The sequence below is a fragment of the Lampetra planeri genome, chromosome 19 (assembly GCF_965212315.1).
Source record: "Lampetra planeri chromosome 19, kcLamPlan1.2.h2, whole genome shotgun sequence".
Classification (NCBI taxonomy): domain Eukaryota; kingdom Metazoa; phylum Chordata; class Hyperoartia; order Petromyzontiformes; family Petromyzontidae; genus Lampetra; species Lampetra planeri.
The window spans coordinates 9,133,998-9,277,526 of record NC_136125.1 but is presented as its reverse complement, the minus strand read 5'-3'; the positions used below and the strand labels follow the sequence as shown (position 1 = coordinate 9,277,526).

The 143,529-nt window shown below is 48.9% G+C and overlaps 5 protein-coding genes across 12 annotated transcripts in view; 2 read left to right on the top strand and 3 right to left on the bottom strand.

Annotated features, from left to right (window-relative positions):
- Positions 1-6,097: 6,097 nt before the first annotated feature.
- LOC144724074 (cyclin-A2-like) lies at positions 6,098-14,125 on the bottom strand. Its single transcript, XM_078602933.1, has 8 exons — positions 13,649-14,125; positions 12,201-12,417; positions 11,188-11,342; positions 10,645-10,868; positions 9,923-10,127; positions 8,452-8,562; positions 7,243-7,370; positions 6,098-6,551 (listed from the first exon to the last, which is right to left on the bottom strand). The coding sequence occupies exons 1-8, from the start codon at positions 13,886-13,888 to the stop codon at positions 6,479-6,481; spliced, it is 1,353 nt and encodes a 450-aa protein (XP_078459059.1). The 5' UTR covers positions 13,889-14,125; the 3' UTR covers positions 6,098-6,478.
- A 3,603-nt stretch (positions 14,126-17,728) lies between these two features.
- Positions 17,729-35,397, bottom strand: LOC144724072 (uncharacterized). 4 transcript variants are annotated; one of them, XM_078602931.1, is made up of 13 exons: positions 35,122-35,397; positions 32,830-33,726; positions 32,500-32,596; positions 32,105-32,245; positions 30,324-31,180; positions 29,848-30,160; positions 29,258-29,374; positions 28,606-28,808; positions 27,329-27,607; positions 26,134-26,185; positions 25,147-25,375; positions 24,658-24,742; positions 17,729-20,807 (listed from the first exon to the last, which is right to left on the bottom strand). In XM_078602931.1, exons 2-13 carry the CDS (start codon positions 33,667-33,669, stop codon positions 20,694-20,696), a joined length of 3,327 nt encoding a protein of 1,108 aa, XP_078459057.1. In that variant the 5' UTR covers positions 33,670-33,726; positions 35,122-35,397; the 3' UTR covers positions 17,729-20,693. The 4 variants fall into 4 exon arrangements, with proteins under 4 accessions (XP_078459057.1, XP_078459055.1, XP_078459056.1 ...); XM_078602929.1 differs by having other exon boundaries at positions 20,693-24,742; XM_078602930.1 differs by having other exon boundaries at positions 20,693-24,742; positions 34,987-35,391.
- A 4,112-nt stretch (positions 35,398-39,509) lies between these two features.
- On the top strand, positions 39,510-52,413 carry LOC144724071 (spartin-like). 5 transcript variants are annotated; one of them, XM_078602927.1, is made up of 8 exons: positions 41,086-42,832; positions 43,310-44,006; positions 44,429-44,626; positions 45,491-45,626; positions 46,495-46,740; positions 47,281-47,442; positions 50,167-50,257; positions 50,953-52,413. In XM_078602927.1, the coding sequence occupies exons 1-8, from the start codon at positions 42,609-42,611 to the stop codon at positions 51,062-51,064; spliced, it is 1,866 nt and encodes a 621-aa protein (XP_078459053.1). In that variant the 5' UTR covers positions 41,086-42,608; the 3' UTR covers positions 51,065-52,413. The 5 variants fall into 5 exon arrangements, with proteins under 5 accessions (XP_078459052.1, XP_078459050.1, XP_078459053.1 ...); XM_078602926.1 differs by lacking the exons at positions 50,167-50,257; positions 50,953-52,413 and adding an exon at positions 39,510-39,672 and having other exon boundaries at positions 42,602-42,832; positions 47,281-50,160; XM_078602924.1 differs by lacking the exons at positions 50,167-50,257; positions 50,953-52,413 and adding an exon at positions 39,510-39,672 and having other exon boundaries at positions 41,137-42,832; positions 47,281-50,160.
- An 8,909-nt stretch (positions 52,414-61,322) lies between these two features.
- Positions 61,323-126,601, top strand: LOC144724079 (neuronal migration protein doublecortin-like). Its single transcript, XM_078602945.1, has 7 exons — positions 61,323-61,395; positions 63,873-64,570; positions 71,919-72,436; positions 111,895-111,997; positions 116,460-116,570; positions 121,591-121,682; positions 124,105-126,601. The coding sequence occupies exons 2-7, from the start codon at positions 64,189-64,191 to the stop codon at positions 124,138-124,140; spliced, it is 1,242 nt and encodes a 413-aa protein (XP_078459071.1). The 5' UTR covers positions 61,323-61,395; positions 63,873-64,188; the 3' UTR covers positions 124,141-126,601.
- Positions 126,602-140,241: 13,640 nt separating this feature from the next.
- Positions 140,242-143,529, bottom strand: part of LOC144724069 (uncharacterized) — a 3,836-nt gene continuing 548 nt past the window's right edge. Inside the window, exon 1 of the mRNA XM_078602923.1 lies at positions 140,242-143,529. This exon is cut by the window's right edge and continues 548 nt beyond it. Coding sequence (XP_078459049.1) covers positions 141,575-143,527 — 1,953 coding nt within the window. The 5' untranslated portion in view covers positions 143,528-143,529 and the 3' untranslated portion in view covers positions 140,242-141,574.

Sequence of the window (143,529 nt, the reverse complement as noted above, 5' to 3'; positions counted from 1 at the left end):
TTTGTCCCCCCCAACTATGTTCGTACATTCCGAGTGGCCAAGTAATGGAATTGGCAGTCGGTAGAGTAATTGATCCCAGAAAATAATCGGATTATAGCCCAGCTCAAGTGGTCGTATAACCTGATCACCATTGATTGCACACACACACACACACAAAAAACACCACCATAATGTGATTTGAATTAATACGACATTTCCAATCGTGAGCATGAATACATTGTTGTCGTTTCGATGTTTCGCCGTTTGTGTAGGAGGGCATTGCAAAGGTGGACGAGAAGCATTTGAAAGGTCCCTTGAACAATCTTAATTTTAGAACTTTCGTGACTGCAGGAATTATTATTTGGTTCTTTCGGTTAAGTCACGTCTAAAGATAAAATAATAAATTAAATTAAATAATAGAATACGACGTTTCGATTGCAACACAAGCAATCATCATCAGGTATAATGAAATAGCGACATAAAATCTAACCAGAAAACTATAGACAGACATATTAGCAGACAGATATTACCAAGATACATAGCGAGAGTTACCTGTGTTACTCTCCCTTAAACAAGTATAAATCTGTGGTGCCACCTGCCCGATGCCATTCCCTCACCGGCGGTGTTGGTGCCTTGCGATGCATGATAATGTCAAAAGGAACTGTCCTTTGTCTCGTGACTAAGCCGATAAGCCACGGTTCCAATATAATTGGGAAGAACACAAAAAAATCAAGAACAAAAAATAATGCGCATACACACGGGACATCAACGTATTCATAGGAAACAGCGGAGGGGGGAAAACACTCACACACACACACACCTGGGCAACGCATCGGAGACGTATACCTATATAAGACAGTGCTTCGGTTGTTTGGCTTGGTGAATCTCTCCATGGAATAGCGTGGGGGGTGGGGGTGGCTTTCCAATTTTTAATTAAGAACTTCGCAACCCTCGCATCGCTCGTGTCAACCACGGAGCCATCGCAGGCGGGGCTGCGTGCTGACGCCCACACACGAGGCCCTTCTATGATGCGGAAGTCACAACCACATGCGATGATAATTGCTCTCAATGAATGTCAACATTTCAATGCAATTAATGCGTCAGTGCCCAGCTATCTCGTCGAACGTCGCACGTCGAGTCAGAGTTTTGAAAGAACGCACACACCGCACCGCGCGGGGCTATTATTTAAGAATGCATTCAAATTGTCTCCATGATCCAAGCAGGTGTTTCGATTAGCCATCGAGAAAAGACGGTTCCCGCATCGCGCGCTTCCATATGCGCTTCTGCGGCCGTCTGGAACGCTCATCCTTCCGATATTCGGAAGCCACTGGAGCGGTGCCATTTTAAATCATCATCTAGATTGACAAATTAATTTCTTTAGAACTGATTTGTGTGTTTAATGTGGCGTCCTTCCCCCCCCCCCCGCACCACCGATTTGCACGGTTGGCTCGGTACGGTGCGAAATAAGTTCAAAATACGGACATGCTTACAAATGTTACACAGAGTCAGTGGTGCCAACTTCACGTTCCCTTGGAAAGAACATGTACGTGCATGGAATAATCACCGCGAAATTCCCACACAGTGTTGCAGCCTCGCAACAATGAAAAACGAAATCCAGACATTCTCAATTCACCGACGGATGACTGCTCCACGCCATTTTGGGTTGTGGGTATTTATTTGGTATTTTTCACCGCGCCGGTCAATGCGATTTGGGGGCATCTGGAAAAGGTCATCTGGGAGGGGGCATCTGGGAAGGGGCAGAACGTTTCTGATATCACTCGCCACTGATGTTAGGCAAAAAACAATTTTGACCAGGCAAAGGGTCCACTGAGCTACATAGCTCTTTTGCAGAAGCGACCTGGCCACAAATGATAGCGCAACGAAGTGGCTTATCGCGTGGAAATGTATAGCAGCCAAATACTCTGAATTCATGTTTCTAAATGAAACGGAGAACCTGGAGAAAAATCCACGCGACCACGGGGGGAACATGCACACTCCAAATATACAGCATCAAACTCGGATCGCCGAATTCGTCGCACAGAGCGGTAAGGGGCCGTCCATAAATGACGTCACGCACCCAGAGGGGGGGGGGGGTCAGACATTTGTGACGAGGGGGGGGGCGTTTGAGAAATGTGACGTCACATCAAAATGCGCAACTTTAAATAAATGTCGACAACACGTTCTACTTAATTAAATTCACTGTTTAATAAATGTTTTCTCCTATAACATTAGAGTGCAGCGTCACATTAAATACGCACTATAATGGCAATCGTTAAAAGCGATTTGAAGCATGTTTTATTTTGGGGTGGGGGGGGGGGCAGAGCTTTGTGACGTCATATTTGAGGGGGGGGGGGGTTTGACCTTTTGTGACGCCGTGTGACGAAGGGGGGGGGGGGTCAAAAATCTTCAAAATCGCGTGACGTCATTTATGGACGGCCCCGAACCACTTTACCGCCGCTCGCGCCACTACGCAGCCTCTTAATGTGGAGGAATTACGATGATGGGCTTGATTGAGCCAAGTCGAGATGTTTAACTCATGATCTCATGGACGCAGCACTAATAGCAGGGCCATTTAACCAGCTTAGCTTTACCTTGAGAAATAATAATATTAATGATCACAACTTCCCACATGCTCGTGTTCCAGTGTTCTTCACATTGTCGGGTGCCGTTTTCCAGATCTCAAATCCGATGGCAAGGATTTTGTTCCCAAAAATCAAAATGACTCAGCCGGTATCGGGGCCACACGAGATTGACTTTTTGTTCGCTGGCTGTTGTTTTTTTTTACACAGCAAATGCCCTCTTTGGCAAAAGCAAAAGCCAAGCTTTGAGTGCGTGCAATTTACAGCCGATAAAATGGTGTGTTCTTCCCCAACTTGCAATTTCAGTCAACATAGCAAAGAGGGACATAGCGATTAATTCAGTGTGTCTATGCACGTACACACGCACTCGCACAACAAATTGGTCTTAACAATTGTGGAAATGTTCCGAACAGAGTTTTCATGGGCGACCAGCCCGTTCCCGAAACGTGAATCTTATATATTCATCCAATCTTGAGAATGTAAACATGCCCGCTTGCACAAATTGGCAATATCCAGCAAACAAATTCGCATCGTATAACCAGCATTTGGAATATATTTTCAGGCATATGCGCAACAGAATGTGTAGCGTGCATGGACAAACGTGCATATACGCGAATATATATGCGCGTTTATCAACGATTCGGCTGCAATTATTCTAATGTGCTCGCTCATGCAGTCAGAAGTGGCAGGAGCGGCTTTTTGTTTTAATGCTTACATTGCTTTGTGTCGACGACGCCCGTATCGGGCTCCCGCACTGCCCGAGCGCTATGACATTAAGGATGACATCACGGGGGACGGGGGGGGGCTTCACTTTCACTCCCCGAAATGCATCAATCCCGCTGCACTTAGACGACGACGCATTCATACGCACGGTTGTCACGCGTCCGAGTGACTCACCGAACCCGGAGTTTCAAGCGGCGAATGCAGCACGCGAACGCTCGACACCCCTCCCCCCCCCCCCTATTGCGCTTTGCTGAAAGGCGTTCAGGCCCATAACGTCAGGCCACCAGCATCTTCTTCATCGGCTGCCACGATCCATCCCACTGATGGAGGGTCAGCCAAGACCCAAGAGGCGTCGCCGTGCCTCGCGCTTCAACGGTCTAGTTAGTCGAGTGGTTGTTAACCTTCACTGCAGCCTTGCATCACCCCCTTTGGTCTTTCTAACCGTTAAACATTTCATCACGTATCATAATTACATAGGTTTGATGAAACAAAGTTCTGCTTGCGTGACCGTGCTTAATTTGCGTTACGAGGATGTACCTTCTGTAAAGATTTTGGCCAGGTCTCGTACCTCCAGGGGGTGCGTGCACCCCAGGTTAAGAGACAGTTACCGTTCCGATCCCGCCCGCTCCATCTCCCCGATGGTTCGAAATGGAAACCAAATTTGGAGACAATGTATTGACCGATAAGAAACGTACAGCAGGCTTCAGTAGGGCACGTCACTTCCGACGGATGACGACCAATAGCAGGGATCAACGTCACAAAGGCAGGAAACTACGTCACAATGGCAGTCACGGGAGGCGGATAGAACGTCACGCGTGCGAAAATCAAATGAAGCGAGCGGTACAAATGTCAGATTGTCCACGTATTCTACTCACACGTGGAAGTGACCATCAAGCAACGTTCCTGCCTTCCCCCCCACAGGGGGATTTCACCATCAGTCGTGATCTCCGAACGGCATGTACGCCTGGCACGGTTGCACGCCATCGGCTCCAAACATGCACACGCAGTCGCATCAATAGGCGAGCTCACGAGTCTCGGCAGGAGATCCTCAAGTGTGTCGTGCAGCAGCAGCGCCCCAGAGCTGCTGGGAACCACGCGTGCGAACAGCGAGGCCTCAGCCTGCAGGAATGATTTCCTGCAGTCCCGAAAGTTAAGTCAACAGAGCCTCCTGTATTCATGGTGTAGGGTTGGGGGGGGGATGAATTGTAATCGCAAGTAATGTGGCTCTTATTGTGCAGGCACGTACCGAGGTGATTTCCCCTGGGCTGCATCAAAGTTTGAAGTGCAGTCAATTCGCACCAAAATGTAAGCGGCATTCAATTACAGCACTCTGGTAAAGGCGCCCCAAACAAAGATCCCCCCCGTCTAGCCTGAACGGACTGTTGGGGCAAGTGTTGTTAGCGAGCACCTATTAAGGCCGGTACAGAACACGAGGGGGTGGGTAGCCAGCACCACGCGCAGCCGCCTTTGCCTTCATAGTGGCAATGTGTACACACCTCAGCAGATACTCATTTTTAGCCAAGTCTACCTAGAGGCCAAGGACCGCTTCAAGGAGAATGGTCACACGCAGGAATTGAACTTGGGTCGCCAGGTTCAGTACGGCACGCCAACCGAAATTGCTCCCAATGTCAACGACCACCACTCGGAGCTTTTCCCATCAAGCTGGGTTGGAGGCTGCGGGGGCCCTTAAACTTTTGATAGCAGTTATGCACTACTGGTAGTCACGGCCATCATGCCCCATCTGTTGTCGACGTTGCCATGCAATTTGTTAAATTGCCTCCCCCACAAATTGTTAATATTTCCTAGGTCACCCCCCTCCAAATGCCAAACCATCATAGTGAACTATACCGTGATGGGTGAATGGAACTGGGACAGTCCAACATCGCTCAAGCACAGATCTACAATCATGCGTTGGGTTTCCTTCAAGCAGTGTCAGGTCGAGCAGGCGACTCCCACAGAGCTTGGCGTTGCCTCCGAAACGTCGTGAATTGTTTAATTTTTTTACCTACGTGACTTTACCGAAAAACACTAAATGTAAGGGGTGTGGGCAGCAGGTTGATCACCTTTAAAGTCTCGTTACCAAGGGATGAGGTCAGTAGGGTCCACTCTGCCATGTATCTTTCTGGGCGTTAGCAAGCCACCACCATGGGCTTTTTTTTTTGGTGGTTGCCATAAAAATGTGAACTCATTCCTGGCTCCAGAACTCCCGAGCAAGAAACCAGCTTAAAACATTGTGCAACAGTAACCAGGTCTTGGCAAAGCGTGGTTCGAGAAGCCTGCAAGGTAGTAACTTGCATCGTACATGCCAGTCAAAACCTCGTGTCAAAAATTCGAGCAGGTCGTCACCGAATTAAATAATTGATGGCGTTGGGCAAAGAGACGTTTGAGCAGTCGTGGTGGGGGGGGGGGGGGGGGGTGGGAAATTGCACCCCAAAAATGGTTGAGCCCTCACCATGGATTGTCAAGGCGACCCCTCTTGCACAAATTAAAGGCGATTGTTAATACCAGCCTGGGTGTGGTGCATGAAGCGCAGTTGTCTATAAAATGGTAGAGTGTTGAACTTGAGCACCATAAGCTAACCGTTTAGGAGACGTGGCAGGACAAACAGAGCACGCAAAGCAGTCCAAACGAAAGCGTTGGCATCATAGACTCAAGAGCTCAACGTCAGTGGCTTCTTGACATCGGAAGAAAGCGCATTCTGGCAAAATGCAGGAGCACATCTTAAAGGGCAGTGCCAGCGTTCAAGGATCGGCCAAAAAGCCACAGTCAGGATAACCGCGACCTTATATAAAAAGGAATACTGTTTCAGGCAACAATCTTGTACACTTGGATTTATTTAAAAACATGTTCCTTTTGCAATATTATTAAAAAGTGTATTAAGTGCAGCATTTTAAAGTCTAGGATAAAACTATTACACTCCAGCATACGTGAAAAACCCACGTTAAAAAAGTAACAATTTGCAAATTTGCGAGTAGATGCAAGACAAGACTCCCGTAGTAGTAATTGGGAGACTCGTTTCAATGGCTGTAAAATCGTGCCATCTCGCATGCTGCAGCACAAATGGCATTGGCAACGATATGCTTAACAGGAAACGGGATTGGGTACCAACCCACGAAAGTAATATAGCAAGCACGTTCAAAAGACAGGGAGTGCTTAAATTGGCCGCTTTCCCCACGGTCGGCAGTGCTTGTGGAGCATCACGACGACTCCAGAGCGCTACGCAGCCAAGGACAGTCAGATACGGGCTCCATGAGTGCCACGCTGTAGTTCCTGCAAGAGGTGGTTGGCACAACGTGGAGACGGGGCGAAGGGGGGGGGGGGAGATCAGGGCACATGACATTGTTAAAGCCAGACATTGGTTTTACGGTTGTGCTGCATAACACACCATTAGGTTGAGAACCTCCACAATCCTCCAATTAAAAAGGAGCTTAAGGACGGTAGTCATTTGAAAAAAAAAAAAATCAGATCCGGACATGGATTTTTTTTTTCTCAATATGGAAAGCAAACATCGTGCGATTGTGCCGTCTTAGACTCAATGGCTGCCAAAAGTAGATTCAACGGAGATCTGAAAATAAACCCACGTTATCCAAAAACGCCATGAAGGGGGCTTGAGCCGGCAGTCGGTTAGACAAGAGCCAACCACGTGACATTGCCGAGATCCAGCTCCCAGCACGTAGGAGAATGGTCAGATCAACGCAAACGCTCAAGCAGAGTTTTACACAGTTGTGGTCAATATACCAGCGCTTGCACATTTTTGTTGCAGCCGTTTGTTAGGTTTTGCAGCTACTCTACATGCCCCGGTCTGGCTTTGGTAAAAAATAAATACCTGTGGCGTTAGAAGCGATTGTTTGAAAATTTAAATTCAAATTATTTGCCAAAAAAATTAGAGCAGCATTTGTACTGTACGGAAAAAAACGTTTTTAGTCGTGACCAATGTACCCAATGACGTCAGGCTACATACCTGGGGCTCTGGTAAGTCTTGAAGGCGCTGTGCTGCTCCTGCTTGCCTGTGTGCGTGATGTGAAGGGCAGACACACAGGGCTGCAGAATCTCAAAACTGTACCCTGTCAGTTCCTCCAACGCCAGCGGCTGAAGCCCATGGGGGGGGGGGGGGGAAGAAACAAGAGATTTGGTTTAGTGTTGTACATACAAATTGCACCAAAAAAAAAAAGCGCCAAAGAACCAGACAAGCTGGAAGGCTGCCAAATGGTGCAACTGGAAACAGCAATTGCGCGTTTCCAGCCAATTCGTATTTATGCATGGAGAACTTGCGTATGCAAAGGGGGGTACCATACGTGCTAGCCCTGTACAGGAGAGGATAGATTAGGAAAGTCTACCGCTGCCACATATCCACCAGAAAAGTCGGTTTCTTACGAGGCAAGCCATCGAACTCCATCTACCGCCAGCGCTGGATTACATGCCACGTGCATATAGCCGCCACTGCCTAGATAGGTCGGCGGCCAAAGTGGAAGGAGCAGTGAAATTTGAGCACAACTTAAGTTAACTCGTTGTCAGGTCAGGGGGGGGGGGGGTCTCACTGCTCGCCCATGACATCCCACCACATGCTGGAGTTGGTCATTTTAAAAGTCGCACCCCCTCCCCTTACACCGTACGCGGTGCAAATGTCAGACATCCTGCTAAAGTGCAATAAAAACGGATGTACATCCAGCACTTCACTTGTGCCGTTGCTGGCATTAAAGCCTGAAATTGGAGATATTTTAAATTGTATTGCAAGGAAGTCCCTGGGTTATGAGATTTGAAGCCTTTGTCAATCATGAGTCTCTTCAAAAAAATGGCCCTTCTCTACAGCTGCACCCATGTGATAAAGTGGAATATTGGTGTGCAGTCACGGTACCATGACAGGTTACATGACGAACCCACTTTAAAAATCATGGATGGTTGCCCAAATGTAAAAAACAGCCAACCATACCAGCACATTACAAAGGGATTTTTGGGTGGTACAAAATTGGTGATGCAAGAGATTAAAGTTGCACATGGTTCAGTCATTAGGAAAACACCGATTTCTAGATATTGCAAATATAATGGACAAATGCAAAAAACACAGGAGTAGTGGTGGGCAAAGTTACACTTGGAGACTTGAGCCAGATTTGTCAAGTCCCCAGGCAAGAGTGCACAGAGGGAAGGAAGAGGGCTACACTGCAGTACTTGCCCACTTATGTCCGCTGATCAAGCTCGCCAGACCGAGCGCAGCTGCCGAGAGGATGGACGGGACCATGGGGAGGTAGCGCTGTCCATCGAGCAGGCTCAACTCACCAAGGTACTGCGTGCACACGCACGACCACGCACATAAATGCCACGTCCAAAAAGATCGGATGCTCACAAGTCTGAATCCCAAGTCAAGAGGCCGTTCTGTCAGGTGGAGTGACAGTCAAAAAATGGATGGAACCAGTCTGAGCAGATTGAGCGAGGGAAGTTTGCACACCTGGTGGATTACAAAAATGCTTGCAAATTAGAAATACAAAATAGTCTGCTAATACATTCCTTTTTCTGGCAAAAACAGGTGGCGATTTTTAACAAACAGAAACATTTTATAAGGAATCATGTATGCATTAACCACAAGGCTTGTGGTCAGAAAGCAAACTAAAAACTGATAATACATGTACCATCCTTGAAACGGATTGGTCCACACCAGAGACAGCTTTCTTTCAAGCAGTTAGATCAGAGGACGCCAAAAGGCGTACAAGCTCAAAGACAATGCACTAGAGTAATGAGAGCACGGGGAAAGCATTTACATCTACATATAGATGCACCGTTTGAGACGAGGCTCAAAAGCCGTCTCGTGTGGACCAATCAGTTTCAAGGAGGCAATATTCGTTTTTTTATTTGTATTCTGACCACAAGCATTGTGGTTAATGCAGACATGATTTCCTGTAAAAGGTTTCAGATTGGTTTTTTAAAATCTTAACACCTGTTTTGTTGCCAGAAAAAGGGGGAAAACTCTATTATCACACTGTTACTGGCAAAGGAGGTCCCATGATGTACAATAGCTCATTTCATATTTGGGAAGCTTAAACAATTTTCTTCTTTCGACCAATCACATTGCATAGTTGGAATTCAAGTAACCATTGAACTAGCTGGGAGGAGGGGGGGTGTCAAGCAACTAGCTGTCATTTTTCGAATTCGGTCAAACGATTTCAAGAGCTGCAATGCAAATACGATTCGTGGTCTTTAATAACGTCACTAAACGATCCTTTAAAAAAAAGCTTGCCAACCTCGTGCTAGGGGCAACCCCGAATTATCTCAGTAGCAAAAGTAGCTACATATGCTACGGGCCCCGCGCTAAATGCTTTGAAGTCATCAATCCCGGTTCAGCGATTCTGCACTTGCTCTATTACTGTAGTACTATACCGCCTTCAACTTTTACAAACGACTGGGCGTTTACAGTTGGCGATTTGTCGTATTAGCAAATGAAAAAATTCAATTACTTTACAAGTTAAATAGTTGTGCGTTTTAACATTTGTGTTTTTTTAATTCCGGGCCCCTTTATAACATATGCTACAGGCCCCGCACTTGGCTTCATCCGGCACTGGGGGCACAACATCGCAAGATATCAACAGCTTGGGGGTGGGGAGAAAGAAGACTGTCGCATCTCACTTGGCTTGTACTACACCCAGCTTTACCATGGCGAGGCTGACGACTTGATCGGGCGTGGACAGGCACTGGGCGTAGAACCTCAGGAACTGGGTGAAGGTCGGCGCGGCCAGGTCGAAGGAGAGAATGCGCAGCAGCAGCTGCTCCATGCGCAGCACCTGCCGCACGCTGTACGTGTCGGCTGTCGTGTAGGCGAAGTCGTGCACGTCGGGGGGGTAGATCTCCTCGTATTTGCTGGGGTGAGGGGGGGCACACGGTACAATGGCAGCCAGAGAGCAATGTTAGGGTTAAAAACACGTTCCTTCGGAGTGGGCAGGTAGGAACTTGTTGGACAGCGCATTCGTGCACGACAGACAAATAATCCCTGGTGGGAAGTGGGGAACCGTTGTTCCTACCTGTAAAACCACGAATTTTACGGAGTAAAATGTTCCCATGGGCGAGGACCGATACACCAGTTCGCGTGGGTCTAGTAGGTCGTGGCTGGTTGACCAATTTGGTTTTAGTCGCTTATTTATGGCGAGCTGGCATATGCCGAACTTCTCACCGTACGTAGCCCAATCTGTTAAAATCGGGGGGGGGGGGGTGCAAGGGCAAGTCCAAACTAAATTAAAAAACCCCAATAAATTCAGGCGTCACCGTGCTTTGAAGTAGAATCTCCCCCCCTCCCCCAGCATAATTAACCACCCTCCCCCCACTAGCACCGCCACTACTGGGGGGGGGGGGCGGTGGGGGTTTGGGAGGCAGCACTCACGCGGCCACGTAGAGAGCCGCAGCCCCCAGCAGCTGCAGCTTGTCGCGAGTGACGGACATGCGCGAGAGGAAGCGGTCGCTGTAGCCGACGGCGAGGTGCAGCGTCTCCCTCTGCAGGCCGTACTGGGTCACCACCTCGGAGAGCCAGTCCACCAGCACGGCGCGCATCGCGTGCGACACGTCCTGCTGACGGCTCATGTAGTTCGCCCGGGGCCGGTAACGACCCTGCGCGCGGGGGTGGGGGGGGCACGCGTTCAAGTCGCGTGTTAGGGAGATAGGGCGCCACTGGATTCATAAAGGTAATTTATGGAGAGGCCGAATTGCGGCTCTATAAACCACCACCTTCTGGCAACCTTATATCATTGCCCGATTTCTTAAAAACTTTAGCCACGAACGCTGGCCTTTGAAGCTGGATCACCACAACACCAGATTCCAGGGGTATTTTAAAAATTGGATTATCTGCTCGTTTAAATTGTAGCGCTACCTCCGTGAAGCTCAGTCTAGAGGGGGGGGGGGGGGGAGGGGAAGAGACTGCTGTGGTTACCTCCGCTTTGCACATGTAGATGTAGATGTGGACAGAGTACTCTGACAAAACCAAGGGGTCGTGGACAGTTTCCTTGTTCACCTCCACCCCGCACATGTCCTGGCAGCTACAGTTGCCACTGGTGGCCCAGGAAGAGTCCAGGATCATTGGGGAGGCTTGGGGAAAGGGGGGGGGGTGCAGAGATGGAGTTCATACACAGCATTGATCATTTCTTTAGCAAAAAGGGACATTAATTTTATATATATTTTAGTCCATGACTGTAGCAAGCCTCAATTAAGATTGATGAATAGTCAGAACGCGTGACAAGAGGCATTAAGGCAGAGGACCATCATGATCGTTAGAGAATGCAGTGGACAAACGTACACATTTGTAAACCTTACATCAGGATGCATGAAAATAAAAATTACGCACCCACAAACCAACACTTCATTATTATAGTGTAGCAGAAAACTGGCACGCGACCAAAACGGAATTCAGACCGGTTCAGATATAACAATGCAACTAAATTAACACCGCGTGTCAATGGGTTGAGGAAACGCGTCAGTTTTGAATTGTCCGAAAATTGTGGTTAATAGACAACTTGAAATTACTAGATGGCTTTATTTTACAGATAACCGTGAACGAGTCATGAAAGTTTAAAGGGATAAAAGTGAACAAATATTAGATATCAGTACACCACATCCTGGGGGCTCCCCCACAAGCCACCAGATCCAACTATAAAAAAAAACTAGATTTTACTTGAGGCAAGGTTTACCGAGCAAACCACCATTTTTCCAGAAGCGACAGGATCGCAACTGATCAACGAAGTTGCTTGTGGGAATTTATAGTAGGAAAACACCTCAAAAACAATTATACAATTGCGTAGAAAAACAAAACCACGGGGAGAGACATGCAAACTCCAAATACACCAGGCGTCAGGGTCGGGATCGAACCCACGACCTCCTGGATACGGGGCGTAGTCACCATCTCGCCACCGTGGTGCCCTTGACACCAGATCCCTGCCCCCAGCTCACCTGCGCTGGCGTTAAGGCTGGCGGGAAGGCTCAGTGTGGTTTGATAGACGGCGTGAAGATCCGTTGTGGGCTCGTGACCCCTCGGCTCTCGCGACACATCGGCGGAGGAGGCAGAGGGAGCCGCGACGACCTCTGCGTGCACGTCCGCCTCCTCGTAAATGACAAACGGGGCAGCTGCAGTCGTCAGGGATGGGCTGTGCTTGGGCACCGCATAGTCCTGACAGACAAGACAGCTCTAGATTAGAAGCTTTCGCGACTGCAAGGATTCATATTCTTAGGTTTTTTCGGTAAAGTCACGTAGGTAAAAAATGTAAATTAATAAAAGTAAAATAAAAATAAAAATCACGACGTTTCGGAGGCAATATAGACAAGAGTGGTTTAGAAGGGACAATGTGGCTTACACTACAGGGCGACTTGAGGTCAGCCTAGCACAAATACTCCCACCGCAAAGGGTGGACGAGCAGGCGAAATAGCCTTGAGCTCTTCCAGCAGCAGTGCCCATATGGCAAGCAACTGCAGGGCTGCACCTTTAGCTGATCGAAAGGTGGTCGAGGCGTGGACTAAAATGGGCGTGTGGCCCGTGCATACGAATGTGGGTAGTCCAGTTAAGCATGGTCAATAAGCGGATGCAGATGCAAGAATGCAGTTTCCAATTGCGGAGGGGAGGCACAAATCTTGGTCAAGGCAAAAACAAAACTGGGTCAGCCGACAGTTACGATCGAATTTGAGTTTAAAAAAAACCTACAGCTGCAATGGGTCCAATTAATTTTCCCACGTAAAAAAAGTCACCCCCCGACCTTATCAACCACTTTTCTTTTTAAAGGTAACAAAATCCATTTCTATTAGAGGTCACACGAGGTCCGTCCAATTGTGTTACTTGTATACCATATCCTTGTTGCACAGTTGGCCATGTATGGTGCCGAAATACGAGACCAAAAGGTGCGTCTTTTGCACCGTGTGCAATGCCGGTGCCAACCAGCGGATACGGCAAAGCAAAAACCGATTTCAACAGAACGCGGCCAAAACAAACGTGGCAGCCGAGAGAGAGGAGAGTTGACCCACCGCGTGGGTGGCGGGACGAGAGCAGCGTGCGTGAAGACGCGTGGCCACCACCAGGCAAGCGCCTGCCTGGTGCGACCGAGGAATTGGAACCGTTCGGTGGGTGGTGGCGGTGGCGCAGCACCCGAGGATTGGCAGTTGGCTACGTACGGTGCGCGAGGTTCAGCAGACACAATCCCCCCCCGCCCCCAACCACATGGGGCCCAAACGAGACACGTGGCCACAATCGAGCAATGGCGAGAAAAACACCAAAAGGTCAAAACACAAAAGCTGTAACTCCTAGAATTAAAGGGAGGATTGGGAGACGGAGACCGTGATTGGGAGGGATGGATGTATGTATAGATGGATCTCCCCCCCCCCCCCCCGCAGTACGGACACCCTCCTCTCACCTGGCTGGCGACGCCGCGTCGACGCGAGGCGACGACTCCGTTGCCGATGGATCCGAACGCCCTCCTCGTGCAACCGCCGCGGGCCGTGGCCGCCGCGGTCACCTTCCCGTTGGTGGCGCCGTGCGAACTCGCCACGACGGCCGCCGCCGCCGCCTTCGGGCTGCAGTTCTCATCGTGGTCGTTCTCCGACGACGAGGCGGACGGCATGGACGCCACCCTGCGCCGAATATTCGTGGCCATGTCGAGAGAAATTTGCCAAGCGGGTAACTGCGACAGCAGTAAAATGGGAGCGCGGTAGGACCGCTTAGAGTTGCGATGGGAGGCAAAAGCAACACCACCACCGAGCAACACGGAAGGTGATAGCAAAACAAATTTAGCTTGTGGGTTTGGTCGAGGTGAGTTTTGTATAAACCCGAAGCCTTCCCGCCAGCGCTACCAGCTAGATCCTGAACCAAACCAGCGCAGTGTGGGGTTCGCCAACTTTGGGCTTTTATAACTCCCACGTACACGAAGCCAATTCACTTCCACGCGGCGTGAAAGTGGATGGAATGCCCCCCCCTCCCCAAAAAAAACAATATCATCATCTCCAGGAGCTGCCCTGGTTTTCTAATCACGCATCACTCCATGATGCGTGCGTGCCACTTAAAGTTTTAACTATATAATCAAGCGAGTGTCATAAGTAGCACGTTTAATGAGATGCCGACAGTGAAATATGTAATATAAGTGAATGACTCACGTTCAACAACGCACTTGTATGTACGTTGAACTTCTTTCGCACCGTACGTAACCAGCCGTGCTAATCGGAGGTGCCAGATCCCCTGTGTAGCCTGTAACAGACTGTAGGGGCAAGTGCTGTTAGCGAGCACCTATGAAGGCCGGCACGGCACACGAGGGGGTTGGGTGACCAGCACCACGCCCGGCCGCCTTTGTCTCCAAAATGGCGCACCACATTGTAACCGTAGTCATTGTAGTGCCCACCTCGCCCCAGAATCTTAAAAGCAAATCATGTTGTGCGGGGATTATTTTAATCGATAATTCCCGGTAAGATGCAAGCCCTTCTTGGAGTAGAAGTCATCAACGTAAGGCACTACCACTAGAGTTTTACAAGGTAAAGCCTATCCGTGATAATCGAAACAACACAACACATTGGTCTTAATAATCGAATATTGTTACCCTATCTTGCAATACACTAATCTTATGAATAAGTCTGTACAAAATATATTTTTCTTCATGTTACGTTTATTTGTTAAGGATTCAAATACATCATTTTTTTCTGTTGAATAAACGCACGGAACCCAAAATGCGAGACCAGATGTGTGTATGGCTTTATTTATTGACACCGGCTACGACTTTGGGGTGCGTCTTACTTGCCAGAGGAGGGTCTTATAACTTCTAGGAATGACATGGTGCAATACATATCATGTATGACGCAAAACCAGGTTCAGATTGCATCATTCATTGTTTTGCTCAAAAAGCAAGTACTGTCCAAACCCAGTCATAGATGTATTCATAGATCCAGTCAAATATGTATTTTAGTAATTTCTTGTTAAAATTGATATCCCTTCCCTTTATAACTCACTTATCCTCTGCCATTCCCAAGTCAATGGTCGTATAGACTTTACCTAGAAGCATATCTTGAAAACTAGAGCCAATCATCAATTTTAAGCAACATTTTTCATTCTCAGTGACCCAGAATGAGTAAAGTTGGACTACATTTATTTCGGAAGCATTTTTGCCTATCGACCAGTGTAATCTGTCGAATACGTTATTACCCGTGCGTGTGTAAGGCAGGTGGCAAATGAAAGGTGATTTGTGTTGATGATGGGGATGCTTTGTGTGCTCTGCACGCGTGCTCGTGATGAGGGTTAATTTCCCCCGAGCAGTGTCTATTGTTCCGGTAATTATAACGAACTGGCAGGACACCTTTGATGTACAACGCATTCTCTTTCACGACTCACGCGCGGATGTTCATTCGTACAGTCATTCAATCCCCGTCTCTTTCCATCCAACCTCTCATTTGAATGATTAGCCTTGGAGAAAGCGCGTGTTTTTTAAGATTGGGGCGCCACGGTGGCGAGATGTTAACTACCTCGCCTGGTATACAGGGAGGTCGTGGGTTCGATTTCGAGGAAGGGGCTGGGTGGAGAGGGTGGGGAGGGGCTGGGTGGAGAGGGTGGGGAGGGGCTGGGTGGAGTGGGGAGGGGCTGGGTGGGGAGGGGCTGGGTGGGGAGGGGCTGGTCACCCCGTGGTGCCCTTATAAAACTCAACGTTTAACCTACTCACGCCGGCTTGTGCCCGCCCTCACAGTTGGGCATATTTGCGGAATACACCACGCCGCCGTTGACCCTGGCCATTGACCGAGCAACCCGACGTTCCTACCAGCTCCCTCCGCAGGAATGTGTTTTAAAAAGGGCCAATATAGCTCAGTGTGCCTTACCTGGTAAAATAAAAAATAATTTAGTTTATTACCAAAAAATCACGGTTTTCTGAGCACACGTCCAAGGAGCTCAATTCGCCAAATGGCCAGTAACAAACGGCACTCGTACAGTCTTAAACTGACATGTAACGAATTTACACGTTTCGTGATTGGAGCAATGAAGCAATAAGACCTTGAGGGGAAAAGGCGATGGAAGGGAATTACGAAGTCAAAGCAGTGGCGCGGGAAGAAGCAGAAAAAACAAATGTTTGGTTTTATTTTTGTTCTGATTGAAATCAAATAAATACATCCATTCCATCCACACCTCGCCACGGCGGTCGTGTTTGCTCTCATCAGTTATTGGAGTACACGGCGGAGGAGGCCGTGGCGCAGTGGTTAGCGCGCTAAACTATGAACACAGTTAACATAATTAGATTCCTGTTCAATGGTGAACGTGAGAGGCGAGTGACATCTGAACCATGTATGTGGGCACATATCGGCAGTGGGCCAGTGTGGCGAAGCATGGTCAAACAACATCCCACCCCATGAGATGGAATGGGGATGCCTTCATCCAGCAGTTGGAAGTGTTAAGGGTGGGAATGCGTGCAAAATATAAATGTTCCATCTTAATTACCGCTTGCATAACCTTTCATTTTCTCCATCGCATTCATTTGTGACGCAGCAAAATGAGAAAACGGAAAATGACATTCTGATAGGTGGAGTTCCTCACCGCCCCCCCCCCGACTTCTAAGATGAAATCTGCTCGTGTCCAGGTGCGAGGTAGAATTGTTCATTACATCGCAAGCTCACGAGAAGTGACAGCGGCTCTGGGAGGATTTCATCCAGCAGCGGATTATTATTACGGTTTGTCCAGGCAAGGTCGCAGTTTCGTGAATATATTTTTTCAGGAGGCATCTTGAGTCTTTTTTTTTATTTGCGAGTAATTTTGTTTTCGTTTATTTGGCAAATGAAGCCGGCACACGATAGCCGCGACTCTTGCAAATGACGGAACGGGATCTTTTCTGAAATACAGCCGTAGTATTAATCAGGGTGGCCTTGAACCTCTTGCAACAAGCGATGATGATGCCCAAGCACAATCATAATCATCATGACCATCATGGTATGGAGAGACCCTTCAGTCACATTGATTTGATTTACACCACGTGGTCGTAGTGAATGACCGTTACAAGCTACATTAAGGCATTGATCAACTCGTAAAAAGTAATCCATTCATCAGTATAATTTGCTCATCAATCTGCACAACTATCACGAAGACAAATATTTCCCTTATAGCCGAAATAGACCGTTGGGGTTAAGTGCTTAGCGCACACCGAGGAAGGCTGGCACGGGATACGAGGGGGTGGGTGGCCAGCACCACGCCGGGCCGCCTTTCTCCCAATTGTCGATTTTTACAATACGCACCAGGTACTAATTTAAGGCCGAGTCGACCTAGGGGATGCCCCGGACCGGTTCAGATAATCGCCACTGGTGTTGGCCGTGAGCACCACCACTGATATCACAAAATGTCAATGTACGAGGTGTCATTGAAAATTTCATATGGAGTTTATTTAAACGAGTTTTAAACCAGAAAAACATAAAATTTGACCATATTATTCAGCTAATTCGGAGTATTCACATAACATATTTGCACAACCAGAGTTGAATTAAAATTGTCCAAACTTTATTGTACAACATAATAAAACGTCAATTATTAATACAGTATCATACATTTTTTCCCCCGAACGAAACATTTTTTTTTTACTTTAAACAGATGTCTGTAAACAGTCTCTAAGAATTGTTTAAATAACACAGCGCTTCAACAGGGGGTGCTACTGACGATGGCAGGGGATGGGGAAGAATGTGTTGCATATTGCGCACAATAGACAACGTTTGGAGGTATCCAGTTGGCTTATTTACACGCGGCTTTCAAAAAGAGGGTTGTGGGTGCAGTGCCAATGAAAACCTCTCAATGTAAAAAATAAAACATGACCGTTAAAACAAAAACATATTTAGGAAATTTCCACCCTTTGGAAAATGATACAACAGCCACAGCGAGATTGGTATTATTAAACCTTTGCTTTTACACTTAGGGTAAAACACTGCGCCCCACCCCCAAGGGTATTAATTCCAGCAGACACAAAACCAACAACCTCAGTAGCGTCTGTACGAGACCTGCTGACTGTGTGCCTTTGGACTGCATCGGGCCTCTGCAAATGGAGAAGTTTAAGGCCACGGCGGCTTCTTTTAAATCGGAGCTAAGACCGATGTTGCTCTAGTTTAGCCTTCAGATTTTATTCCGGTGTCTCGTCATTATGTTACCGTTCATTCACGTGTTCTTCTTTTAATTGATTATTTTATAACTTCTGAGCATCTTCTTGGTTCTTTCGGTAAAGTCACGTAGAATAGAAATAATAAAATAATAAAAATAAAACATAAAATAATTCTCACGACGTTTCGGCCACAACGCAAGCAGCCGTCCTCAGGTGGAGAGCAGGTCTGTCGAATTATTTTATTGTTTTATTTTTATGATTTTATTATTTCCATTCTACATGACTTTACCGAAAGAACCAAGAAGATGAATCCCTGCAGTCACAAAAACTTTAAATCGAATTTTAACTTCTGAGCATTTACAATTGTGGCTTTATCTGAGCTAGTGTGAAGTGGCCTTCAACATTGTGCTATGAAAGGCATTTTATTCATGAAGATTATTATAATTATCAATGCACACATCTAAAAACCAAACTTGACTGAAGCATTAATACTGCACAAATCTCACGTACGTCCAACTGAAAACCGAGGCTCATAGCGCCGTAGTGAAACACTTCCATATTGCGGAGTCAACACGTGTTCCGTATATTCACCGGTCTTCAATGTCAAAGTAAAAACATTTTGGTGTTTACAATCTGCCCCCACCTCTACCAGCAACAGGACACATGATCACAATTCAGAGTTGCAGTTTAATTCAGGAATCAAATCCTCTTGTATGTATTTTTTACCATCCCATTTGTGATGATTGTGGGGTTGTCTTGTTTGTAGTATTTCTTTGTTTTCCTATATATAATGTGCATAACATGTGCCTAAGTATACGTATCGCGAGACTCGATTTTGATTAACCTACTTCATGTTGTTTGTCGAGATGTATCATTGCATCCATCAAGACACTGAATCGGCTAATTAAATGTTTTCTTCATTCCCGCAAAGTAGTCACTCAAATATCAAACAACACAATACTGAGATGGTAACAATTACAGCAATGGAATCGACTTTCTGCAAGGTAATTGAATTGCTTCTACAGCAATAAAAAAAAACATTACCACAAACTATTCAGCATATCCTAACTCTAGAAAAATGGCTTTTCTAAACAACAATATAAGCTGACATGTAAAATAACATTTGAGACCTATTCGTGGCTGTGCACTCGCCAACACTGCATTTAAAACCACATCTTAGAATCTGGTAATTCTATAATAAAAAAAAAAACTTTTTTGCACGTGGTTAAGACTACTTTGTTAATTTTCTGCAAAACCGTTTTAGTCCAAAAACACACTGGGGGGCAGGTCTCCAGTCGTCATATTGTGTACAGTATTTGCAAAAAGTCTCTTACACATAAGACACTGCTTCAAAAATGTTGGAAATGTCTTGAAATAAACATTCACATACCGAATGTTTTTAAAATCAACTAATTGTTATAAAATGTAAAAAAAAATCAGTTTTAAAATGTAACATAAATAGCAAAAAAAATAACATGACAGTCAAACTCAACAGAATGCTTGTAGTAATAAGCAGTTAATACTGCTAAGTGACATACTGTTGGCAATCCAACACCCAAACACGTAACAAGCACATACACGCTTGTGCACGTCTTTAGTGTGCTTACCAATACTACACTGTATACTCTGAAAGGTTTTCCAAAGCGAAGAGCAGATGGCTGCATATTGCCACCTGTACGCTTACATCTGTACAACCTTCCTCACCGGCAAACAAAACATCGCGAGGGCACAGCGCTTCAAGGGAGTGAATTTCGACTGCGGCCATCGGTATGTACAATGGGCATAACCGGTGGTCGAAAATGAATTGTAACAGAGCCTCAATGTCGGTGTTGCCAGGCGCACTGCACAAGTAACGCCATTAGCAAGATTTTACAAACCCATGGCACTCTCGCCGTGCAGTCAAGCACACGTCGTTTTGGTAACGCGGAAAGATTTTTAAAAAAAATTGCAATCCCCTGATTGTTGACTAACATTCACAAAACATGCATTTTTCTAATGCTTTATCACAAATAAGGAAACAGCATTTTACACTTTTTTTTGTGTTAAATAAAAAAAAACTATACAACATAGCACCATCCTTGGAGGCTTTACAAAAGCCCAATGTATATATATATATTGGGAACCCCGGCAATTAAAAGTTCCTTGATGTGCATGACCCTTTGGCTGCTCGCTTACATCGGAATGAAGAACACACGTTTGTAATGCCACTTTCCTCTCGCTACATTTAAGTGTTCAGCCTCTTTCCTTGTAAGTGTACAAAGGGTTCGCACAATAACTGAAATAATTACGAAAGACTAACCAAAGGTAAATTGAAAATGAAAAAATCAATCGGTCGACCCCCTTACAGCTCTTTACGCTTTTAATCGTCGTCGTCCAACACAAACACCTCGATGACGTCGTCATCCGATGAGTCCAGCACGATAACTTCATCATCTGCAGGATACTTCCTTGTTTGGACCATGCCACATGCAGCCTGCAAGGGGACAAGAAGAACAGTTATCGCCTGTTATTAGAAAACCACCAGCGTACACTATTTCATTGGTAAACCACCACATTGCAAAGTACATAAAATGCATGATCTGATCGCCTCTATGAAGGATGTGATCCCTGACATACAACACCCCGGCGTCTACAAACTAAGCTGTGTCTGCGGCAGCAGTTACATTGGGAAAAGCGACATGTCTCGGACCATGTTCGTGAACATAAGGCAGATCTGAAACACGGTAGGACCAATACCTCGGTCGTGGCTGATCGTTGTTTTAATGCGGTGGGCTCACACGACATTTATTTCTCTAAGACGAAGGTACTTTGCAAGCCCACTGGCTATCAACAAAGATTTGTTCATGAAGCCATCCATATACATAGACACAGACACAATTTCAACCTAGAAGATGGGTACAAACTGAGCAATCATTGGAAGGACGTTATCAACCAGTTTAAGTCATAATTGGCTATCATGTTCCCATCCTACCACCTTCCGATATTGGTTGTGCTTTACGCCCATTTCAAACTTGCGCTTTCACAGTCACTTCATGCGCCGACCCCTTGGTTGCGGCTCTGCGATCTGCCATTAACATGCTAATCTCTCTATAACGTACTGATTTTCACCTGGCAGCCCTTTGATTGGTGGAAAACCAACCACCGTCGGGTTGGGCTGCCCACCACTTACATTATTATTGGCAGCTGACATTTGGGCTACGCTCATTTCAAACCCCTGATAAACGGTTTGCATTGGAAGCTAACCCCCCTTTTCCTGAAGACGACCGCTTGTGTTGCGATCGAAACGTCGTCGTTTTTTGTTATTTTTTTCTTTGAACCTATCTACGTGACTTTACCGAAAGACCCAAGAATATGAATTCCTGCAGTCACGAAAGCTTTAAGTCAAGGCTAAATACATAATTCCATGAAGGCCAATGGTCAAGAATGTGCCCTCTATTCACCAACCCACACTGACCACCGTGGTGACGTACAATCAAAAGCTGCCCATGAACCACAGCATGGGGAGGATACCTCATCGAGCAGTGAGCTGGCAAAAGGGCAGTACATGTACACACAATTATTGGTTAAGAAGATGTGCAAAGAGCAATTTCCCCTGCACTGTAAATTACAAACACGAGAATTGTGAATGTCAGCTAAAGGAAGCCTGTTCATGTTGCTAATAAATCCACAGCAAGCGGGGGAGTTCATACTTCTTGCATCGCTGGCAACAAAAAAAATGCCTTTGCTGGGAATTGTACCTGATACCTCTGTGTTGACTTCTGTACTGTAGCAGTTCCTAAATACACAATGTGTCACATCAGTGGACACAAGTCATAGTTTTTAAGCATCAACCAAACCATACGGGTGTGGTAGAAGTAGTTTTGATGTTGAATACATGTTTTACTATTTAGCACTTTCTGCAATCACAGAAAACATTATTTGTGTAAATCTTAATACACCGTGGAATCTCCCAAATATTTAACACCAACAATATATTTTTGGCTTGAGACTTAAAACCGTATATCGCGTGTTGAAATAGAACATTGTTCTAAGCTCTTTTTTCTGGCTGCTAAAAAAAGACCCGGGAAGGTGCAAATTGAAATGTAAGATGTAAGGATCTAGACTTCATTTAAAGGAAGTTCCAACACAATTGTGTACAGCGCTGTCAAACTACATTTTTCACACCTCTCTGGCAATTTAGATTTCTATGATTTGTAGTATTCACTGCTCAAATCTAAAGTGGGGTGAAAGCACAGTGCACGTTTCTGTTGGCAAAAATACAAATAGCTTTGTGGGCCTGTCAATATATTTCTCCCAGCCCTTGCAAAGTATGTCAGCAGCTGCTTTGTGAAAGTTTCTGGTACCAAGCTAAAATATTCTGCATTGTATTTACACAACTCGCTGGCCTTCGCCAATCCACTGCTCGATGAAAGGCTCTCCCCGCATGCTGGGTAAATCATAGGGGTTTCTATGACCATAGTTTCACCATGCTGGTCAGCCCACTTTGGGAATGAGATAATCACTTTGCCGTTGATGTTATTCGTAGCTAAGAATCAAAAGGCATCAGGTAGCTGTGTTCATTGTTCAGTATGCTCCACCATTTCACCACCAATCTGCATCCCTCCTGCATAGTGTAAGCATAATCAAATGATGTTATTCTTTCTAGGCCAACCACACGATTTAGTAAAGTGTCTCACATTTTTGCAGTTACCCAATACTTAAGGGCAATTAACTGACCAATTTTAAAGTAGTTTAAAAGTATTACATCAATTAAAGCCAGGCCCTCTCATAGCCAAACCTATGTTCTGTAATGCTAAACCAAGGTTCATAACGTCCTCACAGTACCATAGTCCAAAGTGTGATGAAATTGGAACAACTCTTAACTCATACAAGCGTGAATGTCCCTTTCAGGCTTGCCACAGCTTACAATATGCATGTAAGAAATTCAATCACATGTTAATATATCTCAATGAGTAGTGAGCTAGGAAACTCGAGATAGAGGAACCGGTGGCAAGTGTGCCAGATTGATTACGAATTGAGAGGTGCCCTGGTAAAAAAAAGTATAGGTGGTAGGAGTGAGTACATTTTAAGGTCATTGTGTAGCTATCTGTGGGGAGATACTCCAATAAAAAAAGGAAACGTGAAATATCATATGTTTTAAATGAAACCGGCTCGAGTTTTATATATATCTATCTGTGTTGAACTTATTTCACATTGTACGTAGTCGAGTGTGCTAATCGGAGGTGCGGGCGAACACCAACAAAGGTATTTCAGGACACCCCTTCGATTGTTAAGATGTAAAGCATCGCGTCTTCTTCACTCTGGAAGATGCAACGATTGCAAATACAGCCCCAACAGCTCCACCAGTTCAGCCATAAGCTAAAAGCAAGCATCCTAAATATCTAAAACTGATCACATTATCTTGAACTTTCGGTAAAACTCACGTACATAGATGGACTCGTCCATCTGAATAACTGCCAAAATCGCTGTCCGTGGTGCTGACGTTAAGAAAAAACTGCCACTTTTTTCAAATTTTATTGCTGTGTTTTTCACACCTGATGATGATTGCTTGTGTTGCAGTCGAAACGTCGTGAGAATTTTATCGTTTTATATTTTTATTATTTTATTGTTTCCCCTTCTACGTGACTTTACCGAAAGAACCAAGAATATTAATCCCTGCAGTCACGAAAGCTTTAAATCAACATTATCTTGAACGTTTCGCAAAGCTTGAGATGGCAGCGCAATTGACGATTTAAAAACTCAACTACCTGCTGCACTACAGCAGATTAATTCCGAATGCACACGTAAAGCCCTTTTTGCAAATACGCCGCCGAACGATGATGGCTTCCCTCCTCAACATGCTGGGTGTGGGATCATTGAACTGGGAGTAAATAAAAGTGTAGCAGAACTCTTTTTCTTGCACAGACCTGTTGCCCAACTCCTAACACAAGCCCACATAATGATACGTAATTATATAATGACTCATCGCTGAAAATATGTTCCTCCAAGTACAAATCAATTCTTACTTTCACGTTCCATGCATGAAGTCATACATGTGAGAACCAATTAAATATAATTTATGCAAACATTACCTTTATGACAATGGAAATAACGAGAATGAGGGCTCAATGTGACAGACAATGCAAATGAGACAGCGCAATCAAGATATCAAATTGTGACCCTGAATCGTGACGAACAATAAAATTATAGGGAGGGGATGGAATTGTTAAACGGTCAGCATGAACTGTGTTCATCAGCAAGTCTGCATCTTGAGATGTATTTGTGCCACCTACATTTAGAATAGGGAAGCCTGAATGATACCGACAAGCAGGAGGAATACTTACACCGTCGTTCTCTGAGACCAAATCACCGCCTGCCGTATCGCCTACCACCACCTCTGTGATCTCGTCTTCTATTTCCGCCCATCTCCTGCAGTGACATCACCAGAAACGAATTTGAAATATTCATATTACAATGTTGCTCTACATTTGAGAGTTGTATGCGCTCAAGGGGAATACTTTTGTTCAGCAAATAAATTGGCGTAGGAAAATTTACGTGAAGTTTTAAATGTGCCACTCACATCTTGGCGCAATTTTCAAAACACATCAACCGTCGTAGCGATCTGCCCCATCGTTGGTGATTAAGACATCGGTATATTTCACTAAAAATATGGAAATGGAACTTTCGCCAACATGCATTTGAACCCTTGATTCATATTAAAAATAATAAAGGTGTACTTTTCTCAAAGTGGGACAATTTAAGAAATTGCACAATGAGCAACTGTATGCCGATTGTCATAGAAACATGTTTGTGCCTGAAATGTGAACTCTGACCTCTCTAAATCTGCATCATCGACTTTGTCTGGTGACGAGGGTGACGTTGATGCCTCGGCCGCATTACGACCATCACCACCAGCAGTGCTGCGTTGTTGTTCCGACGGTGCACGTGGAACCACTGTGTCAGGGCTGGACCTGGGCGGAGGTGGTGTGTTGTCTACCACAGTCCACCGTTCTGATTCTCCAGACAGCTTCCTTTGTAACTTCAGAAGAACTGGCTCCGTTTCTGGAAGACACATACCCCCCATGTCAACACTGAACATTTAAACAGACACATATGGATGTCTAAACCAAGGTTTGCCAACCTGCAATCTTTGTGACCCACCAATTCTGTCTTTTAAATTCAGCAATCTTTTCCAATCAAATACAAGTAATAAAAAGCCTTCATTATTTGAACGGAAATTACATAGAGGAGAGTAGAGAGATGAGGGCGAGAGAAAAGTTGGATTGAGTCCATGGATTGCGAGCCTGTGGAGGGATCTATGTATCGAGATGATATACAGTAAAACCTTGGATTGCGAGCATAATTCGTTCCGGAAACATGGTTGTAATCCAAAGCACTCGTATATCAAAGCACTCGTATATCGGTTGTGATCACGTGACGCTCGGCAGACAAACTGTATACGTACTACTCGTATTGCAAGACCTCGCTCGTTTATCAACCTAATATTTATTTTAAAAATTTGCTCGTCTTGCAAAACACTCGCAAACCAAGTTACTCGCAATCCAAGGTTTTACTGTAGTTCCATTTACGAGTGGGAGTGAGAAATCTGGTAATATGTCCTCATGTCATATAAGTTTATCCCATAAGTTTGAAAACGCCAATTAAACTCCAACTTTAGAGATTATACAACTCCGCCAACCTGTCATTATTCGTTTTCCCTGGATGCGCCGACTTTAAAAGGTTTGCTTTGGAAAGTAATCATTTGGTTTCTAAGGCAAAGGGGGCAACACATAATGAGATATAAGATGTGGCGAATGTACCGGATGTTCGCTTGTGTTCCACTGGCCGTGATGCAGCCGACGGAGCGACAGCCTATATTCAAGAGAAGAAAACATGTTATGGTATTAAAACACTAATTTCATGATTTAAAATTAACAGTGGACACCAATATCCTTCCAAGTTTAATGTTCCAAAAAAAGCACTCCAATCCTATGTTGTACCCGGTGTACCATGTCATTATCATAAACAATATCTGCACACTGAAATGTGCACTTTATAATGTTGAACAGAATAACATTTTGCGATGAAATAATTAAGCGTTCATATTTTATCTCCAAATTGCAATGCTAAATTGACAACCGAGCGGACTCAAAATTTCCGTGAGATTTTCTAACAAGATACCAATTACCAAAACACAAATGCTCGGTCAATTCGTCTTATGATGAACATTTGAGAAATGCTACTATAGGTCTCCAATTAAACGTTGGTCAATGAAGTGCCATTTATTTAGTGAAAACATTTATGGAAAGTCAACAAGTTTAAACATTTACAAACATAAATGATCATATTTTACTCACAAACATATTTTTTAATGTTATTCATATTGTCAAATGTGTTTAGGATGCACTGAATACACTTTAAGTCAAATTAGCTACGTGTGATGATATCCAATTGTGGAAAACAAAATACTTTTCGATAGGTGTTGAATAGAAACCATTCAGCTTTGTAAAACAATGGCTCAATATATGAACAGATTTTGATTCGTATGAGCTAATTTTCATCTAATAAGTTTCTATATATTTTTTTTACTTTTCCTACATTTTAAGCCAATTTTGTTATCTCGCATCGCGTTGAGACGAACAAAATCAATTTGGATCTCACGTGACATTTTTCATCTTAGAAAATGGCCCACGGAAATGGATATCACAAAGCTACCTTCAAGTGACCTCTGGTTCACGAAGGAGACAGCTTTCCAATCTACTCTGCCACTGAGAGCAATGTCCGCTGCATTTCAGTTCAACTGATATTTTTAAGTTCTCTGTGTTGGAATGAAGCAAAATCAAGTTCAGAACCAAATTTTTTGCTCGGTTTTTTTTTGCGCCATTATTCAAACCACAGGCAGCAAGCAGGTTCCCGGATTAAAATCCAGGATCTTTGGCAATGCCAGTTTATCAACGTCACTTCTTCAATGGACACCCCAAGCGAGTGTTCAAGATCAGAGATTAAACACAACACCTGTTTGGGGGTAGACTCTGGCCGCACAATAGAGTTAGTAGAAAACTGATAGATTTTCATTCTGTAGTCGACGGGGCCGGCATCGTCCCGAGTCCCTTCTTGGCACCGCTGGATGTTGACAAGAAATCCAGCGACGAGGAAGACGCCCGATCCCAGGGCCTCGCTCACGTGGCGCGAGATGTAGCTGTACACAGTGGAGCGCTGGCTGCTCCAGTCACAGTGGCTTTGCAAGTGCACCACCATGCTCTTGCGGGAGCACGCGGGTGTCTCTTTCTGCAACTGGTTGCAAGAGTTGGCAGGGGCGGGATAGGATAAACAATGTGGGGCTCGCTCAAAGATTCAACATTCGGTTCAAAACAATGGCAAGGAATCCAAGCAGTAATGTCCAAAGATTAGACGGCACAATGATAATAGATCCCTTGACTGCGAGGAAACTGGCTACATTATGAATGCACTGACCAATTGGCTAAATAGCAGCTTAAGAGATGTGCAGGAAAGGCTGCTCACTTCATGAGCCACCACAAAATTAGTCGTAGCTCATGGTTCCAGGTTGTGCAAGCGACAAGCTGCCATTGGTTTCCCAGTCCTCGGCGATACACGCAGGTGAATTGAGTAACTGGAATGAGATGGCTTCATCAGAACTGTCTCAAATAGCCAGGTGCATGCCGTCCATGTAGCATCCCAGGTGAATGGTCCTGGTGTTTACCCAGCACTGAAGCATTATCAAACACTACTCGTGTACTTCAATGACAAACTAAACATAATACAATATTTACAGCTGTTTCTCCATCCACAGGTGGCTGAAGTCCTCCCCACGCTGTGTCGGTCAAGGGAAGTATTTGCTTCACCATGCCAATGAGTGCAGGTTGGTGAACCACCATTAATATTCGCCGTAGCCAGGAATAATGCCACCACTCCACCCAATTATCAATTCATCCATCCATACACATCACTTGAAATTGTAAAATCCAATGTGAGGTGCACCCTTATCACAGTAAAATTCTAAATCCGCAACTCTTATTTAGCCTAGATCATGGGGTTTGGAAACAAAATAACAAGTACTTTTTATTCAAATTTGGTTAAAAACTGCAATACTTCAAGAGCCACAATTAACGTGAATACAAGAAGGTGGTCCTGACTAAAGTCACAAAGCAGTCCTTAAAGAGCCACATGCGGCTCTGGAGACGCAGGTTGCAGACCCCTGGCTGAGGTTATCACGAGCTTCCGTGAGAGCTAGCATTGGCTATAATGTATACAAATTCATGGCAAGGCCCTACCTTCCTGCGGCAGGCGCGTGTGATGGAAATGGCCACTTGGGACACTCCTGGCTCGGCACTGATGGCGTTCTCTTTGACCGCTCCCCCATGTTCATCGTCACTCGCATCCAGAGCAGCCACTGGTTTGCTGCACTGTTTCTTCTTGATCGCCCGTAAGCGTAGGCTGCGTCTTGTCGAGGCTGCGGATCTCGCATTCCTCCTCCCTGAAACAGCAACAAGTGTAACTCAAAGTCAACAGCTGCTTGCACTTTAACACTCTGATAAAGCATAATGGCCATCTACGAGTGCCTCCTTGCATTTTTTTTGTCCAATTCCTCATTAGACATCACTTAAGAAAACAAAGTAAGTGAAAACATAACACATGATTAACAAGAGTTATATTTCCCACCAATAGAAGCATGAAGTACTGCTTATCGCCTGTTTGAAGCCCTCAACCAGTTTTGGAGATTCCACATTTCTATGACAGGAGGTTGAGTATATCAACAAGAAAAATTCTGGTGACTTTCCAAAAACCGAATAACAAGTAGCTTACTGCCCCACTGTAAGTAATAAAGGTTACAGGAATCAATCAATCCAAGACTAAATAACACACCGCCTTCTTCATATTCAACAAAAAGCTGTAGTGGCAAAGAAAAACTACATTTTTTCTCACCTGTGACTGACGAGCCAGACATTTGCTTTCTCCGCCTGTCTTCCCGTTTTACGTTTGCAAGACGTCTGCGGTTGCACTTGGTATATCGACGAAATTCTACGCTGGAATCTTCAGAATCTGTGCCATATAAAGTAGGAAAAGAATTATTTCTAGTCTCCACTCTTAAATTGGTCCATGCCACAATCGAAACACAGCACCACTCCACGATTTATCAATAAAATAGTACAGCGTAAAGTTTTCTCGCGGCTGTGCTTTATAGTTCTCTGATGTGTTTCTGGGTTTTACCCGCTGCCATGCGGCATGATGTCTGATGCTTTGTTCCACGTGTTGGAACCTTCAGGAAACGAATGTCAAAAATCACGCCAACCAATATGGCAAAACTCAATAATACATTGAAAAGTTGTAAACATGCCTTGCGTGGTCAAAATGGTTAGAAACTCTAACCATTTTAGTCAAGAGTCGCTTTATGAAATTTAGTACGCTTTAAGAAATATCTTTCATGCTACATCAGCACATCCTCAACAGAGATGCTAAAAACAAAATCCATTCGTCACCACATTTCACGATAGTGTCTTGCAGACAATACCCACCTTTTCCATTAAATCCAGCATCAACGTCAGAATCCGAGTCAAGGAAGTCGTCATCTTCCTTCTCGTAACACATATCATTGTCCATATCTTCTCCGCTCGCTTCCGCCTCTGTGCTGCTGTCCACCAAGCCTGGACGTCTCATAAGCACCCTCCGCTTACGTCTGCTGCACACATCGCTCACGAGGCTCCGAGGCTTCGAGTTCAAATCTGACTTTTCCACCTTCACTTCTGGAACCAGCAGAGCCTTTTGGTACTCCCTTGTCATGATGCGCCTTTGCATTTTACGGAACGGAAACGTCCCAGCATTGAGTATCTGCCAAAAAGGGAAAGCACATATTTTAAGTAAATACATTAAAGAAAAAAACTAAAATTATACACTAAGATGCTTCAAACAGACATTCGAAAGGATGCCTGATTTACATTAAATATCTATAACAACCGTATGCTATGAAACCACGATCATAACAGTAACATACCATCTGTGTGGTGAGCGCAGAACTTGCGATCATGGCCCTTGTCTTGGTGATGGCGTTCTTGGGAAGTCCGGCGTCTAGCGACCTCTGTTCCATCCACTCCACGGTGCAATCGCTCTCCTTGATGGCTTCGGCGCACGTCCACGTAATGTAGTTCTGCCCAAGACAAGCCGTGTTCCTGTACACAGTGCGCCCCATCTTCTCGAGAGCCAGTATGGGCCCAGGGAAGCTCGGTACCAAATTGTCACATTTCTGCCGCACGGGCACATCCCAGGCCTCCACAGTACAGATCTTCTCCCGTTTTGGCGTCGCACTGAGCCCTGCTTGTACCTTGCTGTTCGACGTGTTTACATCTGCATTGGCATTCTGGCGATCACAAGATGTTCTGGCTGTAGGTGAGATCCATGCTTCAGTCGCAGTTTCAGCCTCCGCATTAATGCTGTCCACAGCTAAGCGTTTTGCACAGTGCCTGTCACGTTCTTCAGTGTTACTTTGTTTAGGGCAACCCGGGAACGTGTGCGAAGGTGTGCCTGGACTCGCCAACTGTGTGGCGACTGATCTGCTCGCCTCGGTCTCCACGAGCTGCTGCCTGAGTCGACGCTGCCTCTGCTGAACATACTCGAACCGCCGAATGTAGCTGTGACCCGCTTTGTGTGGCAGCCTGAATGGGACGGTGGCTACTGTGGCCTCGAGCGAGCGGAGAGGGGGCGGTTCCACACAAATGTCAGAGCACTCCACCTCCAGGTACTGATCCAGTTGCTCGCTCAGAAACACGGACCTGTTCTCAGGCTTGAGGCTGGGGGTTTTGAGTGGGGCAGCAGTAATCTCTGGAGTAAGGCTTCTGGGAGTGATTGTTTCGCCTAAGGAAGAAAAAACATGCGTATGTATAGATTCTGTAAAGGTTTCCAAAATGCATCACACAATTATATTATGTGTATGTATGTTGAATTTCTTTCGCACCTTACATAGCCAAGTGTGCGAATCGGAAGTGTGGGGGAAGGACAACAAACTAAACACACCAAGGCAAATAATTTCAGTGCTGGTTTTCAGTGAGCCTGTGGGCAACCCTTTGACCAATTTGTTAAACCCTGAATCGCAACAAAACTTTACATTGCAATTTCGTTCGTATTGGATCACCGTTATGAGTTATTTGGCCCCTACGTTGCAGACAAATGGACAGACAGATGAGAGTTAAGGTATTTTTGCTTTCACCCATAGTTGTAAAATGTAAAAAATGCACTCATTCATGTATTTTCTCAACTGCAAGGTCAAGCTGCAATATACTAAACTTAATAGCTGCGTGCACTGAGCTCCATGAACATTAAAAAGACTGTCAAATCAGATATTGTGCTTTAAATAAATCTAATTTCTGAGAGCACAAATGAGTATATGAATTAAGCATGAATATTCAATGATCCTTCACATTGACAAGTCAATGAATCGTCTCAATTCAGGGTTATATTTCAAATAACTCTCTTTTTAACAGTGGCGAATATAGCAGCTGGTATTTGTTGCAGGGGTGAATCCATTACACTCAATATTTTTACTTGTACACGCGCACAGCAGTTTTGTTAATACACTAGCACCCAATGCATGCAGATCCTGGGCGTTATGTCCGTACTTAAGCATAGTACGTTACATTTGATTTTTCTGCACTGACACAACATATATGATTTGCAGCACATAACATTCTTATACACATGATCTGACCTATGTAAGGTTAAGGATGCAAGTTAGATGCCATGTTAGACGTCTAATTTACATTGTGAGGAGTTATTACTTACCGGTGTCCTGCAGCTTAAAGTCGGAATGTGGAGGCGATGAGTGGGATGCCTCTTTGCAGCGCAGTGCATTTGAACCCATTCTCCTTCCAGCAAACTGCCTCCATCCCTTCTTCTTGTGTATGACTGGCGGAAATGTGGCGTCTTTTAAAACAAAACATTTCAGAGTTAATAATAGTAAAGCTACCATGGACATCTAGTATCATCTAATAGTCATGCGATTAACAATTCTATAAAAGCTGAACGGGTGTATCTACATTATTTCCCGTGGTGTAATAATAGCTCAGTTTTTAATACTAATAACATTTAAATTTAATTTTTAAATGCATGTCAGCCATAAACATTTTACAAAAATGTAAACTGTTCAATGTCCTTCATGCCACACTCGTTATACAAACCTGAGAAACCTGTGAGCTTCGCCTTTATGGATTCATCAGTATACTCATCATGAGGGGGGCTCATTTTCCTTGGTAACCGCATTTCTGACAGGATTTCCTAGATAATTGATAAAAAGCAAAGCACCAACATCATAAAATGCGTTAATTATACAGTGCCAATTAGAGAAATCTGCACAAACAACACTCGTAGTAAGTGATCAAATATTTAGAAAGAAGTATTTTGTTTAAACTTAATACATTTATTTTTACTTATCTTGGTCAGTCGCAACAAGCGATTTGTTCATCATAATTTCTTGTAACCAACATATGTAATGACAACAAAGCAATTACCTTAATTGGTTCATGTACAGTTTTTGGTGCGTGATGGAGTTTGCTATTTAAAACATTATGTTTGCCATCATTGCACTCATCACCACTGCGTTTTTTGGAGATGTTCAAACGGGCTTCTGCTTCAAGTTTTGCCAGTAGGTTATAAATAAAATGTTCTTGTTTACCCATGGGGCTACAGTCACTGTCGCTCTGTAATGCAGATAGAGCAGTTTCAAGCAAGCATTTTTCCTTCGAGATTCCTCTTTGATGCTCTACAGAATCACTACGTGTGCCATCTTCCGACATGCCAGCAGTATTTGTTCTTGAGTTATCAGATCCACCTGCTGTCCTTTCACTGTCCAACAGCGAGCTTGGTCTTGTCGCACAGGCACCTGTTACCTCATTAAAGATGTCCCAGAACCCACGTGTAGATCTGCAATACCTCTGGGCAGGTTCTTCTACAGGCAAAGCACCAGCTTTCAGGGGATTCTTTACTTCGCAATTATCTATGATGCCCGCCATAGTTTGATAAACTGTGTTTGAAAGCAAATTTTCTGTGTTTCTGGCTTCAGCAAGATGCCGCTCTGCCAGCTTTTTCAGGGACATCGACGCAGACCCCGACTTCTCCAAAAACAATCCATCCACCTCCAAATACGCACCGCTCTTCCCCTTGGGTTCCTTTGTCGTGCTCACGGCAGTGTGACCAAACAGACAGTTAGAGACAACATTAGTACCACTATCGCCACTGTTGCACAGCTCTACCATGGGCTCGTGACGCGCGCTCCCCCCGCGTTGCCCGGCGAAGTGGAAGTCATCGTCCTCCATGGCTGGCGTGTGGCTGGGCGTTAGGAGGGTCTCCATTCCATTACCATTGTGTCCGCCGACAAACAGCGCCAAAGTTGCTCACGGCTAAACTTTCTGGAAAACAGAAAGCGAATGGACAATATTGATAAGTGCGGCTCAGATCAGAAGACACATGAAGAAGAAAATTTAAACTGTGGCGATTCTGTAGAACAAATACATGCTGCGGTAAAATCATAACTGGTTAAATGCCTCACAGACCATGGTAATAGGCGCACCACAACCAAATATTTGAAAACTGGGGGCAGGGATAAGGGCACCTATTGACTGCAATCCAATTTTTCCAAGCAGCAGTGATGGTCGGCAAAGAACAGTAAAGCAAATGGGTGATAACTTATACAAGCGGATCTTGGTTCTGTCTCCACATACAAATATATGATTTAGTAATCAGTCCATTGGCTTTCGAGACCAATATTACGATGCTGAATTTGTTAATTTAAGCAAACTCGAGCTTGCTAATCTATCTCTGCACAATTTTGAGTTTTTCCCACATGTGCATCCTCGGACGGTGCCCTTGCGCCCACCACACTCCAAATATAAATTCGTAAACGTGTCGACAATCTTAATGCAGGACCCTCATGAGTGTTTAAACTCATTTAGGCATTCTCGATAAATATTGACATATTCGTTCCAGGATAACATTTACGAATTGTAAACACAAAAGGGTCTCATAAAACATGATCTTTCATATCTGGAACTCCTCTACCACTCAAACATGCAGTCCTATAAACGAAACAACGTAACAGCTAAATACTAAACACATTCCCCAGTTCCGTATTTTAAAGATGCACGTGTTTACGTTTTTAAATCTTTCGATTGTATTTGCACTCTGGTAACCTAAAGAGCTGCTCTTCGAAACGTATTATCATTTCCAGTGACATTCTGAATAAGGCATTTCAGCAAAAATGTTTCACTGGTTTGTCAGAGCGATAGAATGTAAGACATACAAGTCCCATTTTTAAACATTATATTCAACCGGTCACCATTGCAGGAGATATATCGTCGTCTCAACGAGCTCCCATATGGTTTTAATTTAAGTTCACGCAACAAAAGCGCGGCTATACACTGCCAAGAATGAAGGCATCTCCACTCTCATCACCTTTTGCGGTAAATAACCGATCAAAATAAGACGATATTGTGTATCGCGGGCTGTGATAAGATAACAACAACAAAAAACCCCAGGAAGAAAATGCTAATTCAGCCCCCATCGTGGAGACAAAAGGCTGAAACCATCACGGCAAAAAAAACCCCAACTCAATTAATCACTCTCAACAGACCACAATCACAATACAAAATACACACACACGAATACTTTACCGTTAATCTTTTAAGATATCTCTTTACAGGGTTACGGCGACGGGACATTAACCAGGGTTACCGTGCCACAAAGGGCAGCGGCGGGCCCTCGGGGTCAACGAAGACCGAAACGCGACCTAGGCCGCAGGCTTTTACCAGGCTCGCCTGAAACCCCAGGCGGGAGATGTGCCGCTCAGGCCGGGCCGAACCGCCACGACGCACCAGCTACCTGAATGCTCGGGGTTTTACGGAAAAAATAAACACCTTTGTAATTTTTTTTTTTTACAATTAACGTTTCTGTTGTTGTGCCACTTGAGCTTTGTCCGGGTCAGAAATAAATAACGTCTGATGGTGATAGTAATGTAATGCAGTTAATAATTAAGCATGCAGCCACAGCGGAAACGCTGGGGGTGCTGACGTCAGCAAATTACCGCGGGCCGTGACGTCAGCACAACACCCAGGGTCACTCGATTCACAGATGACCTATCGGGATCAATATTACAGATTAATCGATTTAAAAAAAAACAATTACGATTGTTGAATCTCACGAATAGTGACCGTGCTTGGCATAAGCAAACCGAGAAAACGATCAAATCCCCAAGCATATCAAACGGTTCTAGGATTAATTAAAACAATTAATACGTCAAATGCTTTATCTAATTTCGAACCCAATAAACATTGCAACGTCAAGAGCTGATTTATGTATCTCACCCATATGTTGTCTTTACTCACAATTTAAATGATCATACTACATATCCCGTGTCTGTACCACGTTTGTCTTCTCACTGGGATTGTATAAATTGAAAATGGTGGACAAAATAAATTCAATTTAGAATCCCCAATGAATTTGCATCAGCATGGCACGTGCATTAAAAAAAGTAACGAAGAAGTTATGTTTTAGAGTTTAGAGGAAGTACTGTACTGTACACGACTGTATGTTGAATAATGTTCGGAGATTTTATCACCCTCACCAGGTATACAGGAGGTCGTGGGTTCGATCTCAACCCTGACGCCTGCTGTATATTTGGAGTTTGCGTGTCTCTCTCCCCGTAGTCCCGTGATTTTTCTCCAGGTCCTCCTGTTTTTCCCTCCACATTTAGAATCAACATACGTTTAGAATATCTCAGCTGCTATAAATGTCCACGTGATAAGCCGCTTCGTTGCGCTATCGTTTGTGGCCAGGTCGCTTCTGAAAAAGGAGCTTACATAGCTCAGTGAGCCTTACCTGGTCAAATAAAAAAAACACTTTAAATAGTTTATAGGCACGGCTTGCAGCAACAGGGGATGCATAGCAAGCAGCTTGAAAGCATTCAGTCAGGGATGGAAGTGAGTTTTGTGGAACTGAAGGACCACTCATTCAGCCTTCAACCAGGCGTGTGGGACAGCTGGAGGGTGAGATGCGCCGCATGCGAACGGCAGTGATAGGAGGGTCTCGACAAAGCAGCGAAATGGGGGGCGGTGGGGGGGCTACGTGTGTGCGGACAAGTCCCGGGCACTTTGCCCGTAAATGTCGCCGGGTGTCCCATGTGTGTCCCCTGATGAAGCAACGTTAATCGCACGCCACCCTCGGCGGATTGTGCCAACCAGCGCGGGTGCTTGCAGGGCATGAATACTTCCTTGTCTCACGACCTCTTTATTCTACTCTCTCTCTCTCCTCTCCCTTCCCACCAAAATCTATGTTTTTGGGTTTTCACCAAATCCCCTTTTTCGCGCCGTTCTTTAATTATTTTTCTGGGGGTGACATCTTACAACTGAACCTCCCCCCCCCCCCCCCGTACAACCTCTACAACAAAATGGGATTTTAATAGATTCTCTATAATATCAATGTGTTGTTTTGGAGATATTAGTATGGGTAAAATCATACACTGTATAAGCAGGGATCAGAATGGCTTGATATCCTAGAAAGAGCGTGAGTTATATTTAACTAAGTACTGTATACTGAAAACTGAGTGAAAAGGTGAGTTACGATGTTTAATATTCGTAAAATTAGGTTAAATCTTAAGAGTGGACACAACCACTCATTAGCCGATTGTAACCGACAATAATGAATAACCTTACACAATTAATTCTACGTATTCATTATTAACATTGCCAATGTATATGTTGTCAACAAAACTGACGACGTACACGTACGTCAACGGAACGGGAAAGGGGTTAATTTGCCTCAGCCAAATGTGGGCTGTAGCACACGGGGCGTGATGGCGTCACGTCGGCCATGTTGCGTAGGGGTTGTCTTCCTGGCAGGTGATGGCACTTGGAATGGAAGTAAATACGTAATACCTGGGCCACAGTTTATCCCGCGGCGTGTCCTTTATCTAAATAATCTGTCGCACAACTTGATTGCATACAATGGAATGAATCGCCTATAAGCAGGAAATTAAGTTGCACGATTTCATGGAGAGCGATTGTGGTTGCATAACTGATCGCTCAGGTGTGGACCTGAATTTACTCCCTTTGACACCCATATTTACTTTTACTTATGACATCGAAAAATATTTAACAACCGTAATCAGCCAGACTTACAAGCATGACACATAAAGAGCATTTTCTGAATTATCTTCTGTATCTTCACATAAATCACAAATGTTTAGTCGACTATTACCCATGAGCATTTGTTTAAGCAATCAAGCGACTGGTGTTGACATTCTGAGTCTCATCAGCAGAGTTAGGGTTGTTAAACAAATGCTGCTGGGTTACCAGATGTTGTTGGCGAGAGCACTTCCTCTAAACTATGGGGGGGGGGGGCAGTTCTAACACAATATTTCATCCAAATGCATGCGTTATTGTGGAACATTATTGGGTTAAAATTCGGAGATGCTTTCATTAAATCGCAAACCTAAATGATCAAGCTCATGAAATTAATGGTGACCGGCAAAATCTTATTTTAGATAGGCCCTGGTGACGGATCAAATATCCTAAACAAATGCGAGTACTCAAAAACACAAAAATACATGGACAACATTTTGTCAACACCGTACTGAATAATAAAATAATCTACTCTTACGTACCTTATAACTGCTGCTAATGGTCACGCCACTTCTAGCAGAAGGGCCTCCACTAAGGAGAGCTCTAGAGTCTAGAGAACCCTTCCTAGGGGTTATTTTGGTCTCCGAAGACGGGGCAGTACCCACACTTTACCCTATCAGTTGACTGACAGCAGCAGTGATACAGTGATGAGACAACTATGGACCGGTTTCGTCTATTTAACCATTATTATTTCAATACTTCGGGTTTCGCGACCAATATTTTACACAATAGGCTTTTCTGGGGCTAGTTAACGCAAATATAAATGTGTCGTTAAACCTGCCACCACCTGATAGAGCCAATTACTAAGATTTGTCTCGTAAACAAAACATGCCAATTTGTTACCAGTACAGCACATCGGTGTGTTGTGGGTTTACTCTCCAACACACCGATGTGCTGTACTAGTAACGAATTGTCATGTTTGTTTACGTGAAAAAGCTTACTAATTACCTGTGTCGGGTGGTAGCGGGGTTAACGACACATTTTTATGTACACGATCTAACCCACAAAACCTCTATTACGGTTGTGTCTTTATTAGGACCCATCGGCATGAGTCACAGTTTCTCTGTGGGACTCATGCATCACTGCTACTGTCATTCGGTCACATTTACTCAAATTTTGATGGTGACCTAAGGCAAGATGACCACAAAATACATCTTGAGAAAATAATGGGTTTTTTAAATTGTGTGTAAGAAGCACTGTTGTGCACTGTGTGCTTCTTCACACCTGTCAACCCATGTGGTTTACCCGTATTTTTGTACAGGGAAATTGAGGAAAAACATGTTTTGTCTATTTGTTTGTTTCTCCCTTGTGATGACACTTTGTAGGATAGACGTTGAGATTTACAAGGGCACGGGGTTGACCAATAAGGTCTGAATTGGTTTGTAATAAGTTAGGGCACCGATAAGGGGTTTAGAGTATGGCGACGGATTTGGGTGGTCTTCATCGAGCAGTGGATTAACCATCTCCGATGACGATACGAATTCTAGGCGACGTTTTGAGCCGTGGGCCCTTTTTCATAACACATTTCCCGAAAATCGTCGCCCGTTACATTTTTTTCCTTCTTCTTTTAAGGCCACGACAGTGTTCTTGAGACAAATTATGTTTTCGGCTTGTGTGCCCCACACTTGCCAACGCAGCAGTAGCTTCGTCGTCACCATCACCACCACCACCAACCACACCGTTGGTATAAACACTGATCGTTTCACGTTGATTCTGGACACGTGCATACGTTCTCCATTGAGAGATAGTCATACTCTTAGGTTTGTTCGGTAAAGTCACGTAGGTGACAAGAAATAATAAAAATAAATAATAATTTAAATAATAATTATTACTTATTTTTACCTACGTGACTTTACCGAAACAACCTAAGAGTATGAATCCTTGTAGTCACGAAAGCTTCAAATCTAGAGAGATAGTCACTCAGCAACGCCGTTCAAAGTTAAATGCCACCCTCCCCCCCCACCACCACCACGACTGCCACCTCCTCCTCCGTTGCGAAACGCCGAACGCGTCATTCACTCACGAGGTGACCGCGAATGGCAATCGACAATTACGTTTACGGAACTCGCAGCCACAACGCCAACCAACCCGCCACCATCACCACCGATCTGGCTTGGCTGGGCTGGCCCCCCACCCCGCTCCACGCAGCCTCTGAACCTCTTGAAGATTCAGCAAACCACGGTGAGTGCTACAATCGGGATACGTATTTTCGCAGTCCGTTGAAGCGTCCGTAGCATCGTGACACATTTGTTATGCCACGTAAACTCGTCGTGTCCTTCTCGCTGAACGCGTAACGTGTGCGTAGCTCGGTTGGAGGGTTCGCGATTCGGGTGATGGTTTACGCACGGGCCGAGGGTGATCCTCACTGTCTCGGTTGTAAGTCGAGTACTTGTGTCTGTTCGTCCACCCCCCCACCCCAACCCCGATCGTGGACGTTGTCAATCTTTGGCAGGATCTGTTGTTTGCGTGTTCATTTTGCGCGCTCGGTGTAAAAGAAACGACCGTGTGACCAAGTTTTTTTTTTAAACTCGGCTCAGCACGAATTTACACCGCTAGAGGTCGCTGTTGTACTTTGTTCTGGTATTTGTAACCCTGATAATGATGATCCGCTCTTGGGTGAGCTTTCGTGTCGTATGACTCGTGCCTTCGATGGGTGTTGTGTGGGGAGAAACATCACATGCTGTTTTTTGCAATTCCCATACAATATTCACTTCTGAAAATAGCACTCACTGCTGAAGGCAATGTTTTGGGGAATTGTTGGCCTTCTTTGGAGTTGTGTGGGGAATGTGGAGGGTTTTTTTTGGTCTTGTCTATATAAAGAATGCAAACTATAATAAACACACTGCGCTGGCATTAATATTTTCTGAAGAGTGAACAAAAAAACGCTCGTTATCATCTTAAGTAACCTGTTGTTGAATACACCCATAAACATGCTTTACAGTACAAAGTCACGTAGGTAGAAAAATAATACCTACGTGACTTTACCGAAAGAACCAAAAAGTATGGATTCCTGCAGTCACGATAGCTTCAAATCATGCTTTACAGGATTTAAATCCGGTGAACTCGTTGAGACTAAAAAATATATATTTTAATAACGGTAGTCCTCTCGATCACAGATCAATACTGTGAACACTTGACCATCTGAAACAAACATCAGGCGCCTCGGAAGGAAACAGAAAACTAATTATGCGTTACGTATTTGTATTTAATAAATAATTGACGTTTCGCAAAATAGGGTTGAATAACTCTGGTAAATGGTGTGGTTTAAAAGTCACTTTTATAATTACCAAGCAAGTAATAACACATTTCGATAAAAAAAATACATTTATTTTATCCCGCCTGTGGACCTTAATATTATTTGTTTCTCCTTATCCCCATTTTTTGCGGTTAAATTAAATCCTATTAAGAAGGCTTGCCCACTGATAAAACACCGATCACAATTGACCTGAAATTTGTCTGCAGGAGGTACATAATTCATTACATTATTCGTGCAAAATCACGGCTAAGAGAAGTAACCCGGATGTGGTACCAAAGTCATCCTCTTGCCCACGTTTATCCACACCGTTATCCACAACTTTTAACACAGATAATGCTGTCCCCCATTTCAACGCATAATAAGTCCCTCTTCGTGTCTCTCCATGTCAGATATATGTGCATCTACATCCCTTTGTAAATCCACTCCTGGAAGAGGGCCTTCCCACATCGTGCAGGCTCTGAAGGGTATTATCCATACTTCACACTGGTCAGTACAGATTGGAAAAGGCAGGGAGCATATATGTGGGAGCATAGAAGGAGAGTACAACAATGAATGTAGCTGCACCATGCTTGGACAGGGCACACAGTGCTACTGCGTTGCATGTCAGTGAGCTGGCCTTGATTGGTAGGAATGGTGTCAGGTGATACTTTAGCTATTGCACAATGCCTTAGTGATGATAAAACAAAAACGATTGCGTGTTCCCTACCTCTACACGGAGAGTTGCAAAGTCCAGGGGACAAAATCCATGATGCAATTTCTCCAAAGCCACATAGATCTACGGGTGTGCGACGTTTGTTGACATAAAGGCAATCTGCTGATTATTTTGTGCAACACAACTCAGTTGACTCCACTGGCTACTGATGTCAGTAATCAGTGCAACAGTGGCTTTCATGAATGCTAATAGCACCCTTACAGTTTATGGAAAATATTTTAAACATTTCTAAATAATACTTTTGACACCGCAGTCATCTGTTGTCCTTCCCCTGCACCTCCGATTAGCACGGTTGGCTATGTACGGTGCGAAAGAAGTTTCACATACTGTACATACAATCAACATCTGCGATTTGCATCTGTTCCCTTGTCAAAGTCCATGCCAACCACACTACGCTTCTAGGGAGGCCCTTCCACCAGCAGTGTTATCAGCAAGTAATTGCAGGGCTGCACCTTTACCCACATAAATAGGAAAAACAGGGAACATACGTTCTTGTGAATCTTGATTTGAAGCTTTCGTGACTACAGGAATCCATACTCTTTGGTTCTTTCACATTGATGACGGACGCTTGTGTTGCGCCCGAAACGTCGTGATTTTTTAAATTATATTTTTTATACCTACGTGACTTTTCCGAAAGAACCAAAGAGTACACATTCTTATGGTTTTTTAAATACTGTATATAAAACACTGACATACATTTGTATAATTTGTGTGACACATTTGAGTGGAAGTTGCAGACACAGAGTGAGATGATGTGGTGTGTGAAGCTTGGTATTTCTACAAAACTGGACACATCACAAAACGTACGTGGTATTTTGCTCGACTCACTCCCGCTGACCACACATCCTGGAAGAAGTGAGAGAGCTCACACTTTACCTCTCCAAACATCACCTGCCGATCGACAAATTGTGTTTTCCCCATTTACACTGCTGGATGGATGGAGGCGGTGGTAGTGGGGTGGGGCGGATTTTAAAAAAAACCTGCATCATTGTTTCAACTGCCCCACCGGGAGTTCCCACCGGCGAGACAGCCGGCAGATTTTTTGACGCAAGAAATTAGCGGTGTTGCACCTTTACCTAGTTCGTACCTTGACACCGTGCCCCCTACTGACGGCATCGCTGTCTGTGTGCGTGGTGGAACAGCATCAGCATGCAGCAGCAGCAGCAGCAGGAGACATACCCAAGCTCCCCGCGTGCACGCCGCCGGCTCGTCAAGTGTAAGCAGCGCGAGGCGCAGGGCCTGCTCCTGCAGGCGGTTCGTGCCGACGAGCGCGGCGATGCGGCCCAGGCTCTGGCGCTCTACCGCTCGGCACGCGGTCACCTCGACGCCGCCCTGGCCATCCCCTGCGACGGCCCGCAGTGCACCGGGTCCAAGTGGGTCGCGCTCGCGCAAAGGAGGTGTTCCGTTTCGGGTTCATCGGGCCGCTTTCAAAGCTTTTCAAGTATTATGCAACTACCGTGACGACTCGTTTGCCATCGCTAGGGCACGCTCCGAAATTGTTCTGTCCGCCACGGTTGGTGACCCGAGCTCGATGTCATCCTCGTCACAGCATGTCAGGTGGCAGCTTGAGATTTGAGCTGAAAGTGAAAGTTGTGGAGTGGCATTTAGAGTGTAATTCCCTAATCACTGTATAAAGAGGCTTTCACGGTGATTTAAGTTCGGTTCACTTGTTTACTTTCTACTTGTGAAATGTTATTTCACAGTGATTGGACCGATACAAACATCTGGCAGTGATAAATATGTAAACCAGTGCCATCCCCCTCATCTTCACCCACGCGCACTGGTCCAGCACTCCGAGTGTACGGTCAAACACGATTGACAAGCCGCGCGTTGCCTCCGCCACTCTGCAGGTGGGATGAGACTCGCCGCACGCAGGCCAAGATGCAGGAGTCGCTGCTCGGCATGCAGTCTCGCGTGCAGGACCTGGAGGCTCGGCTTGAGCCCAGAACCACCTCCATAGTCCCCTCGGCGCCCCCGCTTGCTGCATCCGCGCTCCACGTTCCGCCCCTACCAAGCGGTCCACCCGCATCGAGCGGCGACCCCAACTGCGGCCACCTCTACCCGCAAGTCGCGGCCCTCCCCGAAAAAGCTCCTCTTCCTCCGGGAGGCGTCTGGTTCGAGCCGGCGGGACAGCCGCCGCCTCCGCAAGGCTTACCGCTCACGTCGCAGTCGTCCCAACGCTTGCCGCCGGCTCTACCTCGCTATGTCGCTACGGGAAGCACAGACCTCCCGCCGATGTATACCCTGCAGCCTGTGGAAGGGCACACGTCGCTGTCCATGGGCACGGTGCACGGGGAGTTGCCACTGCTGCCTCCGGGCTACGCGCAGTGTCAGGAGAAGCCCTCCGGCCTGCAAGTTGCACCCGTGCAGCAGGTGCTGGGGCCGGACGCGGTCGAGCTGTTCCTCATCGCCGACGGTGCACAGATTTTCTTTGTGAGCGTGGCGGGGCTGGTGAGCGCGCCCTCGTACCCGGGGTTCCTGCGCATCGCCACCTTCCACAGCCAGGGGCCCGATGCCCCTCCCGGCCGCCCGCCGGCCTTCCTGCAGGTGTGTGGTGAAACCCGTCGGCTGTGAAAACTTTCATACCAACAGTGGAGAGATCGTGGCTGATGGTGTAGAATAACAGCCATGGCTAACAACAGTGGCAAGAGATAAATTGGCCTGTCCCTGAGCCATTGTTGTTCTACTGTCCTTTCCAATCTTCATCAACCCACACTGACCAGCATGCTGAAGCCTGGTCAAGCAGACTCCACGATCGACACGTCACGGGGCGGCACTCATCCAGCAGTGGATAGATCATCACTAGCCATCTCAAATCTCAAATAAATTGTTAGAAGGTAGAAAGCATTCGTGGGGTGTAGTAGCATCAACAGCTTTGGCCATGGTGACAATTTGATCTTTTTCTCAATTGAATACTTGCTGATATCCCTCTCGTCTCCTACGGCTCCTTCCATCCTCCGCCTTCCCAGGTGTCTGGGTGGCTCCACCCGCTGGTTCCGGGCTACTCGCCGGTGCTGCGCTCGTCGCAGGGCATCTACGTGTTTCCGGACATGTGTTCGGGGGAGGCCGGCGCCACCGTTGGCGTGCTCCTCTCCCCTGAGCTGCCCGCTGAGCAGCGCCGTCTCTTTGAGGAGCACTTGGGACGTCTGGCTCAGTTCTGCGTCCAGGTGCGAGCGTCGCTTAGTGGGCCAGGTACCTCACCGCGAGGAGCGCCCGCCTTTGGGTTAAATCGAGCCTCGGTTAACTTAAGCCGATCGTCATCTCGCGCAGTTGACCTGTTCTTTTACTGTGTATTTATTTTCAAAGCTAAGCTTACCGCTGTATAAAACGTGTGAAAAAATATTTATTTTTGACTATTTCTGTAAAAAATTGGCAAATGTATTTGAAAAAACATGCAGCAATACCACGTAATGGGTAGGGGTTGGCACACACGCAGCACAAATATAAAACGGGTTTAGGTATCGTATAGTTTTGCGTCGAACTAGGACCGATGTGTTAGAGAAAGGGCCCTTGCCTATGAACATTTGGCAGTTAATCAGGATTGGTTCAAGCAAGCCTGACTCTGCTGATGACACACTGAATATCGAAACAGGTTGAGAGTTTGCTTGCATTTAGATGTAAAGCTTTCGTGACTGCAGGGATTCATCTTCTTGGTTCTTTTGGTAAAGTCACGTAAAAGGGAAATAATAAAATAATAAAAATATTACATTAAATAATTCTCACGACGTGGTCTTCACCTGAGGACGGCTGCTTGCGTTTTGGCCGAAACGTCGTGAGAATTATTTTATCATGTTTTATTTTTATTACTTTATTATTTCCCTTCTACGTGACTTTACCGAAAGAACCAAGAAGAAGTTTGCTTGCAGTGAAACGAGCGCTGCTTAATAAGATGCACGCCACGAATGCGGTGCTGCTCCGATGGGTCGTGTAAAAATAAATATTTTACATGATGAGACAATGATGGGGGGACGGGGAGGCCGTTATTGATATTGTTGCACAAATACAAGTAAGCGCTCGCCGTCTTTCCGCAGGCTCCAGAGGATGGCGCCGCTGGTGGCCAGGCGGAGTCGGCCGACGTTCCCAAGGCAACCGCGCCAGACCCGGAGAAGGGCACCCCCCAGCCGATGCCCGAATGGAGCGAAAAAATGTCCCACGGCATCCTCTCTGGTATGAGGGATGTTCAAGGGGGGGGGGGGGGGGGGGCTATGTTTTCAGCAGTATGGGGCGCCGCGTGGCGAGATGTTAACTGCCTCGCCAAGTATACAGACAGGAGGTCGTGGGTTCGATCCCAACGCTGACATGTTTATATTTCGAGTTTGTATGTTCTTCCTGTGGTGGTGTGGATTTTTTTTCTGGGTCCTCTGGTTTGTTCCCTGCCAAGATGCTGGTTTCCAACAGATACTTAGAAATGCCGATGAAGAGACCACGATGCCCCTGACGCTGTGCGAATGCAAAGGGATGTTTTAATGTGTGAGCGCAAGTATCGTGAGGAGGGCATGGCTTTTTTAAAGTGACAAACACATTGAGAATACAGTTAAAGTTGCATATTAGCGCGCCACCTTGGAACGATTTAATCCGTGCTTAATTCCAAGTAATGTGCTCGTGACAGAAGTTGTACCTCGCCTCCCCCCTACCAGTGTAATGTAAGCATTTGTTGCTTATAACAGAGCCGTGCTTATATGAGGTGTGCTTGTTTCCAGCTTCTGCTCTATTATGGTGAGGTCCTACTATAGACATATAGTATGTCAGGTTTAGGCAAAGGCGTGTGGAATATCTTGTCTGCAACAGCAGGTCACCTTCAGGTATTCATTAACTGCAGACTGACATTCAATAATTGTTTACACCTCGGTTCGTACAACTAGGCGTGGAGCTGTGGCGCAAGTGTTTAGTGTATTTTGCTATGATTGACACACACCCCTCTTACTGACACACGCCTGTCTTACACACACACACACACACCACTCTGAGTGACACGCACAGAACTCGCCCAGTCCTGCTGACACACCCACCCCTGATCCTCTCGCTACCACGCCAGGCGCGTCGTGGATCAGCCGCGGGTTGCTGCGGGGCGCCGAGGCGACGGGCAAGGTGCTCAACAAGGGCGCGACGGCCGTCAGGGAGCACATCCCCGCGGAGTCGCAAGTGCCGCCCCAGGCTCGCGCCAACGCCAGGCCCACGGCCGCTGCTCCGCCGGCGCAGGCCCCCGCCGCGGCGGAACCGCACCGCGCGAACACGGGGCCGAACCGCGAGCCCTCCTTGGTGAAAGTCGGCAAGAGCCTAGGTGGGTGCGAGTGTGCCCGCTCTGAGTATGGACATCTCTGCAGCCGCTTGGAGGAGCTGCATTCATCGAAATAGAGCAAAGGAATTGTCGCGACCCCCCCGAATCGTGAGAATTCGATCGACTCGCGGGGGGTGCGAATTGCTGTATGCCAATGACTCGCACTAAAAAATATGTTAAGTTTGGGTTTTAACTTAATTTGGCAAAGTTCCAGCTGTGAAAATTAAGTATATTTATTTGACTCCTTTATGATGAACATTTTCCTCTGCAGTATGAGGAATTTGTAAAATCATCATCTAACATGTGAAAGAAATGTTCCAGGCGGCCGCAGAAGCGCATTTGAAAGCCCGCGATGCGATGACCGTCTTTATTCGATGGCTAGCCAAAAGCCGCCGCTGCTGCTGCTGCGGGGATGACCGGAGTTCGCGTGATGGTTTACGCTCCTTGACGAGATGAGCGAGGTTACCGTGGGTTCATTTGTGGCAAGAACGTGTGTGTGTGGTGGATGGAGGGGATGAGTCCGCGACTCGCTCTGCCGCGCAGTGGGAGGAGTGGTGGATGCGGTGAGCTCGGTGAGCAAGGAGATGGCACCTCACCTCAAGCGCTACGGGGAGAAGATCATGCCCGAGTCGCTCAAGCAGCCGGACAGCGACGGCGCCCGCACCCTCCACGGGGCCAAGATGGTCGCCTCCAGCAGCGCACAAGGCACGGCCCTCCGCTCTCTCGTTCTCTCACTGTCCGGAGCTCTCACTCTGCTGCCTTTTGTTGTTTGTTTTACTGGCTTCTCATTGTCACTGTCTGGGTCTCGCTGTTTAAAAAAACCTAAAGGAGCCAACTCTTTAATCGCTGACTCGTGCCAACGTTTGGCTCGCACGCGTGGTGGTGGTCGTGAGCCAGAGTTGTTGGCGTGAACAAAGAATACAAACAAGGTGGTAAAAACGATATATATTTTATTGCAACACTGGATCATGGTGATTCTTCAGATCGCTGTCGTGTTGCATCATTACGCACCCCACTAAGTTAGGAATGAGTGCCGTTTAGAGAGTGGTGGCTGTGATGCTCCGACTGCAATCCAGCCGAGTTGGCGGATCACAGAGAGATCGTGTTTGTGACATGCACTCCTTCAGAGCAGGACAGTGGGAGCGATGTTTCCTCATGTGCGTGACATTTCTCCAGGCACCTTGATGACCTCCCACAAGTAAAAATTAAGGAATAATCCAACATTCCATCTAGTACCTACCCGACGAAGAGTGCTGATGAAGATTTCATCTCTCCATTAGAGAACCAGTGTAAACATTGTCATCACGCCATGCATAAGACAGGCACGAATGAAAGCCCAGTGAGACCACTTGTGTATTTTGCAAGAGATATCTGGGTCATAAAAGCAGAGAAGTACATAGCAGGTTAAGAAGACACGGTAAAATTATATAAAAATGCACCCCTGTGACGAACCATAACTTTAACCGTAATAATTGGTGTTGCAGAAGATCAAACATTTAAACGCAGAAAATATAAACAGTGATCAATAGGCTAAAGACCATAACCTCGTTTGCATTAGCCCACAGAACCCGGGTGTGTACTCATGTGTCTATGTTATTAGTCAACTGGAGTAGACCGCAAATTCTTGCTACGGACAACATTTTCCGGGCAGATTTCACTCTGTGTGCCGGCCTGCATTTCATACGTCAGAATTTTTAGTGAGTGGGAAAAAACATCGTCAAATGTGTCACAATCAACAATGTTGTAGATTTGGTGGGAACACGCAATTTTTCATTTAATATGGCATTTAACTTTTCAGAAAATATGTTTTTACTCGGAAGTGTTTCTGTGAAAGACCTGCCCAACTCACGCGATAACTCGAGTGACTGAAAACCATGGAAACTCATTCATTTTTTTAAATTGAATGTAGTTCCCATTCAACTTGAATTCAGGCCAACTGGAGAATTTAAAATGAGGTAATGGTTAAAAAAAACACATGTGCGTTCCGAGTTCCTGAACTATGAATCCAGTTTATCATTAAAAAGCAACTGAGAAGGAAATAATGAAATGCACGGGAGACATTATGCCAGGTTCATGCAGCATTATGAACCATGGAACTTTCTCCAAATTTTGCATTAACTGTCAGAACAAAACAAGCACTTAGAGTATATAATTTCTAAAAGGATTGTTCTTACACTCTGCACATTAACTATGTTAATAATGACGATTAATTACCTGTTTTTTATATTGTCCCGTGTGTGATTTATCTTTATTGTGTTGCCTTTATTGCTATTTAATAGCCTTCCACGGGGCTTTTATCTCCAGCTGCTGCTTAACCGTGTGGTGGTCCGCATGGTTAAGCTCCGTTGTGAGTGCTCCACTGTAATCCCCACATCCACTTTGAAGCGGCTAAATCGGCGTTGCGGCGTCCACAAGCACAGCGTGCAGGGCATGCCAATTAATTTATTTCAATTACACACACCCCATCGGAGGAATGGATCAGAGAGTCGTGCCAAACCTACGCCGGAACGCCCCGTCCGGAGCCAAAACTAAAGGAGCAGGCCTGCAATTGCTTGCTCACAGTGCTGCTGGTGGAAGGGCCTCCACGAGAAAGAAATCTACTGAGCCCTTGGAGAGCAGTGGTTTTGCTCATTTTCATATGGGGGGCCACTTTCGACCGATAAGACATCATCGGCGTGTTTTCGCACTTGTGTATTTGTCGGGGGCTGCACATCATGGTCCGCACTAAAGGCCACCAGGGGCCGCCAGGGGTCGCCAGTGGCCCTTGGACCTTGCAATGAAGAACGTTGCTCTTGAGGTTATTTTGCCAATTGTTCCACAGTGTCCGGAGGTCTCAGAAAGAGGTGAAAGTACACACGTGACCTGCCAATCGACTGACTGCCGTGTAACTCATTTACAATGCTGGGTGGACAGAGGAAGGGAGATTTTGAGATGCCCCATTGTTATCACTGCCGTTGCCGTGAGATCAAAACGGCGGCAACAGGTTTGCAAGTACATTGTGCTCACCATTGCACCACAGCAGCATCCCTTGCCACTCATTGGAGAGCGACGTAAAATTGACGGCAATTCAACGACACGTGACCGTGCGTTGCACGTTCCACTGATTGCACCGACTTAAAAAAATTCACGTCTTGGCGACGCTCCTGCTCTTGGCCACTGGCCGAAGGCGGCGGCGCACCTCTTGACGAGCCGCGAGGCGTTCATTAGCGAGGCAGCTCCTGCATGCGTGGGGGCTGGCAGGCAGTCAACGACAATCGGCCCACCTGCTCTCGCATCGGCAGCACCATAGCACAGCTGCAAGCCAGACGGACGTGTGTGTGTGTGTGTGTGCGCGTGGGCGCCGGGGCGTGTCTTTGGGAGATTCCACCCTTCCCCGTGCTCGGTGAGCGTCCTTTGCTTTCTTCCTCACCCCCCTCCCTCCCATGGCAGGCCTCTCCACCATCTGGGACGGTCTGTCGTCCGCTGCGAAGACCATCGCTCGGAGCGTGTCGTCGTCGACGGTGCAGCCCGTGTCCCAGGGGTGAGCGCGCGGCCGACCGTTGCCGCTCTCGGAGGTTTTTCTGGGAGTTCATTTCGTGATGCGTTTATTCACAGAAAGATGTTTGTGATGTGAAGATTATTCGCGTTATAGCCCGGGAACATGAAATTGGGACGAGGACGAGCAGCACGTGAACAAGTAAAAACGTTCCATCCCTTTTCAACATGCAGTGTTTGTATTTTGAGAAAGCGTGACCTCAACGAGTGAGTGGCCAAAAATGATCGATGGGGCGATTCGTTTGATCCTTATTTTCTCACTAGAGACACCTACTGACAGATGGATTAATTGCGATATTTTTTTTTACATCTTCATTGCGTTAGGGAGTTCCAGCAGAAGATAAAGGATGACTTCCAGCTGAGTAAAGGTTGACCAGGCCCTCTGACAGAATAAGGCCTTGGTTGCTCAGAATAAAATATATTTCACCATTTCAGCCGACTGGCCTTCATCAGAGAGTGTGGAGGAGAATGTAAAATAGAGTGGAGGGGCTGGCTGTGATTTGTTTAAACAGTCACTGTTCATTCAGAGGTGTAGCGCAATCATAGGGTAGGCTCCCAAGTGTTCAATACGAAATCTAGGTTTTAAGCAGTATCGCTGGAGTGTAACGATTCCTGAGAGTACCTCGTGTGTAATAAATGCGTGCATCTCTGTGGTCCTGCCTTTTTTCCGCGCTGGTGCAGTGCTGCGAGTGTACCCAGCGACCGCAATGCTCAGATGAGCGGACATTACCAGAATGGACAGCCAACGATGAACGACATCAAGCGAGACACAGGCATCAAGCGTCAAATGTGATTGCATCCTGTCGGTCAGCGTGTTAATTTGGTAATCCGAAGTTACTCTGGCCTGTCTAAAGATAAAGTCAACTTGCCAGCAGCTAAAATTACTACATTTCTACGTCCACCGCTTATAGGAAGATGGAAATGTTTCTGTATTTCTGACGGACGCAATCTCCAACGCACGAGTTTGTGAGCAGCTCGTGCCACTTTTTCCACACATTTCAAACGGAGAGTATTTTCTATTCCTCCAGAAACATTGGTTGCGGTAAAGAAATTGATATTTCTAAATGAGAAAAGTTTGATTGCTGTTGTAGCAATGCTCCATCTTAAATGATGCGAACTCTACTGATTTCATCGGTCAGTTTTCAGAGCAAGCATTTGCTTGAAATACACCAAAGAGAGTGGATTTTTAAGAATATATTTATTGTTGATTCAGTACCTTATGCACACGTACTGTGTCTAACTCCCCATGTAGCTGTATTGAAACGTGTCTTTGTGTCATAAGGACCCATGTAGTGGTGTTTAAACTTTATTCTTCATCAAACTGGAAATGAATGTAAGTGAAGCCTATTATCCATACATATAATGTGATTAGTGGCCTTCACTCAAGCTCTGTATCTCAAGTACATTCACATGAAATTGCTGCCTTTCCCAATTCACAAGATCTTGACCCAGAAATTGAGAAAAATTACGTCAAATACTGACCATTGGGAACCAAGATCTTCCCGAAGAGTGATACACGCGCTCATCGGTAGAATCCTCCGGAAGATGCGTTCCCCATTGATTTATATTTAAAGGTGATGTTCAGGCGTGACGTCATCGACCCTGAAGCCACTGCCTATTGCTCCGTCACGATGACGGCACCCTCACATTGCCGAACGACGGCATGGTGATGTCATCACGACGCACCGCACGGGCAAGGGTGCGGTGGTAACGTCACCGTGAACATCTGTTTAATGACGTCACCGTGAACATCTGTTTAATGACGTCACACGCATCCCACAGTGTTGCTGCCCCCCCACCCCCCACATGTATCCACGCTAATGCATGGGCAGTGCTGGTGCCTATCTAAGCCACAAGGCCAGTGGTTTATGTTTTTTTAACTGAGTGTACTACTGTTGGTGCATTTTAACCCCGAGCAATCTTACATGAGCTAAATCGGTTGACGTGTATGAGCAATACGTTTAAGTTAAGCACAATATACTGTCAGGATGAACATAAGTTATTCTGTTAGCTTTAAAAAAAAACTGTTGTCTTACATTATTTTGTTCTAGCTCTGTTTTTTCGTGTGGTTTTGTAGCAATACGTCGTAGTGTCACCGCACCTGTGTTTGAAATCAATAAAAGTAAAAAAAAACACTTTAAAGCTAGTGATATGCTGAATCTGTTTTTTTAAATGTAGCGACGACGATAGCTGTCCGAAAGAGTGCATTTGTCTTCGAGGCAGGTGACGCGGTATGACAACGGTGCAACGTGGGTCACGTGGCGCGTCAGGTGCGACTTTAGCTGTTGTTTACACATTCACATTCATTCCACGTGTTTGGGGAAGGAAGCCGAACGAACAATGGATGAGGAAAATGAACTGCTGTGATGACAATGAGAGGCGCCTCTCTTGTTTGCGCTCTGTGCGGAGTTTACGCGTCGGTACCGTGGACAGCGCCCGGCAGCTCGGAAAGCCACGTGACGATAAACTGCAGTTGCTGTCGATGCTTCGATTTAAAATAACCAATGCTACGCACATCTTACTGGTAGGAACCTCCTGGTTACACCAGCCCACAGGGGATTATTGTGTCCGTCCGTCCGTCGTGCATCCAACAATGGGAGCGGTGGGGCTGGGTGGAGAGGGTGCGGCTGGGTGGGGGTTGGGAGGGGTGGGGCTGGGTGGGGAGGGGCTGGGTGGGGAGGATGGGGAGGGTGGGGCTGGGTGGGGAGGGGCTGGGTGGGGAGGGTGGGGAGGAGGGGGAAGGTGTGGAGGGGCTGGGTGGGGGTGTGAGGGGTGGGGCTGGGTGGGGAGGGGCTGGTCACCCCATGGTGCCCTTATAAAACTCAACGTTTAACCTATTCACGCCGGCTTGTGCCCGCCCTCACAGTCGGGCATATTTGCGGAATACACCACGCCGCCGTTGACCCTGGCCATTGACCGAGCAACCCAACGTTCCTACCAGCTCCCTCCGCAGCAGGAATGTGTTAAATTCAAAACAGCTATCGTGCGCGGCAGCCTGTCTCAGTGACAGTAGGCACGTGAAGACTGAAGTGATTCGTATCGAGTTTTTAATCAAATTATCCGGCGTGCATTATTAGAGATTACTGGTGGATATCAATTACCTGCAAGATAAACATTGTAATGCAAGTATTGAATCGTATTTGCTGCAATCCAAGCATTTATCTTAAAAGCCACAGGTTATGTTTCCATTGCAAGTATATTTTCACGGTAAATGTACATATGTGGATGAAACAATTTTACAAGTGCATTTAAGTGGAATTGGCTTACGTTTTTCTTGTACAAATGAAATACGCTGTACTTTAGCGTATTGTTTCACGATCTGATGTGAATGAACACGCCTTACATTAATTATCAGCTCGTATCCAGGTGCGATGTGTGGATTATTACATCCCAGGATGTTGAATGATTGCTTGGGGCGTGGGGGGGGAGGTCTTCATACAGCAGTGGATTGACCATATCTAATGATGATGAAATTATTATATAAACCTTAACGGAAACCAGTTTCTGCAACATGGTGTGCCAAAACTTTTTCTTGATTTCCAGATGCGCACAACAGCTCGTCCAATTTTAAATTGCAGAGGGAGCATAACGGGCCTCTGTCGGTCTCTTTCATCTGCCTTTAGGCCGTCGATCGTTCAGCACGTCCCACGTGACTCTTTAAGCAAATGAACACGCTGTCGGCGTGAATCGAGCCGACTCGAAGTCAGCTGGGACATGTCGGTGTGTGCGTAAGTGGAGCGCTTCAGCGCTACGTTGCGCTCCGAACCCCGGCGACACGGGTTCGATTCCCGCTCACGGTCAACGCCCAGTAGTGACGATTATCCTAACCGGTCCTGTGCCTCCCCTAGGTCGACTCAGCCTCAAATGAGTACCTGGTCGCGGTGTGAAAAAAACACATCGCCATTGGGAAGACAAAGGTGGTCGGGCGTGGTGCTGGCCCACTCACCCCCTCGTGTGCCGTGCCGGCCTTCGTAGTCTCACTTGCCCGAACAGTATGTTACAGGCTATACAGGGTGATCTTTATCTTTGTGTGCACGTGTTCTACATGACGCAGGCAACGTTAGTTGCTTAGCGGTGTCCAGTGGGACGTGTTTAACAATCATCGTGTGCGTTCAGCGTTGAAAGAAACGAGTTAATTTGTATTTGAATGGGGAGCAAATTGGCAAACCCCGGAAAGACGGCGCGTGAGTTTGGGAACACCTTTAGTCAACACGATTCGACTCATTCGTTAAACATTACAGGCGTGACGCCTTTATTTAAACATCATCGGCATTGTTTTACACGCGCGGGCCCAACACTCGCGAACGTGCTCTCCTTTTGCTTAATCGGTCACAACATGCGGGGTTATTATTTATCTTCTAAAAGGGTGCATTGTGTGGAACATCGGCGGTTTCGTGGCTGCAGTGTTGAAAAGGCAAACAGCGTGCGTCTGGGGTTTTTCCAGTCTCGGGAGATAACGCGTGCAGGTGAACTAATTGAGAATTTGGACACAAAGGCGGTGATGATGATGATCATTCTGCTGCCACCACCACTGCTGGGCTCCCACTAGACCAGTCACTCCTGGGAGGCTGCGAACACACCCGGTCTGCCGCGAAAAAAGGACAGGTGGTGAAATCATTGCCAGCGCATTTGAGTTTGTCATTTTGTATCTGCTGTGTGAGGCTACTGATGTGTATGTCAGCTTATGGGCTCCTATGTCAGAAACCACTGGCAGGGCATTCCAGTTTCTCAATTGGTCTGTCTATGTGAGTTTCAAGTTTCATTTATTTGGTATAGCCCTGTGAGCCATGCGGCTCTTAAGTCGGGTGCAACCGCAACAAACAAAATATGAACACAGAACATCTTAAAGCGACGACGCGTAACAGAAACATCCTGGAATAAACCAACAAATATTCAAAAATAAACGTATTAAAACGCTGTGTGCAAAAATCCCAAGTCAACAATAAAAACCACAAGACAATTTAGATTAACCATATGTTTTCGAATCACCAAAATAAAGCTATAAAAACAATGTAACAACAGTAATCATAGGAAGTGTGAAGATTAAAATGATATACTGTACAGTACTGTAAGTAAAAAAAAGTGCTACAGACTCGACTATACATGAGCCAAATTTAATATTTTCTATCCCCTCCAGAACTATCATGAGAACTCTATATCGCTCACTCGCTCCATCGCGCGCAATCGTATAGGCGTATGAAACAGATTTGGCCAATGCAGCATTGCTTGAGGTTACGTTTCAAAGCTGGCGAGTTCGATGTCATTTGTTGCCGATGTTTGCACCGCGTGTCGTTTCGGCCATGGTGTCCGACGTTTCGCTGCACGTGCTGTGAGCTTCAGCTCCCCCGCCCCACACCCCAAACTTTCAGCTCCCAAAGAAAGCGCTCTCCCAAACACGTGGAGCGAAACGCCGAACATAATTCCGAAGAAGGCGCGGTACAGTCCGACGACATCTCGTAGAGGGGAACTACAACACAACAGCGAACCCCCCCCCCCCCCGCCTTGTGTCAAGCAGTGATGAATGCAGGTGGTGGAGGAGCGATACGTCAATCACCCCTTGGGTTCTCAACCGTTAAAATATATATATATAATGTGAATAAATACATGGGTTTCATTAAACAAAGTAAGTTGTAGTGACGTGCCCGTCACTACAACTACGTCCAGGGGGTGAGCGCGCACCGCAGGTTAAGAACCACTGCTGGTGTAGATGTTAATGATGAATGATGATACAGTTTGAGATGACGTGATGGTGATTGTGTGGCGTTGATGATTACAATAGTGGCGTGCTGTCGTGATAACAATGCAGATGCTGGTGCTATGGACGGCAATTGTGCTGTTAGTAATTCCGTATTAGTGGGAGGTGACTTTGACGCTTGGTAAAGTGGTCGTGAGTATTCTATGGAGGAGGCTCGTGAAGGACGCTGCTGCTAGGCATTTGGAGGCAGTCGCCTTCCAGCAACAACGGAGGGGAGAGGAGCGACGCTCACAACAACGAGCGGAGCGCCGGGCGTCTAAAATACAGCAAGTTGACGTAGTAGGGGGTACAGCATCTACCGGTGATCTCAGTCAGACAACCCATGGCACCAGTTGGGTCTGTCCCGAGACCTCCTCCTGTCAGCGAGCCTTCGACACTTCACGTGGCAGCCTCAACGTGCACCTGGCCTGGCACAGGCTAATCTGGAGTGTCCGTGGGATGCCCGCTGATCCTTCCAGCAGCAGCCACCAGGCGGAGCTCGGTGAATACTCGAGGGCGGGAGGAGGTTTCTTTTTTTTTCAACGTCCGTTGAGCCAACTTGGGGGACACGACAAAAATCTGTAATCTCGTTGTAACATTTAACGCGTCGACTACATGCGCGGCATTTCTGTCAATCAATCTACTGCTCGATGGGTGTCTCCCCGCCCCCAACGCGCTTTTGGTCGTTCATGGTAGGTGGGGGTGGGGGTGCAAGAGGGGTTGACCATATTTCACCACGATGGTCAGTGCGGGTTGGTTCTGAAGAGGGTGGGAGGGGTTGTCAGACGACCGGTTTCGATGTCGCTCGCCGAGTGGCGTTCGTAGCCGTGGCCAGGAATCGAACCGGGGGAAGGGGGGTTTATAGCGCAGCGCGCTCACCACTGCGCCACCGCTCCTCAGGAGGTAACGTGCCGAGGAAAGCCGCCTCACTGAGTCTCTGAGACTATTTTTCTAAAATAACTCTCTCTCTATATAACCACAACAATGATGGGCATTATACATAATTGACATCATCGTCGTCATTATCATTTCGTAATGGTAAACAATGATTATGCTATTGCGATGCTGTTCTTTTTTTTTTATAAACTTGGGGTGCATTCACCGCACGTATCTAGCTGATGACGTAATGCAGTAATTCCAAATTCTATTGTTACAATGCAGACAAAGACAAAGGGGACCCCCTCCGCGTGTGGCCTACCAAACTGTCGGGGCAAGTGCTGTTAGCGAGCACCCATTAAGGCCGGCACGGCGCACGAGAGGAATCGGTGGGCAGCCCTCAGCCCGGCCGCCTTTGTCTCCCCAGTGGTGATGCTAACGTATCGCACCGGGTACATTACTGATTTAAGGCTGAGTTGAGCTAGAGGGGAGGGGGGGGGGCACAGGACCGGTTCGATTAGTCACTGATGTTAGACGTGAGCGATAATCGATCTCGGGTCGCCGGATTCGTTCGCGGAGTGCGCTAACCGCTGAGCCACCGCTCCCCTCTCACAATGCGAACATCCTGCATACCACGCCAACGCTCGTGTACGTACCCTGGATAAATTTGCATGTATCGTAGGTAAAAAATAAATAATAAAAAAATTAATAATAAAAAAAATAAAAAAAATACTAATAGAAATAAAATAATAAATCACGACGTTTCGGAGGCAACACATGTGTCCGTCATCAGGTGGGACCGTCACAGCTGACTTTACTGTATTAAAACCTAAGAGTATATGAATCCTTGCAGTCACGAACGCTTCAAATCTATAATTTGCATGTATCGTAGGTGTTGGGAGTAGAGCGGTGGTTACGAGTTAATACATTGACATACCAACCCGGATACGTGAGTTCGATTCCCGACCACGGGCATGGGCCCACCACCCCCCAGCGCCTTCATCTGCATCCGAATCTGAATTTAAACTGGAGGAATCCGATGAGCTATGAAGCTCTTTTTTCACAGATGTCCAGTAGGATGCAGGTCGGAACGTTCCAACAACAAACAGTACAACAAAACACGATAGCAGTCTCGTGTATAGAAAAGGTTAATCGACTCTCGTGGCAAATTATAGTCAAACCACCCCCCCCCCCCCCCATCGGAGACCTTAACATCCAGCAGTGGATTGACCAAGGGCTGTACATTCACGCGAATTGCGTGGCGGAGTGGCAACAAATGCATCGATCAATAGCGATTGTCAATCTCGCGATGCCCATGCGTCGAATTTGCGCCTCGGCATTGCCGATGGGACTTTTAAAGCACATTCCTGCGGAGGGAGCTGGTAGGAACGTTGGGTTGCTCGGTCAATTGCCAGGGTCAACGGCGGCCTGGTGTATTCCGCAAATATGCCCGACTGTGAGGGCGGGCACAAGCCGGCGTGAGTAGGTTAAACGTTGAGTTTTATAAGGGCACCACGGGGTGACCTGCTTCTCCCCTCCCCACCCAGCCCCAGCCCTCCCACCCCCCACCCAGCCCCACCCTCCCCACCCTCCCCTCCCCACCCAGCCCCACCCTCCCCACCCAGCCCCTCCCCACCCTCTCCACCCCACCCAGCCCCACCCTCCCCTCCCCACCCAGCCCCTCCCTGCACGGCGAACGGACGGACACAATAATCCCCTGTGGGCTGGTGTAACCAGGAGGTTCCTACCAGTATCACCGTGCCCACGTGACCTGGCACGCGCTCGCACGTGGACGGGCTCATGTCGAGGAAGCCGAGCGACTGATTGCTCGAATTTCAACCTCGGAACGATTTCGATCTGCTCCGATTGGCCTCTGAACTGGTCTCGTTTGACGTGACCCCTACATCACTGCTCCGCGTGCGTGGTGGTGAGGTCGTGTTTGTGTCGGGTGAGTCACCTGATCATCATCATCTTCTACATCTTCTAGGAAAGGTTATTTTTAGGGTTTTTTTACAGCAGCGTATGGGCGGGCAATTGTCGCTGTCTTTTACGTCGTGACTGCGGTGGAGGTGGTAACAGTTGTTAGCAGGGATGTTGTTAGCAGGGATGTTGCTAGCAGGGATGTTGTTAGCAGGGATGTTGTTAGCAGGGATGTTGCTAGCAGGGATGTTGCTAGCAGGGATGTTGGTGCAGATCATTGGGGGTGGTGGGGGGGTGTCGGTCGGCAACCAAAATAACAAGGAGAGCATTTTTTGTTATTTGGTTCCAAATTTTAAAACAAGAGCCGCAAAACACCGCGTGGTGAATACGAGAGACGGTGGTGGTCCTTAATAAATAGAAAGTGTCACGAAGCAGCTCCTTAAAGAGCCACCGCACGCGACTCCACCGCAGGGAGCCGGCCCCTGGTGCAGGATGATGGTGACGATGATTCTGAGAGCCAAGCACGATGTGTCTTGATGATGGCCGTGGCTTAACTCACCACCACCACCATACCCACCCCACTCTCCCCTACTCGGTCGTGAATATATTTTCCGGTGCTCAGGCCTGGACAGTTCCGCCTAAAATGTAGCCCTGACGATGATAAGGCGATGGTCATAGTGTGATTGTGATGATAATGGTGATGGCTTGGCAGTCGTAGTGGAGATGGTAACAGTGGTGATGATTGTGATTTAATAATGGTGGAGATGATGATGATGACATGTATTTATGTTGAACTTCTTTCGCACATTACGTCGCCGACAGCGCTAATCTGGGGTGCAGATCGGACGTGGTGGTGATAGTGGGGTGTTGATTACTAAGCGAATGGTAGTGGCTTTGAGTAATAATGCAGATGCCGATGCTACTGATGATAATGCTGCTGTCCGTAAGATTAGTGGTCGGTGATGCTGCTGCTGCTGCTGCTGCCTGCTGCTCGTGGTATAATTCTAATAAAGATCGCTGGGTGATGGCGATAGTGATGATGTAGCGATATATACAATCCGTGAGAAATGATGGCCCGGTAACGACAGTGACGGCAGACTGCTCTTGTCGGTGATGAATGTGCCCACGGATATTGATGGATGATTACAACGATGACGCTACCAACTCGGGTAGCGAGCTCGGGACAGGCAGGCGTTGTGTAATTAATACAATTATTAATGATTCGCTATTCGCATCCGGTGTGTGCACGAGCCTCTCGGATCTCGGGAGCCGGGACAACTCCATGTGCGGAGCGCGCCAAAGATAAAGATCCCCCGTGTAGCCTACGCAAGACTCGCGGGGCAAAGTGCTGTTAGCGAGCGCCCATGAAGGGTCGTCAGCACGGCATGCAAGGTGGTTCGAGGGGGCACGGATCCGCGCGCGCGCGCACACGAGCGCGCGCGCGCACACACGCACGTGCCCGCGCATAACTTAGCATCCGAGACATGATATTCACATCAGAGACGTGTGAGAAAAAGCGTGGAATATTGTAGAAGGGGAAGGAGGGGGTGGATGTAACGATGCATCGTTCATCTCGTAACGGCCCCCATGCGTGCGTCGAATCGCTTGTGTCAGAACTGATTCTTTGTTCGAGTCGTATACGTGATGCGTGATGCGTTCACGTGATCCCGGCCGCCGCTAGCGACCGCTGCAATAACCGCAATGTGACGAGAGTAGTCGATTTATGAGAATCTGTTGGCGGTTGTGAACGATTTGTGGATTAAACCAGCGAGTCTTGCGTCTGCAGAATGGATGTGGTTCAATTCGTCTTCGCCGCCGTTGTCGCCTGAACGTTGCGGCCACGGTTGGTGCTTCGTCCACCACGATAGGGAACAGGGCGAGTCTCGTTTGTGAGAGTCCTGGTTCCGGAAAGGTGACAAGTCATCGAATCGTCCGCGTGGATGAACCGTTTACACCTCTGGCCGGCTGCGTACGTTGAGTGGTGATGGTGGTGACGACGACGACGATGATGGTCGTGAGAGAAGGACAAGTACTGGGCTACGCGCGAGGCTGTGCCGACTGTGGGGTGATGATGGATAATAATGGTGATGTTGATGGATATTAATGATGATGATGAAGAGGCGTAGGAGGAGAGAGGAAGGGGAGGCGCGCAACTACTGACGCTGAGTGATGATGGTGGTGATGGTGATAGTGGTGGTATATATCCACGTTGAACTTCTTTCGCACCGTGCGTGTTGGTGATGGAGGAGGTGGTGATGATGGCAGTGGTGGCGATGTTGGATTCGGCGGTAGGGATGGGGGAACCCACCACCCGTGGCGAACGGCGTCGAATCACGGGAAGCTTGGGCAGGCGTGCGGGAAGGAGGAAGGGAGGGATGGAGGGACTGGAGGGGGGGGTGAGATGGGAGTGAGAGGAGGGAGTGAGCCCGAGAATGGGAGGGCGATCGCCTCCCCCCCCACCTCCCCTCCCCTATCGCAAACTCCCCATCCTCGGCGCGCCTGCGCGCACATTCTCACTCCGAGCCACTGCGAAGAGCGGCGCGCGAGGAGAGCTCCCAGCCACGCAGAGAGCAGCAGCCCACGCGCCCCTCGAGGTGAGACGCACACACCGGCGTTGTCCACGTGTGTGCGCGCGCGATATTCTCCATACGGTATTGTGTACACATCCCCGATGGGTTAACGTCTCGCCCAATATTTCGCGGGTGGCTGGTGGACTGGTGTTAGTGGTTGACACGTGACTTAGTCGCCGTGTCAGCCGGAGCGGCGGATATACCGGACGTGGTGTGCCGGGTAACGCGAATAATTTGCGCCGACGGATCCGACTGAAATTAATCTGTGTGCATCCCAGTGCGGGCGGGCGGACGAGTGAAGGTGTGTGTAAGCGAGTGTCGGGATGAGAGGCTCTGAGCGACCTAATGTCCGTTTCTTTGTTTGAATGTGAGTCGCGCCCCTGAGTCTCTGTTGCGCTCACGGCTCGGTAACGCAACGGGTGCGCCACCACCCCCCTCGAATGGGGCATGGCATTGCAAGCTCGCTCTCCATCTGCAGTCAACAACGTGTCAATCAACCGAATTGAATATTACTATCGTGAAACGCAAATTATCGGACGTGCAGCGGTCAAGTGGCTCGCTCTTTGCATTCAATGCGGGTAAAAAAAAAATTATATTGCGATATTCAGCGATTTAACAAAAAATCCCAACTTGGTTATTTAAAAAATCTTCATCATCATCTATTCATCTTGCGTCAGTCAGCGACTGTCAGTGAGTCATCGCGGCTATTGTCCGCGATTGCCTGGCTTGACTTACCCAGAAGCGCTGGCCCTCTGCTTTATATTCGGCGGAATTGCGTTCGTTTATCGGTTTATGAAATCACAGACTGCCATTTGAATCGTAAAAAGCCAGAAAAAATGGGATGACAATTATCTGCACACAACAGACGGGTATGGTTTTGGTGGAAGTGCTGCTGCTGCAACTAACACGAGCTCAACATATCCGTCAGTAACACGGTATTAAAAGGACAAAATATATATAATTACTGACATTTCGGCCAATAAAGTTTAATTAAAGAATGTTCCGTTTGTGTTCTTTGTGCTCACGCACCACTCAGCAACGCGGTATCACGCTGAACATCATCTTGGAGATGAGCGCCGCGCGTGAAGGCTTCGCGCCGACGAGAGAGAAGCTGCTGCTGCTGATGCTGCTATGAATGCTAATGGCTCCACGCGTGCATCGCGGCGTTTCATCGCCGCTGCCTTTCCCTACCGCTTATCGTCTTGGCTCGATATATTTCTTTATTTTGCAACGCGCGCATTGACATGAGATGTCTCTGGGTTCATCTCGGTGCATGTTCGCGCGCCCGTATGTACGGATCGGTGTTTCTTGGGCACCCCCCTTGCCTCCTCCACCGCCCTCCCCAGCTCACAACGCCTTAATCCCCCCCACCCGCCCTCAACTCCCTCCCCCCCTCCCACCCCACGTCAAACCCAGACCACCCATCCCACCCATCCCCCGCAGAGATCCACACCCCATCCTTGCCAGACGCTCCTCGCATCGCGCACAGCGCATCACGGTCTCAGATGCGTACAGTCGCCCGTACAGCGACGAGTCCACGGTGCTGTTACGATACGATACTGAAAAGAGGAACGTTTGGCCAGCCGTCGTGTGCCAGCCAGAACCCTCCTGAAACGGAGGGGACGGGGTGGGGGTCTAAGAGACTCGGTGAGGCTGTTTTTGAGGCCACTGACAAGCAGAATTATTTGTTGTGCACCAATTTCTCAAATGTTTTCCGCACGGTGTTGTGGGTTTCGTGATACCCCTGCGGTATAGATTAATATTAATCGTCATGATTGTGTGTGCCCTTGTTTTGTAGTAATTTCAGGTGATAATGTTTTTTTCTTTCAATTGTGAAGCTATTTTGTAATTCGTAGCAATGCAGCGATAATGACATAATACGCGTACTGTATGGATTATAAATGACCCGATGATATTGCTACCAAGGTGTTTTACCATTTTTAAAACCCAACAACCAAACGTGACGGTTGCCTTGTTGGCATTCGATGTCGACGATACCGCGAGTTGCATTCATCATCATCGCATCACCAGCTACGTCACGGCAGAGGTGTGGACTCGAGTCATGTGACTTGGACTCGAGTCAGACTCGAGTCATGAATTTGATGACTTGCGACTCGACTTGGACTTGCATAACAATGACTTTGTCCCACCTATGAGATGTGGACTCGAGTCATGTGACTTGGACTCGAGTCAGACTCGAGTCATGAATTTGATGACTTGCGACTCGACTTGGACTTGCATAACAATGACTTTGTCCCACCTATGAGATGTGGACTCGAGTCATGTGACTTGGACTCGAGTCAGACTCGAGTCATGAATTTGATGACTTGCGACTCGACTTGGACTTGCATAACAATGACTTTGTCCCACCTCTGCGTCACGGCGATGACAGTCGCTTCTCAATAGCCCCGTTGCGTCCAACAAAGAATGCTCGCGTCTGCATCCATCCATCCGTCCACCCTTCTCCATCCATCTCCTTGTCTCGGCTGTGCGGAGTTCAGGTGTCTGCGAACGAGGTGCGAGAAGACTCCCCCCTGTCAAGGAAATCCGAACGCATCGGCCGATAACGTCAACTGCGCTGCACAAGGCAACACTTTTGAAACCACCACCACCACCATCACCTTCGCGACCACCACCGCCGCTCCGAATCAAGCAGCAGCACCTGCTCGGGACCGTTTGGCAGACAGCGAGGCAAGCGGCGTCGTAGCTTCAGCACACAACAGCGCCGACCACCAGCGTCATCGTCGTCAACAGCAGCAACAGCAGCAGCAAGAAGAAGAAGTAGAAGTAGAGGACACCCACCACCTGAGCGCCGCCATGTCCTTTAACGGGGACTTTTCCGAGCTGGAGCACTTTGACGAGCGGGACCGCGGCTTGCGCTTCAGCCGCGGCTCCCGCGGTGCCAACGGCCTTCCCAGCCCCTCGCACAGCGCGCACTGCAGCCTGTACCGCACCCGGACCCTGCAGGCGCTCAGCTCGGAGAAGAAGGCCAAGAAGGTGCGCTTCTACCGCAACGGGGACAAGTACTACAAGGGCATCGTGTACGCCATCTCGCCGGACAGGTTCCGCTCGTTCGAGGCGCTGCTCGCCGACCTGACCCGCACGCTGTCCGACAACGTGAACCTGCCGCAGGGAGTGCGCGCCGTCTTCACCATTGACGGGCAGCACAAGATCACCAGCCTCGACGAGCTGCTCGAGGGTACGTGCTGCCCCGGTGCTGCCCCGGTGCTTGCCCCGGTGATGCCTCTGCCCGGTGTCGAGCAGAGAAGTTGTCGATTTTAAGGGCGTCGAGTGTCCGAGGGTAAAAATGGACGGTTGTCGTGTGTGTGGGTTATGAACCCATCTGTGCAGATCTTTCTTTGTTTATCACCTCTTATATTCTGACTTAAAGGTGTATGTGTGTTGAACTTCTTTCGCAGAGAACATTGCCAACCTTTGGTAATCGGAGGTGTGGGGGAAGCAGAACAAACTAAACACGAGAAGCAGTTCTACAGAAATGAGTTTTCAATCTAGATGGTTTACAAGTGGATAACTCCAGTGGCTTCCTAATTTCCGGAAGGAAGCGCGTTCCAGACGGCCTCGGAAGCACATCTGAAAGCGCCGCGATGCAGTGACCGTCGATGTGGTGGTCGTGGTGGTGGTGGATGACACGTGTGCCCTTGCTGTGTCTCCCTGCGTTGTGCCTCGGGTTCTAGACGTTCGTCTAACCCTGGCTAACGTCTCTGGTGGCTAATGTCCGCTATGGTTAATTGCCTAATGAGTAAAAAATATTGAGATGCTGCAAATGTCAGTGTCAGCAGGGCTTAATATCTCACTCAATTATCAGGCCGCTGTTAGTCTTACTTGGAGTCGGGGTTATCGGCGTTAGGAACTGGGATACAAGGTATGCCGATCCATAGTAATCATATAGTCATTGTAGCCTTTATTCCTATGATCCTAATGAAGACAAAATAAGAAGCATAAAAACCAAACAAGGCGAGATGGATGTGGCTGGGTGCCAAAATAATTCCAGGACCATCGATCCGTTTTACTGTCGGCGCTGATATTAATCACCGAGGTAAAAATGCGCGCTGTGCATCGTCTAAAGTTGTGGAGCTCTGCGCAATGTGCTCCGGTGCCATGGGGCCCTGGGTTCGATTGCCGATCACGGCCAACGTTTAGTGGTAAGAAGTGGCTATTTAAACCCATCGTGCGTTGCGTCAAAACATCGGAAATGGGGGGAGGGAGACAAAGGCAGCCGGGCACGGTGACTCATGAACACACAACCCCCCTACCCACCCCTCTCGCCCCAGCTCCGAGCGTGAAGGCGGCGCATCTTTATCTTTGTTTCCAAGGCGCAGCGGAAAATCCAAATTAAATAGACGGACACAGACGACGCACACGGGGGTGGGTGGGTGGGGGGGCACCAGCTCCGGCTCCTCGGGGGTCGATGCGCAATTGGCTTCTCGAGCAGTAAAGCGTGAGATTTATCTCGTGGCACGAACTCCACCCCCCACCACCACCCATATCCCTCCACCTCCTCCTCCTCCACCACCATCTCTCATCTCCTCGCAAGAGTTACGAGGACAGAGCGCGGCGCTGGTAACGGGCGCCTTCTGGGCTCGCAACGAAGGGACGGGGCATCGATGATAATGATAGAAATACAGCCGCGCCAGAGCGAGACACTCGCACGCATCGAGAATCGGCGCGAGCGTGGAGACGCCACGCTTCGTCGTTGTTGTTGTTGTGTGTGTGCAAGCGCACACTCCACTGCTGGATGGACGGGGGCGGGGGGGGGGTGGGGGCTTTCCCAACCACCCAGCACGCATTGCGTGGCCGTGAGGAATATATTGGCGAGGCTTCATCACGGCACCGCTGAGCGGTCGAGATTCGGCTGCCTGTGATTTGAAGTCTGTTTTGTCGAGCCAGGTGAGAACTCGGGAGACCAGGATTGCCTCGTGTGCAAGGGTGACCTTAAATTTCGATTTAAAGTTTTCGTGACTGCAGGGATTCATCTTCTTGGTTCTTTCGGTAAAGTCACGTAGAAGGGAAGTAATAAAATAATAACAATAAAACATAATTCCCTTCTACGTGACTTTACCGAAAGAACGAAGAAGAACAGTGACCTTAGCTGTGACGGTCCCACCTGATGACGGAGACTTGTGTTGCCTCCGAAACGTCGTGATTTATAATTTTATTTCCATTATTATTTCTATTATTTTTATTATTTACTTTTATTGTTTATTTTTACCTACGTGACTTTACCGAAAAAACCTAAGGGTATGAATCCTTGCAGTCACGAAAGCTTCAAATCTAGAATGACCTGGGGAATTCGTCTGCCAGAAGGCAGGAGGAGGAGGGAGGGGATGATTGTGATGTATAATCCCACTTGAAAGAAGTGCGGGTGATTTTCGATTGAAACCAACTTCTCGAATGTGGTGAGTTGATGGTCACAGCTTCGTCACCGACGACCAGAGGTGGGACAAAGTCATTGTTATGCAAGTCCAAGTCGAGTCGCAAGTCATCAAATTTATGACTCGAGTCTGACTCGAGTCCAAGTCACATGACTCGAGTCCACATCTCATAGGTGGGACAAAGTCATTGTTATGCAAGTCCAAGTCGAGTCGCAAGTCATCAAATTCATGACTCGAGTCTGACTCGAGTCCAAGTCACATGACTCGAGTCCACTCCTCTGCCGACGACCGTGCAGACAACAACAAAAAACCCATCGAATTGAATTGGGATTTGTCAGTAAATGTTACAAAAAAATTAACTGCTCTGAGAATTGGAAAAAAACACGTTTCTCTGCCACACGATATTGCTACAACCTTTCTTGTATCAATGTGTGTATGTGTGGGGGGGAGGGTGCGCCCCTAGTGGTTGTTGAACGTGTAAAGGCAGAGCCGTGGTGGGAACGAAGGCGATGGATGTTCAGCGTATTGTGCACTGTACTCGCCAACTGTGCTAATGGGTGGAGATTGACACGGCGTGCGTGTGCGGTTAGCGCCTCGGCAAGAATTTGCATCTCAGCTATGGTCTGGGGTAGGGTTCGGCCGTTCGGGTCTGGTATATGATCTGGGATACGGTTTGGGTTAAGGTTTGGGTCTGCGGTGGGTTTAGCGATGTGGGTGTTGATCTGGGCTGGATTAGGTTTTGAATTAGAGTTAATTTAGTTCAGAACACAAGGATAATGCGAGTGTGCTGAGGTTATGATTCCTTTTGAGCTGGGATATGCTCGAAGTAAGGGCTAAGCTTCGAGTTAGTCTTTCCCCAGTTTAAAGTTATGAAGTGGATTATTGTCCAGGTGTGGGTTGATTGGATCTGGGAGATATTTCAAGTCTGGGTTTAAGATCTGGGCTTGGGTTGGAGTTAAGGTTTGGGTGTGGATCAGTATTTGGGATGGGGTTGTGGTTTCGGTCACAGTTTGCGTGAGGATTTGTGATCGGTTTGATGCAGGTCTGGATTCGGATCTGAAGTGGGGTTAGGGGCATGATTGAGCGCCGTGCGGTGAGCAAATGCCCCAACACGGGCGCGCTCACAGATCCCTCTGAGCGCGAGGACTCCCATATGTGCTGCAAGAGTCACCCTGGCCGGAGGCGCTGATTGTGTGGCGATGAAGAGTGGAGGGGCCGATTTAACGAGTGGAGGCTGCTGGCTCTAATTAACGGCTGGAGGAGCACTGACAATGATTTTTAAGCTGCCTCGAGCCAAGCCGTCACTCAAGACTTACGGCATGGGGTCAGACTGGCAAGGGATCTGATGGGTGGAGATTCAAATGTCTTGTAATTATAACGATCTGTCATCTGTGTCTGCGTACAGAATATGCGTGCGGGTAATTGCAATTAATGTCACAATACAATTGGATTGATAATGTCAAAATAGATTACTGCATTGCAACACGCTGGAAGAGAAATGAGGGCTCGGGGAAATGTCAACACCAAAGAGGGACTTAGCAGAGATGAGGGACTTAAGATACAGTATAGTTTTGTGTGTATGCATATTGAACTTCTTTTGCACCGTACGTAGCCAACCGTGTTAATTTGGAGGTGCAAATGGATTCCTGGGCGGAGGTGGGCGTGCATTAAGATTAGGTTTTAATTATTTTACATTCGATGCACAACACCCGCCAAATGGAGACAACATTATCAACCTCCAGATATGCAGTGGAAGTCACGTGGCACCGCGATAAATCCTATTCATTCAGACTTCATTATTTGTTAACACTGATGAACGTCGCAGCCACTATTGGCTCTGCAGGGGTCGTGTGAATCCGTTACATTACACGCATCCACCACCCCCACGCCCCTCGCCCCCGTTATCAATCCACTGCTGGATGACGGCCTGCCCGTGCCGTGTCGGTCAAGGGAGTTGTTTGACCATACTTCACGACGCGGGCCGATGAAGGTGTGGAGCACAGACGTAGGTGCACAGCGCACACAGGAGTGCAAGTGCTGCAATAGATTGCGGCGCACTGCTGCCCACAGCGTAGGCCAGCAGGAGCCGATAGCACCTGGCTTTTATGCGTGGCGGTCGCCCATCCCAAGCGCTATCCATGCTCAACCCAATCGATGTACTGTAGGTAATTGTCAAATGATGGTCACGCAAAATCAGAGTGAATTTGACTTTGGTAATTGCATGCCTGCAGTGATGACCCCCGAGTGAGAATTTTGGTAAATTCCCGGTTTTGTTTTTGAAGTCCGTAATGTCGATCAGCACAGACAATTGATGCACAAACCTCACAAGCGGCGTCATAAGCACCGTTTAATATGTGAACAGGGGTGCCGCTGTGGTGAGACATTTATTCCCACGCCTGGCATGTAGGAGGTCGTGGTTTCGATCCCGACCCTGATGCCTGTATATTTGAAGCTTGCATGTTCTCCCCGTGGTCGCATGGATTTTTATCCGGGTCCTCCGGTTATTCCCTCCACATTTAGAAACACGCGTTTAGAGTATTTGGTTGCTGTAAATTTCCACGCGATGAGCCACTTCGTTGAGCTATAATTTGTGGCCAGGTCACTTCTGGAAAAGAATTGTATAGCTCAGTGGGCCCTACCTGGCAACATTCTATTTTAGTTGAATAGTTTAGACCAGCGGTTGTAAACATTTACTGCAGCCTTGCATCCCCTCGGTTCTCAATCGTAAAAAAAAAACATTATAACGTTAATAAATACAAAGGTTTGATGAAACAAAGTAGTTGTACTTATGTGCCCGTGCTTAATTTGTGTTTTCGATGATTTACCTTCTAAAAAAAATCTGTCCATGTCTCGCACCCCCAGAAAGGGCATCTTGCACCCCCAGGGGGTGCGTGCACCCCAAGTTAAGAACCGCCGATTTAGACAATACTGTGGCGATGATTTCTTCCGAATTTTGTTACCAGTTATTTTGGACCAATATCACGTGCGTTGAGCCCGGGAACCCAAGACAGGACACGCTGGGGACTAAACTGCAGGGCGGATGTGTGAACAGGTCGCATACACAAACATCTATGGACATTTACCGTTACACCAAAGTGCGCATATAGGTTACCTATATGCCGTTTAAACACTAAGCCAATGTACGTGATATTAGGAACACATGGCTGTGTGTGAAAAGGTCAGATTTGTGAACACCTGCACAAGACGAGAGTTTCACCCAGCGACGTCCGTCCCCAGGGTGTACGGCGAATCGAGGGCGACCGCCCCAGGCCCCGCACTTTGGGGGGCCCCCACACGCTTCGCCCCGGTGTCAGATGCAATACTTCCGGTTTGGTCTGAAGGAGTTGGGGGAGGCCTACACGGTGGGATTTACCCCGGGCCCCCCATGAACGGCTCTGGTTGCTCTGTACAAAAATACCACACTCAGTGTGGGGGGGGGGGATAATGGACACGCGCCGTTATACCGCATATGGTCTCGACCCCACTTGGCGCTGATGGCGGCGGCGGTGATGGCGGTACGACGTGGACATCATCGGTGTGGCTTTAAGGCAGCAGTGGTTGTTAAACGGTAAACGCACTGCCCCCCCCCCCGCCTTTTAACTGCCCCCTAAGTGGGGCAATAAACCCAGACGGGAGCCCCCACTCAATTGCGCTTTGGTATTATAAACGCAATGCATTGTGTAAACTGCTGGCATTGTCTGCAGGCCCGTCCCCCCACCCATGTATTTATTTATTGGTGGGGAGACTTAATTTGTTCTACTTGTCATGTGCCGCCAGTAGGCACTTCAATGCGTATCTTCAACGGTGCCCTCTCTTGGTCCGTGCGTCGACACAAATTTGTCGTGGGTCTCTATGTAAGTCTATAGGTTTCTATTTATCCAGAAAAGCCCCCATGAGTTGTATGACTCTTTTTCAAGAGGGTCCTGCATTGGGTTTTTATTTTAAAATGTCTTAAGCCAATTGGTGAGGAGCGTTTCATTATACAAGTGGGAGGAAATCCATGCGAGCGAGGGGGCAAAACTTTATCCCTGTACAGATGGACACAGATGGCGATTAGTCCACTTGCTGGACTGCCTTCTCCTGGCAGAGCCAGGGTATGGGCACCTTCTGGACGCCCATGGGAAGGGAGATTCACAACATTTGTGTGTGTGCGGTGATCCATCAACCCTCGCTACTGCCTGCGCTGTGTTGGATCACGGGCCACGTGCATAGCCACCATCGCCGGGCTTTAGTCACGTGGTGGCTGAAACCCAAATTCAAACCCAGCATCTCAGTGGTTCCAGCTCGGTGCTCTGATGCCTGCACCGCCTGGCAACCTCGTGGTTTGAACTCTTTGACGTCACAACCGCAATCTCAACGTGTTTGGTGGAAATCCTTTTTTTTATTATTATCATAAGAAAAACAAAACTAATGTGCGGATTAATTTGATAGTTTTGTGGTCCATTATTGGTACAACACAAGCCTCTTAATGTTTCCTGGTAATGTGCAGCTTCCACGGTGTTGACGAGACAAATTGCATTATTTAGTGGCATTCGGGGAAATAATTTAAATATTGTTGGTGCAGATCCTCTCCGAGAAGCCATCGATTGTGTCGTCTCTCCGAGGACCTCTGCACCAATATCACAACACCTCTCGCGCCTTCCCTGTTGCCCCAGCTGCTCCGAAATGTACGCGACACCCGCGCTCTCATCCCAATCAATGCCCACGCTGCTGCTGTCGCTATTGCAGAGTGGCGATGCTTGGCCTGAGCAAACCGCACAAAAGCTTAGAGCTCCAAGCAGATCAAGAAAAACATGGGATGCACCAAAATATCAGCTCGAAATCCGACTAAACACAAAAATCTCATTAAATAAAAAGCGTTATTCATCTTTCTCATCTCTATTTTTTCATCTTACTCTATCTTGTCCACGTTTCTCTCATATTACTACCTTATCTGTATCTATTTGTACGCGTCTCGCTGCATCTCTGCTTCATCTTAGACTCTTGTTGACATCGCTGTTCTCACGAGGAGTTTCTAAATTGAAGGTGGCGGTGACCCCAGTGGCCCAAAAAATATTCCCTCGTTAGGGCCTCCCAATGGATCAGCACCACCATCATTACTGTGCTGTTGTTTGTGTCCCTCCCTCCCTCCCACCTGCGTTTCCCCCGGCGCAGGCGAGAGCTACGTGTGCGCCACCAACGAGGCGTTCCGCCGGCTCGACTACACCAAGAACGTCAATCCCAATTGGTCGGTCAACGTCAAGGCGGTCGTGGGCATCGGCTCGAGCAGCTCCATCGGCTCGGGCCTCTCGTCCCTCTCGGGCGGCATCGGAGGCATCGGCGGCATCGGCGGCACGGGGGGAGGAGGCGGCATCGGTGGCGTCGGCGGCGCCGCCTCCTCCGCCGGGCTGGGCGCCGGCGTGGCCACGGCGGCCCTGCTGGCGCCGATCGGGCGGGCGCCCTCCTCGCTGGCGAGCGGGGCGCACACGCCGGAGACGCGCGAGGCGAAAGAGTTCATCCGGCCCAAGCTGGTGACGGTGATCCGCGCCGGCGTGCGGCCCCGCAAGGCGGTGCGCGTGCTGCTCAACAAGAAGACGGCGCACTCGTTCGAGCAGGTGCTCGCCGACATCACCGACGCCGTCAAGCTGGACACGGGCGCCGTCAAGCGCCTCTACACGCTGGACGGCAAGCAGGTGAGCGCACGTGCGGGTGAGCGGGTGGGTGAGCAGGTGAGCGTGCGGGTGAGCGTGCGGGTGAGCAGGTGAGGGCGCACGTAGTCGCGCGGGCGGGCACGTGCCGGAGACAGCCGAGCTTTCGCCCAGGCTGCTGGATAAAGGGGCAGCCCCTGCGATTGATCGCTCGCTCACTCGCCGCCTATAGCCGAGGTCCTTTTGCCAGTAACGACACTTTTGTGCGTTTAGTTTGTTGTCCTTCCCCCGCTCCTCCGACTTTAGTATGGTTGGCTACGTACGGTGCGAAAGAAGTTCAACGTACGTGCGGCGCGAGTGAGCCATTACAGGGCTCCTGGGTAAAGATAGAGGTGCGGCCACTGCAATTGCTTTCCCTCGCCACCGTTGTTGGAAGAGCCTCCGTTTGGAGGGTGTTCTAGAGAGGTTTCTCTCGAGGGTGTTTGTATCCCGTTTGTGTTTCCTTGTTTCAGTCCCCAACCTGATCTCGATTGTCACGAGACTGTCTCCGAATTGATTTGAATCGATGAACCGGTGGCGTCGTTACGAACCTTAACCGCAGCAGCAAAAAGGCTTTGGCACCGCCGCACAAATGCACGGCGAGTTGCAGGCACTGGTTCGTGCATGCGATCGCAACGCAGCTCGCGCGCGCGTGGTTGTGACCCAGTAAAGGGGGTGTGCTCATTCGTGAGCCATTTCCGAGTGGTAGGCTTCACGTGGCTATGGGCTGTGTGAGATGAAAAAAAGTAATGGGCTGCATGAAATTAAATTGTGGGCCATATGATACGAAGTCACGGGGCCATGTGAAATTATTCACGACCTTCGTGAAATGAAAGTCTCCAGCCACGTGAAGTTAATTTGCGGGGGGCCGAGTACGACTCACGGGGGGGGGGGGGTGGGTTCCCACCTCCTGCGACAAAGCCGCGTCTCGTTAATGACCACGGATCTTCTTGGTTCTTTCGGTAAAGTCACGTAGAAGGAAAATAATAAAATAATAAAAATAAAACATAAAATTATTCTCAGGTGGAGAACAGGTCTGTCGAGAAGGCAGAGTCTGTCGAGAGTCTGTCGAGAAGGCAGAGTCTGAATATTCAGACTCTGCCTTCTCGACAGACCTGTTCTCCACCTGAAGACGGCTGCTTGCGTTGTGGCCGAAACGTCGTGAGAATTATTTTATTATGTTTATTTTTATTATTTTATTATTTTTTCCTACGTGACTTTACCGAAAGAACCAAGAAGATGAATCCCTGCAGTCACGAAAGCTTTAAATCGAAATGGCCACGGAGTTTGTGAACCCCTTCCCCGTTCCGAGACGTCTGCAAGTTGCACGGCAGTTGTCCCTTTCACCGCTGATTCTCGGAACGAACAAGCAGCTCAGCGTTAATTTAATTTTGAGAGGCATAGCACCACTGTTTTTAAAGATATTGTACTCACCGCAGAAAACTGTAGCGACACGACCATGCTCTATGATAGCTGGCACCATTCTATATTTGAAGCTTTCGTGACTCCAAGGATTCATACTCTTTGGTTTTTTCGGTAAAGTCACGTAGGTAAAAAATGTAATGAAATAAATTAAATCACGACGTTTCGGAGGCAACACAAGCCTCCGTCTTCACGTGGAACACGCCACAGCAAAATCACTGTAGTGGATAAAAGGGGTTCACAAACTCCGTGGTCATTAACCACTACAGTGATTTTGTTTTACCTGAAGACGGAGGCTTGCGTTGCCTCCGAAACATCGTGATTTAATTTAGTTTATTAAAATTTTTACCTACATAGCACCATTGTTTTTAAAGACGTTGTACTCACCGCAGAGAACTGTAGCGACACGACCACGCTCTGTGATAGCTGGCACCAAACTGTGCCACACACGCCCTCCCTCCCGCATGGCCGTGTGGGAGCCTCGGTATTCCTTCCGACCTGAATATGTCCCGATTCAGTTCTGATTCCGTTCCGTATACGTACGTCATCGGAATGGGAAAGGGTTAAAGAGCGTTTGATGAACAGCGATCGGTCGGCAGAGCCGCGCGACCTGGGGTAGTCGCGCGACCTCCGTCTTGCGAGCCGACGTGCCCGCCGACGTGCCCGTGTGCGTTGGCGACGCACTCGGAGCCGCGACCCCTGGGCTTAGCCACGCGCTCTGCGCTCCGTCCAGGAAGTACGGACTGCGCGGGCTGTGTTCGACAGATGGCAGTTCCATTAGGCGAGCTCCGTTGTGCATCCCTAATGATGTCATCCCGTTGGCATCCCGTCGGCCCCCTATGCCTTGCTCCACCCTCACGGCATCATTTATCGTGGCATTCGGCGAGACGTAAGTAGGTTATTATAACAAAAAATGTTCATGCGCTGCGGCAAAGTGAAATGCAGACCCGGATTGTTATTTTAAGATTCGAGGTTTTTGTGTATTTCAGCAGTTTTGTGGTTTGATTCCTCAGTGTGGAAGTGCCCGGTTTTTGCAAAATACATTTTAAAAAATTCCATTGTGTGTACGACGTCCACTCAAATGCGTCACTCTAGAATTTCGATATAAATCTTTTTTGAAGAGGAACCTTTTAACAATTTCTAGTTGTTTTGTGGACTGTATTCCTAAGAGCTCAGCTTTCTCGTGAAAGGCGGTGGATAAAGGTGCAGCCCCGAAACTGTGACTAGCAGGGTGGATTTGCCCAAGGGCTGGAAAGAGAATCTCCCATTTAAAATTGTTAGGGCATTTCCATTTTTAAAAAAAACCCTACAGAACGCATTGAGTGTATATTTTCACAAGGTTTTCATATTGCGCAATCCAATCGGATGAATCTTAACACTGGCCATCGAGCTCCGTATGATATTAGTTGCACCCTACTGGGAGGACAAACGCTCACCTCCAGGCCGGTGCTTGTGGACATCCTGTGCCGGACAAAGACAGCTGCCATTCGGGGAGGTCCCCTTTGTATCGACCGCAGCAGGGCATTGGAATGGTTCAAATGGGATGGTGATTGCAAGGCGCTTTTGAGATGCCAGGGCGTTTTGGCAATCGCCCCGTACACTCGAAGGGCGGTGCTCGTCGCGGTGAAGGAAGGGAAATGGCGAACAGGTAAACGTTTGCGTCCGTAAGCCTCGGAAGCATCATGGCTGCCTGCCTTGTCCTTCCCGCTAATAGATCTTAATTGCGATTCTCCGGGTTTAACAGGCATAACGATTCCCCATCTCTCTCCCACTCTCTCGGTTGCATCCTCGCTCTCCCTCCCTCCCTCCCCCTCCCCCCTCTCTCTCCACCTCTGCTGGGTTCACCGCTTCCCTGCCTGCCAGGCTTGCCGTACGTTGTGCTCGTGTCCTCACGCGACCCCGCTCGCGGGCACGCTCTCGCTCGCTCGCGATCGCATTTAGAGCGTCGCCGACAGCGGAGGATGGCAGCTGGGCACGCTCCGCTACGCGCGCGTTCTACAGTTCGCGCGGTGCCCGGTGAGGGAGTCTCACTGGGGCCGCGGGAACGCAGAGGGGAGAGGTGGGCAGCCGAGGCCACCACGTGACAGCGTCCCACCGCTGACCTCCATTTGTGGCCAGACTTACGTGTGAATTATTGAATTATTATTGTAATTTTCGATTTAAAGCTTTCGTGACTGCAGGGATTCATCTTCTTGGTTCTTTCGGTAAAGTCACGTAGAAGGGAAATAATAATAAAAATAATAAACGTCGTGAGAATTATTTTATTATGTTTTATTTTTATTATTTTATTATTTCCCTTCTACGTGACTTTACCGAAAGAACCAAGAAGATATTATTGTAATGTGGAGCTTCACGATGTTACTATAAGGAAACTTGTAATGAGATTGTGATAGGTTTTTACCCTTTCAACTGGTACAAAAACTGACACCTTTATACAAGGCATCATGATTGCAATAACCACAACACAAGCAGTCAAAATGCAAACAAAAAGAAACAACTCTGATGATGATAATGATATGCACTGTCCTTGAAGTTTATTGGTCCACACCCGAGACAGCTTTTCTTAGAGCCTAGTCTCCATTGGTGTTGGACCAGAGGACGCCAAAAGGCGTACAACTCAAAAACAGCGCACGATCAGAGTATTGAGAGCTCGGGGTAAGCATTTACACTATGAGACCTCCTTTACCAGTGTGAGATTGTTACAGTCGGTGCCGGTTTGATTAATGAAGACCAAATGATTAAGTTTGTGCGAGTTAGACTTGCGATGCCAGCCCACTGTGAATGCGACCCACTTGCTGTTCCCCGTGGGGGACCCATTCCCGTGTCTATGCGTGCCGTGTGTATTTAATGACTTGTATATGCACACTGGCCGAGTGGTGGCACAGTGGTTTGCGTATTGCACCGCGAGCCCGACAATCTGAGTTTGAGTCCTGGCCACGGTGGATATCAGTGGTATGTGATGTCTGAACATCCTGATATCTGACACCCTGAACCCCCCCTGTTCTTCACCAACCAGCACCGACCAGCTGGGTCAGGTGTGGTCAAATAACCCCCGTGGCTCGTACGCCTTGGGGAGGCCTTCATCCAACAGTGGATTGACAAAGGGCTTGCGTTATTAAATATGTTATTATTGTATGTACATTAGCCTACATGTGTTGCGGTCGGCATGGCAAACAATGGACAATCGCTTTCACCCACTTCACATTGTTGAAGCCGCCGCTACACGCAGGGACATCTCCCCATTTGCAGGGAGAATTGCACACTCAACTATTTGACTATTTTCATTTGACCAGGGAAGGCCCACTGAGCCGTGTCGCTCCTTTTGAGATGCAACCTGGCCATCGCAAATGATCAACGAAGTGGATTTTCACGTGGAAATTTATAGCAGCCAAATACTCTAAGCGCGCGTTGATTCTAAATAATGAAGAGAGAAAAACAGGAGGACCCGGAGAAAAATCCATGCGACCACGGAGAGAAAGACACGCAAACTCAAAATATACAGACCGTCAGGGTCGGGATGGAACCCACGACCTCCTTTATGCCAGGCGAGGCAGTTAACATCTCGCCAAACCATGGTTCCCCTACGATCCCGTCACAAACAAATAACCCTGATCAATGTAATTAACATTCTTATTGGAGTTGGGAGGTGGGCTCAGATGGTCTGTGTTGGTGTGAGTGTGGACGGAGAATAATGATGTCATCCCCTTATGAGTTCTCCCTTCACCGACACGGAGCAGCCGTGCTTCTGCGATGACTTGATGAATAAAACATGAACTAGACGCTGGTTGCGAGCTGGCACGTGGACCGGACCCAATCTACCTCTTTCCACCGTTGCCTCTCCAGTAATCGCTCGCTGCGCTAGCTGCTGCCCACGATGGCTTTATCGGATAGATGACCACAGCGTGCTTCAGCCGCACCGAACCACACAATGGCTCTTCCCACCCTCAACCAGTATATATACAAGGACTGTTTTCTTGGAATTTCTCTTACTTGATGCAGCAGTCGTGCTGTGACGGTTCCACCTGAAGACGGAAGCTTGTGTAGCCTGCAAAACGTCGTGATTTTTATTTTATTTTTATTTTACTTTTATTAATTTTAATTTTTTTACCTACGTGACTTTACCGAAATAGCCTAAGAATATAGATGACCACAGCCACGGTCGCGTGCAAAAACGTCAAAATGATCCAAACGAACGCAATTGCCCAGACCGTGCTCGTCGCAAACATCGCAATGAGCCAAACGAACGCGACAGCCAAAGCGTTGAAGGAATGATTGTTTGGGGTGGGGTGGGGACGGAAGGATGGTGGCGGGCGGGGGGATACACCGTCGTGCCTGGCGCTGCTACACAATTTGAATGCTGGGGGGACCATCTCGGATCGTGATGGTCGGAGGAGGGTGTGGTGGTGGGGGGATGTGGCATGCGGGCCGTTGTGCGCTGCGTGAACGTGAGCTGCATGACCTCATTCCTGCGCCGCCACCGATGCCGCGCCCAACGCTCGGGAGAGCGCGCGGCGAAAATTGAAAACCGCTTTTTATTGTGGCTTTTCGCTCGTCCCCTTGGAGGCCGCTCGTAACGACGCCCCTCGCCAACCCCCTAACAGCCATCCCCTCCACCCCCATTCACACCACCCCCCACCGCCACTCCGCCGAGACGAAATGTGTGGCTGCGCTAATGAACAGACATCTTTTTTTTACCATCATTCCTATAAAAGCGAAATTCAAGGAATTGCGTACGGGTTACTGCGAGCATGTGCAGAATTTGTATTTTTTTAAATATACACAGTCGTGCCAGGCACGTAAAAATGTAATTGGACTTGTCGACAGAGAGTAAGCGCGAGAGTGTGTGCCCAGTGTCAGGATGTTTGGGGGGGGGGGGCCCAAGGGTAGGGGGTGTGAGCGAGGATTCGTGCCGTGTTGTCTTATATCCGTAAATTTTGTAAAAAAAAAAATCTTCAAACTGGATTCTTAAAATCGGATGATGGTTACTGCCATGATGTCACACTGACTTATCCGCCACACACGGAAACACGTGCCAGCAACAACAAAAACCTTCTTTGATTGTTTCGGCTTTGAGTATCTCCCCTTTTTAATCAGCATGGGTAACTTTTAACTGTTGTGCCTCACTGAGCGAGTCAAGATAAGGCTTTTACATGTCCCGTGGTGGTGTTGGTGCTCAAGGGCGTGTGATGGGGCTCGATAGGCCATAATCATTGCTTGTTGACTTCTGTAGTGGATGAACTCGGGGTGGGGGGTGTCTCTTTTACACGGTTTGTGGCGGCGATTTGGCAAGAAACTTGAGTTCGCTTGTGTGTTTGTTCCTCATTTGGTGAACCCGCATCCTCCCTGGAGTTTTTTTTGTTCTCCGCTAACGCATTCTAGCGTCGAGACCTCACGAAAGGCGCCGCTCATTAACATTTGCTTCGCTGTAGAACGGCGGCATTGTGGCGGTTGAATTTTATATCGAGCCGTTGAGTCGAGCACAAAACAACACTGTGCTTCTAGTTGTACCGAAAAAACAACTGGCGATTTATTTTGCCAACCGTTGCGGCGCTTAATTTAACCCTTGCCCGGCTAACACGCGCGTTTGGCTGCGAGGGCTGTTGGGGTTAATCGGTGCCTCCTACCTGCTGTGATGTACGGTTCATTCACGAGACGAAAATGTAACAAAAAGTGAAGAGTGGCACAAAGAAGTGTGGAATGACACGTGCTTGGAACTGCTTTCGGAGACTGACAGTGGAACATGGGTTGCAGAACGCACGCGGGTACATCACAACACTCGGAACTGTTTTGAAAAATAATTGGGTTTTGGGTCAGACACTTGACTAACACATTCCTGCGGAGGGAGCTGGTAGGAACGTTGGGTTGCTCGGTCAATGACCAGGGTCAACGGCGGCGTGGTGTATTCCGCAAATATGGCCGACTGTGAGGGCGGGCACAAGCCGGCGTGAGTAGGTTAAACGTTGAGTTTTATAAGGGCACCACGGGGTGACCAGCCCCTCCCCACCCAGCCCCACCCCTCCCACCCCCCACCCAGCCCCACCCTCCCCACCCTCTCCACCCAGCCCCTCCCCACCCTCCCCTCCCCACCCAGCCCCACCCTGCACGGCGGACGAACGGACACAATAATCCCTTGTGGGCTGCTCTAACCAGGAGGTTCCTACCAGTATAAGCCCCGATGATCGGGAATGGTTGCAGAGTGGCAGCCAGGGAATGGAACGTGCTGGCAACGGCGTATGGAGGCCTTTATCCAGCAGTGGCTAGGTCATGGCCCACGATGAGTGTTGGGAATGCCCGATGCTGTTGTCCCCCGCAGGGACGTGCGGTCAGGGGAGGCAGGGGAGGCAGAGCTTCACCTGTCATACTCCAATGAAAATATCTGCTAGGAAAAGTAAAAAAAAAGAATAATCAAATAAAATAAATATTTCGATTTTTCCACTGATCTGTGTTATAAATGTCATTTCTGTACAATTCCAATCATTTTTATAGTCGAAATCGCCAAATTTGCCGAGCTCCGCTGCAAATACAGGAAGAGACGAGAGGTGAGGCAGCGACGAGCTCAGCCTCCCCTCTGATTGAGCAACCCATCAGTAACTGGATGGAGCGTGGGCAATAAGCACGTGCCTGTTACTATCTCAGTATGTCACCAATGTAATGTTTGTCGACCCCTTCATTTCATGTCCTCACCTTCCATACTCCAGGTAACTTATTTCACATATGTGTATAATTATATTTAGGCTCGCTGGTCTCGTCATGAAACTGCAATGAAAAAGCACCAGGGGAGGCAGCTATCACATCTGCCTCACTGAGGGGGATGTGTCTAACACGCCCCCCTCAGTGAGGCCACGCCCCCTCAGCGAGGCCACGCCCCCCTCAGTGTGTGAATCTGGCTCTGACACGAGCCAGTGCCTCCCCAGCCATTGACCTCACCGCACGTCACTGGTCCCCCGCCATATCGACCGTCCACGCCGCTGCCGGGGAAAAGCATTTTATTTTCTAGTTGCTCGCCAAAACCCTTAATCCACGTGGATTATCACGCCGTTTTAGAGCAGCTTAGCTCGTAGTGCGCTTCCTATTTGCCGCGTGGCTTCAAAAAGTGACCGCAACGTCAGAAAGTTGGAGCGCAAGTGGAATAATTTACGGAAGAATTATAATTATTTTATATATAAATACACACACACACACGTGGACAATGAAGTGTTTCACATTTGCATGCAAATTGCCCTGAAATATAGCCTGTGTCACCGAATGTTATTAGAGAGGCGCCAAAAAATCGCGGCTGTTCACAAAATGCCACTTTTTTCTGCTCGTTGCCCTGGCGGTAACGGGGGTATAATTAGCGAGCTCATAATAGTGCAGCCTCGGAGGCATCTCGTGGCAGCCGTCTTGTGTCGGAGCCAGACAATGGTGATGCTGCCCCATTCCGGGGGAGCCCTGAGCAGAACATATTTTTGAAGGCCCCCCCCCACCGCCTTTCAATTTATAAAAGCCTAGTGAGGTGACAGAAGAGATCAGGAAGAGAGATCTATAGACAATGTGAGTTGATATTCTTGGTTCTTTCGGTAATTGATGATTGCTTGTGTTGCAGTCGAAACGTCGTGAGAATTGTATTATTTTATATTTGTCTTATATTATCATTATTTCCCTTCTACGTGACTTTACCGAAATAACCAATAATATGAATCCCTGCAGTCACGAAAGCTTTAAATCAAAATTTAATGTGAGTTGAGTTGAAGGGAACGTGGACAAAAGATGAGGGGGCAGAGCCGTCCCTGGGGTACAGGACGAATCAGGGGCGACCGCCCCAGGCCCCGCGCTTTGGGTGAGTGGGTTGCCCGTGTTTCGCTATCGCCGCGTCAGATGCAATGCTCCCGGTTTTAGTTTGAAGGTGTCAGGGGGGCGGGGTTGGGGGTTGCCCACACCGGGTGAGTTGCCCCGGGGCCCCGCGCCCCTCTATGGACGGCGCTGGGCATAGGCGTAGCGAGATACGAAAAAATAGATGCGGACAACACAGGGGCATTTGTGTGTTCACGTGGTCGTTTTTTTATTTGAGCTATAATTTGATGCACCCATGTGTTTTTTCATCAATACATGGCCCCTTGAGCTACCTGAGGCCCCACCATTTTGCTTGGTTTGCTGAACGTGACCCTTGGAACTCCCCCCCCATCCCCTGCCCCCCTCCCACTGGCCCCCCCTCATCTCTCCTGCAATGTGGCCACATGTTTTCCTGGCGGCGGATGGGAGAATTACAGTGAACGCGGTGCCGAGCGTTGACACGGGAGCGTTATTTGCCCGTGGCTTTGGGCGGCCCCTCTGGGGTGGGCTGACCTCTTTACGATACTGCGGTCGTAATTCTAAACGTGGTGGTGGGGAACGGTGGCGCATTGGGTGGCGCGCGCCGCGTAATGGAAATGGCCACCCAAGTACCTAAACTATGAAATCTAAACTGAAACTATTGTTTTATTTTACCAGCTAAGGTCCACTGAGCAATATAAAAAATTTTTAGAAGCGATCTGGCCACAAATTATTGCTCAACAAAGTGACTTATCACAATGTATAGCAGCCGAATACTCTAAACGCATGTTGATTCTAAATGCAGAGAGGAAAAATCGGAGGACCCTGAGAAAAATTCACGCGACCACGGGGAGAACATGCAAACTCCAAATATACAGGACGTCAGGGTCGGGATTGAACCCGTAAAAAAAAGAAGCCATGACCTCCTGTATATCAGGCGAGGGAGTTAACATCCCGCGACCGCAGCCATCCAAGTATATTTCAATAACCACCGCCTTCACCAACCCAAACTAACCAGCACGGTGAAGTATGGTCATATAACCCCCATGACGGACGTGGCATTAGGAAGCCCTCGTCCAGCAGTGGATTGCGAAGGTGGCTGTACGTTTAAAGTGTGCAAAATAGTGGGGTGTGACGTCTTACGGTAGAGACTCTCTGGCCCCAGTGGAGACGAGGGTTGCTGCGGGAGGCCTGGCAGCAGTGGCATGAGCAATGAATTTTAGGGCTGCAGCTTTACCTGCACGTTTTCCACGAGAGGTACATGATGATGATGATAATAATTCTCCCGGCTTCAGATCGTTGTGAAACATTTAGTAAGAGAAACCTAAAATTCCACGGACTACCTGGCATCACGCGTAATCATTATGGACTCTTACTCAAAGTGCTTTTAATATTCACAGAGGGGGGGAGGGGGGTGGTGGTGGAGGGGGATGGCGGGGAATGAAATCATGAGGCTGGGGGTGAAACGTGGGGTCTTGACCGGGGCAAGAGAAATTGATCACTCTGCCTCGAATGTGGGGAAAGGATGCGGTTGATGAATGACTTATTCCGCGCTTCTCCCTAAAAGCGCCTGAGCACGCCGTGGTCATTTTCTTTATCTTCTACCTGATGCCGCCTTGCTCATTGCGAAAAAAAACCCTCCCCCCACGTTGCAGGCCAGTCAAATATAACGCTCCGATGTGTGTGCATGTTGGGGGTTGATGCCGCGTGTTGTTCGGCGCTATGTCCGACGTTTCGCTCCACGTGTCAGGAGCTACTTCAGGAACTGAATATTCAAGCACGAAATGCCACGCAGTAGTAGGAGCCAAATATAACCTCAAAATACCAGATTTAGCTTCCAAGAAACTTGCAAGAAGGTTTACAAACTCTTGGCATCTGCCTGTTTCGTAATCAGTGTATTTGTAAATGTATTGAATTCATTAATATAACCTTACAATTACATTGAAATTCGGAAGGATTGTGAGTTCGTAAGGGAATTTGCGAGTACGTTTTTAAGTGGTTGTCACATGACGTCGTCTGGAAGTCACGTGACTGGGCTCCGATTCAAGCGGCTTGGGCGTGCGGGGGCACTGTGCCAGGCCTGGTGGTGCGGCACAATAGCCACGTTGTGCTGCGTGGCCATGTATTCATGTCTTGTATGTACGCATGTTGAACTTCTTTCGCACCGTACGTAGCCAACCGCGGCAATCGGAGGTGCGGGGGAAGGACAATAAACTAAACACAAAGCAGTTCTAAAAGAAATTCGTTTTCAATCTACGTCATGTTTGGTCACACATCGCCCATCACCCCTCATTTGTTGAAATTAAATAACAAAAATATATTTGTTTTAATTTATTAATTGCGTCGTGGGCATCGAAAAAAGAGGTCCGCGCGTGTCTCGTTCATCGTGAATGCAGCGCCACATGTCCTGGGATGAATGCCTCTTTAGTGCATGCGGGGTGGAAACATGGAATATATATGTTTTTCATTCTCTAAGAAAAGCCTCCATTGAGTCTCATGGCTCTCTTTCAGGAGGGTCCTGCCGAGCGTTGGCAGTCGGGAGCATTGATTGATATGTGTATGTTCCAGGATAGTCTACTGTGCAAGAGTGGCCTCGGGGCATTTAGTCTGCCAGTAGAGGGCGGTGATCGCTTTGCTTCATTCCGATTTGGACCATGACGCCAGCACACAATGGCCCACTCTTGCGAATTACATCACAGCATTTTGAATTTCGACCCTGAAGCGGGATGGCGCGTCGTGTTGTTTTTTTCTTTTTCCCGGTCAATGCACCCGCGATAATAACCAGGGCGGCCACTGGATTGGAACCGTGAAGCTCTGGAAAAATCCAGCGATGTCGCCGCCGTGATCACTGTTGTGGTCAATGGGCCTTGAAGCTGTTTGTGTTGGAGCATCTATTGATTTCTGGTGAGCGGGGTACACGGTACGCTGGATTGTCTGGTAAAGAAAGGCCACCCGTGAGTGCCTGCGTTTGTCCGCGTGAAAATTAACTGGGTGAACGTGATGTGAATTTACACGCCGGTGGGAAGGTCGCTCCCTCTCTGCTGCTGCCGCTGCCGCTGCCGCTGCCGCTTGCTGCCCCTGCAGTCTGGAGCCGCCGCGCCGGTAAATCTGCGAATCGACGTCGCATGACGCTCCGGCCGCGGCCGCTCGAGCCCCCACCGTGATTTAGGGGGGAGCCCCGGCGGGCGAGGGAGCGGCGGCGGTGGTGGCTGCTGCGGGATGGGCACCTGCGTCGCCACCACTCGATTCTGTGCTCCCCTCCCCTCCCCTCCCACCCCCCCCAATCGCCTCCTCCCCCCCCTCAATCTCCCCCTCCCCCACCGCCCTTTCTCCATCTGCCGGGGTCACAGCTGATCCCACCGCCATGGGAATGACAAACTCCAAAGCCGCAATGCAGAAGGTGGCGTGAACGTGCATCTGCTGTTACCGTTCATATTTCAAGACGTGTTTCTGTGCTCGCGCCGTTGTTGCGGCTTGAGGCCATCGCTTCGTCGAACGAGTACGGTCTGCCAGTGGGGTGCAACGTTTGGCGTGCGGTGTTTACCCGGTCGATTGATCCAAGAATAAATTTTGTCAAATTTGGACCGTGACGTCGGCACACATTGCCTGCTCTTTTTGTTTTTCGAATGAAGTCACGTGGCTCTTTGCTGTCCGCTGTGGTGCACACGATGCGCATGGTTTAGAATTGTTTTCACGATTAATACACCTGCAGTTACAGTATTAACCAGGGTGGCCCCGGGTCTCGAACCGTGAACCTCTGCAATGAGCAACACACGCGTTTCCCCTTGGCCATTTCGGCAATGTCACCACTTTTCTGTGGGCACGGCAACAACGACTGCAGCAATCACTCAGACATCATTAATAATAACAACGTATTTGCCCAGAAAAATGTCACCAAGTCTCAAGACGTCTGGCCAAAACATGGCATAGTAGGCCAAATACCCACTCGAGGGGCTTTCTCTTCAGAGCTCCCTCTAGTGGAGACCCTTCCGCCAGCAGTGGCATTAGCGAGCAATTGCAGGTCCGCACCTCTACCACCTGCCCATCTCTACAAATCGCATCTAATCGCGTCTATGGGGATAACTCGACGGAGGAAACCGTGACACCAGCGAAGGGTTAATTCTCGGGCACAATGCAGCCGCCCCAGTCCTCGGCGCGGAGGAGGAGGAGGAAGGGCGGTCATATTGCGGTTGCCAAGGAGACCGCCATAACCATGGCAACAGCAATACATCAGCACCTTCAGCCCCGGCAGAGGGAGAGGAGGGGGGGAATGTGAGCCTTCTCGCAGCGAGGATTTGACAGAGAGAGAGCGAGCGAGCGAGAGAAGAAGCTAGGGATGGGAGCGATGTGATGAGGGAGGAAGGGAGACGGGGTGGGGGGGGGAGTGATGCTGCGAGCAGAGGAGCAAGTTGAGCCGCGGCGACGGTCGCCAAGGGATCCGGCACCCGACCGATGCCTCCCGAGCGAAACGAAAAGCAAACACGGCTCTCAAATCACGACTTGAGGGGCAATTACAGATCCTGTAGCACCCTAATTAGTCGTAGCTGAGTAATATCCAAATTTGTGCGGTGAGAGTGCGTGTGCGACGGTGTGTGGGGAGCGGTGGTGCAACGACGAACGCGCTGAGCTACGAACCCGGCGACCAAAGTTCGATTCCCGCTCGCAGCCACCGAAACCAGAGACGATTATCTGAACCGGTCATGGGCCTCCCCCAAGGTCCACTCAGCCTCTAATGAGTAGCTGGTGCGGTGTGTAAACATCGGCGCTGGAGAGACAAAGGCAACCGGGCGTGGTGCTGGCCACCCACCTCCTCGTGTGCCGTGCCGGCCTTCATAGGTGCTGCTCGCTAACAGCACTTGCCCCAACAGTCTGTTACAGGCTACACTGGGGTGGGGGGAGGTTTCATGGTGGTGCTACCCATGTGTCATTTATTCTTGAATCGGTGCTCACTTCCAACACTTGCCCCTGTGGTGTACTCGGGATAACTGGGAGAACGCCCTCTTCAATTTCGATTTAAACCTCCTACGCATTTCACAAGTAGTACTAATCGCATATCTGCATTTCCCATAAATATGCTAAATTCCTCTTGATATGCAAATTATTTTGTCAAGGCGCTCTTCGCCCCTCCATCCCAGCTTAAATAGTCGCTCCAAGCCTGGGGTGTGTCATTCAGACTCTGTCTTCTCGACAGACCTGTTCTCCACCTGAGGACGGCTGCTTGCGTTGTGGCCAAAACGTCGTGAGAATTATTTATTATGTTTTATTTTTATTATTTATTATTTCCATTCTACGTGACTTTACCGAAAGAACCAAGAAAACGCCCTCTTCGTACGGATGTTTGCGCTCTGCTTGTCTCTGCGTGGCTTGACGTGGTTGGCGCGTTGCTTCATGAACCCGGCCACCTGAGTTTTGATTCCTGGTCACAGCTTGACATCAGTGGTGGATGATATCAGAACCAACCCTGGGTCTTCCTTTGTTCGACTCGGCCTTGGATAACTACCTGATATGCTGCGTCACCACGGTGCTTGTGTGAGACAGGCTGATGCGCAGGGGGAACGGTTGCGTAGTGGGTTAGTCCACTGGGTTAGTCCACTGCGTTAGTCCACTGGGTTAGTTCACACTGGGTAAGTCCACTGGGTTAGTTCACTGGGTTAGTTCACACTGGGTTAGTCCACTGGGTTAGTCCACTGGGTTAGTCTACACTGGGTTAGACCACTGGGTTAGTTCACACTGGGTTAGTCCACTGGGTTAGTCCACTGGGTTAGTTCACACTGGGTTAGTCCACTGGGTTAGTCCACTGGGTTAGTTCATACTGGGTTAGTTCACACTGAGTTAGTTCACACTGGGTTAGTCCACTGGGTTAGTCCACTGGGTTAGTTCACACTGGGTTAGTCCACTGGGTTAGTCCACTGGGTTAGTCCACTGGGTTAGTCCACACTGGGTTAGTCCACTGGGTTAGTCCACTGGGTTAGTCCACTGAGTTAGTCCACTGGGGTAGTCCACTGGGTTAGTCCACTGGGTTAGTTCACACTGGGTTAGTCCACTGTGCAACCGTGACCCCCGGTGACTTGAATTTGATTCCCAGCGACCAACCGACATCGGTGGTGAGTGAAATCCAAACGGGTCCTGAATTCTCCACTCTCCGCCAACTCTCGCTGGCCAGCGCGGTGAGGTGTACGGTCAAACAGTCCCCGTGACCGACATGGCACGGGCAGACCTTCGCCACAGCGGTGGATGGACAAAGGGCTGTCAAGTATTATTTTTATTATTTTGTGAATCGATGTAATTGCGTGGCGTTGGTTGGGGCGGCCGGGGGGGGGGTGATTGCAACGGCCTGCGAGGGCCCTCTGCGAGAAGTGGAGCGTGCCGCGAGTGGAGGCGTCGCGAGAGAGTGAGCGCAAAGCAGCAAGCTCACGACGCAGGAATACAGATGACCCCTTGACGCCCGTCCCACCACCACCACCTCGTCCTCCTCGTCCCCCCCTCCCCCTCCCCTACTCGCAGCCCCTCTCCTCTCCAACGGGCCGAGCGGCATTTCTTTCTTTTAAACGAACCTGACGATCGCGTAACGAGCCAAAACCGTGTGTATTTTTCTGCGCTTTGGCCGTTTTCACGTTGATTTGGCATCCTCCATCTCCACCACCACCCTCATCCGCCCCTCCCACCTTCAACCACCCCCCCATCCCCCACTTATTTTCCGATTGCTCTTGAAAATGTTTTTTGTTGTTATATGGGGGGGGTGGGTAGTGATTTGAGATTTTGAGTCTGGCTAAGCTCATGAAACGGTTTTGCGGGGACGTACATCGTCTTTAAGAGCCGTTATTAATTTTACTGCGGCGTCCAAACGCCTTCTAGGCTACATTTTGCCGTGTCTCCGTGCTTTTGTGGAAGAAGAGAAATCTTTGTTTTGAATGCCACAACTTGGGTCGGCGTTGACCAATGTCTTAAAAAGTGTTTGCCAATTTGTGTGTGCATTGACTTGGGGCATGCAATGAATCATGGATGTAAAATACATTCTCACGCCCAGCGATGCATGAATCACATTGCGCATGCGAGAATCTGGCATGCAAAGCATATGCAAATGACACGCTAATGTTATGGTTAGGTTAATGGACCAGACAAATCTGTACAAATGAGACATAAGTAATGAGAAACAATACGAGTGAGTGGGTAAACAAAGAAAGGAACATGGCAAAATTTTGCCGTGTAATGCTCCATAAATAAAAATGGGATTGCGTCCGAAAAAACTTCTTTGCCGTATACAATTTGTGTGAATTGTTGGAATATGACATTCCGTACTTTCGGCGTTCCAAAAGCTGACCCAAACAAGACCCACGGTGAGAAACGATACAATGAAGAAAAGAAGAATGGTGACAATTCACAGAATCTCTGGAGCTGGGAGGGTGACTCAATGCGTTCCAAATAAAAGGTAAAGGTGCAGCCCTGAAGTAGTGCGCTCACTGTTGTAGGTTTACTCTCCAACACACTGGGTGTGCTGAACTAGTAACTAATTTGGCACGTTTTTTTTACGTGACAAAACTTTACTAATTGTCGGGTAGTGGCGGGTTTAACGACACATTTATATATTTACGCGATCTAACCCAAATTAACTCTCTTTTTGGATAATATTGGTCACGAAAGCCCTACGACTACGCGTTAACCTGAGAGTCTTGAAAGAGTTGGGAGCCACCCACACCTGACCCCGCCACACGTGACCTGCCGGTCGACCAACTGTAGTGTCACCCATTTGTACTACTGAGTGGACAGATGCCGTGGGGTTGAGGGGGGGCTTTAAGGAACCTGCGTCATTGCTTCAACTGCCGCTCGGTGAGATCGAACCGGCGACCTCCTGGATTGCAAGTCAAGCGTGCCAGCCGTTACACCGTGGTGGCATCACAAACATTAATAATAGTTTGGGCAGCTTGGCTCGGAGAGGGTCCTCGCTGAACTCTGGGTCCATCCCTCGCAGCTGCCATCCTTCCCGCACTCCTCTCACTCCGCGACTCCCCTCCCCATATAATCCCCACGGGTCCCTGACAGCCGAGCCATGCAAAAGAAGCGGTAACGATCAGACATGTAACATGTCACGCCCCCACCCCACTCCCGCACCCCCCACCCCTCGCCTGCCCCACACACATCAAAATAAGAATCACAATGATTTCATGTCAGCGCATCTCGGAGTACTTTACGTGAAGTCTCATCTGAAACATTTTAAGGGGCACCCACAGTGGCAGCTGCCCCTGTGGACACAAGGGGGATATCAGAACCTGGCCTGCAAAAAGACATCAGTCTCCCGCTAGGAGGGGGTGGAGGGGCGATTATTGGTGTGCATCATCCGAACTGAGTCATTTGCTGGTAATTTTGTACGTTGATCAATTTGGACATCAACGCGGGCACACAATCATTCAATGAATACATTGTCACGATTTTAAGGGGGTCGCGATATGATCCAAAAATTGGTTAATTCTTGGTCTTTCTTCGTCACCATCTATTTGGTATTCCTTCTAGTTTGTTCAGCCTCATTTTTTGAGTTTTGTCCACTCCGTTAGGCTTTATCTCACATCAGCATACGCTTTGCATATCATTTACATAAGCTTCAAATTATTCGCATGCACGCAATTAGATGCACGTATCATGGGTGAAGGAATCGTTTGTAAGTGGTGCATTGCTACAAGTGAAGTATAAGTATATACCGTCAATTCCACGGAGAACTTGATGTAGCTATCGTGCTGTTACAGTTTATAAATGTTCTTATGCAGCAGGCTTGTTCCATAAATAAGGGCCCCGTTTCGTGGCCGTGTCTAATCTGCGATCGTTGTAATTGTTGATCTTGTAATTCTGTGTCTGTGAAATCGCCACGATGCACACAGCATGCACAGGGAAGCTTTGCCAAGTCTCATAACGATGTCTTTTTTTAAGGTCAACCAAAATGTTTTTTTTGTTGAAACTTACCCGAGCTATTTCTATATACGCAGGCTTCCACGAACAATATTACGATTCATAATTTGCTTATTTTGGGTTAGCTCATCATGGATGTTTTTAAGTCACTTTTTTTTACAATAACCCTCCACCACCTGACAGAGCCACTCAACTCAGGTTGTCACTTGGCCAAATGTGCCCAATGGATTTGACTTTTGAGCAAACCGGAGGAATGTTGAAAAACAAGCAAAGGTTTCGCAATTTTGCGTGACTTTTGCTTTTAGCAAGGTTGGCTATGTGCGGTGCAAAATAAGTTATACGTAAATACATACAGATCCGCCAGCATGTATTAGGAGACATTAAAGCTTAGCTCTCGGGTTCATTCCAGGCTGTTCAACGTGGGTTTAAATATGTGTTTATGAGTTGCATCCTCAGATGGGTTGATATCAATAATTTTAGATGCTATTCATATAAATGCTCAAATATCTTTTCTCTTTGAATACTTTCTAAGACTTCTGGATGAAGGTCCTTCACATGCCGTGTTGGTAATAATCGGGGTTGTTTGACCGTACTTCATCCCACTGATTCTGTGGCCAACAAATCAAACCCCGATTTCCAGATTCATTGTGCAGCGCGCTATACCCGCTGCATCCACCACTTCCCCGAAAAAAGCATGCAGTAATAAAATAATACATATAATTCCTCATGTAACATAAATAGTAAAATCCACCGTGCTACAAGCAGTATCATAACCACGTACAATTGTTCTTGAATTTCACGATGCGTGCGGGCGCATTTAAAATTATTCACGCCGAATTTGCAGCGTAAGGCATTGAAGCGTTTCGATGTGAGCGCCACTGGCTGGGAGTGCGCGATCTTTCCTCGGCAGACCGACCGACCGTAGAACGCTCTACCAGCAGTCGGTGTCTTGAGGGGCCGTGGCTTATTGTTTTCCGCGCGGCCGTAACGATGCACACATTGTGCGGACGCGCTGTCGTTTTCGCGAGGCGCTGAAACGGGCTTTTGTGATGGGGCTCGCTCCGTGGCAGCAACTCCTCAAGGCGAGCCTTGTGGTGAAATCGCCACTTAGCGAGGTCTCCAGGGACGCGAGGCTGTCGTCTGCCTTGGCGAGGAGATGCCAGAAATCTACGTCGCCATTCGGCGTGCGCGCGTGTGTGTGTGTGAAGGCGGTCGGGCGTGGTACTGGCCACCCACCCCCTCGTGTACCGTTGCGGCCTTCATAGGTGCTCGCTAACAGCACTTGCCCCTACAGTCTGTTAAGGCTATATGGGGGATCTTTGTGTGTGTGTGTACGCGTGTGTGTGTGCGCGCGTGTGCACGTTCGTGTGCGGTGAGCGGTGGTACAGCGGTTAGCGCGCTGCGCCTCGAACCTGGCAACCCGGGTTTGATTCCCACTCACGGCCTCTCCTAGGTCGACTCAGCCTGAAATGAGTACCTGGTGCAATGTCTAAACATCGTCACCTGGGGAGATGAAGGCGGCCAGCCGTGGTGCTAGCCACCCACCCCTTCGTGTGCCATGCCGGCCTTCATAGGTGCTCGCTAAAATAACTTGCCCCAACAGTATGTTCAGGCTACATGGGGGATCTTTGTCTTTGAATGAAAAAATAAGGCGGCTCAATTGCCCTACAAACCCGGAAAACCGAGTTAGATTTCTGGCAAGTGATATCTGAACAGGTCCTGGGTCTACCCCTAGGCTGACTCTGTCTTAATTAGATACCTGGTGTGGAGTGCAAAACAACAGCATTGATGAGAGAGGTTGCATATATTATAAAGACTCAACCTTGGCACGCATGATTCTATGCAGGTGCTGTGAGAGCAGGGATCGATTTTATCCATAAAATGTACGCATCAAGGGGGCATTATAAGTAACAAAAAATGTAAGAGTGCATCAAAACAATACTCGCGAAATATCTAATTTGGTTCACTAGTTTAGCCTCTTACCACATTATTAGTTCAAAATTTGATTTTTAAAACATTTGGTGATGGAAAATGTGTCCCTGATTGAATGTGTTAAGTTAATTTGTTTGAGCCTGTCGCCCCCCATATGCAGTGACGTAGCGTGGCTGGTGGCATGGGCCCTGGCGCTCGGAATGAAATAGCGGAGGGTGGCCCATGTCCATTGCCCCCCCCCCCGCCCCGGACTTCGTAGGCCATCACCTGGGCCCCTGCTGCAGCCCATGGGCTCCGGTGCAGCCGCACCGCCTGCACACTCTGTCTGCGCCATTGCCCGCTCCCCTATACGTATCCTGAGGATGATTATAAGATTTTGACCGCGAGCATGGGCTCAACCTCTGTGGGTGTCGTGGGGTGTCCAGACGGCCCCCAAAAGTGTTTTGTACGCCCAAAACACGGCGCACGAAATTTTGGATAACAACAAAAAAAATACGTGGCATTTTGACATTAATGACGAATCATTTAGAACCGTTATTAAACACACAGTAGCACACAAAACAGTGGACTTACTACTGAGCCAATAGCCAATAGTTTTGTAGATTTGAAGATAATTCTAGAAGGCCGAAGTGAGGGGGGGGGGGCGAACTTCCCCGGAGCTTATCTGTAATCTAACCAATACCTCGGCCCTAGGGGAACCGTTCGCCAGCGAAAGCTCCCCCCCACCTCCGCCTCCCCTCTACTTCCAAAGTTTGGCTGCGATGTTGACTGTGAGGTTTCCTTATTTGTGGAACTGCCTCGGCACAGCATCGGCTCGATAGCTCCGCGCAACTTGGGGGGGGGGGCGGGGGGGGGTGTGGGGGCTGGCGGACGCAAAGCCGTGCGAACGAGTGGGATGATGGTGTTGGTGTGTACTCCACGGGAGAGGCGTTGCGATGGACCACACGCATGCACGAGGGAATCCCCCAAGCGCGAGCTTGCGTTAGAATTTATGAGATTTACGTGAGATTTAATAAGTGTCGAGAAATTCTCATGCCGTCGGTACCACACACACAGTCGCCTCGTCAAACGCTAATTCGACGCCATCTGCCGTGCGGGTTAATCGCAACGGAGAACGATCGACATCCAGCCAAGACGAATCTGTGGAGTGTCGCGCGTAGATTCTTGTGCACGTCCACCGGGCAGAGGGGGAGGCGGGTTTGCTCGCTGACGCAGAGAGAAAGACTTCTTAAAAGACGAGTTCACTCGACTTGACGTGTATTGGCCACCGCCCTAAGAGGTTTCCTGAAAGCGATATAATGAAAACGTACCGTGTTTGAAACGCGCAGTGTTCTATTCATAGCTCGTTTTTCTTTTTTTTACAAGGATATGAAATCATAGCAGATAAAAGTTTCTTGGAAAAAGCTGTAAAAACCTTGTCTGATGCTTGAAGGCCGTGTGACTGATGGGAATAAATTGGGTGGATGTTCTGCTCAGCTGCAAACCGAATGAGTCGGGTGTTTTTTTTTTAATCTTTCATATTTTCCATCTCCACGTGGCATCATAACGTGATGCAACGGCGCTCTGAAACGTGTCCCGAATGCCGCGTGAGCGTCCTTGGCTTTGTTCGATGAGCGACGTTTTAATGAAGATCACTGCCCCGCGATCCTGTGTCCGTCTGTGTGCGTCCGAACGTACGAACGTGCGCACGTGTAATTTCACGCGAATTAAATAAAAACCCAAAAAAATTCCCCCCAATTTTTTTGTCAAAGGCACACGTCCCAAGCTCCCCTCGCCGCCGCGGAAGCGATCAATCACGTGGCAGCCCCCCGTCACACCCACCCCCCCCTCTTTATGTGGGGGAGACCCCCACGGCAATTGGACAGCAGCTGGGGTGCGGGCCCTCTCCATCACTCGCCGTCCTTCACCTCCCCTCATCGTCCCGGGACGCGGCCCCCCACCCGCCACGCTATAAAATCACGCCGCCCCCACTCCTCTCTGCGGCAGGGCGATTGTGCTGCCGATCCGTCTCGTGGGTCCCGGCGAAAATGCCCTTTTAATGCTCACCCCATCGGCAGCAGCAGCAGCAGCTGCATTGCCGCTGATGCGGTGATGGTGTTTTTTACGGCGTGGCGATGCCCTGTAAGCACACGATCGCAGCCAAGCGTTGGCAGTGGTGTTGGCATGGTGTGTGCGCCAGGCTTAGGTGTGATCGGGGAAGTACTGAACGTGTAGTCGTGCCAACTGGAGTTCATGGAATGGACCCAGGTGTTAGGGGACATCGGTGAGATATGGCTGGTAATTGTGCCAACTGCACTTTTGGCAGTGCCAGCTTGGTTTCTGCATCGCACTTGGGTCGATGCCGCAAGTCAACCGATGCTGTTGGAGGAGGTTGCTCCTTCGCTACTGCTCCCATCTCCCCTACTGGGCCCCACACCTTCTCAAACTCCCTTCCTCCAGCCGTCTGTGCTACCGACTCCCTGCACCCTGTTCAAATCCAGACTTCGGATCGTCAACTTCTCCTCCACCCACTGAGCGGCCGTGTCGTCGATTTAAAAAAAAAAGTACAGACACGTGACTGAAGCTTTCGTGACTGCAGGAATCCATACTCTTTGGTTCTTTCGGTAAAGTCACGTAGGTAGAAAATCAAAGAAATCACGACGTTTCGATCGCAACACAAGCGGTCGTCCTCAGGCGGGAAAAAATATAATCCAGAAGTGGAACTGCGGGATTCGATTTTTTTCCGCCTGAGGACGACCGCTTGTGTTGCGATCGAAACGTCGTGATTTATTGTATCTTCTACCTACGTGACTTTACCGAAAGAACCAAAGAGCACGTGCCCCTTCCTCCACGCCTATGTCTTGAGACGCCGTCGCGTTGAGACGGTGGACAGGCAACTCGCGCGAACCGCGCCGTTTATTTTGTCTTGTCTCGCTCCTGACGTCCAGCCGGGGGGGGCAGGGGAGGGGGGGCAGGAGAGGGGGGGCAGGAGAGGGGGGGCTACTCAGATAAGACTGTGGGGGAGGGGGGTGGGGGCTACTCAGTGAAGACTGTGGGAGGGGGAGGGCGCCGCCTCCGTTGCCGTCGTTTCTGCTGCGCCGGCGGTGCGCAGGGAGGGGCTGCTCGCCCCTAACTGGGTCTGCCAGGCGCTCAAACTTTTTTTTCTCCCGCCCCCCCGCTCGTCGTCCTTGGGGTCACCTTGTCCGGCTCACAGTGGGCGAGGAGGGGGGGTGGTCGGACACGGACTGGGGGGGGGGACGCGGCGACGGGGCTAGCTGGAAGTGTTATTTATTTATTTAGACTGCCCGCCGGTTTGTTGGTGTCCCCCAGCAATTGTGGTGCTTGGCGCACGTGGCCTCATTGATTCTATTATTTGATTGCCATTAATGTGTTTTTGGGCGAGGGGACCGCGCAACAAGCCGCGCGTTGTGGGTTTCGCAAAGCGTCCCGACGCGTTACGATGTCTTTTTGTTGGCTGACCTACATTTAAAAAAAAAAATCTAATTTTTTTTTTTACGATTTATTATTGACTGATGGGATTCTATTGTAAGCCAATGCAAATAGAGCGAATGTGTACTTCATTTAAAGTCAATTAAACCGCAGGCTGGGTGGGCGCCGCGGTTAGACCACACAACTCCTCAAATCAAAAAGGGTTGCGAGTTCAAATCCTGCTCATGGGCTCATTCGGCCATTCACCCCTCAATGGTCGATAAAAACAATAGTCACTTTAACATGGTTCATCATAGAGGCTTTTTGGTTAGACCGCGTGTATGTGTACACGGTCTAAGCCAATTACCTTTATAGCTAATGACGACTTGACACACTTCCCTTGAGATGGCACTTCATTGAAGACGCGTTCACTTGACACAGGCGGAGACCCCCACCGCAACAGCCCCACGTCTCCCGCGCATCTCCCCCTTATATACCGACACGAGGCCACGCCCCCCTTCTCGAACCTTCTCGCTGACTCTGGACGCTCGCTCCACCAGCAGACTCCACCGTCCTCTTCCGTCACCTGACCACGCTCCCTTCTCGATCATTCCCGTGGCCACCAGTCCCTTCGCACTCACAGCTGACTCCCCTGTCATTACCTCCCGTGGCCACCAGTCCCTTCACACTCACAGCTGACTCCCCTGTCATTACCTCCCGTAGCCACCAGTCCCTTCGTACTCACAGCTGACTCCCCTGTCATCACCTCCCGTGGCCACCAGTCCCTTCGTACTCACACCTGACTCCCCTGTCATTACCTCCCGTGGCCACCAGTCCCTTCACACTCACAGCTGACTCCCCTGTCATTACCACCCGTAGCCACCAGTCCCTTCGTACTCACAGCTGACTCCCCTGTCATCACCTCCCGTGGCCACCAGTCCCTTCGTACTCACAGCTGACTCCCCTGTCATTACCTCCCGTGGCCACCAGTCCCTTCGTACTCACAGCTGACTCCCCTGTCATTACCTCCCGTAGCCACCAGTCCCTTCGTACTCACAGCCGACACCCCTGTCATCACCTCCCGTGGCCACTAGTCCATTCGCACTGCAGGCTGACTCCCCTGTCATTACCTCCCGTGGTCACTAGTCCACTCACACCACATGTAGACTCTACTGTTATTACATATGGAAAGCCTACGTGTTTAACACACTTTAACATTGGACTACGTACAACAACTTGTTGTGGGTTGACTGCCTGAGATGACTGGTAGTTGCACCACCGTGCCAACTCAGCTGCATTTAACCGCCGCTGGCACTCCGCTCGTTGTTGTGAGCGTCGCTCCTCCGCCCTCTGTCGTTGTTGACGGGCGACTGCCTCCAACAAGCCCGGCGGCATCCTTCACGGACCTCCGGTCTTGACGCCACTGTGTACGCAGGCTCACAATGACACAGTTATGTTTTTGTTGATTACTCGTAATTACTTGAATTGTCCTTTGAATCGTGTCTCGTCGAAGGATTGTGTGGAATGCAATCGTTTGTTGGAACTTGCGCTTCCACGAATGTCTCCGTGACTATGCAGCGCAAGCCTCGTTGGGGGCACCGCATGCGGTTCTTTATGGACTGCTTCGTGACGTTTTTTATTAACCCTTCCCCATTCCGATGACGTACGTCATCAGTTTTTCTTCTGCCGGTACCATTCCAATGACGTACGTGTACGTGATGTACACGTACGTCATCGAAACAAAGATATTTTTTTAAATAAAAGAACTTTATCGGTACCGAAGCTTCCACAAGGCCATAATGAAGGCGTGTGGCACAGTTTAGCACGAGCTATCGTAGAGTGCGGCCGTGTCGCTGCAGTTCTCTGCGGTGGGTACAGTGTCTTTAAAAACAAAGCGGCTATGCCTCTCTAAATACAATTATCGCTGAGTCGCTTGCGAGTTCTGAGATTCAGCGGTGAACGGGACCCCCACCCTGCAACTAGCAGACGTCTCGGAACCACCGCCTCGCAATCACATGAATCGCAGCTCTTGAAATACAAAAACAATTTTACCCAATTCGAAAAAATGTCTCAAGATGGCAAACTGATTTCTTTGGAACTGCTTTTTTGTGTTTTGCTTGTTGTCCTTCCCCCCCATCACCCAGCACGGTTGGCCACATACAATGAGAATACAGTTCAAAATAGTGAATTGCACACACACACAACGGCTCACAAGATTTGGCCTCTTGAGACCGGAGCAGCAGAGGCTGTTCCTGTGATGTTGGCCTCCGCTGTCACTGACGCATACCGAGATGCCCCGGAGCGCCGCGCAGGCATTCATCCTCCGGTGTTATCATCGTCGTCATCATCCCACAGTCAATTACACACTTGCCACGGCTGCATCAATTTACTTACAGCAATACATTGTGTGCTTTGTGCTATAGCTGTGGGCGTTTATTAGCGCAATAATTTAAGGCTTTGGCATATGTGTGCATGTGCGCGTGCGTGCCAATTTGTGTGGGTCAGTGTGTCACTGTGTTGAGGTGCTGGCGATTATGCGTGCGTTTTTGTGTGTGTGTGCTCGCTGACAGCACTTGCCCCATTATCCTGTGTAGGCTATACCGGGGATCTTTGTCTTTGTGAGATACTTGTTTGGCAGTGTAGAGCGGTGGTGCAGCAGTTTGCACGCTGAGCTATGAACCCGACGACCCGAGTCCGATTCCTGCTCATGGCCAACACCAGTTACGATTATCTGAACCGGTGTCGCTCTCCCCGTGGTCGCGTGGATTTTTTCTCCGGGTCCTCCGCTTTTTTCCCTCCGCATTTCGAATCAACGTGCATTTAGAGCATTTGGCTGCGATACATTTCCACGCGATAAGCCACTTCGTTGAGCTATCATTTGTGGCCAGGTCGCTTCTGAAAAAATAGCTCAATGGGGTTTACCTAGTAAAATAAAAACGCGTTTAGTTATGTATTTCCGCTATACGTTATTGTTATAGCCATCGTACATGCCGCGTCTTGGATAACACGACAGCGGTAATGAGCCCGTGTGACCTACAGCTTATAAAAGTGTGACGGTTGGAGCAAACTGTGACACGAGCCCAGGTATGCGTGCATGTATCGTCGGCGATTTCCTGCTCGAATTAGCATCGAGTCGGTTGTCCATCTCCCATTTGCAGGCCTCTGAGCCAGTGGTATAAATTCCACATTCCTATGGTGGGGGCGAGTTCATCCCATCGGGCAACCACTGCCCACTTCCTGACAAAGTGGTACTTGTTTTATCGACCCCGGAGTGATGATGGGTTGAGTCAACCCCCAACCAGAATGCAACCTTCCCATTGGGAGCTGCTTGCCCGACCGCTGAGTGTGTGCGTGTGTGCGTGTGTGCGTGCGTGTGTGTGTGCGTGCGTGTGTGTGCGTGCGTGTGTGTGCGTGCTAGCAGCACTTGCCCCAACATTCTTGTCAGACTCTACGAGGGGATCTTTGTCTGTGTATACTGTACGGCATTTCATTATCGTGTAATGATGTGTCATTTCATTTGATTGTTATATTTGTTCTGTCCAGAAGCTTGCCCCTCCTCCACCAGGAAATTCAATTTAATTGTCCCCATTTCAGAGTGACGATGTGAGCACGGCTCACCCCGTGGCTGAAAGGGTTACATCACCTATAATGAATCCCAATTGAGAAGAATAAAACATCACACGCGTCATTATTTGATACATTTATTGTAAACTTTAAGAATCCTTTTTTGTTGTTGACCTCATGAATCTGTGTCCATGTTTCAGTTTGTCGCCGCGCTCGCACCGACATGAACCTCGTCGCACAGCTCGTTCTCCGATTTGTGAACGTCCAGCGCATCCTTTCCCTCGTGTTCTTTGCGATGGCGCTGGTGACAGACTCGTCCGTATGTTTGTATGTGTGTGTGTGTATGTCGAGAGCGGTAGTGTAGCGGTTAGCGCACTGCGCTATGAACCTAGCGACCCGGGTTCGATTCCCGCTCGCGGCCAACACCAGTGACGATTATCTGAACCGGTCCTGGGCCCTCCCCCAGGTCGACTCAGCCTGAAATTAGTACCAGGTGTGGTGTGTAAACATCGCCACTGGGGAGACAAAGGCGGTCGGGCGTGGTGCTAGCCACCCACCCCCCCTCGTGTACCGTTCCGGCCTTCATAGGTGCTCGCTAACAGCACTTGCCCCTACAGTATGTTAAGGCTATACGGGGGATCTTTGTCTTTGTATGTCGATCCCTTTTCACGCCCCGTATGTTCTAATGTACGTTGAACTTCTTTTGCACCGCACGTAGCCAACCGCGCCGCTAACCGAGCGTCGCCATTGTCCCAGCGTTGAATGGAGCCGTAATCCAATTAACGAATCTGCATATCAATTCATATTTTCCCTTGCACGGCACAAGGTGAGCAGGAGGGATAAAGAGAGGAGAGAGTGACCGAGAGAGTGAGTGAGAGAGTGAACGAGAGGTGGGGGTTTACATAAAGCAAAGTTATTTTTTTTTTATTACGAAATGATGAACGAAGCAAAGTGCCGACTACACCGAGCATCTTCTTGTTTCCACTGATCGTAAAAAAAAGGAGAGAGAGAGTGGAGCCAGCGATTCATTTGGGGACCCTGAGGGTGCCAGCGTGCAGCCCCACGGGCCAGGAGCCACCAACTGACTGCACGCTGGAACGTAGTGGGGACATTCTCACGACGGCAACGTCTTTTTTTTTGTCTGTGGCCGAGGTCGGGGGGTTGTGAGTCGTGGTCCGTGGGTGCTAAAGATTTGAAAGTTGGTCAGAGCTTTGGAATTCCTGTTTTATTTTATTTTTTCACGTAAAAAAAAAATGTGTATTTAACGATGGAAAATGGTTGTGGCTGGGTTTATTTCGCGTAACCGGAGATGTTGGGGAAAACCTGGCATAACCTTGAAGTGGGCGGCGAACGTGAACCTGCGAGTGAGTGTTTTAGGCTTTCCGGGGTGTTTGTTAGAAAAATAAGATTCGTTAATGGGTGGATTGTTGTCGCAAGTGGTAAGTAACGCTCCTGCCTATTCTGCATGGATTTCCTCCGGGTTTTCAGCTTTCCTCCTTAAAGTTAAACATGCACTAACATTTGCGCTGGCTAAATATCCCATTGTAGCAGGAACCATCTTGGGAAAAAATAGTCTTCAGACTCGGTCTGGCTTTCCTGGGTAAATAAGTCATCATTATTATATTGTAACAGGACAGCGATTTGATTTAATGGGGCCCTCTGAAAGCATCACCCCTTTTTTTTAACACAGCATCACGGTCCAACAACCTCCATGGCTCCCCAATTAAGATGCCGGCGCTGTGACGGCATCGTGTAGTTGGCACGCGCATGGAGGGGACAATTCGGCGACGTGGGAACGCGAAACCGGGGGCTGGGAACTCCGGCGGGGGAAAAAAAAAAAGAGATTTTAAAATCCGCTACCTTACCTCGACGTTCATTTTCACGCATCGAGCGACACATTAAAAAGTTCCACGCCGACCCCGCTCGGGGAACTTTGTGTTTTTGATTCTGCAACGCTCTTAACCTCCACGGGGATTCGGGTGAATAAAGCGGCGAGACTGGTAGGGAGCTACTGCACCGCTGCCAACCCCTCTGGACGACAAAACAAGGGGGTCAGCGCGAGACATCGATGGACATCAAAGCCCTTTTATGTTACACACTTAAATACGTTGAGGCCAGCGTTCAGAGTAACCCAAATATTTAGGCCGTGCAATTATTTTATAAGCATCTTTATTCTTGAACAAATTTTTACTGCGTGGCTTTTTTTTTTTGTTCCCACGCCTCGTCTTTGAGTTGTTTCTTATCTTCCGTGCCTCCTCCTCCTCCACGCGCGTTCCACTCAAACGCGACGACGCTCATTAGGAGCGACTGCCAAAGCCGGCTTCACTCGCTTCTGGAGTGGTGAAGTTCAGCGAGCGAGCAGCACTGCCCCTCCCAGTGGTCTGTGCAGACACGTCTGACAATGGGGCATGTGTGGGTGCGTGGGTCTGTGTACACGTGTACACGTGTGCTGTGGGTGTTTTAGCGGTGGCAGAGTGGTTAACGCGCTGGGCTACGAACCCGGCGACCCGAGTTCGATTCCCGCTCACGGCCAACACCAGTGAATATTATCTGAACCGGTTTTGGGCCTCCCCTAGGTCTGTGCAGCCTCAAATGAGTACCTGGTGCGGGTGTGTAAGCATCGCCACTGGGGAGACAAATTCTGGCCTGCCACCCCATCATGTGCTGTGCCGGCCCTGAAAGGTGCTCGCTAACAGCACTTGCCCCAACAGCCTGTTAAGGCTATACGGGGGGTGTTTGTCTTTGAGCGAACCCAATTATTTTTATTTACAGCTAGGAGACACCCACAGAATTATTTAGCATTCTCACGTTACAACGTCTACAACCCCATTATGCATTGTTGAGTATTATGGATAAAATAATAGTCAAGCACTAACCCCATTCTGTGTCTCCACACTCCACACGTACTCACATTGTGCTTCAGACCAACATTATCCGGGAACATTTGTTCGAGCGAGCAACCACCCGGGACCTTATTTTTTTTGCGCCGTCCCACGTATGGCGTGGCAGCGGTGATGAGTAATCACAGTGACAAACAGCGGGTCACCGCGTGCATCGGTGAACGAACCAATGATTCACCGGGCGCCCCCTTCCCCCTCTCCCAAATTCCCGTGGTGCGTTCGAGGTCGCCCGGTGGCTTTTGAGCGAAGTTGTGGGCCCTGTCCCAAAAGCGCTTCCCGGATTATCACGGTTGGCTACGTACGGTGCGAACGAAATTCAAAATGCGTACAAAGACCGAAGCCGGAGGATTTGTCCACAGCTCCGGCTGTCCTCCTGATGATGCTGGTTGTAATTACTGACGAAACGTCGTACTCCAATTGTAAATGTTCTGCATTTGCTCTCCAACACACCGGCGTGCTGAACTAGCAACGAATTGCCACGTTTTGTTTTACGTGACAAACCTTACCCGGCTGGTGGCGGGTTTAACGACACGTTTATATTTCATCAATCTAACCCAACAACCTCTATTACGGATGACTATCGGTCGCGAAAGCCTACGTGTTAAACACACGCACACAGACACATACGTGTTAAACATCCTACGTGTTAAACACACGCACAGAGACACATACGCGAGGCGAGTCGCACTCCGTCTCATCGTGAAGTGGACACGGCTGTCGGTGCGGAGGTGGATGCCCACTCCTCCCCCATCCCCGCCCAATTCACCCTCTCTCTCTATCACCGAGTCGTTTATCCAGCTGTGAGGTGTGGCCAATGCTGGTGGCAGATCACATCCCCGTTACGAGCAAGCGAGCCCAGCGAGCGTGGATTTCCCTTTGTTTGCCAAGGAGGGAGTGGTGTTTTTTGGGGGGGCGGAGATAATCGCTTCGCGACAACGTACGTCGCAGCGAAGCGAGCGAGGCGTGGATTTGACAAACTGAGTCGAGTGACAGGTCCCGGGCCCTGCTAAGGAACACCGCTACCGTTCGAATTGACACCAGGCCCACTCGGGTGGAAATCGGACGAATTCGCTTTGTCACCCGAACCAGGATGGTGAAGGTGAATTCAGATTATTTGGTTCTTTCGGTAAAGTCACGTAGATAGAAAAATAATAATAACAAATAAAGTGAATACAAATAATTTTAAAAATCAAAACAAACACCACGACGTTTTTTATTCACTTTATTTTTTTAAATTATTTTTCTATCTACGTGACTTTACCGAAAGAACCAAAGAATATGAATTCCTCCAGTCGCGAAAGTTTTAAGTCAAAATATAAGGTGAATTCAGTTTCGCCCATTGACTTATTCCATAAATAATCCACTTTTCAAAAAGCGTCAAAATATCACCCCGCAAAACGAGCACCCCATTTGAATTATTGGCGGTGGTTTTGAAATGTCGGCTGTAAGGTTGCCCAATGTTGTGGAACTTTGCCCGTGCATCGCACTGCGGACACATCACATGGCCACGCTTACACACGTGACGGAGGTGTGACCGCATCGGGGTTTGAGGGAGTTGTGGGGGCGGTTCCTGTCGAGAGCCCAAAGGCCCCCCACCTCCCTGTCGAAGACTCAAACCCCCTCCAGCCTTTCACGTTTGTTTAGAGTTTGTTTAACATTGACTGTGTCACGCCCCCCTGCCACCACCCAGCCCCCCCCCCCCCCTTGTGAGTTTCTGTAAGCCCCCGACTTTAAACAAGGTCCACGCTACAGGGCTGCCTCCGCTCGGCACCTCTCGTTGGGGTGCAGCTGCCATGGGATCAGGTGCAGCTGCCCTGAGTTCCATTATCCGTGAATGGATTCCGCCCCTTGCAGCCGGGGCCACGAGAGAGCAATCGGTCACATTGTGAACGGGAGGAGGAGGAGGCAGGACACCACGAGGCTCCGCTGATCGATGCCTCGGCTGGCAACGCCGGGCTTGCTGATGTAGTCTCCGGATTACGCCACCCCCTACCTCTGATTCGCGTGGTTTGCTACGTACGGTGCGGAAGAAGTTCAACATACATACACACATGCCATCTATATTTTATATTTATAATTTAATGCACAGGTTAACGGTGCCTGTTATGATGAGGCGCTGCGGTGGCGAGATGTTAAATGCCTCGCCTAGTATACAGGAGGTCGTGGGTTCGATCCCAACCCTGGCACCTGCTGTATATTGGAGTTTGCATGTTCTCGGGTGGTTGCTGCGTGGTGGTGTTGTTCGGCGCAGTGCCCGACGTCTCGCTCCACATGCGGCCGGGAGCTTCTTCAGAAACTCCGTTTGCGGCACGCGATTCGTGGAGTAAAACGTCGGACATCACGCCGAACGAAACAACACACGCGACACAATCAAATCGGAGAAAAACGCCGAGTGAGTCAGGACACCCACGCCAGCCGACGATGGCTTTGCCCCGCGCCTGAATTTTTGGGTGCCTCTGGCGGGAGGTACAAAACAGCTCAGCCGAGAGATTTGTCTTTCGGCCGTGAGTTCGCCATCTGTGACACGTGGCAGTCGCGACGCGGTTTGTTGTGTTCACGGTTGCACTGGAATCTTACGGCCGAGTGCGTCTCATCGGGGGTAGGCTGTCTGTGTTTACATAATCAAGCGAGGTTCGCGGCGACTAAGGAGAGCCAGCAAGCCTGTGGGCCGAGTGCAACTAAATAAGTAAAACCCGCGTGAACAACAAATACAACTTTAACGTGGATTCGTTCGCTCGTCGCCTTTGCCAAACCGAGGGCCATGTGCAGGGTTTGATCCGGGGGCGAGTGCTGCGGCGTTGATTGAGATTGAAGAATGCGAGCAACGGCGATGAAAAGCCCGCGCCGGAAGCTTACTTCTATTTTTACGTCCCATTTTTTTTCTTTCAATCTACCCCGTTATGTCGAAAAGACCCAGAGAGAGCGAGAGAGAGAGATACATCGGAGTGTTATTTCAGCTGGCCAGAGAAGAGGCGAGCCCTCGCGTAATTTGAAACTCGCCGCGGGCGCGCACGATGTTGCATTAGCGTCGGACGCAGTCGCTCCGACACACCGCGACTTTGTATTTTGCTCCGACATAAGGTGGCGGTGGCTGATTAGTCGCGAATCGATTGCCCTTGGGGGGAGACTGCGCACGGCAAACGCTCTTTAAACCCGTTAGATTCCACCCTGTCCTAATTACCCCACAATCACACCGCACCTTGAACATCTGCCAAAACAAGAAAATGCGCCTCGTAATGGCTTGAGAGTTATATTACAACGACCACTTTACACACTTTTATTGACCTCACTGTTTCTGTTGTTGTTGTCGTATCCTCAAATATTGTAACTCAATTTTAACCCACTTCCCAATGTGGTATCGACTGCGAACTTGGTATACTTATGTCATACTGATGACAATACTATATTCTATCATTAAAATCAAATATGTATTTTTTTTAGATTATTTTTACACGCTTTCTATTAACTCACTCTGTTGTTGTCATATCCTCAAATGTTGTAACTCAATTTTAACCAACTTCCCAATGTGTTATCGATTGCAAACTCGGTATACTTATGTCATACTGATGACAATACTATATTCTATCGTTAAAAAGAAAAAAATTGATATTTTTTAACATTTTTTTAAATGTTATGTTTCGGCTTGAGTCAAATTGTCCATGCTCAACTAACGTTGGCTGTAAGTCACCACGGGCCCTTACGTTATGGCAAGCTTTGGGGCCACTTCCTCGAGTCGTAGAGTTCTGCCAATTCGAGTATGGTACATTTCATTAAAGCGTGTTTAAAAAAAAAGTATTTTTAAATATTACTTATTTAACTGATCTGCTGTATATTCTACACATCATATCCTGTATGTGCCGTGATAAATGAAGACCTCCATTATCCCACCTCAGTCCTGGCAGGGGGGAGTAGGGTTGTTTGACCATACTTCACCGTGCTGCTCAGTACGGGATGGTGAAGAAGGTTCAGATAAAACTCGGCGATTGGGGGTATCGAATTTCCACCGAGTTCGTAGCACAGCGAGCTAACCACTTCACTGACAACACAATCGTTCTTGCCCCAAAATGATACTGAACCGCGTGGCAACATTTTGATCAGAAGGGCCCTGCTCGGGATGTTCGGACAGCCGTCTGCGAAGTGGAAACAGCAGTCGCCAGAAGGGAGATGTCACCGTGGTAGGCCGATAGCCACACAGAGGCAGCACCGCTAAGATCCTGCGTTCAAATCTTGACAAAATTCGTGATTTGAAATAGCCGTTTCATTATATTGAGTGAATTCGTTTCAGCTGGGGTCACCCGATGACTGCAATGTGTTATTTCGATATGATGTATTCAATGTGGGTTTTCCCTTCATTTGCTAAATATGGTTTTGGGGGGGGGGGCAGAGGTTTGTGACGTCATATTTGAGGGGGGTCTGACTTTTGTGACGCCATGTGACGAGGGGGGGGGGGGTCAAAAATCGTCCAAAATCGCGTGACGTCATTCATGGACAGCCCCTAACAGTCCAGCTCTGACAATTAATATATTGGTTTGACTGCCATGCGACAAACGTCTATCTGTATTGAACATTGAGCGAATGCAGCCTCCCCTCATGTGAAGGGCTGTCAGAACTAGTTGCTTAAAATTATCCTTCCGTCGTCCAACCTGGGGCGAGACGGTGCCTCCCGGCACAGAGTCGCCCTGACATGACGCCGAGAGCTCCATCGGAATTGAAATGGTAGAAAAACCGACGTCCAAACGTTTCGCGCAAATCGATTCGCATCCTACTCCGCTGTGCCGCCTAGGGTTGCCGTGCGTTTCGCACGCGCCTCTCGGACACGACGATAACGATGGTGTAAATTTTGGGTCAGATTAAAGCCCCATCCCCACGGAGTTCCACTTGAATACGAATCCCTGCCGAGACGCTAACACCAACCCCCACGCTTTGCCGATCTCTACGAAGCACCAGCAGCGGCGCATCCACTCTCGTGCGCTCACCACAGCACTTATTTATTGGCCGTTTGATGTTTTTTTTACACTTTACACAGACGTCAGGCATGGTCTGGTTGGGACAGCGATGCAGGGCGACCGCATGAATCATTCACGCCACTCTGTACTGCGGAGAGAGGGAGCGAGGGGATTTGGGGGGTTTGAGACGCGGACGCTGCTGCTGCTGCTGCAATGTTGATGAGACGAGGCGGGCCGCGCTTTATGTCGGAGAATTGGGTCACGTCTGGAAGTTCGCGACGGGGTCAATCACAGCCGCCGGAGAAACAGAGCTGCAAAGAGCCTTGTGGGTTTGTGTTTTGTTTGTTCAATGTCGCAGAAAACAACACAGGCGTGCGCGCGTGCATTCACTGGCGCGGGTTTGTATGGGGCGCCCGCCGTGAATGTTTTGACAACGACCGTGCGCGCGCCCCAGTGCTGTCCCGCAGACGCGCGTCGCCACTACAATGGCAGACGGTGCCCACCGCCCGTGGCGGCGCTTCTTGTGAAAGCGTTGTCCCAGAGTCACAATGCGATGATCCTGGCTGCGTTGAGAAAGCCGCTCTCGAAGAAGCGGCAGGAGCAGCAGCAGCGGCGGAGTTGCTTCGCGACCACGGCCAAGTGGGCTCACGCAAGCATTCGCACAGAGCAACGCAATTTGGGTTTATGTTGCGTCTAAACGCAACCACTTCGTGTAAGATGCGCTACAAAAAAAACAATGGCACGTGAGCATTCAGAGCAAATAATGCGCACTTATTTACTTGTATAGTGAGAATGAGACCGACGTAGCCTGGACTTAAACAGGAGCAGGGAGTTGACAGCTCAAGTGGCTGGAGTTCCAGACAACGGGAGCAGCAATAGAGAAAGAGCGACCCCTCCCTCTCACTGAGCGAACGTCGACTGTTTGCTTCGATACAAACCCTTGGTAGTTGGTGCGGAAAGTGAATGGAGGGGAGTAGAGTGAGAGGGTGAGAGGAGGGGGGAGGTGGGTAGGGGGACAAATCCGTGGAAGATCTTGAAGATGGAGAGAGCGATCTTGGAATTGAACTGCGATTGACTTAGAAGCCAGCGGTAGCATCCGGAGAGATGAGAGTATCGGGGTCGTGTGAGCTTGTAGATGGGTGTGCGTAAGGAGTCTGGCCAGTGGAAATGTTACGTCATCTGGAGTTTTGTAGGTGCGGCATTTGGCGAGGCCGTAGAGGAGAGAGTGGCAGCAGTTGAGTCGGGCTGTGATGAAGGCACGGATGAGGCGCCACGGTGGGGAGATGTTAACTACCTCGCCTAGTATACAGGGGGTCGTGGGTTCGATGCCGACCCTGACGCCTGTCATTTTGGAGCGTCGATTTTGCTCTGGGACTTCCAGCTTTTTCCTCCACGTTTAAAAACGTGCGTTTAGAGTACTCGGCTGCAATACATTTCCACATGATGATAAGCCACTTCGTTGAGCTATCAATTGTGGCCAGATCGCTTCAGAAAATGAGCTTATATAGCTCCGTGAGTCTTACCTGTGTAATGCGAGCAAGGATTGAGGGGGGGCGGAGTCTGGGTCACGTGGGGAGTGGGTGGAGTTAGGGTCACGTGGCAGAGAGGATTTAGGGGGAGAACCGGAAGGGGAAAGGGGAGTTGAGACGGAGTGAAACAGGAGGAGGCCACGCTGGGCAGGACGGAGAGAGTGGCGCGGTCGCCATGCGGTGGGAGACGTCGACACCGTCAGCCATCGGTGTCAGACGCAGAGAGCTAGCGGCTGTGGGAGGCTAGCTGTATACGGGGCCGCAGTGAAGCTAGAGAGCGGAGCAGCGGTGTGGCTGCAAGGCGGAGCAGCAGGGAGACTGCATATCGGAGCAGCAGGGAGACTGTATAACGGAACAGCCGAGTGGCTGTGGAGAGATCGTCGAGAGGGACGCGGGCCTGAGCGAGGACGCCGTGGTAACGAGATTCTACGAACCCAATAAAGGACAACGGAGATCGACATCTGAGAGAGAGTTCTTTATTACACCTGGTAAAATAAAAATATAACACATACACAATGAGGCTCACAGCAGCGGCGGCAGCCGAGGCAAGGGAATGGGGGATGTGAGAGGCGTTGCACAAGCCGGAGGTCCTGCAGAGTTGAGATGTTGCGAAGAGAAAAACGGGAGGCTCAGAATCGATGACACCTCCAAGGTTTCCGCACAACTTTTTCGACGAAAGCACTGGCCCACAATCTTTTGGGTCTGGCGACCTGCTGCTGTGAACACCACTGGTTTCCACCATCCCACGCCCACCCAGCCATACATAGTCGTCCCTGTGAGTGCACATGAGTTGATTGAAGTGCATTGGACATGTCCTACTGAAAGGCCTGCTTACTTTTCTCATCTATCCCAATATGAAACATCCCCCGCATGATCGCTCTCCCAGCTTAAAAGTAAACACCGCACCGTTCTTGGACTGCAGTGGGTCGCGTCCTGACCTCAAACTTAGAACCTCAATTCCACGCAGGATTTGGCAATCTGCGCGAGCCCTGTTGAGACTGACGTCCGCGCTCCGCAATGCGTTTCATTAATTCCCAAAGCTTCCGTTGAGCTCTCATTCCAAAGGTTCACCTGGGCACACTTAGGGCTGGCAGACCGAAGACCTAATTTCTCACAGCTGCCGTACAATGCCGTGTTTGTTTTACGCTCGATGAATATTTTAACAATGCGATCTGCCTCTGCGAGTGTGCGCGGGTGTGTGGGTGTGTATGCGATCTGCGGTATTTTATTCTTTCGCGAGGCGTATTTGTGGTTGGGTTTTGGGGTCGTGCAAGGGTCAACCCCCGAGGTGTCCGGTTCGTTGATCTCCCTGCGTGGCAGTTGAAAGAACAAGGCGATTTTATTCAAAAATTTCCCCCGCCTCACCGCCTTTGTCCACCCAGCACAATAAATGGATGCACCACAGTCAGTCAGGCAGCAGGTCGTGTATGGTGCGGTAAAGTGTGGCCACTGCCCACCCCTTCCAAGATGTGTGACCACCATGGGCACCTCGAGCGGTTCCCTCTGCCAGAAAGTCACGTGAGCAAGCTATTGTAGAAGGGAAATAATAAAATAATAAAAATAAAACATCATAAAATCATTCTCACGACGTTTCGGCTACAACGCAAGCAGCCGTCCTCATTCTTCACCTGAGGACGGCTGCTTGCGTTGTAGCCGAAACGTCGTGAGAATTATTTTATTATGTTTTATTTTATTATTTCCCTTCTACGTGACTTTACCGAAAGAACCAAGAAGATGAATCCCTGCAGTCACGAAAGCTTTAAATCGAAATTTAAGCTATTGTAGCTTTACCACCGACACCTTTTGGCAAAGGTCCATATTTTCTCCCATCGTATTCGGCACCCGGGTATCCTAACCTGTAAAACTAAACTTTTTACTTTACCAGGTAAGGCTCACTGAGCTATACAGCTCTTTTTCAGAAGCGACCTGGCCACAAATGATAGCTCAATAAAGTGGCTTATCATGCGGGAATTTATAGCAGCCAAATACTCTCAGCGCATGATTCTAAATGTACAGGGAAAACAGGCAGGAGCCGTAGAACGTACAAACTCCATTGAAACAAGTGTCAGGATTGGGATCGAACCCACGACCTCCTGTATACCAGGCGAGGTAGTTAACATCTCGCCACCGCGACCCGCCGAGGGGTTTGGCGCATTCTCCGTCGAGGGTGCTCACACAGTTAAATGCATGTCGTCATTGCGGTTTCAGTAAAGCGTCGAAAGATTTAGGGGGGATAAAAACATCCAAAAGATCGCAGCCCGGCAGCGAGAACGGGGACTTGGTTGGGTTTTTTTTTCTTTCCCCGCACCTGCAAATTCGGCTTCTTGCGAATTTTCTTGGCGACTCTTCGCTTCTCGAGGCATTTTCCGGTTTTGAATTGCACTGCGCCTTGATTTACAATGCGTGATTTCTTCCGCACGCTTCCCCCCCACCACCACCACCCCTCCCTCTCTCTCGAAATGATTTTGCCCCGACGAGCACCCTTTTGTGTGCGGAAGACGACGGTAATCGGCATGTTTTAGTCGTCTGGCCGAGAGATGCGTCCTGCTTGGATGCGCTTCGCTCGGCGAACTCTGCTTGGTGCTGCCCAAGTCTACGCAGAGCGGGGGGCGGGGGGCGGGGGCGGGGGGGGCACTCCTTTGGAAGAGATTTCCCAGAAAAGCGTAATCTCTTGGCAACACATCAAAGGCCATTTTTTATGGGTTCATTGCACTTACTCTGTCATTTCCCCAGATTTATAATGAATTGGCTAAGTTATTCGTGTTCCTTTAGAGAGCTATGGCCGGGGCTTTGCTTGCTTGCTTTTTGTTTAGTTAGACGTACAAAAAATAATACGCGTGGCGATGGTCTGAGAAGTCTGGTTTGCGCCGCCGCATCTGGAAGCCGTCTCGGGATTTACGGACACACGTGTCTCGGAATGCGGCGCACACGGTCGGCGCTTATTTTTGTTTCTTTGTCTCTTCTGTCACTCATCCCTGACCCCCCCCCATTCTCCTTCCACCCACCCGTGCCCCCCCACCCCTCACCACCACCACCACCTTGCCACCTTGCCTCTCCTCCCCGGATGACGACAGATCGCCTGCCTGCAGGACTTCTTCGGAGATGACGACGTTTTCATTGCCTGCGGGCCGGAGAAATTCCGCTACGCTCAAGATGACTTCATCCTGGATAGAGAAGGTACTTTGGGATCCATCACGAGGGGGCCCATCACGATAAAGTAAGTACAGTGGGGCCCATCACGATATAAGTAGTTTGAGGCCCATCACGAGCTTGTTCATTCTAGCAATCTGAATGATGATGGGAACTGCAGGATAAACTACAGCTGCTTGGCTGTCGGTGTGTGGCTGGGTGACGCAGTTTAACACGTCGGCTTTCGCGACCAATGTCATCCATAATACAGGTTTTTTTGGGGTTAGATCGCGTAAATATAAATGCGTCATTAAACCCGCCACTACCCGACACAGCCAATTAGTAAGGTTTGTCACGTGAACAAAACATGCCAATTCGTTAGTGATAGAGTACACCAGTGTGTTGGAGAGTTTCACCAGTAATTACAACCGACATCATCAGGCGGCAGCCAGATGATGCCAGTTGCGTCGGGTGGTGGCGGGTTTAACGACACATTTATATTCACGCGATCTAACCTAAACAAAAACAGTATTATGGGTGATGCAGATTGGTGGCTTATGACAGTGATCGCAACAAATCGCATGACTTTGGTCAATCTGCTGCTGGACAAAAGCCTCCACACACGATAGATGTCATGGGGTTGTTTAGTTACGCTTGACCACGCTGGTCGGTGTGGGTTGGTGAAGGGACGAGGGGGCCCAGGGCGGTTTCTGATATCACACCCACCACTGATGCCAGCCGTGGCCAAGGATCTGTTCTTCCCAGATGATTTGATGTTTTAATATTGCCTATTACATTGTTTGTTGTGGCTTGCTGGCCCGCGCCCCTCCCGGACATTTGTGAAATCTGAGCTTCACAGCTCATCGGATTTCGCCAGGATAAATTTTGACTTAAAACTTTCGTGACTACAGAAAATAATATTCTTGGTTCTCTCTTTCGCCTGATGAAGACCGCTTGTGTTGTGATCTAAAAAGTCGTGGGTTATTTGCTTTTATTATTTTCAATTTATTTTTATTTTATTTAAATATTTTTTTTATTTTGGGTTTTTTGCTTTTATTATTTTCAATTTATTATTTTAATTGTATTATTTTAAATTTGTATTTGAATTTATTGAATTTTTTTTATTTTTTATTTACGTGACATAATCGAAAGAACCAAGAATATGTTCTCCAGAATAGACAAAGATTCTGATCCTGATTGAACTCAGTTCGCTGGGTTTGCAGCGCACTCCAACGCTGGGCCCTGGTTTACAACAGTGGGCTCCGTGCCCTTTCTGGTCGCTTAGACTTGCCGGACGTCGTAGGCGGGGTGCTGCAACGCGGCTGGGAGGGTTGGCAGTGCCGAGTGCCACCCACTCGTAAGTAGTGGTGGGGTTTTCTCTGGGATCCTGAGATCTCTGGTTTCCTTCCGTAGGAAGCGAAACCCTCGTTAATGGAATTGGCCCAAAACGTTATAACGAGAGTGAGGTTGCCTGGGTTGCCGATTGTCACGATCATAAACATTTCACGAACCCATCTATAGCGTGCGGCATTGTAACAGTCTCCAACAGCAGCGTAACGGTAATAGTTTACGATCATATGAATTTGATGGAATTCCTAAATAAAAGTACAGTCATGCAGTCAGAGCAGAGCAATGTACATAATGGCATCCGGTGGGTATTGATGAAGCGAATCATTAGAACAATATTTATGCGTATTGTATTTACACATGGACACAAGGTGCCATTTGACCCACGGAGGTAGGAGTGAGCATCATTCATTCTGCCCGCCATCCCTCGGAAAGCTCCATAAAGATTTTCTTTTTTTCATAAAATGAAACGAATTCTATAAACACAGGAACAACGTAAAATTTTCCCCCTCCACCTTTGATTTCTGGAGTTTATTTTGGTTATGGTGCACAGGGCCCAGATTTACAGCCGGGCAGGCTGGCCAGCCCTGTGTGTTTGTTACGTTTTCAGGGGGCCGATCGTGTGTGTGTGCGAGCATGTGTGTGTGTGCGCGAGTGTGTCTGTGCGCGAGTGTGTGTGTGCGAGCATGTGTGTGTGCATGCGAGCGTGTGTGTGCTTGAGTGTGTGCGTGCGAGCGTACGTGTGTATGTGTGCGCGAGCATGTGTGTGCGAGCGAGTGTGTGCGTGCGAGCGTACGTGTGTGTGCATGTGCGTGCGAGCGTGTGTGTGTGTGCGCGAGTGTGTGTGTGCGAGCATGTGTGTGTGCGTGCAAGCGTACGTGTGTCTGTGCGCGAGCGTGTGTGTGCGCGAGTGTGTGTGTGCGAGCGTTTGTGTGCGTGTGAGTGTACGTGTGTGTGTGCGCGAGTGTGTGTGTGTGTGTGCGCGAGCGTGTGTGTGCGAGTGTGTGGGTGCGCTAGCTTGTGTGTGTGTGCGTGCACGAGTGTGTGCGCGCGAGTGTGCGTGCAAGCTTGTGTGTACGTGGAAGTGGGGGGGGTCTGCACAAAAGGGGCTTCTCAGTCGCTGCACCTAATTGGCAGGACAGCAAGGGCAGGTGCGTTCGCCACACAGTTAAAGAAAAACCCAGACGCAGAAACCGCAATGTCCCGCGCCGTGCCTTCGCCAGTGGGACCCCACGCTCCCTTGGCTGCCAGAAATGTTCACCAACGCTTCGGGTCGTAGCTTGCAAAACTTCTTTTTTTGTTGTTGAAATTCTTCTTCTAAATGTGTGTTTTCACTTGTAATCCAGAGGTCGACAGTTTGATTTGATCTCCCGGCTTGGCACTTGCTTAAATCCACCACCCCAGGCAACTAATTCTAGATTTGAAGCTTTAGATTTGAAGCTTTCGTGACTGCACTTGATACAGCTAATCTGGCTGTGACGGTCCCACCTGATGACGGAGACTTGTGTTGGCTCCGAAACGTCGTGATTTTTGTTTTTATTTTATTTTACTTTCTACGTGACTTTACCGAAAAAAAAACCTAAGAAGATGACCCCAGGCAACCTTCTGCGCACCCGGCAAATCAAATGTTAAAGAATCGGCCAAATTTCCCCCGTAGAGAGGCTCTCTGGAGCTCCGTCTGGTGGCAGCACCTTTCTACCAGCGGCGATGTGAGCAAGAAGTTGCAGGGCTGCAACTTTACCCTTTAAACGAATTCAGCTAAATTAGGTCGAGCGACTTCGCTGCCTCCATTTGGCTGGGATCGCTAACACGGTGGCCTTTTGACCCCGGCAGTCATGGCTGGAGGGGATTGTCTCCCAGCAGTAGATGATTTCTCTCTCATTAAACCACAGCATGCGGCCAACCCCCCTCCCGCCCCCCACTCTTGCCGCCCCCCACCGTCTCGGGTGCAGGGTTCAAACGTTCAAACGTGAGCGAGCAAAACCGAAATGTCTCGCCGCCCGTGCGCTCCGAGCAACGTGCGCGACTTCACGAGACTTGTACACATTGCACGATGGGCACGCTACGTTTCTTCATAGTACTGCATTACGGCGGCGTGAAATATGATTGATTCGCATGAAGATTATTTTAATGGTGTTATGAGAATGATGACATTTTTAACCGTGATCAGGAATTAAACGCTGGCTCTTTTGGTGATAGCTTCGTAGGCTAACCACTGCACCACTGCTCCTTCCTGCAGTGGATTATGGGTAAAACTATAAACAGATAATTTCTCCAGTGAATTTAGATTTTTTAAACAATATTGCCGTTTGCAGTCATTGGTTGGAATCAATCAATGACCTGCTGTTGTGGGTCACATGAGCCACTCACACTGACATAGCTGATAAATCTCGCAGTGCTGTTTATCATCACAAGCTTGACTTAGCTGATGAGAGACACGTGGTCAAAACCTGCCCAGAGTTTCCCTGCCGAAACAAATGCCGCCGGATAGCGTAAGCCTGGAAGTGCCATAAGCTGATGGGCTAAAAAATATATTTAGGGCTTTAATGGGGGATTTTGATTTAATTCCACTCAGTTGTACCTTCTAATCCGGCAGCTCTACGTGATCGGCGCTCCGAAGAGATGGGAGCTCCGGTTGGTGCGAGCCCAGGCCGGATTGTTGTGCCGGGGCTTTTGTTGGCAATGTTGTGCAAGAGGTCCCGCGCAAGAGAGGCGCGCCGTTGGTGCTGTGAATCCGGGTCCGTAGCGGTCGGCGTGCGCAACTTGGTCACTCGCAACTTGGTCACTAGCAACTTGGTCACTCGCAAACTGAATCCATTGTCGATGGGTGTCTCTGCAACCGGTCGTGAGCAAATTGTGTGACCGGTTGCTTTTACGGTAGAGAGAAGAAACCCTCACCGCTGACGAGCGTCGATCTGCTCGGCGATTATTTAAGGACGCATTTCGTCACCCGCAGCATAAAGTAAAAACGAGCCATTTAATTTCCTCATCGTGGCGCGGCGTGGCTACCGGGCTCAGATGTGAACAAAAGCAGCCGCGGGGACGATGATCGAGATTCGCGGCCAATTTCGCGAGCGATTCGGTTAGCCGCAAGCAAGCCCGACGGCTCGCGCGAGGAGCCGGCGTAACTGCTCGGGATGTCCCGTCCCGGCTCGTGTTTCAGCAGACTGCCGCGGCCTCAAATCGACCGCCGGGAAGGGGGGACCACCGTCTGTGCCTCGCCGCAGCGGAGCCAAGAGCCCGTCCATCCGGAGCAAGTCGCCTGGCGGATCAGGTGCGCGTTCTCTCTGTCTCTCTCTCTCTCTCCGCTCGTGCGTTCCCCCACGCCGGTTTTAAAGCAACGCGTTATTTCGTGTTACACTGTGCGGCCAATAAATAAGTGAGCGTGAAGAGAGAGGGGGGATCTGGCACCGTCGGTTGGCAGAGGACGATGGAAGTTTTTTTTTTCGTCTGAGTGGCTCCCAAGAGAGGACTGTGGTTTGAAGTGGAACTTCGAGGGGGTAAAGGCAGTGTTGTAGTTGCACGTGCGGTTTGCATCATCTTCATGTCTGAAACACGTGGCAGTACATATAAGTATAATAATAGGGTTTTTCCCCTTTTTTTGGCAACAAAACTGAAACCTTTCTACAAGGAATCATGTCGGAGCCTCGTCTCAATTATCAGAGTGTGTTTTTTGTTTGCATTTTGACCACAGGCATTGTGATTAATGCACACATGATTCATTGTAAAAAGGTTTCAGTTTTGTTGCCAGAAAAAAGGGGAAAACCCCTATTATTATATTGTGGTACTGGCAAAGGAGGTCTAATGATGTAGATGCTCACCCCGAGCCCTCTTTACTTTGATACTGCGTTGTTTTTGTGCTGTACGCATTTTGGCGTCCACTGGTATAGCACCAATTGAGACGAGGCTCAAAAGAAAGCCGTTTCTGGTGTGTACCAATCAGTTTCAAGGACAATGCATTTATTATCAGAGTGTGTTTTTTGTTTGCATTTTGACCACAAGTATTGTGGTTAATGCAGACATGATTCCTTGTAAAAGTGTTTCAGTTTTGTTGCCAGAAAAAAGGGGAAAAACCCTATTATTATATTTTGGTACTGGCAAAGGAGGTCGAATGATGCATGTAAGTATGTCGAACTTATTTCGCACCGTACGTAGCCAACCATGCTAATCGGAGGTGCGGGGGATGTACTACCCATGTTTTGCACACATGCCAGAGCATATTCAGTCAGATATGAACCTAATTGTGTGACGTTGGTAGGTGTCTTTCTCCCAGTGTTTTTCCTCCTGTGTATTTGGCATCATCGCACTAGAGAACCAAGATTCCATTTGGAACTCTCGCGGAGCAGTGAGTCGCCCCATGTTAAACATGCAGCCATTGTAAGAAGATATAACAGAACTGCTGTTGAAACTACCCAGTTAGATACACAAACTGGGGGTAGAATGATACATCGATTGATACGATTGAAATCAACTCTTGAGCTTCTGATTAGCGCATGTTTGTTGAACTTCTTTTGCACCAGCTTTGCTACGTGTGAAAGAAGTTCAACATACATTTCGATTTAAAGCTTTCGTGACTGCAGGGATTCATCTTCTTGGTTCTTTCGGTAAAGTCACGTAGAAGGAAAATAATAAAATAATAAAAATAAAACATAATAAAATAATTCTCACGACGTTTCGGCCACAACGCAAGCAGCCGTCCTCAGGTGAAGAAACAGGTCTGTCTGGGGCGTGTCATTCAGACGCTGTCTTCTCGACAGACCTGTTTCTTCACCTGAGGACGGCTGCTTGCGTTGTGGCCGAAACGTCGTGAGAATTATTTTATTATGTTTTATTTTTATTATTTTATTATTTTCCTTCTACGTGACTTTACCGAAAGAACCAAGAAGGTTCAACATACATATTCATCGATCATATCGCTTGAGAAGCGGTGGTTATTCGTTCTAAGCATTTGCTCAATTTCTCCGCTACAGAGGCATTTCTATTCCTTGCTACATTGACAAAATCATTTATTCTTGAATCTCATTGCAACGGTTCATCAAAGCAACTCCGGGGTAGAGGCAGGAGGATATCTATCATTGCACCCTCAACATAAACCACCGCGTTGTTATTATTATTTAATAATAATAATATTACAATGTTGAGCGGTCCATCATGAGCAACCGAACCTCGCCTTTGAAATGGGCCACCGACTTGCACAGCAGCAGGGCTGAATCACCGCGTCCTCCAGACGATCAAATATCAGAAAGGAATGGCGGGGTACGGTGCTGGTTGGAGAATGGTGGCGGCGGCGGCGATCGGGGTATAAGACCGCATGGAGAGAAGTCGGGTTGTGTGTGCTGGGGGAGGGGGTAGGGAGGGGGGGGGGGTTGTGTCAGACGAGGAGGAGGGAGAGGTCATAACGGGGGCCCAGAAACCGAGCCAGACAGCTGTGCGCCACGCGCGGCGTTAAATGGGTCGGAAAACAATAGGGGATGACTCCAGGTGGTCGCGTAATGCTCCGCGAGGGAGAGAGAGGGGTGTGGAGTGGGGGGAGATTGAGGAGAGAGAATATCGGACGGACGCGGTGATCGGCGGGGAATAAATGGAAGGAGAAAATCCGGAGGGGGGGGGGGAACGGTGGTTGTGGGAGCTGCGGCCGCATCGGAGCGGCTCGGAGCCCACGTGACCCCGTCGCGATCGCCGGCCCCCCTCAATTGATATGAACGCCTCCTCTCTTGGAAGTTAAATCCCTCGCACGCTTTACCTTTCAACTTGCGAATGCACGAAGCCATCAAACGCGGTGCTATTAATCTCGTCACGCGTTTTATGCGCTTTCGTTTTACATTCTTGACATTTAATCTTTGGCTTGCATGATGTCCCTTTTTATATTTATTTATTCATTTCTCCGGGCGTTTTTTTTTTGTTACATCAAATCGGCCGCGTCTCTTTTACGTTCATTCTTGCCTCCGTGCGAAACCTCATTCCTCCAATTTTGATCAAACGCGTACAAAAAAAAGAATGTGCGCGTTAGATTCTCACAGAAATAAAATCATTCCTGTGATTTATTCTGGTCGTAGTCGGCGTCCCCGCGTCGCCATGAAGCTGCAGGTGCCTCTGCAGAGGCCTACGCCGTCCAGACAAGAAAACATACCCATTCCCAGCTGGGACCAGCGCACAACAGCCCCACGCGGTCCATTTAGCCGATGAACGGAGGGCGGTGAGCACAGGGCGGGAGGTGTCCCCGGACACCCAAAACAATTTTCGACGTTGCCAAAAGAAGGATAGCGTCAACATCTTGGACGAGAACCACGGTCAATTTCGAGTCTGCTACTTTTCTCCCCTTTCGACTGTGCTCGTTGACAGAATCTTGAATTTCGATGTAAAGCTTCTTTCGTGACTGCAGCAGGGATTCATCTTCTTGGTTCCTTCGGTAAAGTCACGTAGAAGGGAAATACTATTGTATTATTTCCCTTCTTTCGGTAAAGTCACGTAGAAGGGAAATACTATTGTATTATTTCCCTTCTTTCGGTAAAGTCACGTAGAAGGGAAATATTATTTTATTATTTCCCTTCTACGTGACTTTACCGAAAGAACCAAGAAGAATCTTGAATCACAGATGTGGCGCGCAATCGTCCCTCAGCTCGGTACCGCGTGAACAGCCAGCAGTTGCGTGCGTGTAATGCATGCTATAGAACCACGAAACTTCTCTTGGTAACCAAGCACATCAATGCATGTAATCGGATTCGTTCTGTTTTTTCTCTTAGAGTGAACGGAGTCTGCGTGCGCTACGAACGATAAATTACTATTTATAATCTAAGGCGTCACCGCTGGGAACCGTTCACGCGCAGGCCACCACCGCCAACTTCCAAAATGCGTCTGCCACTGGCACCGAGTGAAACGATCCACACCGCTTCCCCATACCCCCCCCCCTCCCTCTCCCCCGAAGCCGACGCTTCGTGCGATGAAAATAATGACGGTGGTGGTGACGACGACGATTCGCAGACACGGAATCTAAACTGCGGTCGAGAAGGACATAAATAATTATTTGTTCAGAGTCGCCCTGCCCGCCGATCCCCTGGATCTGTTTTCATTAAGTGGCACTGTCGCGCGTCAACTCTGCTCCGCTGCCTTACGGCGGACGCGCGCGCGGACGGGCACTGTCTCCGGTATTTAAAATTGCATTTCGCCACCGCCCACTCATTTGCTTCTATTAGAGGCAGCGACACTCGTAATTAGCGCCGTCGTGGGAGGAGGGTAACAGCAACGAGGGGAGCGGCGAGAGGGGGGGGGGGTCAGAAGACCTCGTCTGTAATGGAACCTAATCATCTTAACACTCCCTCCTAGGCCCGATTAATGTAGAATTTTGTTTTTACTTACGCAACGCACGTACTGAATTAGCGAGTGTAAAGCATCGATCTTTTTTTTTTCGATGTGTGTATTATATACAATCGGCCAGCCACCAGAGGCCACTACGTGCACCAGTGTTTAAAAAATAGGTATATCGTCGAAACAGTTCGCGACCCTGAATCACGACGATTCGTCGCATCGCGAAGGGGGTCCGTTCGTTCCGCCCTTACTGTCAATATTCACCGCCCCCCCTTACCAATCATATCCCCACCCACGTCCCATGTCCACCCCGTGGTATTCCCCATCCGCTGCAAGCCTCCGTATCCTGCCTTTTGCGATGCAGCTCATCTGCATCGCAAAATGCAGTGGGACGGGGATATGGAGGGGAATTAAACGGAGGCAGAGCGCGGTTAAATTTTGACTTAAAACTTTCGTGACTGCAGGAATTCATATTCTTGGTTATTTCGGTACAGTCACGTAGATAGAAAACAAACAACAAATCTACAATAAAAATGAAAAATAAAAAAATGTTAAATTAAAAAATCAATATTTTCTATTTCTAATTTTTATTTTACCTAAAGAACCAAGGCAGAGAGGCGTAAAAATATCAATTGCTGACGTTGGGACAAGCAGCGACCCACGGACGCGCAGTGGGTTCCTGGGAGGCTCAACCAGGATTCATGGTTGAGCTGGCAGCCCCTTCCCAGCGCCAGTCGAGTCACAGGGAGGTCCACCGACGACCACAGGCCACCGTCCTAACAACCCCACAGGAAGCTTGTTGGCTGCGTAACAATGTTCGGCGACGCGTTGATCATTTCCAGAAGCGAGAGGAGGAGTGGGGGGTTCCCCGTCGCAGCCGACGTTGCCTCCCGCGCGCGGTCCTGACTTGCGCTCCCACGCCGTGTGTCGCCCCCGTGTGTCGCCCGCGTTTCACCCGAAAATCGCCCGCGTGTCGCCCGCGTGTGCAGTGAACGGCGGCAGCGGCAGCCAGCTGTCGACGCCGCGCTCGGCGCCGTCTCCCAGCTCCCCCTCCAGCCCGTCCAGCCTCCGGCGCAACAAGGTCAGAGCACCCGACCCCCGACCCCCCCTCACCCTCAACCCCCACCCTCGCATCGTAAGGTGTCCTCGGAGAAGGAATAAACCGCTGTAGTTGGCTGGAGTTGGCACAGTTGAAAGGTCAAAAGCCACGGTGGATTCAGCCTCAAACGAGAGCGGGGCCTTGCTCGTCTCATTCTTATGGTGGGGGAGCTTGGGCAGGACACGTCACTCGGAGCCATGATGGCAAATGGTCAAGAATCATGACGGAGTGGCAGCAAAGGAATGGAACGCGTCTGGGAGCACGTCCATCCGAAGAGATGGGTGCAAGGTGGCTTTATTGCATCAAAGAATTGTGAGAGATTGTCGCGGGTTGCGGAGGCTTTCATCCAAGCGGTGGATTGACCATGGCAAATGATGATGGTGGGGGGATGAGTCAGCCACTGCAGACTTCCCTTAATATGGTATTAGTTGTATTCACCCCCAACAAGATGAAGGGCTAATTTAACACCTGACCAAGACTTGAACTTGTGACCTAATTGTGAGCAGCCATGCTTTAACCACCGTGCCACCTGGCGGGTCGGACCAGCCCGTCATTCATCACCGTGTAAGGAGGTCACGTTGAGAAAATAAATCTCTTATGAAACGATACGAACGAATGATGCACGTGGTAGATACAAAGGGAAGGTGGTGGGGCAAATATTCCGAGTAAATCAAACGAGCGGAAATTCGCTGCGAACCCTCTCGGCTCTTGTTCCTCGCGGGATACGTCGGCAGTCGTCGCGCCAAATACTCATTCTGCGCCGTGAACCCCCGTGGAGGAGGTATGCATGCACTGTACGCGGAGGCGTGCAGGCAAAATACGAACACGTGCCAGCGAGGCTGTACGTCTCTCGCTTCAACATCTGGCAGCCGCAGAGCAACTGGGCTCTCGAGCCTGGTCTGCACGGGACGAAATTATTGTCAAGAGTTTTTTTTTATCGCACATATTTAATCGTGGCCGGTGGCACGGCCTAGCGGAAGCGCGCGCGCCGATCGTTGGGCCCATGCCTGCGTTGAACCTTTGGTCCATGGGAGGGAATCATTCTGTGAATCCTTGAGCCGGTGCGGACTGTCACCCTCGTTCAAAGTGAGCAAAGATTTTCCCCGTGGAGTTGGCCAAACATCCCAACATAGGGCCACGGAGTTTGGGAAATTGTTCCGCGCCGGTTGTGGCTACCCCCTTCCCGCTTGCCTGTGGCTACCCGTGACTCCGTGCGAAAACTGTGCTCGTTACAATTTCTACAGCAGCGTTTTGAGATGCAATTTGAGTAAGTGACGATGCTATATGAAGTATAAAAAATGTTATCGGTGGCGAGATGTTTACTTCCTCACCTGGTATCCAGGAGGTTGTGGGTTCCATCCCGACCCTGACGCTTGCATACTTTAGGAGTTTGCGTGGCGTCTCTCTCCCCGTTGTCGCGTGGATTTTCCTCCAGGCCCTCCGGGGTTTTCCCTCCACATTTAGAAACCTGCGTTGAGAGTATTTGGCTGCTATAAATGTCCACATGATAAGCCACTTCGTTGAGCTATCATTAGTGGCCAAACAGCTTCGGAAAAATAGCTGTATAGCTCAGTGCGCCATACCTGGAAAAATCATGTCACACGGGTTGATACGCGGCGAAAGTTGGTAGCTCAAAGCGCGATATCACGCGTACAAACTCGGCGGCACGTTACAAATTTCGCGCCCCTCTCGCATCACAACAATTGCATCCCCTGGCTTATTCGTCAGCGCCCTTTTCAATGAGGTGTCCTTTTTGTTTGTTTGTTTGCAAGAGAATTGGGAGCACGCAAACTTAGGCGTGCCGTTAGAACGACGTCACCTACTCTGCGAATGGAGGCGGAGGAGGACCGTCTCGCTCACTCGCCCGCCCCGCGCCCTCATTGCACCGTGGGTGTCCCCGCTGCCCGCGTGGTTTGGGCTGCTCGTAAACCCAGCCTGTCGGGCCCCCCGCGTCCGATCGCACGCCGCTCTATTTGGCCATCGGCGTTTTTAATTGCGCGCGCAACAAAAGAGCCGATTTGGTGAGTGTCAACGCACGTTGACAGACGACCCACAGATGGCACGCTTGAGACTGAGATGTGCCAAAGAGCACGTGCCAAACTCGTGCTCTCATGAGCGATCTTGGAAACGCGGTGCATAAACTGTCGTGATTTTGTCGACTGACTGAAGTAAAAAAAAAAACTTTGTCAAGCAAATTTTTTTCGTCACCAATTAACAAACTTAACAGAGCTAGAACCGTCAATCACGCGATGGCAAGCACACTGCCCCCTGCACCGGCGATCCACAGGGCCATTTCCCTAACATCCACCAAGCCTCCGGAGAGGCCACTTGAGAGGCTGAATAACCTCGATAGCCACACAGATGCAGCGGAGCTAATTGTTGCCGTGTGTTCCTTTGTCCGCAGGATCTGTACCTGCCCCTGGCTCTGGATGAGAAGTGAGGCAGAGTCGGAACCACAAAACAAGAGCAGGGGCAGGAGGAGGATGGGGGCGATGGTTTAGACGGTGACGTTCATTTGGACTTTTGTGGCCATTCAATTTGCTGGCCATAAACCACCGTGACCCGGGCCTGCTCATCTCATTTCTCATCGCATCATCCGTCCGTCCATTCCGTTACCCGTCGTGTACTTCGCCGTTAAAAAAAAAAAAACATTCATCATAATGAGAATAATAATAGTCTGCACATTCGCATATAACATAGATGTAATTCCGGTCGACGTTTATTTGGCTAGGAGCTGAAAAACGCAAGTCGTGCTTTCGTCAGCCTTTTCGGATATGAAACAACCACGAGACGGCTGTAATGTCAGTGATCTAAGTGCAGAGTGAAAAGGATGTGCATTGTGTATCGATCGATGATTTTTTTTTTGCTTTTTTAACGTAGATTTAATGATTTTGCGACATTTTTTAAAATGGGCACTCACTTGATTTTATTTCTCCTTGCATAACTACAACTATATATATAGTTACACGTAACTGTATGTATTAACTGATGTTTGGCTTGCGATGATTCACCTGATTCCACTGCCATCACCAAAGCATTGTAAAGATGTGCAGAAGCAAGGTGTTGAACAGGGTGTCAGGGGTCAGCCATAAGAATTAAACTTGCTTTAAGTGTTGTGCTCACTCTCTCTGAAACTCACGTAACCCCCCCGCCCCCGCCCCAGTCTCTCTGTCTCCCACACCTCCGTACACACGCACCACCTCTCCTAATAAGCGCCCGTGTCTTTCATGCCCAAGTTTGCTTTCCAACCGCAGTTGATGAAAACCCACTGCCACTGAGTTGCCCAAGCCACATGGCGCTCTGCGCGTGTGACCTTGGGAAAACGCTGTTCGTTTGTGGATGAGCCCCTTAAAGTATTTCCCTTGAAAGATCAAATGCCACTTAAGTGCTGCCCACGTCACACCGGTGCACTCTGGGATTTTTTAATTTTAGATGAGAACGGCCCCGAAGTTGTGTACGAGATTACGGCGGATCGACGTCTCTTCTCGAAATCTTTTCAGAAACAACGCAACTCTGGGCTTCTTCACGCGTGATGCGTTGGAATATTACGGTTTCCGACGAGGTGAAATTTAATCATGAACGTGTCGATTTTATAACGGTACACTTGCGTGGTGAGCTTAAAACTAACATCCTTTTATGCTTTACATTTTCTAACGTTGAACATTTTTCTATTGTTTCTACTTTATTTAATGTCGTCCTTTGTACTTTTTTTCTAAGGTGGGGGAAATAGAGATTATTTTGTATAAATATTAGCACCTTGACCGTCGAGTGGATGATCGTCTTGAGTCAACGTCACAACTATAACTCTGCACATTTCTAGGCTGACATTGCTAATAAACGCTACTTTAACTACGGCAATCGGAGTAGTTGTAATACAAACAGAACCACTTGGAATGGGACTTAGAACGCCCGAGCTAGATCATGTCACGGTTTTAACAGCTGCACGTTGTAATCCACTCGAAAGTTTCGTGCGGTGATTTTTAACGAACGTGGGCGCTGGGAAATTTAGAAAAAAAATATTGTACAGTCTGTTCTCCTGTAACGCGGTAGATGCGTTCCTGAAGAACAACGCGTTACGGGGAAAAAATTAAATCGCGTTATAATAAATAATATATAATATAGGGTAAAGCACAGTCCGCGATAACACGGTGAGATGCGTAACGCAAGCTGAACAAAGACCGAGGTGCGTGGGTAGCATCTAGAAGCATCCAGCAGTATCCCGATGCCTTGTGCGACGCTACGCCGAGGCAGCCGTACTACCGCTTGCTCCGACTCGCGCGACGTAGTTCCGTTCACTCGATCGCGCTATTTCCAATTGGCGCTGTGAAAACACTCGTGAATGGGAGAACAGACTGAATTGCGTTCGGGTGAATGGTGCACTCGCTCACCCTCCCCAAGCACAGTTCTATCAGGAGCGACTGCCGGGCAACAAAGAGCCCAGAGACGATTTCTCTTCTTTTTTTCTTCAGTGCATTGGACAAAACCTCCCCTCCTCATTTCCCAGAATTGTAAAAGTGTCTCTACCCCCCTTCAAAGTCCTCCCACTTCCCCCCTTGCCCTCTCTTTTGTTTTTCCTTCGATTTAGTTTCTCTCTCTCTCTCCCTACAATGTTGGCTGATGTTATTGCTTCTGCAGCCAGAGGTGGGATTTGACTATTTTTTTGGTCAGGCTCTGCTTGGAATGTGCATGTGTGTGCAGGATGTGTTACTCTTGTGCAGTGTTTTTATTTCTTTTAAATGAAAAACTTAGGGGGGGGTGGGTGGGGGACGTTTTTTTAATTTTATGATTTCCTTTGCCGTTTCTCATATGGGTAATTGTTTGTTTTTTCCCGCTTCCAGTATCTCGCTGTTAGTGTTAGGAATATTTAACATGATGGTAAATAAAGAAAGCCTTTCGTTGTATCACATTGTGGAGTGTTTTGTTACTTGAAAAAAAGGCTTAATCGGTGGTAAAAAAAAACGGTCATTCGGTGAACAATAATAAAACTCTAAGGCTTTTAACAAATACAGGCAGAGACCTCGGTTAGCGATCAAGATGCCTTCCTGAAGAAACGAGCGCTAACCAAATCAGAGCTAAGAGGGTTCGTTATACCATTGTAGACTACATGGGGATGTGTTGCCGACAACGTTATTTCTTACATACGAACAATATATGATAGGCTCTATTGGAGTATCGATAAACACGCTAACAATACTGTACTGCTAATACTGAGTGGAGTATGAAGACCATTTTGTGTAAGGGTTCCCAGCTCCTCCTTCGCATGCTCAGCCAATTCCTTCATTTAGAGTTTTGTATGTACGGATGTTGAACTTTTTTCACACCATACGTAGCCAACGATGGTAATCAGAGGTGTGGGCGGAGGACAACGAAACACAAAATGCAGTTTCTGCACAAATTAGTTCGTCAATCTCGAGGATGTTTTAAAAGTGCACAACTCCGGTGGCTTCCTTATACTCGGAAGGGAAGAGCGTTCCAGACGGCCGCAGAAGCGCAGCAGAAAGCGGTGGCCGCGCTTTCAGATGCGCTTCAGCGGCCGTCTGGAACGCTCTTGCTTCCGATATTCGGAACCCCACGTGCCCACGTGCCCACGCCGGCGACGTTGTGGCGAGGTGCACTCGTTGCGTACCAACGTTCATCCGACAAAGTCCCATCACAAGGGAGAAACACAGACAAAAATATAATTGTTTTTGTTGCCCGCATTGAAACGGCTGTACGCTGTATGGACCTTGAAACTCAATTTCCCTGCACAAGAATACGGGTGGGTTAAACCGTGTGGGTTGACACGGTTTGCTGTTGTTGGTGTTGTTTGCTCGACCCGACAACCCCTTGGTCTAGCGCCATCTAGCGACTTTTCTGAGCGCCCGTATGGCGACTCACGCCGCTGTTGGTGTTCTATCTACAAAATGTGTTTTAATTCCGCATCCTCCCTCACATCTTCCATTGCGACATCCTGACATTCTAGAATCGACGGTATCGGACACACTCGGACTCATCGGAGTGGCGACTCCTCTATCTCTCTCTTTGATTTTTTTTCAGGAGCTGCCAAATCCACTTTTGAGCCGGAGTGGAGAGATTTTCGCCGTCAGATGGCGACACGAGTTTCCCGCGTGCCTCTACGGCAGATTTCGCGGTGGATTTTTTTTAACCATTCACAAAGTTGCGTTGTTAACAAACAAACATCTGTCGCGTTGTTAACAAACAAAAAATACAATCCGGCTTGGATTGGTAAAATGTCGGCCCGCGACGCTCTTGCGGGAAGCCACGGTTTTTTTTGTGCGTGAACGTTGTCGCACGCGTGTGGGATTGTCTCACGATCAGTGCCGGAGTAAGCTAAGTAGCATATTATGATAATAGGGGTTTCCCCTTTCTGGCAACAAATCAGGTGTTAAGATGTTAAAACATCAACCTGAAACCTTTGCAAGGAATCATATCTGCATTTACCACATAAACTTGTGGTGAACATGCGAACAAAAAAGCATGCTCTGACAGAATGTGCATTGTCTTTGAAACTGATTGGTCCACACCAGAGACAGCTTTCTTTAGAGCCTCGTCTCAAACGGTGTTAGACCAGAGGACGCCAAAAGGCGAACAGCACAAAGACAATGCACTATCAGAGCAATGAGAGCTCGGGGTTGAGCAGCTACATCACGAGACCTCCTTTGCCAGCATTAAATGATGATAATATGGTTTTCCCCTTTCTTGCAAATGTTTCAGTTTGGTGTTTTAACATCTTAACACCTGTTTTATTGCCAGAAAGGGGAAACCCCTATTATCATAATTTAATACTGGCAAAGGAAGTTTTAATGACTTTCATCCTGTAGCATCTGTTATAAAGGGGCCCTAAAATAAAAACACGTAAATATTATAACACGCACATTTTTAACTTGCATAGTAAAATAATTGTATGTTTTCAATTTCTATACAGCATAGATAATACGACAAATCGCTAACCTTAAACACTCAGTCGTTCATAAAAGTTCAAGGCAGTATAGTACTATAGAAATAGAGCAAGTGCAGAACCACTGAACCGGAATTGATAGCTTGAAAGCATCTAGCGCGGGGCCTTTGAAAGTGCGGGGCCCGTAGCATGTGTAGCTACTACATGTGTAGCTACTACACGTGTTGTAGCTACTACATGTGTAGCTACTACACGTGTTGTAGCTACTACACGTGTTGTAGCTACTACACGTGTTGTAGCTACTACACGTGTTGTAGCTACACATGTAGTAGCTACTACACGTGTTGTAGCTACTACACGTGTTGTAGCTACACATGTAGTAGCTACTACACGTGTTGTAGCTACACGTGTAGTAGCTACAACACGTGTAGTAGCTACTACACGTGGTGTAGCTACTTGTGCTACTAGGGTCATCCGGCACTGGTGACGATCCCTAAAGTGGTTCCGTTGTGGGGACTCGATCGTGCGGTTTATGCCGATGGCCAATTTGTGAACGATAACCCTCCACCACCCGGCAGTGGCCAGGCAAATCAAGGGAGTACGTCGTGGGAAAATATGTAACTCGATTCGTCTTAGGATTTTTCTTTTTGTATTCTTGGGTCTTTCGGTAAAGTCACGTAGATAGGTTCAAAGAAAATAATAAAAATAAAACACAATAAAATCAAATTCTCACGACGTTTCGGCCACAACGAAAGCAGCCGTCCTGCTGCACCAAGAAGATGAATCCCTGCAGTCACGAAAGCTTTAAATCGAAATCTACCTACGTCACTTTACCGAAAGACCCAAAGAATATGAATTCCTGCAGTCACGAAAGCTTTAAGTCAACATTTTTTCTTCAGCAAACCGATGGAGGATGATGAGAAATGTTGAAGAGCAAGCGAAACACGTCTTGGCATTTGATGATGCTACTCTTCGTGTGAATCTGTCGGGCAGTGCACGTGTATCTGAATGCGCGTGTGCATGTACAGGTGTGGGTTGCTTTGTCAATCCTCTTGCTGGATGCGCGACCTCCACACGCCACTCGGGTCGTGGGGGCTTTGTGACCACGATGCCTACACAACCGGTGTTGTTGTCTCGGCTGCTATCTACTGCTGCTGCAGTGCTGATGCTGCTTCTTCTGCAGCGCTGTTGCTGCTGCTGCTGCTGCTACTGCAGGGCTACTGCTGCTGCTACTGCTGCAAGGCTGCTGAAGCAGGGCTACTTATGCTGCTGCTACTGCTGCTACTGTTGCTGCTACTGCTGCAAGGCTGCTGAAGCAGGGCTACTGCTGCTGCTACTGCTGCAAGGCTACTGCTGCTGCTACTGCTACAAGGCTGCTGCTGTTGCAGGGCCGCTCCATCACCAGTAGAGGGCAGCGCTGCTAAATCCATTGTCCTGCAACGACGGACCCAGCGTCCGATGCTCACCACGTTCACCAGCCCGCACTGACCCAACATGGTGAAGTATGGTCACCCCCCCCCTCTCCACAAGCGATACCGCATGGGGAGACATTCATCCAGCAGTGGATTCACAAAGGGTCTGAAAATAAAAGGCAAAAAAGAGCCATTGGTGACGGTGCAACAAGACGCACCTCCGTAGCATTCACTCTGATATGGGGCCGTCCATAAATGACGTCACGCACCTGGGGGGGGGGGGTGAGAAATGTGACGTCACATCAAAATGCGCAACTTTAAATAAATATAGACAACACGTTCTACTTAATTAAATATACTTTGTAATACATGTTTTCTTCTACTACATCAGAGTGCAGCGCCACATTAAATACGCACTACAATGACAATAGTTTAAAGCGATTTGAAGCATGTTTTATTTTTTTGGAGGTGGGGGGGGGGCAGAGCTTTGTGACGTCATATTTGAGGGAGGGTCTGAATTTTTGTGACGCCGCGTGACGAAGGGGGGGGGGTCAAAAATCGTCCAAAATCGCGTGACGTCATTTATGGACGGCCCCTAATTAGACCGGTTTGTTGGGTTAGAAGTGTCTCCTGTGGCGCAAGAACGCTTACAATCAAGAGCTGACGCGTGTGCCCACGTGACGTAGTTCTTCTTCTCGCTTTGGGACGGGTTGTATCAATCATCGGGCACGTGCGGCGTGTAACAACTCAATTGGAACGATAACGGATTGGTAAAGCACGTGGTGGGCGTCGACGACTGGCGTGTTGGGGAAGCCCTGGGCTCGATGGTAGCGCGGACAACGACGCTGCGCGGCTCGTGACATAAGTTGGGAAGTGCTCGAAGTTACGCGAATTTTGTAAAAACGCGTCTGGACCATGGGTTCGTGTGGTTTGAGAATACTGCAATCCGCTCACGTGCCCTAAACTCCGAGTTATTTTAACAGTTACCAACAACGACCGATTGCTGCTACTCAAGTGGTGGCGGCGGCGAAGTCAGCGCGGGGCTTGTGCCAGGTTAGGTGCCGCTTGAGGCCACGTGAAGTTGTCGAAGGCTCGCGGCCTGGCAGGAGGGTCACGGGACGGACCCAGGTGCCGTCGGTTGACCGAGACGTCTACCGCTCACAAACGCAGTCCCACAGCAGCCTATAGCACCCGTTGTATGCATGGTGGTGATCAACTCATCCAAACACTTCTGCAGTTCTCAGCTCTGCCGAGCTTCCCGAATGTGAAGTGATCGGACGCATTACCCCGAGATTTGGTTATTTCGGAGATTTTTAGCAAGTGCTGGTGGAAAACCTTGCAAATCCAGGAAACACAAAGTGACGTATGGTTGATGGGCATAAATATAATGTTATTCTTATATCCTACTTGATTAAACACGACCCGTGTCTGTTTATTATGGAATTCTCATTTGCAGCCTCTTCATCAGCCGCGTGTACTCAAGGGCGAGGTGTTGCTGTGCCCCTCGACGTTACAATTGGCTGGTGGCCAGAGCTTCGTTAAGGTTTAATGAGAAACAAGATATGCACAGAGTCGTACACAGCGGCTTAGCAGCAGTGACGGGCCAAGCGAATACAGTCAGTAAACATCGGTGGTGGCGCTAAGGCGTTAAGCAAAGACTGAGGGCCCAATATGGCCCAGGGGGTCCCGAGGAATTCACGAAAATTCGGGAGTGAACCGAACATCACCTCATATCATAATCAACATCAAAATAGAATTCACTTTTTTTTTTTACAAATTAACCTTTCATCTGTATATTTATCTCGTCTAACTACAAATTTCTCTCTTGTTTGCATCTCTCATCTCGCCACGTCTCTATCTCATGTCTATATATATTCTGTAACTTCTTCTTGGTTCTTTCGGTAAAGTCACGTAGAAGGGAAGTAATAAAATAATAAAAATAAAACATAATAAAACAATTCTCACGACGTTTCGGCCACAACGCAAGCAGCCGTCCTCAGGCGAAGAATGAGAACATTATCAAGCTAGGAGCTTATGTAGGTGTAGCGAGGAGGAGCGCCTTAACAAAAGAATGTGCATATGAAGACACCAAAACCAACAACATCATTTCTGCTTCAACCGCATTAATTGATCAGACCAAACAGTTCTCGTTGAAACCTTCTGCAGCTAGGCCACCAAGATTGTACGGCTTGCCAAAGATACATAAAGAAGATACACCTCTTCGTCCCATTGTCTCTACTATCAACTCCCCCACTTACAAACTGGCTCGTTTTTTGTCCGAAATCCTACGGCCTTTCACTGGAAAAACCACCTCTGCAGTACTAAACTCTACTGACCTGGTATCGACAATCAAGGGGATTGCCCTGTCCCCAGACGACCTGCTTGTCAGTTTTGATGTGGTTTCCTTGTTCACCAAGGTGCCTGTGCCTGACACCATCGCAATCATTGAAGACTTGGTTCATCAAGGACTAAATGCTGGGGTACCCCCCCTGGTGAGACACTGCTTAACCAATACATACTTCACCTGGAATGGAACCTTCTACAAGCAAATTGAGGGCACCCCAATGGGCTCCCCCCTATCTCCGGTTGTAGCCAACATCTTCATGGAGAAATTTGAGACGGACGCCATCCAGACTGCCACTCTACGCCCGACCTTATGGAAGAGGTACGTAGACGACACTTTTGTCATCTGGCCACATGGCCGGCCTGCTCTAGACCAATTTCTCGACCACATCAATTCCATACACCCAGCCATCAGATTCACCATGGAAGTCGAAAATGATGGCAAGCTACCCTTCTTGGATGTCCTAATCAAAAGGAGACCTGATGGTTCAATGAGCCACTCTGTCTACAGGAAAGCCACCCACACGGATGCTTATCTAAAACCGGATTCCCACCACCATCCATCCCAGAAGAATTCCCTCATCAAGACTCTATATCATAGAGCCCAATGCATCTCCGACCATGAACACATTTCCAGTGAACTCAAACACGTACGCCAAGCTCTTAAGGCTAATGGTTACTCCGACTACACAATCCGCAAAGCCATCACTCCAACCATCAAGAAAGATCCTGTTGAGGAGCCTTTCAAGACCATCACCTTACCCTACATTGCTGGGGTCACAAAAAAGATCTCCAAAATCCTGATTAAACACAAGATCCAGGTCCGATTCAACACAGTACATAAAATCCGTGATCTGGTACCGTCTGTAAAAGATGTGATTCCAGACATACAGTACCCTGGCGTCTACAAACTAAGTTGCCTCTGTGGTAGCAGTTACATTGGGGAAACCAAACGACACGTCTCAGACCGCATTCGTGAACATAAAGCTGATCTAAAACACGGTAGGACAAACACCTCAGCCGTGGCAGACCACTGTTACAACTCAGTGGGCTCACATGACATTGACTTCTCCAAGACGGAGGTTCTCTGCAAGCCATCTGGCTATCATGAGAGATTCGTTCATGAGGCGATCCACATATACAAACACAGAGACAATTTTAACCGAGAAGATGGATTCAGGCTTAGCAATCATTGGAAGGACGTAATAAACCATTTCGATACACATTAGGGTGAGTTGAATAATACATAGTGTTATATTAAAATGTATAAAGTATAGGGTGATTTACAGCAATACAGTATATAATTTAATGTTGGGTTTATCTATGGCAGTATATAGTACTGTATATGCTAAGAGAATAAAGTTTAGATGGAAGTATATAATATACTTCTTACGACGTAGAATTGTAAGTTATTATTTGTTGTTAGCAACTCAGCTTATTGTAGAGTATAGTAAGTATCAGTTTATATTTTAGTTTTTTATGTAGTTTTTACTTTGGTTTTCTACGTGGTTGTTGGGTAAATGCAGCTACATATCATTAACATTCCTTTCCTTTATTAACGTTGTTCCTTGCGCCCCCCCGTGGTGCTGTTTATCCTGCATAATGCATGGGCATAATGGGACTTTGAAACCCCTCCGCCCACCTCCTACTCATTGCCCATTGGTATGCTAAATTCCTCTTCATATGCACATTCTTTTGTTAAGGCGCTCCTCCTCGCTACACCTACATAAGCTCCTAGCTTGATAATGTTCTCATTCTTCGCCTGAGGACGGCTGCTTGCGTTGTGGCCGAAACGTCGTGAGAATTGTTTTATTATGTTTTATTTTTATTATTTTATTACTTCCCTTCTACGTGACTTTACCGAAAGAACCAAGAAGATGAATCCCTGCAGTCACGAAAGCTTTAAATCGAAATTTATATTCTGTAACTGTTGCTCTAGACTACACCTGCGTCAACCATGCGAATAATATCCCTCGTGATATCTTGCTAAGTGTTTATACATTGAATGGAGGCCTACAAAATAGATTGTGCTTGGGGGCCCCCAACAGAGCCATCTCCACCACTGATGCACATTCTCGACAACTTGCATTCTTTACACTGCAACAAAGATCCCCAGTATCGCCTTAACGGACTGTTGGGGCAAGTGCTGTTAGCACACATATGTAGACGTGCATTTGTATGTATGCTGAACTTCTTTCGCACCCGCACGTCATAGCTACCGTCGTATAGAACACGAGTTGCTGGGAAGCGGTGGCGCAGTGGTTAGCGCGCTGCGCTAGGACACCGACGATCTGCGTCCAATTAGCGGCCCCGGCTAACATCAGTGGTAAGTGATAACCCCCCCACCTCCCCCCAACCCCCCCCCCAACCCACCTCCCCCCAACCCCCCCCACCCCCCCAACCCCCACCCACCCCCCCCAACCCCCCCCAACCCCCACCCCCCCCAACCCCCCCCCCCAACCCCCCCCCCCAACCCCCCCCCACCCACCCCCCACCCACCCCCCAACCTCACAATCCCGCACAGAGCAGCCACCATCCAGCAGTGGATTGACAATGGGCTCTACATTATTGTTGCTATTTGCACCCAACACGCGATGGGACGACAACGTCACGAGTTACACTCCCTGGGTTCTTGACTCCTCGGTTCAACATTCGCCAGTCTTCTCCGTTCGCGTGCAAATCCGGTACAGTACTGTAATTACGCGCTGCGCGCACCCGATGATTAATTAGTGGGCACGTCCCGTGGACGTATCGACATACGGTGCTGAGCGCGCTTATTCGAATTTGAACCTCTTAATTGACACGTTCAGAAGATTATTTTCCGCGTTAAGCCCAATTGAGCGACGCGGCTCTTCTTTATCAGAGGCGATTTGACCGGCAGAGAACTGTATCTTTACAATGCGAATTAACACCCCTAGATTTACCCGTATGGTTTTAATTTATACCGGTTGGAAGTTAATTGAGACTGCATGTCAATCGGGCACTCAACAGCGCTCTTACGTCACGTGAAGCACACGGGCACAAACGACGATACCTTTGCCTTAAATTGAACAGGAGATATCTGCGCCGAGTGGGACACACGTGCACACAAACAATACACACACACACATATCTCTATCTAATTATAATCAGCCTCTCTCCACGTCACTTGTGGACACGTTTACCAATCATCAGGCACGTGCAACGTGTAACGACTTTAATGTGCACATTAACCGAACTGGAAAAAAATAATGGTGGCATTGAAAGGAATGTAGTTTGGAGAAGAATTAAAAAAACCGTGACAATTCACACGCATGCCCGTTTTAAATCGGACAATCCCTCCACCTGCGAAATCCACTACTGAAACCAATAAGGGTAGCAGGCAGCGTTGGTGTTGGGAATGCCACCACCACCACCACCTCCTCCTCGTTCCACTCCAAGCCGCTCAACATGGACCGTTTTTTATCGCCGCTCCATCATTGCTGGCTCAGAATCCTGGAACTCCCTGGCAAGCGGCATTGCGGGAGGCACCTTCACCACCCTCTCCACCACCTCCACCACCACAGGGGCCACAGCAGCTCAAGGACGAGGCCCAGCATCCACCCCACCGTCTTCTCGGTGCAACCGTGGGTGGGCAGTAAAAATTGTGGATTGCAAGCGACATGCACATCCCGAGGAATTTAAAACAAAAAACGCCCGTAGCATAACTCGTACAAGCTTGCCCGCAAGCTGGTAATGGGTACGCAACAAAAAGCCAAAATAGTACATGGTCTCCTGGGTCTGTGAATCCATTTGTGTCTTATGTACACACACAAGTTCACTTTTCTCCTCGTACGCGTTGTGGGGGTGGGGGAGGAGGGGGCTTCTCCGTGAAACGCGGTCTCGTCCCAGGCCAACACATTCAGGACGCTCAATGCGGACGTCCGCAAGAGAACACGGCAGGTAAGTGTTGTAGACATGATTTAGGCAACAACAACAAAAACGGTTGCGATAGGTTTAGCGCAGGGGTTTTGCAACCTGCGGCTCCGTATCTGCACGAGGCTCTGTAAAATGACTGCTTTGTGGCGTTGTTTATTAAGGACCCACGCGTTCTCGTATTCACCACGCATGCATTGCGGCTCTTGAGATATTGAGTTTTTTTTTGTAACCGAATTCGATCTTTAAAAAAAAATGTGTCTCTTTGTTATTTAGCTTGCCGACCCCCCTGCTATAGGGAAGGCGCACGTGTGTGTGTGCACGACCGAGGATGAGGGCCGGTTACCGACACGGCCATTGGGGAGGTCTCCACGAATCCGTCGGCCCAGCGGGGGAGAGCTGTTGTGAGACCAGGCGGTGGAGAGTCGTGGGGTGCTGACCAGGCACATCGTGGAGGGCGCGTGTGGCAGTTAAGGGCGTGCTCGAGCAGAAGTTAGAGAGAGAGAGAGACGTCTCTAATATTTGACGATATTGGGTGCGTTGTAAGTAGTGCACAAATAACAAAACGACAACAACAAAAACCAACACGTTCGTCAATAACACTGCCTTTTCAAATATAGGGAATATATAATAGGCAACGTTTTGTGCTTCCATAGCACAAGGGCCATCTTCCGAAACGTCACCTATTTTGCGAGGTGTGGTGGCATCAAACAACATTAGCTGCGATGGCATCTCAATCCTTCAAGCGAAGCGAGGGCTGTCACTGAAAAGGTTAGTTTTGAAGTCGACAAAAAGGAGGCGTCTAAAGTCTTTACGGTGGCCAGTGAATGATTAACGGCGCTTGGCTTGGGGAGACTGCCTCCAAGAACGTCAGGTGGTCGTGGTGTTGGGATGCCGGGTGGCCGTGGTGTTGGGATGTCAGGTGGCCGTGGTGTTGGACTGTCAGGTGATCGTGGTGTTGGGATGTCAGGTGGTCGTGGTGTTGGACTGTCAGGTGGCCGTGTTGTTGGGATGCCGGGTGGCCACTAGAGCAGTGTTCTTTACTACTTTTCAGACGGGGTGAGGGGGTCACTTTCGCCGATGACGCCTCATCAGCGTGAGGACCACCACACCATTTGAAACCATTGGGGGTTTGACAGCAGCACGATGACGATGATGGGGGGGTGGGGTGTTTTCACTCTGTGTATTGTCGGGGGGGGCCTGCACTGAAGGCCCCACTAGAGGCAGCTAGTGGCCCACGGGCCTTGCAATGACGAACACTGCCCTAGACGGCTTGGAGCAAGAGGCTGTGTGTGTGGGGGGTGGGAGCTGTAGTGCTGCCTTTAGTGCGCTGCGCTATGAACCCGGTCGACCCGAGTTCGATTTTCGCTCGCGGCCAACACCGGTGATGTATTATCTCAACCGCTTCCTGCCCCCCCCCCCCACCGCTAGGTCGACTCTGCCTGGTGCGGTAGGTAAACATCGCTGCTAGGGAGACAAAGGCGGCCGGGTGTGGTGCTGGTCAAAATACTCTTAGGGGCCGTCCATAAATGACGTCACGCGATTTTTGACGATTTTTGACCCCCCCCCCCCACGTCACACGGCGTCACAAAGTCAGACCCCCCCTCAAATATGACGTCACAGCTCTGCCCCCCCCCCCTCCTAAAAAATAAAAAAATGCTTCGAATCGCTTTAAACTATTGTCATTGTAGTGCGTATTTAATGTGCCGCTGCACTCTGATGTTGTAGGAGAAAACATTTATTAAAAAAGTCTATTTAATTAAGTAGAACGTGTTTATTTATTTAAAGTTGCTAATTTTGACCTGACGTCACATTTATCACCCCCCCCCCCCCGTCACAAATGTCTGACCCCCCCCCCCACCTAGGTGCGTGATGTAATTTATGGACGGCCCATTAAGAACGTATATAGGGTGATCTTTGTCTCGCGGAAGCTGCGGCTATCTTCTATCAGTACTGTGGTCGTAAGACTCCGTGAGACTTGTCTGGGTAAACAAAGCGTGCCATATAATAGTCCTTGTAAAGTAGTGCGCCAGCAGTCATGTGGTGGGCCACCACAGTGCGGGGTAGTCCCACTTATTACAAAGCGTCTGACCATCGTGGAGAAGTTGGGCAACAAAAAATTAACCCATAAAAACAAAGTTTTTCACTATAAATCCTTTATATGCGTGGCGGCTCGAGTCCTCTCGTCCTCTGGCTTGAGAGATGGCTGCCACCTATGGGTCAGATGATTGCCTGCCACGATTAAGCAATTGGTAATTAAATATTAAAAAAATTCCTAAAAAGTGTAAAGTTATGGAAAAAAAATTCACGAACATAAATTGTCACGCACAACGAGTGTGCAAAATGTCAGCTCGATTGGATCACGGGAAGTGGGTTAAAAAACGACCGAAAGATTTGCACGGTCGTAAGCGCGCAAGCAAGTGAACTTAATATAAAGGATTTTTTAAAATGCCTCCACTGAAACTCGCTGTAGCGGAGTCTCTACCGCAAGCAGTGTTGCGAGCAGGCAATTGCAGGGCTGCACCTTTTATAAAAACGGTGGAGTCAAAAACAAACATCTCGCGGGCGGCTTTGTAAAACCAATAAAGCCTGCACCTGGCGCATTACTGTAAATAGTTGGCGGCGAGACGCAGACTCGCTGGCAGGAATCGACTCCAGGTAGTATTACATTTGCGTCGTCGAATTGGAATTTATCTTGGTGCGCGGCTGTTTTTAGTGCGGAGCAAATTTTGCAAACGCATCTCGCAGGTCTGCTCTGCTACAGGCGACTTCTAAAACCCGTGACACGTTTTAATTCTGACAAACAAAAAAACAAGCCAGCTACGTTGGAACAAACTGCATTTAGCGACTTAACGGGCGTTGGGATGAATTTCATCCAGCAGCGAATTAACAACGTTTCTGTCGTCTGTACATCCACATCGAGTGTTTCATACAGCCCGAAACTTTTAATGCTACCACGCCCTCTAGTGGCTTGATAGTGAAAATCTTGTTTAACTTGGTGTTAACCTTTATCTGTTGCAAAGGTGTTTTTTATCACCATTTGGAAACGTGTGCGTGCCAGGCGATGCGAGGGGTTTTAATGAAAGAACAAAGGGAAGCAAACTCGGAGTTTGGGAATTTAACGCGACGCGGGAGAGTGGAGATCTAATCTGGAATCGGAGGTTGTGATGGGTGGGACGCGCGTGCGGGATTGGATGATGCCAGGAGGTTATCCCGATGTGTGCAGGCAAATGGTTACTTGAGCATATTGGCACTACCAGGCAGAGGAAAGTGGAAATGAAGTGTGCGGTGGACAGCCACGGGCGATCTGCTCCATGGATCGTGATGATGATGGCGATAGTGGCAACTAGAAGTCTGACCAAAAGCGGGAAGACCGAGAGTCGGATGTTTGTGATGGGTGGGGGGGTGGTGAGACGGTAAGAGTGGTCCTTGAAGGACGTGACGGCTGGAGACCTCAAGCCAAGACGGTGGTGGATGAGGATGAGACTGCAGGTCAGGCGTCAACTGTGGAACTGTCCGGATCTCTCTGAAGGAAGACGCGATGGCGAGGTGTGGTGGCATGATGATTATGATGATTATTCGCATTTCTTCTTGACACGACAATCGGGCGGCTCGTGCCGACGAGCCGATGTGGAAACAGGAGGAAGGGGAGTTCCTGGCCAGAGCTTTTGTGTGTTGACCTGCAGAGGCAATTGAGTGCTCGTGTTTTTATGGCCTTTTATCGGCCAGCACCACCCTGAACGTTGTTTATCGACTGGGCAAATGAATACAACTTAATTTGGCACGTTTCCAGCTCCTGAGAATTTAAAATGATACCGTTGTTTTGACTGCCGTGCGTCCAAAGATTGTTTTCTGAGCTGGGCGTGTGGAAAGGTGCGTTCCTAGTGGTGTGTGTGTGTATACAATGTCATTTGACAGATTCTACAGAAGTAGTGTTGTGATATTACCTTATACGAGCCGTTCTCTCCTTAACAGGGTGCAAAGTACTTCTCACTGCAAGGCTTTCGAATTTTTATCTCATGGAATGACGCCGATGACCCAATAGGAATACAAACGGGGACAATTACATAACTCATGCCAATCACTCTCAAACTCCACGTGGTGGGGGAATCATTATCTGTCGTGAAAGGCGACTGCAAGTCATGGCCGCACGTGGCATTAAAAGAGCTGCATCTTGGGCAATGTACTGTGAGCCTGGTGACGCATAACGCGCATGACCAGCCTGACGAGCACCGATAGCGACTGTGGGATAAATGTTAATGGGTGCATAACACCCATGCAGAGAATTATCCTGACTGCAATATTACCCGTGCATTGACAATTTTTCGGATGAATGCGGCGTTTTCTGAAGCCGTTTTGTTACATCCAACTCGATGTACATTCACTGGGGGGGGGGGTGTATGTGGAAGTCTGAAAATTCACTCGTATTCATGATTCATCTGTGGGTTTTTTTAACCATCCACAGTACCCTATACAGTACATTTGAAAATATTGTTTTTAAATAACACTTTACAAAAAAACCGCCCACAACACCGCTGGTACGAGAATGTCAAAGACCGCCGCCTCTCCGTGTGTGTGTGTGCGCCTGTGCTTGACAATCTTGTGGATTGGTGGCACATGCTGCCTACGAGAGGACGATAAGCCAACATTAGCCTCGAGGCGGCTGCACATTTTTCTCCGCACAGCAAAGACCTCGTCGGAGACGCGTTGCTGTCAAAAGTGTCGCCTCTAGCCGAGCAAATAGAACCTTCACAAGATGCATTTGTTGGCGCCATTCGTGTCTCCTTCAGCTGCTGCTGCTGCGACATCAGAGTGTCAAAAAGTTTAGAGGACTCGCAGGGTTTTAATTTGACCTATAAACTAAAGTGCGTGACGGTGTGTGGTGCAAGAGGGGTGAGCGCACTGCGCTACGAGCCCGGAGGTTCCTGCGTTCCATTCTCAGTCACGGTTTCAACGTCCGTAGCGAGTGATCGTTCTTCAACCTGCACTGAACAGCGTGATGGAATTAAGGTCAAACTCAAACAACCACCGTGACCGACATGGCACGGGAAGGCCTGTAACTAACAGACGGTTGAGAAAGGGGCTGCACACTAATTTAACAAAACTTTACAATTGTAGACGTCGCTTACAAATGAAAACGGGCACGCTCGCTCGGTCTACTACAGTGCGATGCACCGTGCAGCATTTCACGAGCACTCTTTCTCACGAAGTCAACCCTGGGACGTCTCCCCCGTGGTGCACCGTTAACAGTTGTAAAATAACATTTTAAAACAATATCAATCCCAGCCAGAGAGCGGGTGGGCCCTCCCGTGGGCCCTCCCGCGCGGTCATAGGGCCACCTTGCCAACCGGCAGGTCTCCCTCCTCCTTGGCCCTCGTCTCTCTCACGCTGGACGACGAGTGGATGATCTGCGTCTTGTGCCGCTTCTTGCTCATCGGCGCCTTGAGCAACTTGGCGAACGACGGCCTTCGCATGAGCTGCATGTCGCGCAGAAAGTTGCCGCCGCCACCGCCACCACCACCGTCCGCCTCGTCGTCCGACCCCGCTCCCCCACCGTGACCGGCCGGGATCCTGAGGCTGCCCAGGTAGGGCCGTGGCAGCTTCCTGCGTGCCACCTCCGTCGCCGCGGGCCGCTCCGCTCCGTCGACCGCGGGCGCCTCGAGCAGCTCGCGGATCTCCCACGAGGCGTCCTGGCACAGGTAGTACCACGGCTTCCTGCCGCTGTAGTCGCGCGCGTTCACGTTCGCCTCGTAGGCGCCCACGAGCATCTTGGCGACGTCGGTGTGCCCGTGCATCGCGGCGAGGTGCAGCGCCGTGTAGCCCCCGTGGGAGCGCACGTTCACGTCATCCGCCGTCCCGGCCGACGACTCGGCGGCCGCCACCAGGACGGGCACCATGTCGGCCTTGCCGTGCTTGGCCGCCCAGTGGAGCGCCGTGTAGCCCGTGAGAGGGTCACGCCGCAGCGCCAGCGAGGGCTCTCCCAGCAGGAGGCCGTGCAGGTTGCTCCAGTCGCCGCGCGCCGCGCTCACGATCCACTCGTGCTCCACCGGCTCGAGAGCCAAGGGGGCCCCGAAGCTGCTGCCCCCTCCTCCCGCGGCGTCGTCCTCGCTGGTTCGAGCCGAGCCCACGGATTCGGTGTCTGAATCGCCCGCTCCAGTTTTGGCGTCGCCGCCAAAGTTGGGGGCGATGAATGGGCTCTTGGGCGAAGACGACGACGAGGAGTTGTGCCTCTTCGCTTGGGGCGACCCGGGGACGCGCAGACCCTGCGATAAGTTCTTCTTGTGTGTCGTCTTGAAGGACCCTCTCCCAACTCCTCCCCCGGCATCAGCTCCAGCAGCAGCAACAGAAGCTGTCGCTCCACTCGAAACCTCCTGGCTCGAACTGTCTGTACCGCCTGGCCCCGACTCGCCTCGGCACCCCTCCTCTCCGCTGTCACCCCTCCCGGCCTCCCCCGCGTCCTGAGAGCCGCTGCCCTCGCCCTCGGTGCACGCGGCTGCCTCTGACCTTGACCCTGGGGTCGTCGTCCCCTCGTCCTCCTCCTCCGCGGACGCTGCGGCGTGGCCTGGTGACTCCGCCGCCGCCGCCGCCCGGCTCGACGCGTCCACGGACACTCGGCGTGCCGCCGCCGTCTTGGCCGCAAGGCCGCCCTCTGCAAAGGGACCCCTCCCCCCAGTCGCGTCCACCGCCGGAGAGGGAACGGTGATGCTGATGGCCACCGGAGCAGGGGGAGGCACCACAGTCGCCTCGGAACTCGCCTCGCCGCCTCCTCCGCCTCCTGAGCTCGCGTCTCCTCCTGCACAGCCACCGCCGCCACCTCGCTCCTCATCCACGCTCGCGCAGCTCGGCAGGGCTATGATGCGCGTCATCTCGCCTGCCTTGCTCGGGGTCACCGCCTGCTGCTTGGCCGACTGCTCCGAATGTCTCCCCCCGCCTGGCGCTTGCTCCGAGGGCAGGAGGAGGAGGGTCCCGTCGGCGCGTTCGTCTCCTCCTCCTCCTCCTCGGTCGACGGCCTCGGCTGTCCGCGGCCCGTCGACCCCCGCTGTCTGCGCGCGCAGCAGCAGGTGCTGCTTGTACTTCTTCTTGAGCACCACGTACTTGGCGCCGTCCTCCTGCTTCACGAGACCCACGGCGTTCACGAAGCCCTTGAAGAGCTCGCGAGCGCTCGGCTCGCCCAGCGCGCCCCTGAACCGGTGCAGGAGCTCCGTGTTGGCCACGCGGCCTCCGCTCTCCACGAGGAAGTTGAGCACCCCGTCCTGGCTGAACTCTGGCTCGTCGCCCATCG

Bases quoted from the DNA above. Each gene is read 5' to 3' on its own strand.
- LOC144724074 (XM_078602933.1), bottom strand. From the start codon at position 13,888: ATGGCCACGAATATTCGGCGCAGGGTGGCGTCCATGCCGTCCGCCTCG. The intron at 11,343-12,200 runs GTGAGCTGGGGG...CCTTTCCCCAAG, and splicing joins CAGCCTTAACGCCAGCGCAG to CCTCCCCAATGATCCTGGAC. The intron at 6,552-7,242 runs GTATGTAGCCTG...CACCTCTTGCAG, and splicing joins AAGACTTACCAGAGCCCCAG to GAACTACAGCGTGGCACTCA.
- LOC144724072 (XM_078602929.1), bottom strand. From the start codon at position 33,669: ATGGAGACCCTCCTAACGCCCAGCCACACGCCAGCCATGGAGGACGAT. The intron at 30,161-30,323 runs GTATGTTACTGT...CCTTTTTGGCAG, and splicing joins CTGCGCTCACCACACAGATG to ATACTCAATGCTGGGACGTT. The intron at 27,608-28,605 runs GTAGGGCCTTGC...TCTTGCAACCAG, and splicing joins CACGCGCCTGCCGCAGGAAG to TTGCAGAAAGAGACACCCGC.
- LOC144724071 (XM_078602926.1), top strand. From the start codon at position 42,609: ATGCAGCAGCAGCAGCAGCAGGAGACATACCCAAGCTCCCCGCGTGCA. The intron at 42,833-43,309 runs GTGGGTCGCGCT...GCCACTCTGCAG, and splicing joins CCGCAGTGCACCGGGTCCAA to GTGGGATGAGACTCGCCGCA. The intron at 45,627-46,494 runs GTATGAGGGATG...CTACCACGCCAG, and splicing joins GTCCCACGGCATCCTCTCTG to GCGCGTCGTGGATCAGCCGC.
- LOC144724079 (XM_078602945.1), top strand. From the start codon at position 64,189: ATGTCCTTTAACGGGGACTTTTCCGAGCTGGAGCACTTTGACGAGCGG. The intron at 64,571-71,918 runs GTACGTGCTGCC...CCCCCGGCGCAG, and splicing joins CCTCGACGAGCTGCTCGAGG to GCGAGAGCTACGTGTGCGCC. The intron at 116,571-121,590 runs GTGCGCGTTCTC...CCGCGTGTGCAG, and splicing joins CAAGTCGCCTGGCGGATCAG to TGAACGGCGGCAGCGGCAGC.